At 43.8% G+C, this 137144-nt stretch overlaps 17 protein-coding genes and 1 pseudogene across 30 annotated transcripts; 6 read left to right on the top strand and 12 right to left on the bottom strand.

Annotated features, from left to right (window-relative positions):
- The first annotated feature begins 2720 nt into the window (after positions 1–2720).
- LOC133887104 (zinc finger protein MAGPIE-like) lies at positions 2721–4720 on the top strand. The gene is made up of 3 exons (XM_062327026.1): positions 2721–3098; positions 3201–3597; positions 3706–4720. Exons 1-3 carry the CDS (start codon positions 2954–2956, stop codon positions 4565–4567), a joined length of 1404 nt encoding a protein of 467 aa, XP_062183010.1. The 5' UTR covers positions 2721–2953; the 3' UTR covers positions 4568–4720.
- Positions 4721–12744: 8024 nt separating this feature from the next.
- On the top strand, positions 12745–16547 carry LOC133883176 (uncharacterized). Its single transcript, XM_062322439.1, has 5 exons — positions 12745–13102; positions 14520–14654; positions 14811–14897; positions 16094–16232; positions 16360–16547. The coding sequence occupies exons 1-5, from the start codon at positions 12974–12976 to the stop codon at positions 16431–16433; spliced, it is 564 nt and encodes a 187-aa protein (XP_062178423.1). The 5' UTR covers positions 12745–12973; the 3' UTR covers positions 16434–16547.
- Positions 16548–17161: 614 nt separating this feature from the next.
- Positions 17162–18490, top strand: LOC133931395 (LOB domain-containing protein 25-like). The gene is made up of 2 exons (XM_062378298.1): positions 17162–18264; positions 18354–18490. Exons 1-2 carry the CDS (start codon positions 17552–17554, stop codon positions 18355–18357), a joined length of 717 nt encoding a protein of 238 aa, XP_062234282.1. The 5' UTR covers positions 17162–17551; the 3' UTR covers positions 18358–18490.
- A 222-nt stretch (positions 18491–18712) lies between these two features.
- LOC133883252 (uncharacterized) lies at positions 18713–21216 on the bottom strand. The gene is made up of 8 exons (XM_062322556.1): positions 21055–21216; positions 20875–20966; positions 20287–20353; positions 20133–20163; positions 19898–20038; positions 19450–19475; positions 19291–19364; positions 18713–19178 (listed from the first exon to the last, which is right to left on the bottom strand). The coding sequence occupies exons 1-8, from the start codon at positions 21094–21096 to the stop codon at positions 19118–19120; spliced, it is 534 nt and encodes a 177-aa protein (XP_062178540.1). The 5' UTR covers positions 21097–21216; the 3' UTR covers positions 18713–19117.
- Positions 21217–22106: 890 nt separating this feature from the next.
- On the bottom strand, positions 22107–28265 carry LOC133883331 (C2 domain-containing protein At1g53590-like). Of its 7 annotated transcripts, none has more exons than XM_062322803.1 (13): positions 27940–28079; positions 26398–26817; positions 26052–26126; positions 25744–25884; positions 25488–25583; positions 25262–25393; positions 24793–24945; positions 24648–24689; positions 24503–24551; positions 24051–24146; positions 23796–23979; positions 23430–23550; positions 22107–23196 (listed from the first exon to the last, which is right to left on the bottom strand). In XM_062322803.1, the coding sequence occupies exons 2-13, from the start codon at positions 26398–26400 to the stop codon at positions 22402–22404; spliced, it is 1887 nt and encodes a 628-aa protein (XP_062178787.1). In that variant the 5' UTR covers positions 26401–26817; positions 27940–28079; the 3' UTR covers positions 22107–22401. The 7 variants fall into 7 exon arrangements, with proteins under 7 accessions (XP_062178787.1, XP_062178852.1, XP_062178922.1 ...); XM_062322868.1 differs by having other exon boundaries at positions 26398–26510; positions 27940–28072; XM_062322938.1 differs by lacking the exon at positions 27940–28079 and adding an exon at positions 27607–27902 and having other exon boundaries at positions 26398–26510.
- Positions 28266–28640: 375 nt separating this feature from the next.
- On the top strand, positions 28641–31205 carry LOC133883830 (large ribosomal subunit protein eL20z-like). The gene is made up of 4 exons (XM_062323245.1): positions 28641–28957; positions 29628–29706; positions 29857–29971; positions 30957–31205. Exons 1-4 carry the CDS (start codon positions 28762–28764, stop codon positions 31014–31016), a joined length of 450 nt encoding a protein of 149 aa, XP_062179229.1. The 5' UTR covers positions 28641–28761; the 3' UTR covers positions 31017–31205.
- An 807-nt stretch (positions 31206–32012) lies between these two features.
- On the bottom strand, positions 32013–33954 carry LOC133883729 (GDSL esterase/lipase At4g10955-like). Its single transcript, XM_062323175.1, has 2 exons — positions 33730–33954; positions 32013–32976 (listed from the first exon to the last, which is right to left on the bottom strand). The coding sequence occupies exons 1-2, from the start codon at positions 33888–33890 to the stop codon at positions 32013–32015; spliced, it is 1125 nt and encodes a 374-aa protein (XP_062179159.1). The 5' UTR covers positions 33891–33954.
- A 5531-nt stretch (positions 33955–39485) lies between these two features.
- LOC133930442 (kinesin-like protein KIN-14A) lies at positions 39486–51838 on the top strand (annotated as a pseudogene).
- Positions 51839–52411: 573 nt separating this feature from the next.
- LOC133883915 (probable folate-biopterin transporter 4) lies at positions 52412–56724 on the bottom strand. 2 transcript variants are annotated; one of them, XM_062323410.1, is made up of 7 exons: positions 56489–56724; positions 56156–56275; positions 55193–55414; positions 54657–55109; positions 54372–54569; positions 53845–53982; positions 52412–53013 (listed from the first exon to the last, which is right to left on the bottom strand). In XM_062323410.1, the coding sequence occupies exons 2-7, from the start codon at positions 56242–56244 to the stop codon at positions 52752–52754; spliced, it is 1362 nt and encodes a 453-aa protein (XP_062179394.1). In that variant the 5' UTR covers positions 56245–56275; positions 56489–56724; the 3' UTR covers positions 52412–52751. The 2 variants fall into 2 exon arrangements, with proteins under 2 accessions (XP_062179394.1, XP_062179336.1); XM_062323352.1 differs by having other exon boundaries at positions 56156–56283.
- A 957-nt stretch (positions 56725–57681) lies between these two features.
- On the bottom strand, positions 57682–59768 carry LOC133884065 (transcription factor bHLH147-like). 3 transcript variants are annotated; one of them, XM_062323519.1, is made up of 3 exons: positions 59182–59768; positions 58794–59065; positions 57682–58732 (listed from the first exon to the last, which is right to left on the bottom strand). In XM_062323519.1, exons 2-3 carry the CDS (start codon positions 58972–58974, stop codon positions 58143–58145), a joined length of 771 nt encoding a protein of 256 aa, XP_062179503.1. In that variant the 5' UTR covers positions 58975–59065; positions 59182–59768; the 3' UTR covers positions 57682–58142. The 3 variants fall into 3 exon arrangements, with proteins under 3 accessions (XP_062179503.1, XP_062179554.1, XP_062179460.1); XM_062323570.1 differs by having other exon boundaries at positions 58810–59065; positions 59182–59763; XM_062323476.1 differs by having other exon boundaries at positions 58794–59768.
- A 411-nt stretch (positions 59769–60179) lies between these two features.
- On the bottom strand, positions 60180–62496 carry LOC133884286 (uncharacterized). Of its 3 annotated transcripts, none has more exons than XM_062323675.1 (7): positions 62011–62496; positions 61258–61374; positions 61051–61113; positions 60898–60945; positions 60736–60789; positions 60558–60621; positions 60180–60481 (listed from the first exon to the last, which is right to left on the bottom strand). In XM_062323675.1, the coding sequence occupies exons 1-7, from the start codon at positions 62179–62181 to the stop codon at positions 60426–60428; spliced, it is 573 nt and encodes a 190-aa protein (XP_062179659.1). In that variant the 5' UTR covers positions 62182–62496; the 3' UTR covers positions 60180–60425. The 3 variants fall into 3 exon arrangements, with proteins under 3 accessions (XP_062179659.1, XP_062179722.1, XP_062179796.1); XM_062323738.1 differs by having other exon boundaries at positions 60180–60466; positions 62011–62491; XM_062323812.1 differs by having other exon boundaries at positions 61258–61360; positions 62011–62484.
- A 448-nt stretch (positions 62497–62944) lies between these two features.
- Positions 62945–64047, bottom strand: LOC133884462 (uncharacterized). The gene is made up of 2 exons (XM_062323925.1): positions 63862–64047; positions 62945–63781 (listed from the first exon to the last, which is right to left on the bottom strand). The coding sequence occupies exons 1-2, from the start codon at positions 63910–63912 to the stop codon at positions 63173–63175; spliced, it is 660 nt and encodes a 219-aa protein (XP_062179909.1). The 5' UTR covers positions 63913–64047; the 3' UTR covers positions 62945–63172.
- A 749-nt stretch (positions 64048–64796) lies between these two features.
- LOC133884546 (glucan endo-1,3-beta-D-glucosidase-like) lies at positions 64797–66415 on the bottom strand. The gene is made up of 3 exons (XM_062324035.1): positions 66122–66415; positions 65223–65486; positions 64797–65128 (listed from the first exon to the last, which is right to left on the bottom strand). Exons 1-3 carry the CDS (start codon positions 66195–66197, stop codon positions 65103–65105), a joined length of 366 nt encoding a protein of 121 aa, XP_062180019.1. The 5' UTR covers positions 66198–66415; the 3' UTR covers positions 64797–65102.
- Positions 66416–78369: 11954 nt separating this feature from the next.
- On the bottom strand, positions 78370–91276 carry LOC133884630 (uncharacterized). The gene is made up of 4 exons (XM_062324145.1): positions 90944–91276; positions 90748–90815; positions 84666–84787; positions 78370–79029 (listed from the first exon to the last, which is right to left on the bottom strand). Exons 1-4 carry the CDS (start codon positions 91065–91067, stop codon positions 78498–78500), a joined length of 846 nt encoding a protein of 281 aa, XP_062180129.1. The 5' UTR covers positions 91068–91276; the 3' UTR covers positions 78370–78497.
- Positions 91277–107825: 16549 nt separating this feature from the next.
- Positions 107826–110259, top strand: LOC133884707 (WRKY transcription factor 6-like). 3 transcript variants are annotated; one of them, XM_062324258.1, is made up of 6 exons: positions 107826–108202; positions 108325–108423; positions 108562–108765; positions 108886–109182; positions 109271–109384; positions 109535–110259. In XM_062324258.1, the coding sequence occupies exons 1-6, from the start codon at positions 107933–107935 to the stop codon at positions 110129–110131; spliced, it is 1581 nt and encodes a 526-aa protein (XP_062180242.1). In that variant the 5' UTR covers positions 107826–107932; the 3' UTR covers positions 110132–110259. The 3 variants fall into 3 exon arrangements, with proteins under 3 accessions (XP_062180242.1, XP_062180318.1, XP_062180390.1); XM_062324334.1 differs by having other exon boundaries at positions 108565–108765; XM_062324406.1 differs by having other exon boundaries at positions 108571–108765.
- A 5041-nt stretch (positions 110260–115300) lies between these two features.
- LOC133884891 (receptor-like serine/threonine-protein kinase At1g78530) lies at positions 115301–117145 on the bottom strand. The gene is made up of 4 exons (XM_062324520.1): positions 116308–117145; positions 115965–116219; positions 115743–115876; positions 115301–115611 (listed from the first exon to the last, which is right to left on the bottom strand). Exons 1-4 carry the CDS (start codon positions 116777–116779, stop codon positions 115429–115431), a joined length of 1044 nt encoding a protein of 347 aa, XP_062180504.1. The 5' UTR covers positions 116780–117145; the 3' UTR covers positions 115301–115428.
- An 8793-nt stretch (positions 117146–125938) lies between these two features.
- On the bottom strand, positions 125939–126905 carry LOC133930451 (membrane protein PM19L-like). Its single transcript, XM_062377106.1, has 4 exons — positions 126709–126905; positions 126392–126611; positions 126215–126260; positions 125939–126103 (listed from the first exon to the last, which is right to left on the bottom strand). Exons 1-4 carry the CDS (start codon positions 126830–126832, stop codon positions 125939–125941), a joined length of 555 nt encoding a protein of 184 aa, XP_062233090.1. The 5' UTR covers positions 126833–126905.
- Positions 126906–129632: 2727 nt separating this feature from the next.
- Positions 129633–130396, bottom strand: LOC133887114 (stigma-specific STIG1-like protein 3). Its single transcript, XM_062327038.1, has one exon. It carries the CDS (start codon positions 130360–130362, stop codon positions 129964–129966), a length of 399 nt encoding a protein of 132 aa, XP_062183022.1. The 5' UTR covers positions 130363–130396; the 3' UTR covers positions 129633–129963.
- Positions 130397–137144: the final 6748 nt, after the last annotated feature.

The raw sequence follows: 137144 nt of genomic DNA on the forward strand, positions 1-137144 counted from the left end.
TCGCTCTCACACACGCGCACTACTCTCTTCCGTCCTCTCCCCTCCACCGTTGTCACTGCCGCGTGATGGACACTCCACCACCATCCCCGCTCCGGCCACTAGACCGCCCCCTCCGTCGCCACCATCTCCGGCCACACCACCCACCTCCGCACCTTCATCTGACAACAAGGCTCCAGCGCTGCCGGAGAGCTCGAATGAGGCGCAATACGAGCTATCTGGATCGACGGGGTCCCCCTTTGAGGACGACGTTTGGGATCACTTCATCGACGAGCTGAAGGTGAAGAGGCTCTAGAGCAGCTTGGATGAGGACAAGAAGGAGGAAGAGAAGGAGGAGGAGGAAGTTAGGGACGAGGAGGAGGAGGAGGACGGCGAAGATGACGACGATGACTACCACTTCTTCATCATCGTGGCCGACCCTAGGTGGTCGTGGTAGACTTGCGCGGTGGTTTTAGGGTTCTTTTATGTGCTCGGCCTTGTCTTTTATTTTTGGTGTATAGTGACTATCCAATAATTCTAGAGATTAGTAATTATTAGTGACTTAATTAATTATTGAATGATCTAAACCAATAATTCTAAAGATTAGTAATATAAAGCTCGGATAAAGTATTTCTTACATGTTTAAATTTCAACATTTTCCCTGCTATTGAGTATCACTGCCAGTTCGTAGCTGAAATTGACAGTGATAAGCATATCAATCGGTAGATTGGACTCAAGAACTAGCAGTGATAGTTTGTTTCACCGCCGGTTCATGGATCCAACCAACACTGATATTCATTATTAGTGCCGGTTCTTGAGCCGGGAGTGATAATCCAATCACTATCGTTCAATCACTATGAACCAACAGTAATATAATTTTTAAATCGACAGTGATGACCCTTTTTGTAGTAGTGTATACCTCAAAGTCCTCAAGCTAGGCGGATTAAATGGTGTTGATGAGGATGATGATTCTGATGATGATAGTGAGCTAGAAGAACTAAACCCTCCTGCCAAGGCCAAAGGGAAAAGAGCTAGTTGTGGTGACATAGACAAGGGGAAAAGTGTTAAGACAAGCGAAGAACAGTATACAAGACATATTAGTAAAACCGTGTCTCTAAATAAGAGGTCCACAACATCTATTAAGACTATAGCTACAAGGCAAGATAACTCAGGATTTTCCATCCAGGAAATAATGTCCATTGTGAAGTAATGTCAATTGCACCACCATCCTCTATTTCAAGAAACCAAATTCAGCCAACTAACCAAACAATTTCAGAAGTGATTCTGATTTTTCAGAGAAATGTTTCTAGAGATAAATTAGAATCAACATTTCTCGGAGAATCCGGAACCCTACCAAATGAGCTCTTATTATAGCTAAATAACACATGTAGCTCTACCTGAGTAACGAAATTCAATATTCAGATTTAAATATTTCTATCTGATACATATAAATGGCACTTAAGAGCAAAGTAACGTACAACTATCTTAATCTATACTAATTGGAGGATTTTTTAGGGTCGCCTGTTAATTTTAGGTAGAAAAAGAGTCCAAACTCCAAGATTAATCTGGGGGAAATTTCTCTATATAAATGTCACATTAATTCAACAAATTAAAAAGATGTAATAATCCATGCAAATTGTAAATTTAAATTCAGTCACATCAACGTGGCTCTGATTTATCGGACATCCAACACCACTTTGAGAGGAAAATTGCTAGAAACTCTCACATAATCAGAGAAAAGTGAAAAGATCTAATCCATTAGTTAGTAAATCCAGTTACAACGGCGAATGGTAGATGGAAGCAAATGTGCCATAGCTGAATTAGAGAGCATCTACGGGTGGAATGTGTTCAAATTAAAAGGAGAAATGCAATAGCCTGAGAAAACATGGGCTGGAGGTGTGGGTGGGGGTGGGGGCACACAGAGGTGATGAAGCAATTTCTATACCTTTGAGGGTCCGGAATTTAAGAGCGTGAAAGGGGCTAAATACTACATGGCAATATATGGAGCTTAACACATTTTTCACATAGTTGTGACATGTCTCATGTCCACTCCAATACACTACAATTGCTAATACAACTGTTGTTGTAGACGATATCCATCCAGTATTTAAGAATAAAACTTACATTTCTATTTGCAAGCCATGATTCATTTTAGATGAAGGAAGTTTATTTGATATGCAATCCAGGATTTATTTTAGATGAAGGAAATTTATTTCGATTTGCAAACCATAATAAGTGTCATGCTTAAAAATGTTACTACTTTTCAATATCCTAAAATTTGATGGTATGAGCAATTTTTTCACAAACTTTTATATTCATACTCGCTTCTAAACTTTTATAAGTGCATGATCATCAGCTGACTGGGGTGTGCTTGCATGTGGGTCCTGACTGCAGGTAAGACCAGAGAGAGAGAGAGAGAGCTGACTCGCTGAGGCTGGGAAAGATTGAGATGGGGAAGCATGACATTATGGGCTAATGATGCCAATTGCAAAGGCACCAAGCCACAGCTTTTTACGCTTTCTCCTTTCCCCATCTTTCTCCTCATGATATGTGCCATCATGCATTGCATTGCATTCCCACACCACACCACAGTCACAATCACACTCACACTACCTGCTGCCTGCACAAACACCTAAACGCACCCCTTTCAACTTTCACCTTTTTACCTCTCCAAATTTTTTATTCCCACCTCCCCCCCCCCCCTCTCCCTCTCTCTCTCTCGATCTCTCAATCCTGCTATATCTATCCTCTTGCAGTTGGCTTGTTGCTGCCATTAGCTTTGCTTGCTCCAGTAATGACCCACGCCTAATTAAGAACAAAAGCTTCCCTTTTGTCCCCAGATTAAGAGAGCAAGTAGTAGCTTGTTAGTATTAGGGAGAAGCTAGAACTGCACAAAGAGAGATCGAGAACAAGAGTATTTAGTAGCTAGATCAGGATCTAATTCCCAGCAAGGGCAAGATACAAGAAAGAACTAACAATGGCAAGTGAAGCGACATCCATCATCACCAACCCCTTCGCTCCTCTCACCAACCACCACCACCACCACCAGCAGCAGCCGCCGTCACAAGAACACCCTCTCCCTCCTCCAGCCAAGAAGAAGCGCAACCTCCCCGGCACACCAGGCAAGTCACTCCGTCCTCCTCCCTTGCATGCTCTTCTTCTCGGTCATCGATGCACGGTGGTTTTGAGTTGTGACGACGTGCAACGTTGGTGTTTGGGTGCAGACCCTGATGCGGAGGTGGTCGCGCTATCGCCGCGGGCGCTGCTCGCGACCAACCGCTTCGTGTGCGAGATATGCGGCAAGGGGTTCCAGCGCGACCAGAACCTGCAGCTGCACCGGCGCGGCCACAACCTGCCTTGGAAGCTGCGGCAGCGCAGCGGCAAGGAGCCGCGGAAGCGCGTCTACGTGTGTCCCGAGAAGAGCTGCGTCCACCACAACCCGTCCCGCGCGCTCGGCGACCTCACCGGCATCAAGAAGCACTTCTGCCGCAAGCACGGCGAGAAGAAGTGGAAGTGCGACAAGTGCAACAAGCGCTACGCCGTGCAGTCGGACTGGAAGGCGCACTCCAAGACCTGCGGCACGCGCGAGTACCGATGCGACTGCGGCACTCTCTTCTCAAGGCACGTCTCACCCTCATCTTCCCTTCGCCTTCGTCTTCATCTCATCTTCATGGCCGAGAGGCATGCATGAGCTAGGAGTTGATTCGATGCATGCATGCGTATCTGCAGGAGGGACAGCTTCATCACTCACCGCGCCTTCTGCGACGCGCTGGCGGAGGAGACGGCCAGGCTCAACACCGCGGCCGCGACGTCGCTCTGCGGCCAGAACTACCTCTTAGCCGGCTCCGCCGCGGGGCTGGCCATGTGCCCTAACATGATGCTCCCGCCGGTCGCCGCCGCAGCCGGCGTCGGGGACCTGTACGACGGCGCCGCCCGACACGGCGGACTCTCGCTGTGGGGCAGTGACATCGACAGGCTGCCGACCATGGGCCATATTGGTAGTATCCTGGCCGATGGTGGTGCGCCAATGCCGCCGCAGCTGTACGCGGATCTCTTCGCGCCGAGCTCCGGCGCACCGCTGCAGTTCGACGCGGCGCAGCTGGGCTGGCTGTACGGGAACGGCAAGCTCTCGTCGTCGAATGCCAGTGAGCTGACGAGGGCCTCAGCGGCGGCGACGAAGGAGGCGGACAGCGTGCCGTCTGTGTTCAGCGGCCAGCAGCACGCGAAGCCCGCGGCGCCCACCGACATGTCCGCGACGGCACTGCTGCAGAAGGCCGCGCAGATCGGCGCCGTGACGTCCGGGACAGCGATGCCGCTCGTGGGGGACTTTGTCCCGGCCAAGTCCGGCGCACAGGTCGAGGTGTGCAACAAATTCGACGGTGGAGCTCTGTTTGGCGCAAGCCAGCAGAACGTGAACTTCGGAGGAACAATGAGCGAGCTCACGGCGGCCACCGGGAACGTGCCGTACGACGTTATGTCGGCGGTGCGCCAGGCCGGGCTGAAGTACGCCGTGGGGAGGGAGGAGACTAGGGATTTCTTGGGCGTTGGCGTGCAAGCGCTGTGCTCCTCGTCGTTGCATGGGTGGATTTGATCGATCTATTGAGCCTTACATGATTTGCATGACAAATCAAGCATGCATGTAGCCATTGAGAGATCAGTACAATTCGGCATGCAGTGTTAATTCGAAGCTATATATGTAAGCAGACTGATCAAGGATTACCAGGCTGTTTATATGTGATTTCAAATGTCATTCATACTATATATATGTGATTTCGTTTGTGTCACACACTGAAGATCGAAACTGTTGAGAAAGAAGTAATACGTGAAAAAAAGTTATAGGTGACAGGTCCCATACTCGTCATCTCGAACACGTCACTGATGAGTCGTCCTTGGTGACAGGTAATGACTTGACCTGTCATTAATAAAGATCATAGGTAACAGATTCTAACACTGATTCGTTACTAATGACTGGACATAAATGATAAGTCGTAACAATAACCTGTCACTTATGACTGATAGAAGTTTTTCACGTTTTTTGGATATGAAGAAAATAAAAAAATCTTTTTTTATCCGAGCCACACCAACACATGGGCTATCGCATATGCTCCACAAGCCATGCTATTTTTCAAACAGTTTTCAGTCTTTACATTCTGTTTGAATCGAATTCGCGACCACCCCTCACGCGTGAACCACTCTTACCACCTCAGCTATCATGTCGTTGTAATAGGAAGCGGATATTTTATCCTTTTAACCTCTGTTGCCGAAGGTCATAGGTGGCGGGTTAACAGTGACCCGTCACCTATAACCATGTTACCAATTTGAACTACATGTTGCTCCCGAGCTTAAGAGCAAAGAGAATAAAAACATTTTTAATGATTCAATTCAAAGTTTTGGAATCACATAGTGAAATTAAAATTCAATTGAGCTATTCATTTTGACCCAAAGCAGCTACAGAATTAAAATAAACAATATAATGAATATTTCAAATAGGTGACCCGGAGTGCCTTCAGTAAAACGGACATAACTTTTACATACAGACCTCGTTTTCGACGTTCTCTACAGATATTTACAGAAAAAGTTACATATGTTTCTCCCTCATTTCGTCGGGTTCAGCAGCTAGGTTATATGCCTACTAAGTTATTTCGTTCAAAACTATGGTGGTATTTTATCATTTGGTTATTCCCGTTACAGGTTAATTTGTATGATGTTAATTAACTGTAACTCTATAATAGGTGACGTGTTGTTACTTCTACAGAGGCAGATGCCAAGATAGTTTTTATTGACCCGTTACTAAATGACTGGTCTAAGATGATCTGTTACTGATGAGTTGATCATTAATGACGGATGACGGGTCACAACTTGACCTGTCACCTATAACTGGCCTAGAATGACCCGTCACAGATGAGCCGTCATTAGTAATGGATCATAACTACGACCCGTCACTATTATTATAAGTAAAGAGTTATGTTACGACTCATCACTAATTTCATGTCTCTTTTATCTATTTTTTTACATAGTGAAAATGTGCAGCAAGTAGAGGGTCGAATATTCGAAACTGTTGAGGCAACTAATGAATGGCGAACAAAAAGGTGGCAAGATAAAGAGATCCATGAATATTCTCAAGAACCATTATATATATTGATCAAAGACTTTAGTCTACTACTTCAATTCGTTCTTAAAAAAAAGCATGGGAGGGCACTGTACCACTCTATTATTGTTCAAGCCAATTTAATTTCCTTTTTAACAGATGTGCAGCTAGCTTGCGTTGATCCGTGTTTAACAGATGTGCATTTTTATTCCTAGGCTTAGTGGCATATATATAAAATAGAGGAGGATCTTTGCTCCTAATATATAATTAAGAAAAATCAACTAGCTGTATTGCTGTGCATGGCCAAATGTCAAATGATCTAAGGCTCAAGTAAGCTAAAAGGGATGACAATATTCGTCCAAAAAAGAAAGGTGATGACAATGGGGTTCGCAATAACCTACCAACAGGGGAGCTGAGGTGGTTATCCAATTGAGATGCCAGTGGTTTTGGCCTTTGATTCCAGAAATTTGCACTGATTAGTGATGCATATCAACACACATTGGCCACTGTGCAAGAGCATGCTTAGTGCATTCTGGTTATAATGGAAGGTCGGTCTAAATACTGAAACAAGCAGATCTTGTCTAGAGATATTTTGATTAGTTTTTGGTACGAGTGTTGTTGGAAAGCAGACGGTCAGCTTTATTTGTTTGATCCATGCTAGGAAAAACAAGTGACACTACATAAAGGATCATCAGTGTCGGCAAAAAATATCATCAATAGCTGTTCAAAAATCGTCACTGATTATTCGACACTAATAATCCGTGACTTTTAGTGCCAGTTTATGAACCAGCACTGATAACATAGAACCGATACTGATAATCTAAGTATCAGTACCGGCTAGTGGGACAAGATGGCACTAATATGGAGACTATCAGTACCGGTCTTTTATCATGAACCAGAATTGATGGCCTCTCCCCTATACAAAATTTACTGTTGCTAACAACAGCACAAATAATATCACATACAACATATACAGCAAGATAAATATACATTCAAATTTTACATACACATATAATCATCTAAATACACATAATCTGACATACATACACAATTCAATCACATTTCATTCATGTATACATAACCATATTCCTTCACATGTTATTCAATAAAGTTCATAACTAAGACAAGTTTGTAACAAAAGTTCATAATTAACACAAATATGCAACACAATGGTAAGAAACGATGTCATTCAAATTTTCTTGCAGGAACTAACATAATGCTACTTGATTTTGCATGTGCATGCGACAATTCATGTTCATCTTAAGCTAATAATATATCAAAATGTATTGATTAAATACAAAGATTAAATATTTAACAACACCTCTATATATTAGATAGGAACTCTAAACTAATAGTAGCAAGCCAAAATAAATAGGGGAGAGTTCTAGCATATGCATTTGACACAATTATATGTTCAATGTGCACACAAATGTAAGCAAGCAGCAACAAGCTAGGATATCAAATTCTAGTTAACATAACTTTTATATTTTGTAAACTACTAATAGAGGAGATTGTAGTGCAGAGCATACACTCACTGTCTTTCACCTTCATCATTTCCACTTATATCATAATAAATCCATAAAAGACTCCTTTCATCTACTTTCATCTAGATTTATCATTGATATCCTTTGGGAGCTCATTTTATGCATAAATTGAAAAGTATATTTCCATCATCCAGCCATCTGAATGCAGCATAACTATTTTTATCCTATTGATTGTAGTGCTGTAGGCCTTTAATTGCTAAGAAAAAACAATTTGAATTCAAGTAGTATCTCATACTGCAGATTTTTTTTGAAATACTTAAATGCCTAGAAATTTAAAAAGATGGGAAATGTTCACTTGACAAAGGAGTATGAAAAAGATTATTTGTTTCTTGAAGAATGTTGCAGGACTACTCAGGGCATCTGTGATCTTTGCCAAAAGAAACAAACGAGGCCAGAGATGTGCGATTAGAAGGTTGGCCAAACACCCGTACTGTTGAACTATCACATGAAAATCATATTTTCATCACCACAAACTTATTATCTCATTCTTTTCTAACACTGTTTGTAACAATTATTGACATAGTTGATATTTGAATCTTGTCCTGAAATTACCGAACTAAGTACAAGTAAACAAATTGATGAAACAACAGGTCCAATGAATCAAAAAACTGGTTGGCAATTACATATCCACCTCAACCTTGGTTTCTTCGATTTTGGGGAGGATAAATCCAACTACCCTTGGGAGTGGAGAAGGAGAGGGAGGAGTTGCGGCGTGATGGAGAGTGGATGGGGTGGCGCAGTGGTGAAGGGGAGCGCATCGGCGTGGGGAGGCAGTGTGTCTCGCAACGGCATGTCAGGGAGGTTGAGAGGCGCATCGGCAAGGCGGTCGCTGATGGTGGCGTGTCCACGAGGCGGTCAAGGAGGCAGCGCATCGGGGAGGCGATGTGTCGAGGAGGCAGTGTGGGGTGGCAACTTGTCGGGGAGGCGGTGTGTCGGGGAGGCTGCGTGTCGGGCAGGTTGGGAGGTGCATCAGCAAGGCGGTCATTGACGGTGGCGTGTCGCAATGTGGTTGGGGAGGCAGCGTGTTGAGGAGGCTTCAGGAGATGAATGTAAGAGACTGGCGGCGGCGGGTGCTGAAATATATAGGGATAACGCATCACTGTTGGTTGTGGTCTACAACCGGCACTGATACAAGCATCAGTGTCGGTTGTAGACTACAGCTGGCACTGATGCTAGGACTATTAGCGCCAGTTTTTTCCTAGAACCGGCACTAATATGATATTTTATATTAGGTTTATAATTTGTGTAGTACATCTTTGTTACAAAAGGCAATGTATATGTTTAATAGAAATTAAAGCATAAATGATAGCTGTGAACCTTTTACATAATACAAATTAAAGCATATTCTTACTTAATGCATGTCCTTGATACAAATTACAGTGGATCCTGAGTTAATTATTACATCAAAGCTGCTTTCATTTAACGATATAGCTTCGTTATGATTGCGACGTATGTAGATAGGTTCCTTAGTGTCATCAATGAGAGGGAGTCCATATTCTCTCTGAAAGGAGGCAGGTCATCGAATTGATTGTAATCTTCCTCGTCGACAACATCCTCAACACCGATAATCTTTCTTTTTCCTTGAAGAACCACATGGCGCTCCTCTTTGTTGGTTGGGTTCGTGTCCTTTACATAGAAGACTCGTGTAACATTTTTGGCAAGCATAAATAGTTCTTCTCTGTATCTGATGAATTTGAGGTTGACGGTAGTCATACTGTATTTGTTGATATTCACTCCACTTATGAGTCTAACCTAGAGCTGGGTGAGGCAAGAGCATGTCATTGCCCCTTTGGTTGGTCAGGTCATGATCCTTAGAGTTGTTGGCTTATGATTTGCTATCATGATATGGTCGTTTGTGAGGCGCCACACCTCTCTGTGGTCGATATTGATGCGTATGCTTGCGGCTATTATTTTAGAGGCATGGATCTAATATGTATATGCCTTCCCTCTTTGACTTGGCTATCATGTGCAAGTTATACTTATGTGGCTTGTGTTTGCTTGCCCCTAGGGGACGACTTGATACTGTGGTGATGGCCCTGTGGCCTAGGCACCCCTTTTGCTTGTGTGGTCTTTTATCCATAGTTCTGATGGCTTGTTGCATCTGATGATGTCCTGTCATCATCCTCTTTATTGGATGAGTACTTCATGTTCGTCTATCTCAATTGGTGGTCTGATAATGTGGTGCTATTATTGCGGCTTGTTGCTGACTGCCCTATGATGGCTCTGATGTTCGATGTCCCTGTGGGTGGCGATGGTTATCTGATATCTGTGATGTGAGGCTTTTTGTTATTGGTTCTTCTGGTAGCTGTGTCCTTTTGCTGGCTAAAGCCTTTATGTTGCTGTTCCTTTTTGGTATGATAATCATGTCAGTAAAGGGCCGATGATGATCAATAAGTTGAGTCTAATATCGTGGATGATGACTTCGTGGAGGCCCCACAGTGTGTTTGCCTTTTCGGTGGACGTTGTTGTTACCCTTTCGCCTTTGTGGTGTTTGCCTTGGTGGTTGAGTTGCCTGGGGGATTGAGTTCAGAGGTTGTAGATAGGAGTTTAGAAGCGCTGCAATTCACCGGGCTCCCGAAAGGTTGTAGCTAGTAAATTGTTATGTAGCTAAACTCTCTGTCCCTCTGTCCTCATGTAGTACCTGAGGCTACAAGCAATGATGAGGGGTTACATGTCTGAGATCTACGTGGTCGATGATGACCCAGGATATATAAATAGTCCATAAGGATCATGCTAGACTGTTTGTCTCGTTTCTTCTACTGTTTTGATTTCTAACGTTTACTCTGCTTTGTCTGTGATGTATGTAACTATAGCCTTGTAGGCTCGGAGACGACTTGATGACGATCAGCAGCAATGCAGCTTAATCGGAGGTTGTCCGGACGAGAAGCCGAAAGTAATTAACCGGCGGCCTCCCGAGGCCCCGGGAACTAGGATAGCAATCATCAAGGAAGTTTAGTCAGATAGTGTGTGCGTATGTGTATGGAGTAAATGTTGTAATCGGATGAAACTGTACTTTATAATTTTGATAATGAATAAATAAAGTTACGTGTTCAATTACAATTGTCTTTGTTTCTTTCGTCTACTTTACATATACTGGCATGCCTGCGGCATATACATTTACAATATAGTATTTCAAAAGTACGTGTTTCGAATCCATGAAATAGAGTTACGTTTTTCCTAATTCACTACTAGAAAATTGGAGCTAGTTTTAATCTATTTAGAGATGATTTTAACCTTTTTTCTTAAATCACTACCAGAAAATTGAAGATCTAGGTTACCATGGTATAATCACATACTTTCAAATTTAGAGCAATAGAGTAAATAAATCTAACCACAGATGAAAAGTAGATCACCTCTATGTACCCTACAATAAGAAAATTGTAATTTTTACTCAATTGGAGCTCTAGCTCCTCCCAAAATCCATCACTATGGTGCAATCACATACTTTCAAACCTAAAGTCATCTAGTAAGTAAATCTAAGTAAAAATAAAATATAGATCATCTTACTAACCTTGGAGCATCTTTGGCACGTAGATTCTTTCAAATTTTGAAGTCTCCAAGTGCAAGGTTAGGCACAAATGGCGGGAGCTGAGCAGAACAGAGCTCTCGAGCTTGGGGGAGAAGAAGACACCTCTTATATATTGTGCATTTATTAGTGCCCGCCCGTAACATGAACCGGTATTGATACTGAGTATCAGTGTTGGCTCATGGTTACCAGTTGACACTGAAGTATCAGTGCATGTTTGTGCAGTATCAGTGCCGGCTCAACCCAGCTCAATCATTAATCGAGCACGAGATATTACGAACCGGTACTGGTACTTCATCAGTATCGATTCTGGCCTAGCCAATACTGATGACCTGATATGGATGACCAACTCTATTGTAATGTGGTCTTTAGAACTACATGAAACAGTGGACAAAGGAGTTAAAAAGAACGAAAAAAGTGGATAATAGTTCCAGTAATTCTGATTTACATGTTAGAATTGTTGCACTTAGTTGTAGGTAAAAACTAGCTACTCAGGGAGCTTCTTACATCGAGTTAGTCAATATCAACTTTTAAACCACCATACATAAGTTTGCCTAAAGAAAGAAAACCACCCTACAAAAGTTTGCCTGAAGAAACAAAACCACCCTACATAAAATTTGCCTGAAAAACCCCCCACCCTATATAAGCACCGACTAGCATTTTTCTTAAAAAGAGACAAAAGGTCACTAGAATTAGGAGTAGCTACAGATTTTGTTAGGCATTGCGATTGAAGGGATGCCTTCTAAATGGTTACCCAGAGAATGCCAGCGAAATTGTTGTAAGGATTGATATCTCATTTAAAAATACACTTTTAACTTAAAAGATTCACACTTTCAATTCAATATATTAAAAGGCACAATTTCAGGAAAAAACAACAAATTAAAATAATTCAACTTGAAATTCCAAAATTTCAACTCGAAAGCTATACTTAATAAAAGTTCTAAAGCTATCTCACGTGGATTCGACATTTGACCATGTGACTTTGGAGGGTCGTTGCCACCGACAGGCGACATGGTAATCACCGTGAACGTGTGGATGCATGGCAAGTGCAGATTTTTTAAATACTATTATTTTATTGTAAGATTACAAAAATATTATTGAAAATTCAAAATTTATATAAATAGGTGCATATCGGCACGCGAAGTGCTAACTAGGGATCTATCGAGACTCTACGTGCTGACAACCTATATGGTAGTGGACCCTAGGGTCTATCGGCTCACAGGCCTGGTGGCAAGAAGGCGTCACTTAGGTATTAGACGCACTTCGCGTACCGACGGTTAACTATTTGTGCAAATTTCAGATTTTACATAATATTTTTCTAATTTTCTAATAAAATAATATTATTTAAATTTTTTTCGCAAAATGCATACATTCGCGGGGAACAATCATGTATGTGGTAGGAGTTATTATTGATGAGAAACTGTCACTTTTTAGGATAGAGTTACCACTATAAAGATGTTGGAAAAAACATTTACTATAAATGAATAAATTGACAACACGCATAAGTATAACCTTAAAGTAAATATTTGTAGATTGAATCAGAAGGCCAGGTAAAGATTTGTAACGATAGATGAATTCAACTCAAATTATCATCTTATTTAAAAGGACTGTTTGGTTAGAGTGATTTGTCAAGAAGAAGAGTTTCCTTGGTTAGGAAGAAGAAGAGTTTCCTTGGTTAGGAAGAAGAAGAGTCAAAATTCAGAAAGCCCCGATCTTAGTTTGCTTTACAGGAACCATTTTCCGTTCCGTTCCGTTCCGTTCCGTTTGACAGGAAGCCCTGCCCACCCTCCCTCCCGTCCGCATCGATTCGAGGAGGAGCAGAGATCGAAGCGGCCGTGAATGGCGCTGCCGGTGGCGAAGCTGGGGACCCTGGCGTTGCGGACGCTGTCCAAGCCCATCGCCAGCCGCCTCAAGAGCCAGGCCGCTGTCCACCCCAAGTTCCGCAACTTCATCATTGGCATCGCTCAGGTTCGGTTTCCTCCTCGTCTTGGCTTGCCTTCCTTTGGGTTGGGGAAATACTCCTAACTTGCAAGAAAAGGGACCTGTAGGTCAAATGGACGTGATTGAGAGAATCCCTCCACCTAATTGATCCTCGGGAGCTGGATCCGATTGCGGCCTGACTTGTATTTCTTGGCCCGAATCTTGCATGTGAGCAGGCGACGATTTAAGAGGTGTTTTAGGACAAATCTCTACCCATGAAAGGCGGATATACACAACTGACAGTTTGGGGATTGGGGTTTGATAAACTAGCACCTGGACCTGAGTCACACATTAGTACATTACCCTTGTAGGTGGATTGTTTCCAAGGAAAATGCTGAAAGTTAGAACTACTGTATGTTTTTGGGACGCTGCTAATTCGAGCGCCCCCTTCCAACAGCAACCCCCCCCCCCCCCCGGGCCTTTCCTTTTTGGGAAACTTTTTCCCTCTGCGTCTTTCTATTTTCGGAAATTTTTCTGTCAAAACTTTTGAGAAAAAGTTTAGCTCAAACTTTTGAGAAAAAAAATTAACGAGAAAAAGTTTTGAGAAAAAGTTAACAAAAATAGTTTTGTATCGGTACACTAGTGGACTCTGTGGGCTGCTCGGACACGCGACTTGGGCTGCTAGCGCGTGCCCGCGGAACAGGATTTTCGATGTTTTTGGGCAAGTATCGTTTACTGATTAACTAAACTGAGAGTGGGTGACTAAATTCAGGGAATTCACGAATGAAGTGATGAGCTTGTTGAATTACAGGCCTATTGTGCGTTGGTTGATTGGTTTATTGAGTGTTCTTATTTGGAAATGGTTTATCCCTTCAGCAATTGGAGACTGCGATATGATAGGCTCCCATCTGCTAGTCTGCCATGTCTGACCTAGTCAGATACCGTCAGTGTCATATTACAAATAGCTAGTATTTAGGAACTGCCATCCGACTCAATACCCAAGCACTATCACAGCCGGCAATGCCTCAGCTTCTCAAAATCTAGGAAGTAAGTAACTTTTGGGTTTATCTGTCCACTGGTCAAGTGGTCATGCACTCACACTTGGCTAGTTTGTTAAAGCTTTCCCTTGTTTGGAAATTTATCAGTGTTTTGTCTCTGGAGCTAGTGGAGATTGTTTTATGATAGGTTTCATGTCTGCCAAGTCTGATCTAAACAGGAGACAACTCAGGCATTTTTTTTTTTAATCAGAAAAGTGTGACAGTGAACCTTGAGGAGATTATCCCTGCCTTAGGATCATGTGTGTTTCAGTAGTTGTACAACTGGCCATTGCTCAAGTAGAGCATATGAGCTAGAGACAATTTCGTTTTACCTTATCGAATGTGTTTGTGTTTTGTGCGCAGATCCGTACTTCTTTTGTTGCATTTTAAACATAGTGAACTGATAACCACTGTCACAATTGTTACAGATAAACCATCGTATCACTACAAAGATACAAAGGCGTATTTATGGTCATGCAACAGATGTGGAGATCAGACCTTTAGATGAGCAGAAGGCAGTACAAGCAGCTACTGATCTCATTGGGGAAGGCTTTATCTTTTCGGTACTTCTCTAAACCAATAGTAAATTGTGTGTCATTACATATGCAATAATCGCAGGGATATATTTAATAGGCTGAAGAAAAACTGCTTTGTTCTGTAAAAAAAGATAAAATTTTAAATTTCAGCTAATGATACTCCATCTTTTTCTTTAATTATAGGTCGCTGTTGCTGCTTTAATTTTTGAGGTGCAAAGAAGTGCAAGGTCAGAGGCTAGGAAGGAGGAAGGTCGTAAACAGGAACTTGAGGTAGTGTCTTTCACTTAGTGTCTCTTCTCTGCATTGTATCCGAGTTTGAACTCATACAATTACAAATGTGCAATATTAACAGCCTCATACCTACCTCACTCGGTACTCAATCTTATATGGGTTATTTTTTGTCCCTCCAGAAGCACAGAAACATGAAATGTAATCTATTGGACCCTATCATGTAACCAGAAAATATAAACTTGATAGTTGATACTTCATGGAAAAATATCATACTTGTAGTTTGTGTTCAGAAATTTATAGAGTGAATTCACACACAGATATTATGAGATCTCTAACGTCATAAGGAGGATATTCAATAAGGAAATAATTGACACCCTGAGTTTAGTTTGCCTCCCAGGAGTTGATCATGAGCTAATGCTTATGGAATGCACATGTACTATGGATTTTTTTGCCTTTTTTCAGAGGAATGTTTTATGACTAAAATGCTTATGGAATGCATGTGCAGAAACATTGTTAATAAGCTAGAGGGTTTATGCAACCACATTGTGAATGCTACTCTTTCAAAAAACAAGTAAAAGTATGTAATTACTGCCTTTGTGATTGCGATGAAGCTCTGCCTGTGGAACGAGGGAGTTTTGATGGCTCAAGAATTGACCCAAAATACAGAATTTTAGTGAATTCTTAGAATTTGCCAAACATATGCAACTATGAAGGCACACACACAGTTTGCAGGCTTATGAGAGTAATCTGAGTTGAATGATGGTGGAGGATGGAGAGGCAGCTGTCTACATAAGTACATAGTTAGGGTTGTTAGTATACATTAGATAAGTCGGTACATCCTAGTTCCAACATTTGCATCTATCTGGCATTTGCCGATGGTGGAAAAGACATCCTACCACTGAAGTTAACCAAAATTGAGCACCTTCAAGAATAGGCTAATTAAGAATAGGAATTTTACAAACATTTTATCTTTGCTATGCATATTTTAAAATCATAACGCCAACCCGAATATTATTAGAATCTGTAAAGTATGTCATGTATGAATTTTTGTATGAACTAAGAAGCATAATCAATTTTGGGTAATTAACTCTTCGACAGTAGACAATTTTACTGAATGAAGCCCTCACGGCAAATTGGCAATATGCACAGGTTAAGATACAATTTTGTTTATTTATTTTTCTTTCCATGTTATAAGTGATCATTCTAGCTGAACAATTGTTTTTATTGATATCAAGGAATTGAAGCAAAGGGGAGAGAGTTTAGGTAAAGAACTGGAAGATCTTAAATTGAAGCTCAGTGAAATTGAGCGCCTTGCTAAAGGACGAGGTCTTTCAGGAATCTTGAACTTCAAAGGTGTCCATGGGGCAGAAGGTGGTAAGGCAGCAACACCTGCATGATTAAGCAATTTAACTTGGTGCGGCACAGCAGGATTTCATGTTGCCAATTTGATGCATGAAACAGCTAGAAATTGCTGATTGGCTTCCCAATTCTTATTTCACAGTTCTGTTGCCATGCCCATTCTTTGGTGAATGGATCAAAATTTATATTGGTTTGTCCATGAACACCCTGAAATAATACAGTGCAAGAAAAAGGTGCACTATAGGCTACTTCTGGGTCAGTAACCACAGAACACATCAAGTTGAGAGCATGTCAGAAGTATAGTTTCAACTGATTCTTTCTTTTGCTAAATACATCTGTGAACTATGGTTCAGAGATCATTATACCGTGCTGCTCCAGTGGAGTTTGTTATGAATATCACTTGTATTGAATAATATCCCTAAGTGGGCAATATATAGAGTATATGAGAGGGAAGGAAAATGACTCAATATGAATAGGAAAAGGACAAGGACTCCTTGACAGGGATGGCCTTTTCACTTTCTGAAGAAGACATTCGCTAAATGTAACAGCATACAAGTACACGTTCTGTTCTTTTGCACTCTGGAAAGTTTCTACTCAGATCAGATGCAACGCATAGCCACCGCTGCTGCTCTGCTATTTTAAGCTTCGTCGGTGGATTATACATACCATTGTAGCTTGAACATTATACGTATTTCTGTATTACTACGTACAACATATCCATTTTCTTAATTTGATACGGTAGGGTCTTTTCAGGAGCAAGGCAAATACGGATGGATATAGTTTAGTTTATCCTATATCCGACTCTGAGAAAAAAAAAATAGAATATATATATTCTTTGGCGAATTAACCACAGAACCAGATGTAAGGATGCATGTTTCAGCTCAACACATCAAGTTGAGAGTAAATGTTTCAGCTTGCTGATTCTATATAGGAGTATCGATCTTTCGTTAAATATATACATCCGTCTGTGAATTATCTTTTGCTCAGAGACGACCTGGCCGGGTATTTGCACAATATATGCATTAGAAGTTTCCATGCCCTAAGCTAGCTATTTGTTCGGTGAACTCTTGCTGTGAGCAACCTAGAAAACTGTGACCCTCCTTTCACCTTACCTTCTTGTGTATATACATACCCTTTCCAAATACCTCGATCCCTCCATATTATATATATGCATCATGCAGATAGATGTGCATGCATCTCTCTCCCCTCCCTATCACTACCACTCCACAGAATTGAAGAAATCATGGCCCCAAGCTTACCTCGCTGCTGATCGAGTTGAGTACGTTGTACCGATAATTTAATCTCTTCTTGGCCGGCCGTCGTCGTGCTCGTGCATGAGGACGGCCATGACCGGCGGCGTCAACGGTGGCGCGTGCGCGGTGTGCAAGCACCAGCGGCGCAAGTGCGAGCCCAACTGCGAGCTGGCCGCCTACTTCCCGGCCAACAGGATGAACGACTTCCGCGCGCTGCACCTCGTCTTCGGCGTGGCCAACCTCACCAAGCTCATCAAGGCCAACGCCACCGAGGCCGCCCGCCGCCGCGCCGCAGATACGCTCACCTGGGAGGCGCGCTGGCGAGAGCGCGACCCCTCCGAGGGATGCTACCGCGAGGTCTCCTGCCTGCGCCGCGAGAACGCCGTGCTGCGCGCCGAGAACGCCGCGCTGCGGAGGCAGGCCGAGCAGTGCGCCGCCGCCACGCGGCACGCCTCCACGTTGCAGCAGCAGCAGCTGTTGCTGGTCTCGGCCTACAGCGGCGCCAGGACTGGCAGCGCGCCGCACATTGCCAACAACAACGGCGGCAGCGTCATACCTGGTAACTTCGTCGGCGGTTGCTACAATGGCGACGGTAGCGGCGGCGTCCGTGGCGCCAATGGCAATGCGGTGCTGCCCGTGCGACCTCATGCCCCAGCTCCGGCAGCGCAGACCATGTTTGGCTACGCGCAGGACGACTGCTACCCCGTGGTGGAAGGCAGGAACGGCTCTGGCGTGCCGAGGTCAGATGCGGCCATTAGAGGCCAGGTTGACTCTAGGGACAAGGACAACGCGAGGTGAGGACGCTCTTCTCTTCTTTGTGTTGAAGTGAAGGCTTTGCATGGTGCATATATTGGCTTCTCTGCATTGTTTTTTGCAACTGCAGGTGATGCTGCTCATGACAACTGGGCAGCAGTGGGCAAAAGAGGAGATCAAGATTTGATTTTGAATTCAAAAATAAGACATAGAGACTTCATTTTCCTTTTTTTTATTACTTCTGTTCTGCTTGAGCAAGACACCAGCACAATTCAAAATAGAAGAAACCAGTTAAGTATGACACAACAAATATCTTAGTGAAAGATGAACTTCATCCATAGATATTGATTCAAGTCCCTGGTCATCATGATGCAGAAGGATTGTTACTTCAGTTATATGATCCCAGAAATTACGTTATTGACCAGAGACAATCTCATGTGTTCATATGCATTTTCAGTCCGTCCATTTCATGTATTGCTCTCATAAGAATAAGACTATCATCCCACAGAAGAGAATTAATAAGATAATAAGTATAGATTCTAGAGTGCCTGCTGCTGTCATTTGCAGGAAAATAGGTTACAAAAATGTATGACTGCAAATTCTATGTTTGCGCAGACTGAGGCAAGGCTGGAAATGGCTGCCAATGACAAAACACGAAGATGGTTTAAATAAATTCAAGAGCGGACAACAGGATCTATTGCAATTCATAGGAAAAATTGTGACCCCAATATTTCAAGCACAAGTTACAGGGCTCATACAAATAGCACATCAGGAGGCTTCTTTCTGCTATGAACTTGACCAGCAACTCAAAATTCTGCATCAAGATAGTATAATGCAGAACTTTGACCAGGGTCCAATCATGTGTAGGTGGGCAGGAGACCCAATCATAGAGATTTAACATGTCTCTTTAGGTAGTCTTGCTTCACCATCTCTAACCAGACCATCATCACCATTGCTATCAAATGCAGAAAGATAAATAAATCAGACAAGTCTGTATAAGCATGCTGTTCTAGTCAGCAAGTATACAACAAAGGTCAAAATAAGTTTGATAGTTGAAGAAAACTCGCCTTGACTGAGCAGCGCCTTGCAGCGAGGGTGAGTCGACTTGCATTGTCACTGGGCCATCATTTACCAAACTAACCTGCAAGGGTTTCCGATTGACTCTTGTTTTGAAAAGATAATATCATATGAAAAGCCAATAACAGCGTGTTTTCACTCAGAGGCACCTTCATCATTGCTCCAAAAACGCCATCTGCCAATAAGAGTCAAAGTAGGACTGTTGTTAGATTCATGTTCATGTTATAACAGAAATCTTTCAACTGCACATGGAATGCATTGCAAAAGCAAATAGCTGATAAATAGACACAGATGGCAATATATCAGCAAAGTAAAAAATTTTACAGACCAAATAGAAAACATCACTAAAAAATAAGTTATTAAGCATAACACAACAGGATATGTACTCCAAGGAATATGAAATGCACATCCATTATAAAGGACTATGAGGAGAGTGGGAGAAGTATATAATGCATCAGTTATGATATGCAAATCTCAATATAGGTATATCCATGTGAAAGGGAAAAATATTTCTAAAAAGAACATTGATTTGATAATCAAGAATTCAGGATTGCAAACTGTGTAATGCACAATGAGATACAAAAGCATCTGTATTACCTTTCACTGAATCAGCTGAGTATGACCTCTGAAATTTCTCAACTAGAGAAGCATAGAATGGTTTTGCTTTTGAAGGTGACATAGCCACATGAAAATCTGGCTTGTTACCCTTCAGGATTCCGTATAAGGTAAACTGACTGACTGAATAAGATATCAGCTTAGAACAGAGTAATTAATAACAGACCTACTGGAGATTATTTATTTTTAAACTTGGAGCAAGGTCACATTATATTACCTAATAGGACTTCAAAGTTACGCTGCATAACCTGCAGGAAGGAAAAAGCTTATTTAAGTTTATCTTTAAAGCTCATATGAGGTGCTGGAGATAATTAACATGTTCAAGTAGACCATTTCTATTATATTTGTGCCAAGATGGATCCGGGGCTTACACTTTGATCCCATGGTTTCCCAGTCTTCTCGTTAGGAAATACCCTCATATTCAGGACCTTCCGACAGCTACATAAGGGCAATATTAGCATGCAAGTGAAACTATAACAGCAAGCCATGTTAACTGAACATTTCAGCATAAACAAAATTTCATGAAACAAATGGTAAGTTGGTAGCACATCAGAAAACACAAAGGTGACAACTTTGGTAAATGAACCAGAAATTTCCAAAGTATACATGTTCCCAAAAAGAATATTAATGCAACCAAATGAAGCTGCCGCAGCATGCATGTGATACTTGATATAATAAGTATTCAAACAACAGGTTATGTAAGCAGTACAAGTGACTAGTATCATCATTCATTCATTAAGAATTATCATTTTTTCCCTCCATTCGGCGTCATGAGCACTCCGCCAACACAACTAACTGATCACTGAACCGAAACAATTAACTGATCTCTGGACCAACACATTTCCACTACAGATTCCAATGAGCTTCCAAAAATATAACTAGTAATGGATAAACAGACAAGAAATGAGACACTGGCTGGCAGTAAGCAAATGAAGTGAGTAGAGGTAGAGAGTGTATACATGTAGTCGGCGTCGGAGTCGGTGTCAGCCTCGTGGACGCCGACGAGGACAAGGAGTCCCTGCCCGATCGCCGACACTACTCGCCCCTCCACCTGCATCCCCGCAAGAACCAATCAGCGCTCGTCTCTCCAAGATTCCGTGCAAATTGCGGCGGTGTAGTGAGTTGAAGAGGGCGCTCACCTCGACGCTGGCCGAGAGGACGCGCTGCACCATGGCCCTCATCCTCTCTTTCCTCCTTATGCAGTGAGGGACGAGTCGCGTTCGCCGGAGAGACCACAAACGGCGGCGGCTCCGGTGGGTAGAGCAACAAGCGGCAGCGGATGCCACACGATGGGCCGTGAAAAACGGGCACTGTTTTACTGGGCCGTACCGGGCCGGGCCTTGCTTCCTTCTGCTATGTTTTGTTTGAGAAATGTTACTTATCTGATGGTAAGAAATTTGTCGAATTTCTGATCTTAGGATCTGCAAAGAGATTCGTGCTCTAGTCATCGTCTCTGCACGAACTTCGGCGATATCTTCTTCTCTGGTGATGGTAAGGTTAGGGTTAGAATTAGGGTTTGGGACTGTGAGGGTTAGGACTTGGTGGCTGTCAGCTTAGAGGGAGGTCTGAGGAGAATGCTGGCTCGGTGGTGGTGGCGGGCGGTGAGCAGGACAACGAGGCGGTGAGGGTGCCGCCCGCTACAGTTGTGGGAGATGGCCGGTTAGCTTGTGGTGGTGGTGGGGGCGCCATGATTGAAGATGTTAACGTCGGCGACGATCGTGGGTGGTGGCTTCGACAGCGATGGTGTTGCCGAAGCCAAGATGGGTGGTGGTGGTGGCGGGGGAGCTTGGAGAAGAAGAGTATGGCACGGGGCCCATCGGGATAGAGGACGGCATGAGGGCGAGAAAGCGTTGGCGGGCTACACCATCACCAGAGAGGGCGACGCCGCGAGGTGCAGATGGTGGTGGTGATGGGGTGCTGAATGGGGTGGGAAGGATTATGGTTAGAAAGTTTATTTGAAACCGAGACTAATCAGGACGTCCATAATTCAACAAATAAATAGACATTCCTATCTTTTTTTAGTTTTAGATTTATTTCTGCGGTTGCTGCCTTTCGCCTAAAACACGATCTGACAGACTTGCCGTGTAAAACATCACGACATGTTCGCCTTTAAAATTCCCCATGAAAAATATTATATTACGTGCAGGAAAGAGCACAACAAATTTATGATTTACAAAGACGCATCAGAGTATAGTCTGGAATATTACGCTACTTATGTTTCTTTACAGAATTTCCATCGAACAAAGCAAGCTTTACAACATGAGCGTCTATATAACTGCACAACACACTGCTCGTTCTTATATTTTATTTACAACCATTTCTAAATAGTTATTCTTCACAACTACTGTACGAACAACAAAAACAAGGCTACCATCTCTAAAATTGTTCTTCGTCACTATGAACAAACAAGGCTACATATGCAAACCAAATCTACCAACAAGATTACAAGAACAAAAACTGCTAATCTTGCAAAGTTGCGATCCTTGTTAGGCCTGAGTAGTAGCACCATCTCCATTGCCATGCTCCGTTGTCAGATGGCCTTCTATTGGTTTACCTTGGACCGGAATAGGCCCTTCACTCACCAACTCAGATTCATGCGCTTCAGTCTGCTCCGGGATATCTGATAACCTGTCCTCCGGTCTCTTCCTAGACACCTTCCTGCTCAATGTGCTTGTCAGTGATCTTCCTGGTTCACCCACGTTTTTCTCGATCACCTTTGCTACATCTTCTGTTGAGTTCTCTGCATCTCCTACCTTGCATGCTGGACTTGCCTCTTCATTGACTACAATCTTTATCGATGTCCGCTTCTCGCCAAGCTCCTTCAGATTGGGACGTGGAGTTTCGGGGAGCTTCGGATCAAGCTCTGTCACACTCTGAGAACCCGGAGTTGTAGGCAGACTGGGATCAAGATCTTTGGAGCTCCCCTTCCTTGAGTTCTTCCGGAAAAAAGAGCCTAGGTTGAACAGACCCCCTTGTCCACTGCTTTTTGGTGTGGGTATTTCCTTTGACTTGTCAATCTCTTGGTAGATCTGTGTGTCCGGACTACGTGCTCGTCCTTTCCGGGACTCCCATGTCTTGGGAACCCCAGTGCCAGGGCGATGCACATATAACCCTCCAGGTTGTTCTTCTCCATCAATGCTAATGTGCTCCACTTCATCCATTAAAACTTCCTTTTCTTCAGGCAGTTCATCAACATCCAAATTGTTCTCAATAGAGGTCGACAGTGGCAGTTCAGGATCAGCTTTTCTCAATGATTCTTCCAAACCTGATACATTTTTGTCCTGCAGATACAACTAAAATTTGAGTCCAGGGGTGACCTACAGTTTCAACCTATACATCTATCTCCCTTCCAAAAAGAAAAGGTTGAACACTCTCTTCATTGTCTAGCTCATCAAGATATTTTACTAAATGATAGCATCACAATCATTTAGGTTCTACCTTGCTACGCCATCAAATGGCCACTAACACGGTGTTGAAATTATGGCAAAAAGAGAGAGATAAATATGTTGCTGACCTCTGATATATCTTCTACTGTTACTGACAAGCGAATCCTTCCTTTCTTGACATTCTTCAGCGATATCCATTTGTCATGTCTCTGTCCACCTCTCAGCTCATGTACATCAATGGTACATGCTCTGTAAACAAAACAGAATGCAACATATTTTTGTCTCGTTTCAGTAAAAGACCAAATAGATCAGATCAGTATAAAACAACAGGAAGAGCTATTTCTCAAGCTGAAATAGACCAAGTGCCAAAACGTCATCTTTAATGAAAGCCAACCGAATCACAACATCGGGTTATTAAGATACTGCAAGCGTTATCCTATAGATTTCCTGATCATGACATCATTTAGCAACATGAGCTCAAAGACGGAACATACCCAAGTGAGTCATCAAACATGGGGTCCTTATCACGAACTTCCATGACAAGTTCATTTGATGCTTCCCACGATGTGATTGGTATTTTAAATTCTTCAAACCACTTGGGTGATAGTGTTTTTCTCTGTATCTGTGTTTGGAATTTGAAAGGGCCAAGACGGCCTTTCACATAAGGGTCCGCAAGTCCTGTGCAATAGAACATGCAATGTGTTAAACCAATGAAGGATAACAAAAAAGTTGTCTCAGCTTATTCTCACCATTTATATCAGATGATTTCATGTCAGTTCCTTCTAAAATCTCAAGTTTCACGTATGCAATAGGAGGCCTCTCTTCAATGCTGAACCAGTTATTTTCTGCAGAATGTGAAGAAATTAGTGCAAAAAAATAAAGAAGATACAAGAACAAGACTGAAAGTTTACCATCACAAAATTTACAAAAAGGGAATTGCTATTATTCTCAATGATATTAGTCATAGGCCAAAAGTACAAAGGTTGTTCCATATTCTAGCATTTGGTAGCACACTCGGACAAAGCAAGTGCCTAAAGATTTCAATTCATATTGTCACTGGACCCAACCAGAACTGTTTGTAACTACCATTACCTGCACATCTGCAGGGGGATTTCTGAAACTATAGTTACAGTTTTTTTTTTAACCAGCAGGTATGATAGGAGGATTCTGAAACATAAGCAGAAATAAAGTTTCATCCTACCTGAAGGAGTAGATGCAAATTTTTCCACGTTGATAACAAGCATATTAGGCTGGGAAAAGAAAATATAGCTCAGCAATGAAAAAGTAGCCCTAAAAAAAGAATTTCGAACAACAAAATACAGATGAAATAGTTGTAAAAATATAACCTCAACTAATGTCTGCCCAAATGCAGTATCCATCAACTTATCCTGGAAAAACAATCCCGGAGGCCCAGTGATCAGTACGAAACAGAATCACGAATTATACCGAAAGGTTTAGCAAAAGGAAGATTAGAATACAGCACAATCTTACCAGCCATCCTGAAATTCCTGGAAACTCAGTGACATCAAGTCCATGATTAATGAGTGGTTTCACAGTCATCTGAAAATAAGGAGGCTCCACAAAACATAGCCTTACACGGCCAAGAAATGGCCAACTCCGAACAAACTTCACACCAACTAAAATCTACATAATGAACATATGCTTGTGCTGAGTACACGGTAAGAATACATGTAGGGGAAGAAACTGCTTGCACTGTCTAATGAGGATTTTCTGAAATTTTAAACCGAACTTTTCTTTCTCTTATGTTTCCACACGGAAGAAATTTTTGTACATATTGGACTTGGCTTCTGTACAAGCCAGGGATTAATGAAAAAAGAAACAAAAAAAAAACTGGACTCGAAAAAGTATGTCATAAACTCATAATAATGAACTGTTTATGGGAACATTATAGGTTGATCCCTGCCAATGGCATAATAGTTGAGCTAATTAGGTAACTTGCCTTTCCCTCGACATGCATGCTAGATAAATGCATGTTCACGGTCATTCCCAGTCCCACACTCTTATGCAGTTGCATAGCAAGTACAGCACTCATATCTTCAGCAGAGAGAAAATTCATTCCTAGCTCAAGAACCTGGATCAATCCGTTGGATATTACACAGATCATTATGAATGTATTGCTGCTAAAAGAAAAGGAAATATTCAGATCAAAAGACAGTGATACCCACCAAATGATCATCATCTGATGTCTCAGGTAGAACCCTCATCGAGGTAAACATTGGTGGATTCCTACCCATGTAAAGCTCCTGAATACTTGCTTTGCTCTGCAGAATAACCACATCAAGTGAGCTACTGACGGATGGCAATGGCTACTGAAATGTCAACTGATATAGAAAGAGCATTGTTAAAGTAGCAGTTCCAGATACAGACAACTCAATAGAACATTATGTATCAGAAAATCAAGATATAAGAAGGAAACCATACAACAGTCCAAGGTTTGAACTTATCCAAAAACCATGGTATGATGGGTCGTAGAAGTTGTGAAACGATCTTCTCCATACAGATAGGCCACATCTTTTTGATTGCATGATTCAACCAGCGTACTGATTCTGCATCAGAAAGGAGCTGATACATAAAACAATATGAGCGAAATCTATCCAAGCACGAACAGGCATCACAATAGAAATAAAAAGGAGAAAATCTGAAAATCAATGCACCAGCCTAGTCAACCAGGTTCATCCTTGTGATATTTAACAAGTGCATCAATCTTGGATCACAGAGAAGGTGCATACTCTTCGTTGGTAGGCAGATTTCATTTCCTCGTGTTGTATTCTCTTTCGCAGTCTCATTGCACAGCGAGCATTTACCTACAACAGTAAGAAGCATTTTTATAACTTACTTTGTTTCTGATTATCTGGTATCTATACATTGGCAAACAAACATTAGACCATGATCTGAAAGTCTTAGAAAATAATATATGGAGAAAGGTAGAACTTGGAATGAAATTATGTTAAAGGTACAGTAAGTCCAATGAAAAGATGAGGGAATAAACAGGGGAAAAAAGAGCCATGTGGCACAAAGAGATTGAAGCAACAAGCAATTGGTGTTGATGAAGAGGTGGGAAATATCATGTTATACCATCAAATGAGGAAGTATCTGATACAGTGGCAAGGTGGTTCCGTCGCTTTCGTCGGCAAGACGTACAGGCGTCGCAGCAAGGATACGGTGCCGGCGGCAGCAACTGAAAGTGGCTGAATTCAAGGATGGCGCAGCGTCATTAACAACCTTGAGGAGATAAGTCTAGGCGTTTGTTTAATTGTCGTTGCTTAGTTGAGATTTGGTTGTTAGCCGGATTGTCCAGCTGCCTAGTCTATAAAGGCTCTGGGATTGTCATTAGTTAGGGGAATTAAGAAAGAAATAAACTCCTCAAGGCCCAGCTCGATCAGGACTTTCCTGATCGTGGCTGGGAGCAGCTGTTCCAGAGGGGAGGGCAAGAACCCGCCCTTCCGCTACCCAATTCGCAATCTTCCTCAATCGCATCTTCTTCCTCATTCTCCTCTGTGCACTCCTCGCAGACCACGCCACATCATTCAGCAGTTAAATTATCTTAATTGTAAAGTATCTAACTTCTTGCTTGCTACATTGTTAATGAATGTGAGATTATCCCCGAGAAATCAGCATAAGAGCTTATAAAAGATGAAGGATGCTCCAGAAATTATGATATGATTTAACAAATCCATCAAAAGTGGGAGCATTCATGTAAGATTACCCCTCTATGGCCGCTACTTTATGGTACTGTATTGTGTGTCAAAACATGGATAGTTACTATTTGCTTGAGAAATTTAACTCATGGGAAGTCAGTTTTGTATTTATCCTGGGAACATAGAATCATTAAAGGAATTACCTCAAAAAAAAAGAATCATTAAAGGAATAATTCAGGACTTCACACTCTTTAGGGTGGTAATTCAGGATTTCCGACTCAACAAATCATGAATTGTCACACTACTTAATGGCATATCCTGAAATCTCCCATCACTGAATTGCAGTTTTAGAAAAGAATTATAGCTAACCAGGTGTGACTTTAGCACGGCATCCCCAATAGTGCCCAATATGAACTAGATTGGATTAACTATCTGTTCTTACCATGCCTATCATTTATGCCAGGTAATATAGAACTGGAGAAAAAATTGAGTATCATCTACCAAGTGCCGTGTTAATCAATCAATCATAGCAAACCAACGATCTTCCACGTGTTGAGCTATTCCCCAGCATGTCCCTGGACTTGGTTTCTCTACGATGACTAACTCAATAAAAATCAGTAAATCATCCAGAAAACCAAAACCATACCATTGATCAAATAGGCCAAAGAATAGGAGAGTGGAGACTGGAGAAGAAGCAAGTCACCACGAAACGGTGGCGTTAGAAAGCAGAAGCAGAATCGGATGCAATTATTCGGTCTCCGGTCAGCTATTCTTTGGTCTATTTGATCAGAAAGGAAAAGCTCTGGACCTTTGCCGGAGTCTCAATTGCATCAGAAAAGGAAAAGGAATTTTGTCTTTGTGACACAAGAAGACGAAAGTGAAAAACACAAAAGGCAAGAATCTTGCAGACAAGGCGACACGGTGGCATGGTAAGGGAGGCAAAATGAAATCTTGATGAGAGGGATGGGGAGTAGAGTACCATGTAGAGGTAGAGGAAGGCGAGGAGGAAGAGGAGGGAGTGGCGGCAGCCTACGGCGCCGGCGGCCCACAGCGCGGCCAGCACCAGGCCGATGTGGTAGACGAGGGGCAGGTCGGCTGCGTCCATCCCTACCTCCCGCTCCCGCGAGGTGAGCTGAAAAGGGCGTGCGTGGTGTGTGAATCTGGCTGGCCTGGACCGGACCGCCGGGCAGGGGCAGGACGAGGAAGAGGAGGAAGGCCAGCTGGACAAGAAGAGAGAGAAAAAAAATAGTGACAGGGGGACTCGTCACCCAACGCAATCGAGACTGCCGACGCCGGACGTAGAAGAAAGGTCAGGTCTATGATATCCACCGTGTGCTCCACATCTTACAGCTCTGGACAATTACTATCACTAAGTGTTATATTATCTGACAAGCCTTGCATTTCATTTCATGTCATTATCTAAGGATATTTTTGTTTTAGCTTAAATTACGAGAATCTATTTCAGCCCGTAAAATCCGTTAAAATTTCTTCCAGTCAAATCGTGGGATTTCGTGTGAGTGTATATATATATATAAATCTGGGAAATAATTATAACCCTATGCATGCCTATCACATCAAGCTCGCTGGATCTCAGCCGTCCATCGGTTGATGACAGGACAGCTGGCATCGTCGTCCTCCTTGATCCTTTTCTTACACTAGTGAGCAATGAGTCTAGTCTCACTCTCTCTCCGCAGGCAGCCGCAGAGGCAGAGGCAGCTCCCAAACTGCTCCGTCATTCGGTTCCAGCGCAAAGAAGAAGAAGAGAGAGAGAGAGAGAGAGAGAGAGAGAGAGAGAGAGAGGATGAGTGGACACGAGGGTGACAAGGCCAAGGGCGCCGCCGGAGCCGATTACGGCACGTTCCAGGGGCCGCCCAGCTACCCGCCACCACGCCCGCCGCCCGTCGGGTTCCCCCAGCCCGTCCCGCCGCCCGGCCTCTCCGGCCACCCGCCGGCCGAGCCCTACTCACGCCACCGCGGCGGCTACCAGGCTGTTCAAGGTAGCGTCTCGCTCCTTTTTCATCTGGCCTGGGGGGTACTCGTAAAGACTAGAATTTTGGTGGTTGACCTTGCAAATTGGGATCCAATTGTAAGGGGTGTGTTTGATCTGAATTGCCTGTCGCTAGTTGACGACGAGTGCTTTGTGAAAATCGGATCTTTGGCAGGATATGGGACTGCGGGCCCGATTTTGGACCCCCTTTTTTTTTTTATCTAATTCTAGTTCGCTTCTTGCTGCCAAACTCTGCTTGCAATTTTCTATGGCTGATCAACTCCAAAATCCTACAGCAATTCTGAGCCACTCCTTACCATGTCATGGAGCTTGATTATCTAATCAGCTGTGGCAATGTTAGCATCAGTTGCAAGGGTCCTGTGTTATGAAACTGCTGTAAACTTGGTCTGCTTTCTGAGAATAAAAATGGGGCATCTTCCCTAAAACTCTAAAAAGAAAAAGAAAATCTTAGCACCGGTTGCATCTCTGACCACAACATGGGGTTTGTGGATCTTACATGAGTTCCATGAGTAGTAGTCCTGTCCTTTTGATTGATCTAACCGTTTGGCATACATAACAGAAAGCGGTAAAAACAGTGGCCATAGTCCTGTTCTTGTCCCTGGTGATTTTCACTCTATGTTCTTTCACAAGTACCTCTAATCTTCTTTGTCTGCTTTCAGCACAAGATTATGAAGCAGGTGTTCGTGGACATAGTCACCACCGTCTTCCTTGCTGCGGCATCGGTATTGGTTGGTTCCTGTAAGTGATCATTGCTCCTATTTTTCACTGTAGTTTCATACATAGCAACATCGTCGCTGAATAAATACTTTGACAGAAATGTATGGTATAACTAAGCTGTTGCTTTAGCTATACCTTCTTAGTTCTAACGATAAACCTCTTTGTTCTAAGATTCATAATCGGTTTCTTCCTTGGTGCCATTCCCTGGTATGTTGGAGCCTTTCTGCTGTGGTGTTCCAGAGTGGATTACAGGGAGAAACCAGGCTATGTGGCGTGCACAATAGCTGTGAGTAAAGAGTTTATCTTCAACATCAGATGTTGTATGATCCATCAGATATAGTAAAGAAACTCATTGCCATGCTTGTTCAAATGTGTACAACTTCTGCTTTCTTGATTTATGCATTTTCATCTAACAGCACCACCAGCTTTTTTATGACTGAACTCGTGAGGTTAGCATCTAGTAATGTAGAACCAAGTACATGATACTGCTTGTTGTATGTTAAAGTTCTTTTTTCTTTTAAAGACATGTTATTGTGACTCTGACAAATGGACCACATTTTCTGTGAAATCATATGTGGCATATAATGTAAGTACTCCCAAGGATTGCTTACAAAGTTTCTGCATTTTCTTCCTGGTTCCTTTTGTATCTGTTTGCGTAGCTTATAGTAAACCAGAAAATTGACAACTGTCCAGCACATTGACTATCTGTCCATCTTGTTCTTGTAATACTTGTGAACTTTGTCATGTGGAGAATGAATCCTGTATCAGATGCAATTGGCGAACCAGGCATGAACATTGGCTCATTCATCTTAGCCCCAGGTTTCCAGAAGGAAAAGTTCTAAGAAAGTTTTCTTTACTAAAATGAACTTGTTGGATCGAATTGTTGAAACATTAAAACCAAAATATTAGATTCCTTTGATTGAATAAGGAAATATCTAACTCAATCTTCTTGAGTGCCTTGTTTAGGTGTCTTTTGTGTTGTATCCAAAGAATTTTATCCTAGTCCTCACCACTTGAATCCTCGATGACACCAGTATTATCAACTCATGCGTTAAGAATTCAGCATATTCATGTGCACAGAGCCAGAGAATGTGGCCAGACGTTTTAAGGACTACTCTTCTGGTACTGCCAATAATGGTTAATGCAATGTTCTGTGGAAACTATTTTGTGTACAAATGTCCTCATGAACTCCAGATTTAATCACTTTTCTTTTATCTTGTCTATCATTTCAAAATTCCAGTGATTCTAACGAGAATAACTTGGTATAACAGGCTGTCGTCGCTACAATTGCTGTGATTATTGGGGCGACTGCAGGAGCACATGTTTATTGATATTAGTTTACATTGTATTGTCGTTGTACATTTCAAGGGTACCCAAAGATTTCAGATGATGTCATCTGCTCTGTAATGAGTCATTGGTTGCATTTGAATTATTGATGTTTAACAAGGAGAACGGAGACCTTGTCCATGATCATAAATAAATCAGACTGAGGTGACTTCGCCTTGCGAGTACTAGAACAATTTGAAGCCTCCAAGTCCAAGCTCGAATTTCAGCAAGAATGCTCACATTTGTGATATTTGGAAGTCTTTCGCTGCCCATAGATTCACCGACACTTAATTGGCTATCTGTTTCACTGATTGTTACACATCGTGACGACAATTTCCATACCATACCAATCAGCCGTTGCAAGGACAAACAGGCCCAAAATCATTTCGAATCACAGCCTCCGTGCCTGCTTGAAGCAAGCTTCACACCATTGAAGGGATCTTGCCCAATGATGCACCTGATGAGTGGGTATTTCTCCGGTTGAGTCCGGCACAAGAGCTAAGGTTTCTTCAACTAGTTCTTGAACCCACCGTGCAGCTTGCTCAGGTTTCATGCAATCCTCCTCATGGTATTGGCAGGAACTCTATGACTATTGAATGTCTGACAAAGGGTAATGCACTCTCTCTCTTCTCTTTTTATTTCTCCTTTTACAAGTTGCAAAGTATTCTTCTTTTTATCTGTCCTTATATAGGATACCAAGAAGGGACATAACCATAAACCTCTACTTCATTTAGTGTTTGCTATATTTTTCAAGATCTAACATTTTTGCCCATTGGTCATTTCATTTAGTGTTTGCTATATTTTTCAAGATCTAACATTTTTGCCCATTGGTCATCATGGGTGGTTGAGAAGAAAAACTAATTTAATGAGCACATTTTCAGTAGAGGGACAGAGACAAGATAACTGAAAGGACATGAAAAACAAGTACAAAGCTGAAAGGACTTCGACTTGTTACATGTTTTCTTTTTTGTCTAGAGAACGGGGAATTTTTATTGGCGTTGCTATGATTCTTCGACATAAAGGGACTTGAGGTGTCTATACATGAGCTTGCTATCGTGTGCGGCCAGATGGAGCTCTGAATCATCCGACCACCATTGCTGCAACCCGTGAGCTTCAAGGAACTTCCTTGGTCCTTTGGCACTTATGTACAGCTTGGAGCGCGCCTCTGAATGACCATTGTGCTTCTCGGTAGTAACAGTTGCGACACCGCTACCATCAGCATAAAAACAGCAAATGTAATCACAGCTGTTTATATACAAGTTTGGCACCCATCTCTTTACTTCATTGATCAGCTTTTCTTCTCCAACTTCAGAGACGACTTCTCGCTCCTCCCTTGGGCCACAAGTTTCGCCAGCATTTGAAGAGCTGCCACTGATGTATCGCTTCAAGACCTTGTCGGCTTTCTCCTGAATTTTTCTCAGGCCCATGCCAAGCGACACTGACGGTGGGTTGAACAAATGGCATTCCACAAAGGTTCCATCCTTGGCCAAAGTCTTGCCAGCCTGCAGAGCAAAGCCGGCCCCCAGGGAATGCCCGGCAATGCACACATTGTTGCTGCCATGCTTGTTGACTGCCGACTTCAGCACTTCCAGAGCACCAGTGAACCTGACAGAACCCCTCAAGCTCTCCCGGGCAAAGAACCTGAAGTCATCTTCCAAGTCTCTCACAACAGTTAGCTGCTTAAGCACCGTTCCCCTCAGAGCAAGGACAGCCTTTGGAGCACCCTGAGGCTTGACCACTATCAAGTCTGAAAGAGCAGCAAGTTGGTCCCATTCTAGAAGTGCCCCATATATGGATCCGTCTCTCGCATCGATCAGAGGGCGCACCAGCTTGTATTTGAATGGCTTCCACCAGTTGGGGGCGAGGGCATGTTTAGCAGCTCTGTTCTCCTGTCTGTCCAGCTCCAGTAGATACGCAGCCTGCACAAAGCATGACATTGCAATTCTTCTGTAGTTTGGATCTCTCCTGCAGAAGCATCAGTATAAATGTTGCGTATCAGTGCTACACACATTACTTTTTTTTTTTTGCATGCGGAATAATCTGTACAAGAGCATTATCTGCACAAATAGCTGAAGTGACTGAGAAAAATTAAGCTTTAAATGGAAGCTGAAGAGGAGGGGGAAACTCATATTAATTCCTAGGACAAAAAACTGGAGTAGCACATATTCCTAGGAACCAAATACTGGTTCCAGTTTCAGCTACATTTCAATAGCATTCTGTGTACATGAATACATGAAGTTGTAGTATGGAGAGTTAAGTTAAATTTCCCCCAATGCCATCAACCCTTCTTCACACAGTTTCCTTATTTCTTTGTCGCCTTGAGCACTTGACCAGTAGTCCAGGGAAAACATGATTCTTACACACTTATATTTCCCTAGTTATTATGATAAATTAAAATTTACTAGTACCATATACTAGTCACCCACCCCACCCATGTTAATTGGTAGCAACAGCTCTTTGCAGTACATTGCCCTGGTTCATTAATTGGTTATAACAGTTGAAGGCGGTAAGTAGTTGGAGCGTAGCTGTCATTTCGGCGAGCAGATGATATCTTGGTAGCTACTGTAGTAGAGAATACGATTCTTCAATCGAACAAGAGGAATAATGCATGAACTGGGTCACAGATTCAAGAAGTGGGTTCTACTACCTCTTGTTGTTGTTGTTGTAGGACAGATACAAAAGCAACGACGAAACGGAAGGAGAGGGGAGGAACCGAACCAGCTCGAGCGGATGAGGTCCCTCCAGCCAGGGTTGGAGAGGTTGCGAGGCCCCGTCGCGTGGAACTCCCACGACGACGGCGGCGGCTGGCCCATCTCTTCTTTTTTGATGGTGCTCCGCATCTCCATCTCTCCTTGGAGTGTTGGACTAGAACAAGTCATTGATTAGCGGGGAAGGAAAGGCCAAGGGAACACAACACGTTGGAGAACAGTGGTTGGAGGCGGAGGTGAAAAAATTGCTGATTTGCCTCTCTTAACAAATGTTAATTGTCCGTTGAGGCTGACATATGGACCAATCTAAGTTTATTTAACTGGATTTGGATAGCAAATTAGCTGTCACTGTATATTAGGAGCAGCAAATATGCAAATCTCTCGACGGAGGTGGCCACTCTACGCCCCGGGTTAGGGTCACTGTAGTTTGTAGCTCCACCTCCCATTCAACCTTGATTCATCTTAAAAAAATAATTATAATAAGATGTGTTTTGATATATTTCTAATAATATTGGCAAGTTCTTTTATATTTTAAATCCTGAAATACTTGACGGATAAATTTAATCGTGGTTCAAATCTCAATAGATTTTTTTTCTTCTGTCTGACCAAGTTTACTTTATATTACTTGTTCAGCTTCTGACCTCATTTTCTCTAGCCTCCCTTTCGATGTTCTTCTCTCTTTCTTATATAGTTAGGTCAGGATCATAGAGACATACTGTACTTAAAGTCTACTAAGTAAATGTGCACGTGCAGCACGCACGTGTATTTATTCAACCACTGCATTTGTAAGTAAAAAAAAATGGTATATCTTTACCATCACTTAAGAATAGTGTGATAATCAGGGTTCAAAACCTAATCACAGCTACCATGACTTCAAGAACAAGGACACACATTGTAGAAAAATAATAAACTCTTTGGACCAATGGATCACTGAATTCTCTTGAATGTTTGAACCAGACGAATCTGCATTGATAATACTTTTCTTTATAGCTGGACTATATGCGAGGATATACTTATGATACAAGATATGATGTTTTTCTTTATAAAAAAAATAAAATTATAATAAGATGTATTTAGATATATTTTTAAGGATCTCGGTAAGTTCTCTCGTGTTTTAAATTCTGAAACACTTAACAGATGAATTTAATCATGGCTCAAATATGGTATGGATCTCAATAGATTGTTTGTGCTTCTGTCTGACCAAGTTTGTTTTATGTTACTTGTTCGGCTTCTAACTTATCTTGAACCTCATTTTCTCTAGCCTCCCTTTCGACATACCCCTCTCTTCTTTATATAGTTAGGTCGGGATCAGAGAGGTATACTGTACTTAGAGTCTATGTGTGTAATATTTCTAGATATATTACTTTCGAATATTTGGAGAACTCCTTTCTAATCCGGGAATGATTTTTGTGTAGAACACAATGAACTGTTTGAAATATTAGCATATTTCTTATTTACCTCGTGGTGGTTACGAAACCTATTATATCAGATTAAGGACACGTGTACAATGATGATCTATCTTCAGATATACTGGCACGTGTGGAGGCACTTCCCCCGGTGGCGGACGACAAGCTTTGTGCTATTCTATAGCCTGCGGTGTGGCGGTGTGAGATTTGCCACCAACGCACTAGGTGGCATGCTTAGGCTCTTGTCTCTGGCACGTGAGCGCACGCGCGAGGTCCATGATGGTATGCAGGAGAGAGCGAAGAGATTGGGGAAAGAGAAACAAAGGAAGGAGGTCAAGGGTGACGCCATCTAGAAAAAGAAAAGGAATCAAGATGGCCGATCGGGTCATCTGAACCATAGTCATCAGAAATTCAGATCGATCAGGTTGAGAAACAGGATCGCGAGATGCGGGTCGATATCTAACAAAAATATGGTACAAAAGGGTATACCTTATTGGGATGACAAACTAACATGCAGAATGTGACTCTGATTCATCCGAGTCGATGACCCGAGTCGATGCCTTAGGCAATAGGCATCATCAACAATTTGCGATGATGGTTACATAAAACTCAACATTGAAGGAATTCACAACAAACTTCATATCAAAATGCTGACTTGTAATTCTGCAAATCAATTATGAATAAGCATAAACGATGTAAGTAAAAAAAGGAGAAAAAAAAAACCTAAACCTACTCAGCCCATTGCTACCAAACACTCAGCCTAATGCCCACCAGACACATCCCACATTTCCATCATCTCCCTTCACAATTGCCTACTGCCGCAATTCAGGGTATTAGTGCCGCCCAATGTCTCCTCTGCCCCCGTCATTGCCTCTGCACATCAGTCTAGTGTGTTGTCTCCTCCACCGCACGTCATCTCCTCTCCCCCACCAGTTCGTCATCACCATCGTCGCTGCCCTAGCGGAACCCTAGGCGCAATGCATGTGCCGTCGGATTTGACACTAGTAGTGCCCCGCCGTTGCCTCCACTGTCGCGCGCCTAAATCCGCAAGAGGCGCGCCACCGGATCCGCCGCGCCGCGACGACACATGCCCGCCCAGCTTGGCTAACGACTCTCTCCGGCCCCCGTCGTCTCCGACGATGGAGAAAGGAAGATTGTTCCCTACAACAGCAAGGCGGTGTCCCTCACCGATTTGGGATGTCGATTCCGTTCGATTTTGACCCTCGATTTGGGGTGATGTTCCGGGATCGCGGAACACAGCTTCGACCCGGACCCCTGTGACTATGGTCTGAACAGCTCAAATGTGCGTGCAAGAAAAGTTTTTCGGTTGAGGGAGGAGGGTGGGGTGCTACAATGTCTAAGGCTACGGGAGGGAGGGCGGGTGTGGGTTCAGTAGTTTACATAATTGAATGAATTGGGACCAATTATATATGCTGCCCACGGTTGTGTAAGAATGGCCTAGAGTCTTGTGCGTGACAGGGTGAGTTGTATCCATGGTTGGCTCATTGGTCGGTGGATGTAAGGGCACGTTCATAGCATAGGCAGAAACTAGACATGGGTATTCTCAAGCTGCAATTCATCCAATACATGCTACTATGGCGTGATTGATTGTTTATAGGGCTTTGCCCGTATGAATCATGTATGCAGTTTGAGGAGAAGCAGATTGAACGAAGTCATATTTGTTGAAAGAAAGAGTGTTCGATAGTTATATCTGTATGGACAGGTTGAACTGAGTTTCTATTTAGTTGATCGAATCTGAGATCGTATAAGCGCATGCAAGAATTGATATTGTGATTGGTTGCTCTTATGAATGTGATTTTATGATATTGATAAATGAATTCGTTTGCATGAGCAGATATAGGAACTTGCATCCACCGGACTAGACAACAGAGTGAAGCTCGAATCTAACTTCCCTCCCAGGCTAGATTAAATACGCACATTTACAGGTTAGAATAGTAAATACAGATAATCAAACATACTTCTTTTTAAAACTATATACATTCACCAAACTAAGATCATCTCGTATGTGTAACCAATCAACCCATATAATCTCCCTCTTTCCCGCGGCATGGACCACAACTTTTTTCCCTATAATAATCCATCCAGCGCATGCTACTACAAATCGGCTTTCTCTCACACACTGTCTATCGCGACACATGGACCTCTATCTTGTAGGCTCAAGACACCGCTTGATGTAGTTGTAGTTTTCTGAAAGTATGGTATTTTGTTATAATCAATTCCTGTAGAGTTTATCCTGCTTTTTAATATTCTCCCGTGTGGCTTGCCGAGTAGTATAAAAATACTCGCCCTTGCTCAAATTGATATCAGCATGTGAAGATGAGTAGAAAAGGAGAGCTCATCAATATATGATAAATGGGCCAAGGAGTATTACGATGACAATCCTATGTTTTAGGGCTATCCTACACTCAAGTTCTGTGTGTATGGAGTTTCTTTCGGGATCGCCGTTTCTCTTGTGTAATGTTTTGGGTTGTCAAACCCTTATAGAGTTAACCCGACTTGTATGCCATGGTTTGTAATACTTAATATATAATATATTGTTAGAAGATATTGCTTGGCTTGCTGTAATATCATCATGTGTGCAACCGTTTATCCTATGCATCTGTGTTTACGAGTATCCAACTGATGGGTCCGTCATATTCAAATAGCTGCTTCTCAAGACAGCTAACCTGGGCCACCGTTCATCCAATCAATGTAAGCTATTATAATCTCCCTCTTTGGCGCCGCATGGACTACCACTTTTTTTACTAAATAATCCATTAAATGCATGCTACTACAAATAGGCTTCCTCTCATATACTCTCTCCGGTCATAAATATTTAACGTTTTAATTAAGATCTGGTTAAATTTTTAAAACTTTGACCGTTAATAACTTCTAAAATATATATCTTGAAAAATATTTTTATAATATTATATTTTTATTAAATATTATAACTATATTTTAATAGAAAATAGTGATTAAAGTGACACGTCAAAGATAAAAAAATAAAAAAATGTCATATATTTTTGACCGAGAGATTACTATCTTTTCGGAGCACTGTCTTTTAGGCTTAAGCCAGTGTGAAGTTGAAGCAAGTCAAGTCTAGGCGCTTGCAAGCATATCTCTCTGCCATGTGGTGAGTGCAGGTTTCACAAATGCATTGAAAACCAGTCTAAAACTGTGAAAACCTCTCAATTTGATCCGCACCGAATTATGAATTCGATCTGTTTTTGAATTTGAATTCAAATTTTTTTAAAACAATCAAAAAAATAAAAATCATCACAAAAAAATCTAAAAATACTAGAGACAATTCTAAGATCTGATATGAATTTTTTTTAAAAAATAATATCTTTTGCATCATATTTCATGGAGAGCAAGTTTGAAAAAAAAGAAAAGAAAACGCATGCAACTCATTTATTAATTCACGTTAAGGAAAATGTTAACATGCAAAAACATATTTTTTGTGTATAGGGTGTACCTTAATAATATCTATAGAATTAGTTTCACTTCATTTAGAGTTTTATTAATTTCTCCATGGTTTTTACAACGTTCACAAACATAAAGTGAACATGTTAAGAAAAAGCATTGTAATTAACTTTCTCATGTCTACAATTATTTTTCCTACCCAAAGTATTGTTTAAATAAACTAATAAAAGTGGTTTCACTAATTTTGGCGGTGTGATGGATTAGTTATGAATTAATCTAGTTGCAACACATTTACTCAATCCTGCATGTTACAATAACTATTTCATGATTTTATGTATTTTTAGAAGATATATGATTATGTAAGAAGACTAAAAAAATTGGATTCATGATTTTTGGATTAGCAAATAATTAACTATGCATTTAACTAGGTTTAACAAATACATTTTCTCACAGAAAATATATAACTTTTTCATGAGTATAAATACTTTTTATCATGTAGATCATATTACAAGGAAACCAACAATTTTTGTTTCAGTTGATTTGAAGCTCAATTTTACAAGGTTGAGCTTTTTTTTTTTGGTTTTTCTTGAACTTAATTGAAATTTGATAAAACCGAACAATTTTCAATGGAATTAGAGTGTTTTTAGTAGAAAATTGATCAGTTTTAGAGAACAAATGAAATGCGAAAAATGCTATCAGTTTTCAGTTGAATTCTGTTGGTTACCAAAATGGTCGATTTTACCGAATTTTCCTCGGTCAAACCAGTTTAACTGGTTGGATTCAGTCAAATTCTCGCCGAATTTCCACTGCATTTTCTTATATTCGTGAAAACTATGAATTCGCCACCTAGCGAATTCCAACCCTCCACCGAATTTGCGAACCCTGGGTGAGTGTTGGAGTTCTATGGGGCTACCATCTAACTTGGAGTCACAGACCGATGCCCCCAACACTGTCGGCGCCACCAGTAAGCGTCGGCAACACAGCGAACGTCATCTGTCTAATCCGATCGATCCATCAGACATATTTAACGGCTTCGGAGTGATCACATCCCACATTTCAAATTCAAACCACCCCCAGTCTCCATCCAAGCTTCTTCTACAAGGGAGGGAGGCATGTCCAAGGCGTCGGCGATGGCTGCCTCTAATCGCAAAAGGCAGAGGAGGCTGGTCTACATCTATCCCCCTTCCTTTCCATGCTCCAATTGATCCCTCTTGCCTTGTTAGTAACTTTTCTGCAGTTTTGTTGGGGGCAGTTGTTGGTTTTTTGGGGGGATGACACGATCCATGTCCGCTCTTAGATCTTGCGACCGTATCGATAGTAGGAGATCTAGTGTGTTGTCTTTTCTTCTTTTGGTTAAAAACAAGGTCTCAAGATTTTTCTTCGATTTCGGGGCAATGCATCCTACAAACTATATATGCATGCAACAATATACCTATGATAGTTTAGTTTCATGCTATTACAAAGTTTAATCTGTGTCAGCAATGCTACAAGTGAATTCAAGTTTCTAGTTGGCTACTTCTTGTAATACCTGAAAATAAGAAAATTCATTTGTTGATGACCGCGGGACCCACGAGGAGTTCGAGTTTAGACCTTTTGATACATTGCTCATATGTACGATCGGAGACCGTGCATGCGTAGTTCTTGTCGAGATGATTCTTTTTTGCTATCTAACGTCCTATTTGGACACTCGGTGAGTCCGTGACAAGCCCAATAAATCGAGATCGTTGGATAAAATAAATAATAATAATAATAAAGGATAAAGTGGGGGGATCGGTCCCGACCCTGATCCCCACCTGACCACCCCCATTCACCTGCTTGCCCCGGATCAAGATCCCCTGACGTCGAAGTCACCATGACGTCGTCAGGAGATCCTGATCCCCTCGCCCCAGCCCAAGACACCGTCGCCTGGGGTGCCGCCCCACCGTCCGCCGCCCGCTAGCCCTGCCCATCGCCACTGTTCCGCCGAGCTCGCCGCGCCCACCGTGTCCATTGCCCCGACTGATGTCGCGCTGCCTCGGCCACCCGCCGAGTCGCTGCAGCCGTCGCCGCCGTCCTGTCGCACCGAGCCGCCTCGTCCGTCGCCGCTGCCACCTGCATCGTTGGCACACACCACCCAACCGCGTTGTGTCGCCTGCTCCCATCGACCGGTGAGTAGTGAGGCCGGTGGGGGCAGTTGGGGAGGAGCAGAGAGGAGGGGTGGCCGACTGAAGGCAACTACCGATTGGCCAGGAAGGAAAGAAGAAAAGAAAGGAGAGGGAAGAAGAAAAGGAAAGAAAAAGAAAGAAAGAAGAAGAAGGAAGAAGGGAAGGAGGAAGAAGAAGAATGAGGTTTTCCGTGAGTTCATTGGTTTTCGTCATCGTTTCGTGATCTCACTTTAAAGGTGACTTCTAATTAGTCCTTAGATGCTTATGGATAGTTGGGAATGGTCATTTCTGTCATCAGTTTGGTGGTTGTGCTGAACCTTTGCTTGCAGCGATTTAATTTGAAAATTGAGAACTATTCGGTGATGAATTATATCGTAAGGTTATAATGAAAGTTGTAGGCCTCATCACTAGCTTTCCGAAGCCATTGGTCTTGTTCAATTCGGATAAGCGGATTAGGATTATTTGGTATAATGATGTTGATGTCCGATGTGTTTTAGTTCGGACTTTTATTTCGGTTATTTGGTCCTTGACCTACTAGAGACAGATCCCATCCATCGTCGTGCTAGCCGAGTGGTACATGCTTTTCTGTAGGTTTCGGAAGCAGTGTATGTGGGGTTATTGGTCGTAGGAAGCGTGTTTTTTTTTGTATGCTATCGTGGTGTTTGGTGCTAATTATGCACTTATTCAAGTGGTGCCGTTTTGGGATGCAGCTAATGCCTACCTTTGTCGTCGGTAAAGGCAAGTGAATGCAGTGACTGTGTTGTGCTATAGTTTATTATTTGATGGCCTCCATCTTTTAATTGACATACTCTCCAATAATCTATTAAATTGAATATGAGCATATTACTTCTGTCTACCTTATGAAGATTTGATGATTTTATGGATTATGAGGTAAAAGAAGTGGGGTATGTTATTTACTTGTAGATGTTCATACTCTTTGTATGCAATATTTGAAGTATATTCATATGTTGGAAGTTATGTCCCTTGATTATGTATAAGTTTGCTGTCTTAATATTTACTTTTTCGAAGTTTACTTGAATCTTGAATTAAGAAGTGAAGGAAGTGAGATATGTCGCTTTGCAAATGTTCTTTATCATAGTATAAAATTCTTGAAAATTTTAAGCATATCCTGGAAGTTATGTTGTTGGTTATGTATGAAGCATGTCATATATATGCATTGGAAATTTTATCGTCGTCTTCTAGCCACGATCGTATCGGTATAGCATTGTATGTTACTCGAGAAGGGGTACGGTGCACACCCTTAGGTTATCGTCGTCTTCTAGCCACAACCGTACCAGTATAGCATTGTATGTTACCCGAGGAGGGGTAAGGGTGATGAAGAACATAGCATGTGCATCTGTACGTTTTTCATGGGAGAATTTTATCTTGAAAGTTAAGTTTTTTTTTTACTTATGCATGAAGCATGTTAGATATATGCATTTCATGCATTGGAACTTATGTCACGTAGCATACGCGATCGTATCGGTACAACACTGCATGTTACCCGAGACGGGGTACGGTGCACACCCTTACGTTATCAAAGGAGGGGTAAGGGTAAGGAAGATCATGTCATAGTCAAACATTTGCACTCATACGGTTGCCTGTATCTAATTGCATCGATGGCGTTCTTATATTGCAAGGAGATCTTTAATACTGTTTTGATGATATTACTATGGCGATTCATAGCTAGCGGACGATAGCATGTGGTTGTTGTTGCATGATTAGGCTTAAGTTCTTTCTAGTTATTGTTAACTCATCTAACTTATCTTTATTAAAGATGATATTTAATCAATTGTAGCTTAATAGCTTGTTAAATCAATTCACTTGCTGAGATTTTTGAATCTTACCTTTGCTATCTTTCCAGTACACCGTGAGATGATAGCGAGCATGCAGGATGGGTAGTAGCACGTCGTATGCACGAACACCTTCACTTGATGTTTAGTTTGGGTGTGATGCCACTCTTAGTTGTTTCATTGTTTGCCGGTCTTATCGTGATGTGGGAGTTAGTTCGAGGAATGTTTCTCGTTTGCTAGGATATTGGATTATGTTAGTGTGTTGATGATATCCTTATATAATTGCTTGTATTTGTCTGCTTCCATTATACGTGTTTTTAAAGGAGGTGGTGTTGAAATTTTCCAGTTCAGCGGTCCCGTATGTTGGGTTGGTCGCGCTTCGGACTTGTGGTGGTCCCTGAGGTGTTACACTGCTAGTCCAAGAATGCCATTCTTGTTCCTGGGATGACTTTGCAATAAAATAAAATTGTGTAACATTCTTGTTTCTTGTTTTCTGCAAGCATGGAGGCGGCACCAGGCTACAGCCTGGATCGAGACCATGGTGGGCTCCTTCAGCTTGCACCCAAGGTTTGGCTTACTGACCGGAGCTCCAGCGGTAACTGAAAAGTCGCAGTTACTGCGGTAACTGGTCAAAAATTCAAACAAAAATTGGACAAAATTCATTTGGCAAAATTTGAAATTTGGGGAAAAAATCGCAATTTTAGCCGCTCGATAACCGATCGGTTTGGACTGGTTACCGAACAGTTTTTGTGATTTATCGAGCAGTTTTCTCGAATTTTCCGCATTGTTGGTAACCGCTCGGTTTTCTCAATTTATCGAACTGTTTTCTCGATTTTCAGTGAAGTTCAACAAAAAAAACCCAAAAATTATCTCAATCTTGTAAAATCAATAACTAATTCATCTGAGCTTCAAATGAAGTGAAACAAATTTTGTTGGTTTCCTTGTAACATGATCTACATGATAAAAGTATTTATAATCATAAAAAAGTTCAAAATTTTCTGTGAGAAAATGTATTTGTTAAACAAAGTTAAATGCATAGTTTACTCTTTGCTAATCCAAAAATCATGAAACTAATTTTTTTAGTCTTCTTACATGATCTATGTCTTTTAAAAATAGATGAACTCATGAATTAGTTATTGTAACATGCAGGATTGTGTAAATGTGTTGCGACTAGATTAATTCATAACTGACCCATCACACCTCAAAAATTAGTGAAAACACTTTTATTAGTTTATTTATACTATGATTTACATAGAAAAAATAATAGTAGACATGAAAAAGTTAATTACAGTGCTGTTTCTTAACATATTCACTTTATGCTTGTGAACTTTGTAAAAATCATAGAGAAATTAATAAAACTCTAAATAAAGTGAAATTAATTTTAAAGATCCTCTTAAGATACGTTTCATACAAGAAAAATATGTGTTTGCATGTTAAACTTTTCCTTAACATGAGTTAATAACTGAGCCGCACGCTTCATTTTTTTTAATTTTTTTCAAACTTCTTCCCTATAGAATATGATGCAAACGACATTATTTTTGAAAAACATTTTCACAGAAGTTCTTAGAATTATGTCTAGTTTTTTAAAAGATTTTTTGGAATTTTTTTTATTTATTTTATTTTTTCGAATTTTTTGAATTCAAATTCGGTTACCGTTCGGTTTCTGAAATCGAACCGAACCGAGATGATCGGTTATCACAATTTTTACTCGGTTACCATCGGTTTTGTGAACCCTGCTTGCACCTTGCCCGTTGGAACAACAATTTGTTGCTGCTCTAAGAAATGGCATTGTCTTATGCAAGGCAATTAATTAACAAGGTACGGCCGGGTGCTGTGCCCAAGGTTGTCACAAATGCCCCATGCGATATCCAGCCGTTGACGGCGTTTCAGTATTTCGAGAACATCCGTAACTTCTTAGTTGCTGTCCAAGAGCTGAAGCTGCCAAGTTTTGAGGCCTCTGGTTTAGAAAAGGTTGGCCACCTTTGCTCACCAAGCTAATGTTGACATTGGGATGCTTACTCACAGAAAACTGGGTTGCTTCTGCAGGACAATCTGGATGTTGGGTTGGTGGGCAAGATTGTCGACTGTATCATTTCATTGAAGTTTTACCATGAGTGGAAGCAAGGCGGCGGAGCCAATGGGCCTCTCAAGTACATGAAATCACCTCTTGCAACGCGTTCGTCACTGGTCCAGTCTGAAAATATTGCTTTGGGGCCATCGCCCTCCCAAAAGCGTCTAGACTTGACAGACGCTAGCTGGTGCTGACCGACATCCATTTCAAAATGTGGATCAAGGTTTGTGTGGCATTTTTGTTGGCACGCACGATATGCTTTGTGTCTAAATATTTGCTGATTGATAAGCCACTCTTTTTACCACTTATGAATGCTGCTTATAGTAGCTTTGCAACTAATGGTGTTGTTAATATCATTCTAAACTATTAGTATTGTCTTCAGTGACTTCGTTAAATTTAGTTACCTTCGAGAACAATGTAATCATTTATATACTGTGCATTTGCAGAGGCAGTGGAGAAACTTCAGAAAGTTATTCAAGATTGCATGTTGAGTTATAAGGAAAATGTTGACCAAGACGTTCTGAAAAGGGTGCTAACTCAAAAAAACATATTAGTCATTGGTTTTCAAATATACTTTCTGTGTCATGTACCGGACTGACATGCTTGCTTTTTTTTTAACAGTGAGATCCATTTCTACGGTTTTCATTGAAGGTAGGGTCGTGCGAGGTTGAGAGCTCGAACCCCAACCGGCTCGGTCCCTCCCTAGGACTGACAAGCTTGCTTTTGTTTTCAGGATCCAGTAAAGCTAGTTGACTCTATTTTAGCAAGTCAGCTGGGAAAAGAACAGGTAAATTGCATTACTTCTATCCCCCCCCCCCCTATGTGAGTGATTTTATCAAATGGATTGGTAGAAAATGCCTATTATGCTATAGTTAAGGGTAGTTACATCGCAAAACAATGCCTGCTGTGCAATTCAAACATCTTCACTTTTTTGCTCCAGAAGGGCTTACAATAAAAAATGAGTCAACTCAGCGAATTGAGGTACAGTTTTGCACTCATCTTTAATGGGGAAATAACACCTTTTTTTTTGTATTTATCAGTAGAGGACTAAACTTTGCTGTGTGCTTTTTACCAATGATACATGCCCTTAGTATTACATCCATAAATTTCCTTTTGTTTGGTAGTCAAAGTAAAAGTTGGAGGTTGTTTACTTCATATCCTAGATGCAGAATAAATACTGGCGCTCAAGAAATATTGGAATATAGAAAATTTGTATTTCATTTACAAATAATTATCGGGCTTCTAAGAAATCTAAAGTTTTCCCGGTACGTTTCTGATGAAGTACCTTTGTACCTTGTAGCGTTCCAACTCACAGATTGAGGACAAACAGTGGCTTTTGCAAGCACATGAAACTGAGAAATCAAGTTGAAATATATCTTGATTTACTTGTGATGAACGATTGACATTGATATTTATTTGGTTTGATGATCTTCGGTTTTGCATGAGCTTTGATATGATTTGAATTAATTTGGGATTTTATTTGAGCATATTGATTATGGACTAATTGAAATTGGAGTTGGAGATATGTGTTTGCTTGTCTCACGGTGTGCAGGTGATGTATACAACTTGACGGTCGATGGCGGGATGATTGATGCCAAATGGAGTGCTTGGTGCCAGATGATCAAAGAGGCCGGGCGGAGTCAATGGTGATTCTAGCTGAACACGTGGAGGTAAAGCAAAGCATGGAAGGAGGATGGAGATAGCGTGTTGACAAAGTCAAGCGAAGGGGATGTCGATGCAAGTGACAAGGCAGGCCGAGGGATCGGAAGTAGGAGAGACTTACCGGCGGTCAGGATCGCATGATGGAGTACATGCGTCGACATCGAAGCGCTTGCTTAAGGTGTAAGCAAGGCGGCGAGTCACGCTTTGAGAAGCATGCAGATGGTTTCGCGATTTGGCCTCAAAACCGTGGGAGGACTGGAGGAGTACGTGGCACCATCGTGAAGCTAAGTCGTGAAGGCATCGCGACCATTCGATGAATGAAGAAGAAAATGGACCAAAATATCCTCAATGGTAGGTAGGAGTGTACTACAAGAGAGGATATTTTGGGAAAAAATTAGGAAACTTAGGGGTCAAGTTTCCTAGGCCTATAAATAAAAAAGGGTATGGCTATTAGAGAGTTTGAACCAGCTACTTGAGCCCCCTTGTACCACCCATTTGAGAGTTTAGAGCTAGGGTTTTAGAGGAGAGAATGATGAGTGCTTAGCCTATGTAATAGGTGAGAGTTTTGAGAGATAAATCTTTGTAATCCATCTAAAATAGGACTGATCTCTTTGAGTAATGAAGTTTATATTTTTGCATATGCTTGAATTCCCCTCCTTCTAGTTTCTCTCTATTGGTTCCCTTGCAAGTTTGTAAGTTTTTCGTTTTCCAGTTTCGTTTTTTTTTTTTGGTTTTTAGGCTAAAATTTCAGCATCTTGTGAGGTCATTCTTCTTATTGTTAGAGACATAAAATTCGTATACACACGCTTATATGATGTGGTCTTGAATTTTCTTACCTCTAGACAATTAGCTTAGAGAGTTTCGTTGCTCGGTGTTCTTCTTTTCTTGTTTCTTTGCAAGTTGTGATCTTTCAAGCGCTAAGACACATGGATTGATTTTAAGTGGAACCTATGGTTCATATACCATCCGTGGAGTCGTGTTGTCTCGATTTTCTCCTGTTAAATCTTCTTTCTATTTGAGTTTTGTTGCTCGGTATTCATCTTTTCTTGTTTCTTAGTAAGTTGTGGTCTTTCGAGTGCTAAGACATATGGATTGATCTTAAATAGAACATATGGTTCATATATCATCCATGGAGTCGTGTTGTCTCGATTTTCTCCTGTTAAAATTTCTTTCTATTTTTGCTTCCGCTTGAATTTAAGGTGCGTTGGGTGATATAAATAGGAGAAGGTCATCTATTTCGCAAAAAAATTGTTGAAACGCTTATTCACCCTCCGTCAGTCGCCAATCTCGTTCCTGCAAAAACTCAACTTTCCGTGAGATCTCAAACTGCATTCTGTATTATATTCAAGTTTTACTGTCAGCATTATCAATTTGAGATTTCTTTTGGTGGGCACTCGGTAATAACACAACTTATTTTTGCAGGAGCTCAAGAAATTGTTTCAAGATGTTATAGTTGACTTCAGGTCTTTGCAAACCCAATTTCAAGATCACATAACCAAATTAGGTACAATGTTTGCACTGGGCATAACACTATTACGGTGCTCCAAGTAAATGACATCATCCAGATATAGTGCTGTGGTTTAACTTTGCAATTTAATATTTACAGGTGACAATATCCAAGAGCTTTCCAAAGCTGCTCTTGGTTATAACCAAACTGTAAAAGAAAACAGAAACTTGTATGACATGCTTCAAGAACTACAAGGTACACATGGTCTATTTCACTGCTTTTATTGTTGACGTTATTGTTTGAATGATTCCTGAAAGCTCTATTGTAGGAAATATCCGAGTCTTCTGCCGGATAAGGCCACTTCTTAATTCGGAGTCTATTTCTTCAATTGAACATATTGGAAATGATGGCTCAGTAATGGTTTGTGATCCATTTAAACCACAAAGTAAGCGTAAAATCTTCCAGTTCAACCAAGTTTTTGGGCCGACAACCACTCAAGGTAAAATCTAAATTGTAGTTGGATACATCTGTCCTTAGTTTTTACATCATCATACTCAACTTTGTGCAGATGAGGTGTATAAGGAGACACAATCTTTAATTAGATCTGTCATGGATGGATATAATGTATGCATCTTTGCGTATGGGCAGACAGGTTCTGGCAAAACCCATACAATGGTATGGAGCAAATCATATTTTATATAGTAACTCCTTAGTTTTCTGGCAGTGTATTTGATCACATCTAATCGCTCTTCTTTCTCTCTATATTGGTGGTTAGTGTGGTCCATCTGGTGGGTTGCCTAAGGATTTTGGAATCAATTACTTGGCGTTGAATGATCTCTTCAATATATCAGCTTCTAGGGAAGATGTAAAGTATGATATACGGGTGCAGATGGTTGAAATTTACTCTAACTGAGGACACTTCAAATATCCTTTCACACCTTACATGTTATTCGTGTTACTTACGTCATAGTATTTTCCGTTTTGTTGTTGTGTTAGTTCCTGACATTGATTTCACATTAGATATAAGGGCTTCCTCAAACGATGGTCTGTTCAACCTTCCAGATGTAAAGATCTGCCCAGTGCAGTCCCCTTCTGATGTTATCAATTTGATGCAGTTGGGTGAAAAGCACCGAGCTTCTGGTTCAACAGCAATGAACCATAGGAGCAGTCGTTCCCACAGGTTTGCAACAGCATTACCTGAGGCTACCATCTAGTGATATTTGCAGTTTGTCGTCCTTTCATCATTTGCTGCAATTTACTTTTGATGCTTTCTTGCAGTATCTTAACTGTCTATGTAAATGGGAAGGACGTTTCTGGCAACGTGAGCCGTAGCAGTTTGCATTTGTTAGATCTTGCAGGAAGCGAAAGGGTTGATAGGTCAGAAGCCACAGGAGACAGATTGAAGGAGGCTCAGCATATTAACAAGTCATTTTCCTGCCTTGGAGATGTCATCAACGCATTAGCTCAGAAGAATTCTCACATTCCTTACAGAAATAGCAAACTCACCCAACTGCTACAGAATTCATTAGGTACGTGTGGCTGCATATTTGAAAATGTTCTTGCAATCATGCGTGCATTAATTTACAGCTAATTAGTTGGTCATTTCTGATAGTTTACATATCTGACCCATCATTAGCATCATAATATAAGCGCATGACTTAATCATGCCTTAATATGACAGTGATGCCAGTCGTTTTGTTCGAGTAGAATAATGCTCCCTAGTGCAACATTCTTGGCCCATGGAACCTATATATGCAGCTGTAACCTCTCTAATATCTATATATTTCCCTTTGCAATACCAATGATAGGGGAAAATGCGAAGACGCTTAGTGCCCACATAAGTCCAGAGGCAGAATCTTATGCAGAATCTCTTAGTACATTGAAATTTGCTCAAAGGACCTCTACTGTAGAACTTGGAACTGCTCATGCAAACAAAGAAAGCAGTGAAATAAGAGAGCTTAGATAACAGGTAACTTTCTGGCCGGCTACAATCCAGTGATTAACAATATGATGTAATTATCTTTTCGCGCTGTTTCACTGGACTAAATTTATTGCTTTGGTCATTATATCTTTGAGTGAAACATTGGACTGAATATTGTTTTTTTAAACAATTTACATTTATCTGTGACACTCATGTAGATTGAATTTCCGCTGTTTCACGCACTTATATCTGACTTCACATATGTCATTTAGTTCTACAAGCCGAAAAAAAAGGTCTGAATAGTTAGCCTTTTTTCCAGGTAGACACTCTGAAAAAGGCATTGGCAAGCAAGAGTTGGTAATTTCGTTGCCTTTGAGTAATGAAATTCGGGGATAACCCGTTGTGGAAATTTTTTTAAGGAAAACACAATCACGAGTGAGAGAACGAAGAAACTACTGGATCGCAACCCCCCCCCCCCCAAGGTCACGGAGGTTAAGCAAGCCAGAATGCCTGAAGGAAAGGCACCAAAATCGCCTTGTTCAACGATTAGTTTCACCGAAGATCAGGGGGTAGCCCATGACAAGGAATGCAGCTCTGTTGGCTTCCATCACACCAAGCACCACAAATCAGTAATACAGGTACATCTTGCTCTTAATCACTTAATATTATTCAATGCCATGGCAGCTGATCTTTTTTCTTTCTTGCCCGTTGCGATAAAAGATGCCAGCAACACTCACGGAAGATCCTGTCAGAGAGGAAAACGAGAAGATAATTTCTACAGTTGATACAGCGGAATTTTATCAACTACCCCCTGATGCAGAGAACACCTTGCAGATCAAGGAACATGAGCACTGAAGCGAATCGCGCTGATGACCCTTCTACCACTGCTAAATTGGAGAAAATAATGACAAGTAATGCAACAAAGAAAGGATCACATTTGAGGAAGTCAATGCAGAGCAGCATAGGGGATTGATTCATGGCTCTGAAAGAAGGTACGCCCTAGGGTGCATGTTTTTCTAGTAGTACGTGCTACAGATGATAAAAGCTTTCGTTGCTGTTTCTACAACTTTGCAGGAATGCTCAACATTCAGCTCAAGGGACTCCAGCTAAAATCACTACGAACGCATGCCATGACATTGCATCCCCAGTTATAGCTGATGTTAGGTTAAGGAGGCAGTCATTGACAGGTCTCCCACCACCACCCTCAACTATGTCACGCAGATCCTCTCTTGGAGGAAAGTCAGATATAAGTAAGTTTTCCAATCAAGAAACTCCATTTTGCTCTTATGTTTACATCCTTGAAATTATAAGAATGTAGGTTGCTCTCGCGTACTGGTCAAATCAGTTTTATGGTTAGGGTTGCTTGTGTTAGGATGAATTAATTGAACTGTAACCATCGTCTTGTTATTTGATGGAAGGTATAAGAAATAGCCAAACCAGTGCATGTGCTGCCAGCAAGTACAAGCCACTGCCATTCTCCTGGATCCTATGGCATGAACAAGGTCAATGTGAATTCTCCATTCTTAACCGATTCTTTGCTTACTAATTACTCCCTTGCACAGAGTAATGACTGAAGAAGACCAAGAAATCACTAACATCGGGGATTCTTTTGAATGCCCATAAGTCTGTAGATGTATCCCTGCATGTACTGTTAGATCCTAGTTGACGCTTTGATGTTGATTTTATTTGTTTTTAACTGCATTCTTAAGAAAGCACAAATTCTTTTATCTAAAAAAAAGCAGTGATTGGAAAACAAATTTCTGACGATGAATACAAATCACTTTATTTTTTTACATTAGTTCGTGATGTCCTCTGTTGCTATAATGATCCTTCCATTTGCTGAAAGAGTTTGTGCTTCATTGGCAGGTACAAACGATAAAAGAGGTGCCAAAACACCGCCTCCAGTGAATTCAGCAGCAAAGGCGAAAATATGGCTGCGAATCTGAAGCGAAATCGACATAAAATTTTGACTTGAAGCAGAGCTAGCTGTCTAGGCTGTGCCAAAACTGATGATTCTTTCATGTCATCAGTCAAACTATATTTTCTCCTCATGCTAAAAAAAAGGGAGATCCAGGGAGAGCTCACACCGTTCTGGGAGTTCAGGCTTGGGTGGTTACATGGTTACATTCTTTGTAACGACTGAAACATGTTTCTAGAGGCTATATCGTCAATCGGAATTGGTAGAAGGGGAGCAGCGCTTGTGTGTGTTGCATTCTGAATTTCTGGTATGTATAGCGAAAATACAGAAGTGGTTCAGCTACTGTTAAGCTATCTCCAGCAGAGTATCAAGTGCTACAGTACTGTTACAGTGTTGAGGAGAGGATCTGACCCTCTAAATTTGCCGAGTACTGTAGTAGCCCCAACACTGTTCACAAAGGTTGGCTGTGGGTTCGAGGAGAAGAGTAGTAGAAAGTAGTAAATAGGGTATCTGTTAGAGATGAAAAAAATAAGGAATGCTGAAATAGTGTTAAGGGATACTATAATAGTGTTATAGTAGATGAAATTTTAGAGTATCTGCTAAAGATGATCTTAACTGAGTAACTGAGTAGCGAAAATACAATCGTCTGGTAGGGTAGGGTCGCAAGCAACAGCTGCTACATGAATTTCATTACATGAGCACTTTTGAAGCGTTTTCCACTTCCCAAATGAAATTGCCTGAGTTTCGGCATTTGTTCTGTTTTTGACAAAATTTTCCAAAAGCACATCCAGTAAACAGCAAGGGATTTGCAGCATAATGAGTTTGCAAACGCATACGTACTCAACAATACAAGTGGCTTGGAGTGTACGCACAAACCACTTCGGAACAATTACATGATGCAGCCAAGGAAATTAAAACGAAGACATGGTGGTATAGAATGAGATTTATTCGTCAGTAATATATGCCACTTTCTCTCGTGTGCATGTTCTCGCCGGTACATTTTGATTCTCTACACAAGTAAGGTAACATGAATTTTCCTTTGCTCAACGCTTGGTAATGCCTGCTTAAACATCTATTGCACTCTTCCTCTCTTTTTGGTACATGGTTGTATACATCTTTCAACAAAACTGTCTACCTTCCAACTAGCTTTAATTTGCTTCCTGTAAGTATTGATGTATGAGTCAGGAATTCGGAGTTCGGAGTACAGACCATTCCGAAAAAAAAGGATCTAGCCCGCACCCCTCAACCTATGATGTTAGTCCTGTAACTTCCTTTGGAATCAGAAATAGAAACCCAATCGGTAAGAGGGTACCAATCAGTTGTACACCCAAACCAAGTGCAAGATTGTCAAAATGTGCTGTTGAGATGTTCAAAGCTGACGCCAGAGCAGCCCCCAGGAATGAACCTAATGTTGAACCAAGGTTGTTGATGGACATGAACAGAGCAAACAGCGTGCCCTCAATTCCAGGTGGGCAAAGCTGTCCCGAGAGGATTAAGAACGGCATCATCCTGCCAAATGGAAAAATTCTAGTCAGAAAATTGCATATGTGGAAGGATAAACTGGATGCCTTAAAAGTTATTAAAAGTCAGTGGTTGCCTCTATTGTAATTCAAAACCAATCATGATGTCTAGGATATAGCCAAACCTAGCATCAAAGACTAATCTTAAGAAAATGTTTCTTTTGCGGTGTTGAGTTGGTATGGAAAAACACAATCATTTGCGCCACTGATACACTTGACTCAGTTGACAAGATTTATCATCTTCAAGCAAGTTTTAAAGACCCTGCATCAAGAATCACTAGTGATAAAGTACATAGTTAATATTCAGTGCTTTCTTTTGTCTGTGCGGCGTGTGCACCTGAAGTAAAATGCGTGTTCAGACAAGCCTATAATATGGACTACTAACCAGATAATTATTGCTGATAATGGGTTCGCATAGAGAATAAAGTGACCAATTTCGTTACTAGTGACATAGGTTCAGCAAGCAATGGCCAATTCATGGGAGCCACTTGATTGACATTCAAGTTTCAACCCTATAAAAGAAACGGGAAAGTACAGGTACGTGTCTCCTTTTTTTGTCCAGTTCGAGGTGGAAACAAAAAAGTTTTGTACCAGTGCCTAGCCGAGATTCAATGGTACTAAATATTCAAAAAATCCAATGCAAGATTTGTCAGTATAAGATAAGTCAAAGCTCGTTCAGTTCTAACCGCAGAACCCCATCTCAAACTGGTTTACAGAACACTACAGGTCAAACAAGATCAACCAAGTATGTGGTTTGTAATCTAGTGCCATAGTGCATATTAGTTTCACGATTCAAAGAAATGATAGATAGAGGGCATACTTGAACTGGTTGATTGCATCAGCCAAAGCAGAACCCCACAGCACCATGTACTTATCGGCAATTCCATACTGAACATGTAATCGTGACACCAAAATAATGTCCAGTAGGCTAATTATGGCAAGACCAACATGAGCAAACCTGGAAAATTCAAACAGCAAATGTTAAAACTAGCAGATATAACATCTTCAAGTAGTTGTGCGTAAATTTGTATTGTGGTCAATGACTTCAAAAGGTTGTAACAGTGTCTTGGAACAGAAGCAATTAATCAAGAAGCATAACATGATGGAGATGAAAACTAGAGTAGGGTTCATTTTGACCAATTCACAGGGGGAAGAAATCCCACATGCATTCTGATATTGCTATAGAGACAGTTTAAGGTGCGTGTGCAAACATTAGACAAAGCGAACAAAGATGGAGGATGCAGGTGTTGAAAAAGAGGAAGCAACTTTGTGCCAACAATGCATATGGATATGGTAACTTAACAGATAACATTCAGATATAAGAAATAACTTCAGCGAATAACTTACACAATAATATTCCTGAGCTTCTTGTGCTTAAAATAGCGGTTGTAGATATATGTGCCAAGCATTAGACTGAACCATCCAATCACACGTGCAGTCCCTAGAAAGGATGCCTCCAGATGCAGCACCTCAGTTTGATAATAGAACATGACTGTTGAGATATTTGGAATTGTTACATTTGAAAAGAAAAACCATGTCATTGGTCTGGACAAAAAACAAAACAACCAATTAGTATCTTCCATAAAAGCAGGGGTAGACATGGGAGAAAATAAAACAAGAATAGTCGGTTACCGCAAAATGGTTGGCTGCTTAAAAGCTGTGCACAAACTGAAGAAGGCTGACCTCAGAGACAAACACGGCCATGAATTAATTGACCTATTGTCTTTCTCGTTAGCCTCAGTTGTTCTCGACAATGGTCTCCTTTTATTATTTTTACGAGTTCCCTTTCGCCTCCTAGTGCCCTCGTATCTAAATGACTCACCAAAGCCCTTTTCAGCAAAGGCACTAACAACACTTTGATTGTCTACATACTTATGTTCATCAGCTGCGCTCCGGAATCCTTTTGGAGAATCCTCAACAAAAAAGCAGGAAAGTAGTTGAAAGAATGGGAGGGCTGAGAAAACAACATATATAACATGTATTGGGAGATTGGATAATGCATATCCTCCCAATAAGCTCCCAAAAATCCCCCCTACAGCCATCGAAGACCACGATAATGATTGTAGATCACCAGCAAATTCTGGTCTGGAAAGAGAATTAGTAAGGTTTTGAGTTACAATACTCCACAATACATGCCAAATAGTGACAAGATACACTAAGGAACTTACCCTGCTGAACGAACTGCTTCCGCAACCATTGCATCTATAACAACATCTGTCATGGCAGATCCCAAATTCTGTACTATCAGCAAGGCGGTAAGAAAATTGCTTGAGCTCCTTAGAGTTTCTGATAGCCCAAGGATAAGCCACGGAAATAGAGAAAGGCAACTAGAAATGATCAAATAGGGTATTCGCTTCCTCTGCTTAATTGGAATGCAGTCTGACAAAATCCTGCAGAAACAATTGGTACATATGTAGGTAAAAAATAGTAGTATTTTACTGAGAAATATGAAATGCATAGGATGCAGTTATGCACGCATCAAGGCATATAGGTGCCTTTCAGTAACGAGCAAATAGTGTCAAGAAGCAGTGCAACTCTGCAGACAGGAAGTGTTAAGGCAAAGTTGATCATGAAAAGTATTCCCTTCGTTCAGAGATATATCAGGTTTTAAAATTTGAGTAGCCAGACTTTCTTAACTTTGATTGCAAATATATACAACACTAGTTAGACTATCACATGAGAATAGTACCAAAAGATTTGTTTCGAGCATTAGTTCCAAATTATAATATTTTTGCTAACATAGTACTCCACTATAAAAGCTGATGGACAACATTGCTTATTGGAGATTGTCTTGCACAAAAGAGTCATATATTATTGGGCACAGAAGGTAATGAAGAGAAAGATTATCAGTTTCATTTTACGCAGGTCTATGTACTAGAACCACAGAATGCCTTAATGCACAGGCCCATATGCCACATATAACGCATGCGTATGCAACTAAGCATGCATCAGAAAAAAATGTCAGCAGATTTTGCAGGTAGTTGGATATCTTCCCTTTCACCCTTTTTCTGTGGCTGTAATGCCAAATGTACCGTACACGTTAATCCAATTTTCACTAAATCATGGTTGAGTTGTTGGTAAGTTTGACCATTGACAGTAACGGGAACGCGACAGACACATCGGAACATTACCCATAAACAGGTTTTATGCTCCAAGGGAAATATGCAAGAGAGACCAAAAACTGTGATGTTGAAGGTGATAGCTTCATCATGTCCTTCATTTGGTACGAGACGGCGGTCCAGACAAAAGACCTGAAACCCTAAAAAATGAAGAATATGAATTAAAATTTAGCAGAACACTAGTTTTTTTTTTTAAAAAAAAGAGTGCATACATGTATAAAGGTCAGATTCAGATCCAATCAATGAGCCGACGGGTAATTCGTCCGAAAGCGGAAGTGGTGGTGAGGAGAAATGCTAGTATTAGGTTCCCTGAGGAGAAAAAGGAAGAAAGGAGAGGAGAGAGACCTGGATGAAGTAGATGAAGCAGAGGAGCCAGAGGAAGGAGGCTCCGAAGGCGGCCCCCATCCGCCCCGCCCACCACCCGGCGGGCGCCATCGTCTCTTCTCCTGTGTTGGTGTTGGGCTGCCGCGGCTGAGGTGATGAAAGGAGGGCGGAATTCTTGGTCGGAGATCCGCCGCGGTTGTGTTCTGTTGGAAATGGAAACAGGAGAGAGGGAGGGGGGGGGGGGGGTCGACGCGCTGACCGAGATGCCGCCTCTGTTCTCAAAGAAAACATGCATGTGCCATTTTTACTTTTTGACCCTTTTTAATAATGTATTTCACAAATGGACCGGACCCTTCACAAAATGTTGTCCAATTGTTAGCACGCCGTCATGACCTTTGGCGTCGTAGTACCATTCTAAGGTGTCATTTGATTTGGCATCTGTACGTTACTAGTAGGATGTGCGTTGTAGGTGTTGGATAACGTGGTAGAATATGATGTCGTACCATTTAGCGTCGTAGTTTAATGGCATGATGCCATCATCTTTGGCGTCATTTCCCAGGAAGCCTGAGGGGTTAACTAACCCCCTTTGCTATTATGGTGTTTGTGCCAAGCTTCAATGTCTATTGAAGGGGTTAACATATAAGTAGTGAAGCATGTCATTGAAAATGACGATATTCTACTCTTTGTATGCTAATTTCAACATGAGTGCTAGATGAATGGGTTGTATGTAATTTTGAAGAGGGGACAAAGTTGTATTGGCCGAAGGAGGAACAAACATATGACAAGTAGATGCCATGTGACAGGAGCCCACCGATAATATGTCAGTGTGGGATCTCGGCTCGGGAGGGTGTAGTGTTATCTGTGTTCGAACATAAATATTTTGTGGTAACACGGTCGGCGATGACTGAGTGAGTAAGCGAATTGTGTCTGACGTTTTACTTTGCCACGTCAGCCAGCCCAACAGCGCATATCCTAAGTGGCAAGTGCACGACACCAAATTAGTAGGCATCTAAAAATGGACTTACGACGCCAAACATGCCAAGGAGGGAAGATTTCCTAGTACATTTATAAAATATGTTTTAAAAAATGGCCAAAAAGTAAAAACAGCGTAGGGAAGGAGGATTGCGTGCTTCCCTCGAATTGCACACGTACTCTGCCAGCAACTCAGAGAAATGTTGCAGCTATCTGATCAAATAACAATGGAGCTACTAGTATATCTGATCAAGTTAAACTTACTTTTGTAGATTGCTCAAACTGAAACGGTTTGGAACAAATACATTTCTTTGTTGAAGACAAAGTCCCTAGCTCACGCCGGGGATGGAACCCGGGTCGTGAATCATCACATAATGAGAGCACATTCTCATGGCTGCAATGGAAGGAGCCCTGTTGTGCAGATAGGAGGAGGAGGAGGAGGACAAGAGCACATGCCCAACAAAGAAGAAGGGCGGCAGCAGCAGCCGCAGCATTACTTATACAAGTATCAAGAATGGAATGGAATTTACAAAGAGAATCATACATGTATCATCAGCAGCAATTGTGAATTAAGAGTGTAGCACCCCACCCTCCTGGAATCCCAATCCATCAGCTAATCGCCCTCCCTCCCTTATTCTTCCCCAGCCGGGCAGCCCCAAGTCCAGGCCGTCATGTCATGTCATGTCACCAAATCGCATCATCCTCACCTCTCCCTCTCCGCCGGTGGTGACGGTGGGGACAGCTGCGCGGCCGCGAGCGCGTCGGCGAGGGCGCGCATGGTCTTCACCTGCATCTCCAGCGCGGCCACGTAGTCGGCCGTCTCCTCGAGCAGCGTCGGCGCGGGGAGCTTGCGGCAGCCCGGGACGAGGCGGCCCAGCACGCGGAGCCGGTCCTTCACTTTCTTCTCCTTCAGCGCCGGGGGCCCAGCGGCCGCTTTTGCAGGCTGCGGGCGGCGGCGGTGGCGTCGGATCTTGCCGCCCGCCTTGACGAGGACGCGGCGGCGGCAGGAGGCGAGCAGGATGGCGCGGCTCCAGCGCGTCTGGCCGCGCGCTGTGAGCGCGAGCGCGGAGTCGGCCGCCGCCTTGACGGCCCGCGGCCCGCCAGCGGCACCGGTGGCGCGGAGAGCGTCGAGCAGGCGGCGGCCGTAGATCTTCTGCTGCGTCCCGGTCCGCCACTTGGTCTGCGGTGGCGCAGGAGCAGCCGGCTTGGGCCGGCTCTTGGTCCCGCGCATGCGAGCCGCGGAGGACGACGAGGAGGAGGTGCCGCCTATAGATATCATACTCGCCGCCTGGCCTGCCCGCCGGATCAAAGGAGGGGAATTCAGAATTGGGGGAGCAGAGCAGAGAGCACGCACCCACCCAACCACCTACCGCAGCGACGAAAGCAAGGTGGGTGAGGAGGAGGAGGAGGAGAAGAAGAAGAAAGTGGTATGGTATGGTATGGTGGGAGCAGTGGGAAGAAGAAAAGGAGGAATTTTGATTAGCTTTTCTTTCCGTGGCTCCTCTTGAGTGTTGAGTCTTGAGTGGAGGAACCATCAACCATTTGCTGCTGCTGCTGCTGCGTGGGTGCTGATGTGATTACCGACTGGATTGCTCCACTCGCCGCTTTCTCTGCTTCTCTTGTCTTCTTTAAGATACCAAACAAGAGAAAGAAAGAAAGAAAGCAACAAACAGAGTAAGAAATGAATTACTGTGCAACAAACTTAGACTTGCAACTTTGATCATGCATGCTGGGTACATTACATATGCAAAGGAGAAAGGAGACTTGTTAATCTACTTGTCCTAACTTCGATTATGGGGGGAGTGCCCTAGCTGAGTGCCATGGAAGAATCTTTCTATATTGTTTAGTGGGGTTGGGATGGAGACAGCCCACTCACCGGGTATTGTTTGGATGGGCCTCCATCATGCATGTGATCCCCTGGCCTTCTCCTTCCTTCCAAAGTTTTTTTTTTAATTTTTTATGATGATGCGGGGTGGGCCCTTTTTATCTTGTGCTTTACTCTATATTTTAACCCATTCCCTATTTTAATATGTACAGCAAGACCGATTGCTTTGTTTGTGTGGCTTGTCTTTGAGAATGATGAGTTGCATTGTGTCCAAACTAGCTTTTCTCCTTTCCCCTCCTAGCTTAGCTTGATATAAAAATAAACTAATGGGAAATAAAAATGATGAGCTTAGTTTTGTGAAATTATACAGTGCGAAGAAAGGAAATGAAATAGCAGAGCAGGGCTACTAGCTCAGCACATGCAGAGCTAGCACAACCGCAGCATGCATACATGCAAGACCACCGCATCCACATGTAAGATCATTTTTAACCATATTTTCTTTATTTCGTTACCTTTTTTATTCCTTTTTTTCGTTCTTATTTTCTTTATTTTTCTTTCATCTTTAACAGTTTTTTCGAAGGGATTCGTAAAGGAAAAGAAGAGAGAATTTCGTCCTAAAAAAATGAAATATTGAAAAAAATAAATATCCTTTCACGAAAAAGTTCTTATCCGCGTAAGGACTCCCTTAAGATGGTCTAATACTGGCTGTGTTTGACACATCACTTGTGACAAGACAAGCCACCTAATTATTTCTATATTTCTATTCTAGGCACGAGTTTGTATTGTTTCTATATAGTATAATTCAACCTCCACATGCAAATTAATTAAAGGTCTTTTAAGTGAGGAAGGAGGGAGGGGCAGCAGAATGAGAAGGGGGTGGTTCCCTTCCCGGCGCTCATCATGTCAGAGTCAGAGTAAGTACTGCTGGCCGGACTTTATTATTAGATGTAATTAGTCCAAGTTTAGATAGACAGGTATACGAAGAATGTTAAACTAGCAAGGTAAATTCAACAACATTTCTTTCTTATGAATGGAACAAACAAAAGACATGCAGCATCATATCCTTCCCTCCTTCCTTCGCTGCAATCCCTGAATGGAGTAACAACGAAAGCAAGCTGCTTAAGCGACGAGCCAACAACAACACGTTCTACAGAGTCCAGTTCAGCTCATCTTCATATCCTCAGCACCAGCACCATCTCCATCTGCATGTTGCCACCCTATTTGGTGGTTAGGAATTGATATATAGATCATCAGGCAAAAACAATCAGGAGTAGTTATCTACAGCACGCATACCCTCGTTTTCTGACGAAGTGTAAATAGAGCGCCTTGAACGCTGCTGCTGCTGCTGCCGTGTTGGCTGAAATAAAAGCAGCAATGAGTTGGTGGAGTAATATATTTTCACAAGTTCATAACCAGAAATGCCGACAACCTAAGCAACCAAATATGACCCTGTATATAACATGAGTAGTACCTGCAACTTTGGCCTAAGTGCCTCGAGCGGTCCTTTGGGTTTTGCAACACCTTGCTGTACAGAACAAAGTCTCAGAATACTAATCCATTGGAATTTGGAACTCGAGTACTTGAACTCACTAGATTAAACTGGAGCCACATAAAAGGGTAATAATAATAAGACCTTTCCTAGAGCCCAGTCAGCAGAATCAAAATAAGCACGTTCATGATCCTACAATTACAAAGAATAATTTAATTACTGATAACAGCTGTTGGTAATGCAGATATCTGGTATGCGCCAATTCCATTTTGGGATAAAATGTACAAATTCAAGAACCTTTGAGATAAGTGGTGGCTTTTTTGGCATTAGTCCTCCAAACTTCTTCTTGACTGCTTCTTCCTGCCCACATGACAATATTTTTATGTTCAGTACAACTTATTGTGCCAGTTATTTAAAGCAACTTTGCTAGTTATTTCATCAACAGGAGTGTAAAAATGCCATCTAAACGAATATATAATATCTACAACTAGCGCAGGATATTACCTGCTGCTGAGCTGAGGGCATGGAATTATCTCCACTTTGATCCGTAGGTTCAGGATTTCCAACAAGAGCAGCAGCATTGGAGTCCTTCATCTCCGACATGGTGCTACGCAAAAAGTACTGATGTCAATATTAACATAATAAAAGGCGATACAATGAGGAAAACACACTTATGGAATACACCTTTTGCTTTTCCCCGCAATATAACTGGGGACAAGAACAAGAAGCTGATGGAGGCAACTATTGTACAGTGAGAATGCAGTAAGGCTTTCAGAAGCACAAGCAGTTTGATCAAGGAAACTGAAAGGGCATGAGAAACACAAGGCTGAGCTAGCTAGTTGAATGAGGAAGGCTCCAAACAGCTTTGTTTGTTGTTTCAACTTGTATTCCGAGTGCTAACAGGTCTGGTCTGACACTAGGGCTGCTAGAGATACAGAAATGAAACAATAATAGCTAGTTAGAGCAGACCACAGATCGAGGCTAACAAGGCATGCAAAAGAAAAGATTCCTCGATGAGCAAAATTACAGCAACTAATCGGATGGATGCAAGCAAGCTAGCTACGGGAGGGGGAGGGCTTCCTTACCAGCAGCAGAAGAGAAGGCAAGACTAGACCAGGGAGGGGGACGGATGAGGGCGACGACGAGGACAGCCACCCAACGCTACGGTACAGACTAACAGACGGGAGGAGGAAGAGGAGAGCCGCCGCTACTGCTGCTGCTGCTGCTGATTGGATCTGGATCAAGGGAGAAGCGAACCTGTCCGTGTGGGATGGGGCCCGCCAGAGGCAATTCGGCCGTTGGTAAAACCGCGTGCCGGGCCGGCCGTGCACATGGGCGGGCATCTCCGCCCTCAGGCTGTTCGCCCAAATGCCTCAGCCGGAAATGGTGCGCTTCCAAATCACATCCAATGACACAAGAAATGTACATAAAGTTGGATTGGCTTGATGGTAAATTCTATGACAAGAGATTTGCATTGCACGATGTGGATGAGGAGCAGAAAGAAGGAGGCTATGTTGGTATTGGGGTCATCAAGAATTTCCGTGTGGTGTGCTTCTCACTCTGCAGTTAATCTTATATAACAAGGAATCGTCTTGCCTGCTTGACCTAGTATTGTGCAGATGCAGCTTATCTGCAAATGGCAGATGAGAACATCACAGATCTTGACATGTCTTATCCTCTTATCATTGGCGGATGCAGCAGCTGAAGTTTCCCCCACCCTGACATGGAGGAAGATCCCCAGGCCAGGCCTGAATTAATGGAACAAAAACATTACATGGTCCAATCCAAGATGCAGCTTATCTGCCACAGTTTGCTCAATTTAGCTAATAAGGTTATCTCTAGTAGCTACCTTAAATTTTTATCCTCAAAAATATTATTATAACATTTTTTATCACTATTACAACATCTCTTATTTTTTTCATCTCCAACAGCTACTTATTTCTTACCTCGGACTCTTTTATAAACAGTGCGCTACAGTACTGGTACAGTAACCCCGACGGCGTTTCCCGCTTCTCTGCGAACAGTACTTCTTCCCGCGGTACTGTAGCGACACTGTAGCACTCGATGCCAATTCTGCTGTACAGTACTGATACAGTACGTAACCACTGTAGCATCCGAATCTGCAAATTTGAGGAATCTGCTGAAGTTGGCCTAAGATGGTTGGAAATTGGAGTTTTCCACGAGGAAGGTGTGGAGGCAAACAGAGTTCTTTTCTGTTTCTTCTGAAAACTCAGGTAAATGCATGCAACAACAAGATTCAGCAGGCAATGTCTGGAGGAGGTTTTCATGTATTTCCTCTTCCTCTGCTAACAACAAAACATATTGTTTCTGACACCATCGGAAGACGAGGAAGGATTCAGTCAGCTGGCTCTGCAATATGATGGATAGGATGCCCTGGCCAAGGCAAGGCAAGGTGGCATCAGTTCTCCTCCGCCGTCGACCGCGGTGGCGCATCCCGATCCAAGAACTCGTTGACTGTGGCCGGGAACGCAATGGGCGCTCCATCATGTCCATCCCAGGAGCAGGAGGCCTTGGCGAGCAGCAGGTGCGCCAGCCTGGCGGGCTCCCTGCACCCGCCGCCGTCCCTGCGGTGGTAATGGTGGATCCAAGCGTCCAGCCTCCTCTTCTCCCTGTCGCACTTGGGGCCGACCACGCCGACGACCTTGGCCAGGAACCCGTCGGCGCCGCTGCAGTCACAGCCGCCGCTGTCGTGGTCACCATGGTCATCCCGTGGCGGCGACAGGCCGAGCAGAGCCATGAGCCGCGCAATGTCCTCCCCATTGTCGTGGTCGTCATCAGAAGCATCCTCCTCTCGGAATTCTTGGGTGCGCTGGTCTTGTTTGGTGAGGGTGAGGAAGTCCAGGGCCGGGTCGCTGCTGTCGCGGTCGGCGACTGCTGGTGCTGGGTCGAGGAAGAGGAGGGGGGAGGCGGTCATGGTGTCTGAGAATGGCGACGGCTCGGGTTGCTGTGGCGGCGGATGGTGCTTGTGGCTATCCTGACAGTGCTCCGACGCCAGCCGGTCTTCCACCTGAGGAGGAGGGAAGGAGACCCTGTGGTGGGAGAAGACAGAAGACAAGGAGAAGAGTTGATGATGAATTGGCTCCTTACCCGCTGGAGGGAGGCGAAGAAGCCGGCGTGCCGCGACAAGGGCTGCGGCATGTCGTCGGCGCGCTGCTCCTCTCTTCTTCTTGGATGAGATGAGATGAGCTGGGCGCCGCCGCGGGTATGGCGCGGTCGGATGATGAACTGGAGATGCACAGGAATAGTTTCGTTTTGGGCTAGAAATAAATTGCGAGGCTCATGAGCCAGCTCGGGTTCGGATGGGCTGGCTTGGCCCGTAAATGAATTGAGCAAGAGCCATTTTCTCAGCTTGGTGGCCAAACGAGTCGACCTCGAGTTGGTTCGCGAGCGGCTCAGTGGTTGGCCCAGCTCAGCCCAGCCCAGTTCGGTGGTGTGGCCTTTAGATTTAGATAAAGTGCTCGTTTTCACTAGTCTCACCTCGAGTTGCACCCGCCGCGCCTCTCCCATACACGCACACGAGCACACGAAGGGGGCTAAAATGCGAGAGGAGCCGAATCAGCTCAGAGAGGACGGAAACGTCGACGAGCACCGCCTAGATCCCTCCACAAGTTACATGCAACAAAACACTACTCAAAGTAGACTACCGCCGAGTGTATTCGACTAACTACCGCAAAGACCCTGCAAATTGCCGTCACGAGGATCTCGGCAATGGACCATGAACATCGGCCCACCACCATGAAAGGAGTCGGCCACCCACCAAAATGACCACCACCACCGGATCTAGAAGAGAAAGGGAGGAAGAGAGAAAAAGGGAGGGAGTCCGGTTGGCTTCGTCGTTAGCCGCCGCCACCTAGACGGCAATGACGGCGGTGGCTGCACAAATCCTACTGTTAAGGTTATGTCACTCCGGGTCGCTCAACGAGGGCTGCCCCCTACTGGTAAGGTTGTGTCACTCCGGGGCGCCCAACGAGGGCTGCCGGGGTTTCCTCCAGCTGCTGGAGGAGTGTAATGGGAGAACAAAATTTCCTCAGATAAAAAACAAATGTTTACATTCAAGACAGTTTTGCTTTCATTTATGGGAGATGTGCATTTCTGATCTGCCACAAGATTTCGCAGGAATTCTGAACTCTAGATTCTACTGTACCAATACCAACGAACGGCAAGCGACATTTTAGTACATAATGGATCTCATCAATAAGTTGGAAATCTAATCTCCATACAATTGGGTTAGGATACAAACAATATGATATACCGGTGTTCCTCATCCATTAAACAAACCGACACTTGTAAAATACTCGATCAGCAGTCACGGCATCGATCAGCTCCAATCAGTAGTAGGTGCAAGAACCATAACCTGCAAACCGGGAGGATATCTTGTTGTTAGAAAAGAAAATTGCTACTGCGGAAAAGAAAACAACACCTCATCAGAGTGATAGGGAAGTAGTTACTTGGATCGGACTGCACGACGAGAGCCGAGTTATTGAAGTAGCAGTTCCAGGCGTGCCTGCCATTGGAGGCGTAGTAGAGGTTCATGGCCACCGCCGCGCGCGACACCAGGTTGTCAGGGTAGTAGCACGGCCCGCCTCTCTGGATCACCGCACAGCTCACCTGAGAGCACGCGTAGTTGAGGTTCAACGCCAGGATCTCGTTCGACGCAGACGGCTTCGCCACGCACCAAGTTTTCTGTCCTTCCACCACACGGACGCTGCTTCCTACGAATTAAAACAACAGAGAAATGCACATTTCAGATAAGATTCTAATGAATATCAAGGACGGCAAAATAGTGCACATCACACATCAGGTTTACCGTGAGGACTTCGGAACTATGGCTGAGGTCTGTTCTAGAAAATCGGCAGTTACCAGGTCATGTTGTTAGGTCTTTCGCTAGTTGGCTATTAATCAACCTGTGCAATTGTTAAGGTTTTTAAATCTAGTTTTTTTTTTATAAACTGGATTAACTCTCTTCTGCTTTAATAAAATCGGCATCACTGATAACATCCGTTCGTACAAAAAAAACAAGGCAGTAAAAGTCCATTTCCCTGATGAGTTCAATTAGATCAGCATCTTCTTTCCTCATCGGATAGACTAGACACAGGACGGACGGCAATCCCCCTCCCCCCCAAAAGAAAGCTTTGCACCGACACACTACCGAAACTATTAACCCTTTATAGCATTAGGACAAGTGAGTCTGCCAGAAAGTGGAATTTTTAGAAATCAGAAGAAACAAAAGCCAAGGAAAAAGTAGAGTGCTCAATTGCTCATCAGACGAAACCATCAGTGGAGAAACTAAAACGAGACACTGCTGAATAAACCTCAAGAGAAGAGCCGGAGTAACCAACTTAATTACCTGAGGCGAGGTAGAAGAGCACAAGCCCCAAAGAGAAGAGCAGGAGCGACGCAGATGGCTGAGCCCCTCTGGCCATTCTCCTTCCTCTGCAGCAGAGCAGGCACCGGTACCAAGCTGGAGCTGTGCTGTGGAGCGGATGTCAAGAAGAGACAGGGGCCTGGTTTATAAAGATGAGGGAAAGCTAGAGAAGGAGCTGCTTGATTGCCTTGTTGAGTAGGTGACACTGCTTGTGCTTGGTGCTTGCTGGAAAGGAAACAAGGGGAGCTCATGGTCATGCTGCATCCATGTGACCGACACATGTCTCTGGCTTCAACCCAGGGCAACCCACCATGTGTCCATGTGCTTCAGCAGGACAACAAATACTAGTAATTTTGTTCTGCTCTGGGTCTCTGATCTGATCTCAAAGCTTGGTTGATCCCCACAAAACGTTTTTGGCCCACATTGACCAACTTCTAGTTCTACAGTGGTTTCCTGTGTCCCCAATCTCTGTGATGCATAGTAGTCAAAGTAGGATCCAGGAAAATGAAAGCACTACTCCTGTTCAAACTTCTTTCAAATTTGGGTTGATAGTCCTATTTTTTCGAACAAAGTTCATATTTTTTTTCTTTAGTACCCAGAGCTCCTATGTATGGATGGCTCTATATTCACAAACATACCCCTATTGTATTTTTTCTACAACAAACAGAAAGGCACGATTACCAAATGGCGCATTACTGTATGTATACTATGAGATAGATCCAGAAATCAATATATTGCTACCTCGTGGTCCCAAGAGAATCACCATATATATTACTAGAGTACTAGTCTGTAACACTACAACTGGGACATACTTATATCATCAGGCACTCGTTACCTTAGACGTACTAGGAAGGGCTTTGCTTGCTGGTCTGCTTCATACCTTGCTTTGTTCCTTATTTTTGTCTTTCCTCCTTTTCTGTTTGGTTTTGCTCCTGCTCTTCTCATCCAGATTCCTTGCCCTGTCAATTTTGAGTCTGATTTTCTCCACTTTGCATGAATTAATTTCAGAAATATTCTGAAGACCTGGGAACCTTAGGTCTCAAAGATAAAATAAAGGGACCTTCTCTTGTTCAGATTGAAATCCAACAGCCAACACTAACCAAAATCAGTAGAGACAAACCAAATCGGAACGTAAGAGAGAAGTTCTCATGACACATAGTAGTTCTGAACTGGTCGATTACTGAAGCCAAAAAATGGTATGGCACAAGGAACACCAAACACATGATGCCCCGAATATAGGATCGTCCAGCACCACTACATGCAGCACCAAACACATGATGCCCTGTGCATGTGATCGATTACCCAGCATTACTGAAAATAAATATCAGAAATAGTGTACCACTGCTTATGTTCATTATGTTAAGAAGCCATAGGCCTATATACACACATGTGGTAATATGTAAAGAACCCCTTATAAGACGAGAATATTACACAGAAGGTAATATATATCTAACACCCCTTCTCAAACCCAGGGGATCAACCACACTGAGTTTGAAGAGATAGAATCTATGTTGAGCTTTACTTTGTGCCATCGTGAAAAAATCAACCAACTGAAGCTATAAAGGAACATACTGTAGAGCAATAACCTCATCCTGTACATGTGTCCGTATATAAGAAGCATTAACACAATATACTTGGTGAGCTCATGTTTCACTAGATCTCAAGCAATACTGATAGCACCTATACTGTCGAAGTAAAGAGGAGTAAGTGTAGGAGACGAAACACCAAAATCCTTAAGTAACCACCATAACCAGCTGAGCTCCGCTTTCAACAACACCATGTCTCGTAACTCAGCCTTTGCACACGAGAAACCGCGGTATGCTTTTTAGTCTTCTAAGCAAACGAGAGAACCACAAAAAAAAAACACAGTAGACAGAAAGAGATCGGTGATTAGAAGGATCACTAGCCCAAGTAGCGTCAGAATAAGCATGGAGATGTAAATAGTTAGAACGTGGAAAGAAGTGATGATGAGAAATAGTCTCACAAAGATAGCGCAAAACACGCAAAAGATGATTATAGTGGAGCTGAGTAGGAGCAAAAACAAACTGACTGAGAATGTGCACTACATGAGAAATATCAGGACGAGTGACACCAAGGTAAACAAGGCTCCCAATAAGATGACGGTTGCGGGTGGGATCCACAGAGGGTGAGTTTCAGTAATACGCTTATCAGTGAGAGAAGCACGATAAAAAAAAAAGTCTTGGATATACTTCTCTTGGGACAAAAAGAAACAATTAAATGTAGTAGAAATCTCAATCCTAAGAAAGTAATGAAGAGGATCCAGATCGGACATAAAAAATTGCTCATTGAGACGAGCCTTGACAAAGACAATATACTCAGAATCATCTTATGTAATGATCATACCATTAACATACAAGAGAAGAAAAGTCTGACCATGAGACAAAGTGTGAACAAAAAGCACAGGATCATGTGCACTTGCAATAAAAAAAACCCAGCATGAATGATTATAGAAGAAAAATGCTCAAACTAGGCTTGAGGGTCTTTCTTAAGGCTATAGAGAGAGTGACGGAGATGACAAACCATGCCATCAGGAACACAATACCCTGATGGGGGGGGGGTGCATGCGGACCTCTCCACGTAGCTCACTATTAAGAAAGACATTATTGACATCAAGCTAAGAGATAGACCACTAACGCACAGAGGCAATAGCAAGAAGAGTGGGAATTGTGGCCATATGGGCCATCAGTGCAAAAGTCTCATCATAGTCACGACCATACTCCTGATGGAAATCACGGGTGACAAGACGAGCATTGTAACGCTCAAGAGAATCATCAGAGTGGGTCTTAACCTTATAGATCCACTTGCACGTGATAGGACGAACACGTGGGGGAAGAGGGACTATATCCAACGTGCCGATGCATTTAAGAGCAGCAAGCTCCTCTTCCATCGCATGCTACCATTCCTGATGAACAACACCATCATGATAAGAATACGACTCGACAGGTTCAGCAACAGCAAAGACAAAACGATCAGGAGGTCAAATCGAATGACGATCACTATGGGAATAGCAAGGAGAAAATGGAGGAACTGAATTGCCGGAAGGAGACAACTCATCAGAAAGTGATAGCAGGGTGTGAGACGGCATGGGAACGACAAGTGAGTGGAAACAAAAAGGCTCAACAATGACAAAAGGAGGAGGATATGATGAATTAGGGGACAAAGGCATGGGAGGCACTGAAGAAGGCGCAACAGGAGAGGGTGTCAACGGTGCTCGGGGAAAAGAAGAAGAAATGGTGATGGGTGTGGAAGGAAAGTGAGAAAAGACAGTGGCTTAGCCAAGGAAGCCGGAGAAGTAGAAGGAGAGGTACGATGATAGAAGGGACGAAGCTAATCAAAAGTAACATCCCGAGAAATAAGCATTCAGCGAGTAATAGGGTCCCAACATCGATAACCGTTATGCTCAGCACTATAGATAAGAAAGACACACTCAACAGATTGAGCGGTTAGTTTGGTACGTTCATGAGGGGCGAGAAGAACACAACAAACATAGCTAAAAAAGCGATGACAAGATAGTTAGGAAGGCACCCACATAGACGCCGAAAAGGAATCCCACCCTTGAGAGCAGGAGAGGGTTGGATGTTGACCAGGTAGGTGGTAGTGGAGACTGTCTCAGCTAACAAATGAGGTGGGACAAAAGAGGCAATCATAAGCGCATGAGCTGTCTCAAGGAGATGACGATACTTGTGCTCAGCAATGCCATTCTAAGCATGAGCACCAAGACAGGAGAACTGAGACAACGCACCTTGTTCAGTAAGAAAAGTACAAAGGTGCCCAGAAAGAAAATAGCCAATAGAATTAGGTCGAAAAACAAGAATGGGAGTGTCAAACGGAGTGCAAATCATTGTGACAAAGTCTTTATATATAGATAACACTTCGCTATGAGAAGAAATAAAATAAATACAAGTATGGAGAGAGAAATCATCTATAAAGATAATATAGTATATATGGCCCCCCTTTTGAAACGAAGGGAGCTAGACCCCAAACATCAAAGTGAACAAGATTAAAAGGACATTGAGACATTGACTCACTATGAGGATAAGGAAACTGAATATGTTTACCAAGCTTACAACCTTGACAATCTAAATATGCATCTCCTGAGACAAACCCTAGAAGACCATAATGAACTAATGAAGATAGACACAACCCACAGACATCACCAAGACGATGATGCCACTGCTGGAAGGAGCCAGTAGTTGAGGAGGCAAAAAGACCGGTGGCGATAGCACAAGAAAGATAAAAGCCAGTCAAGCTCCTATAGATGTTGGGAGTCATGGCGCCGGGGGCCAGTACCAACCAGAGCACCCATGAGACGATCCTGAACACAACAAGGGTCAGAGTTTAGAATAATGCGATAACCATGATCAGTAAGCTGACTAGCAGACATAAGCTGCATGGTGAGTTGGGGAACATGAGCAATAGAAGGAACACTAAATAAAGAAGTGCAAAGAGTGCTCCGACTAGCAACAGAAAGAGAAGTACCATAAGCACTAACGACATAAGAGAGGAGAAACAAGAGGATTAAGCGAACATAGACTGGAATAATCAGAAGTCATATGAAAAGATGCCCCTGAGTCAAGGATCTAAGGTGAGGTACCTGACTGTGCAGAAGGTGGTCTTTTAGTGCCAGAAAATGGAGTAGAAGAACTGGCAGAACCTGTCGGTGAGGAGATAGAGGTAGCAACCAGGTGACGAAGTAGCATCACGATCTCCTACTGAGTGTCAGTCGAAGAGGTAGTCGATGTAGTCAGGGTAGAAGCACCAGAGGGCCGCCGAAGATGCTTCTTCTTCTTTCGGTAGTAGTTTGCCTCAACATGACCCTCTTTGTTGTAGTAGGTGCAACGAGGGAAACTACGGTGGTGTAGACCCTGTTGGTTGCAGAAGGTGAAGAAGTCGCACGAGAAGTAGATGGTGGTGTAGGTGAAGGTGTAGGCACAAAAATGGACGAGCAACCAACACTGAGGGAAGTGGTAGCAATCCAAAACCACACAAACGAGTCTCCTCCGAATGCATCTCCATAAAGGCCTCCACCAGCATGACACGAGGATGATGTGCAAACAGCTGAGCACGACACTTCTCAAGCTCAAGACGAAGATGAGTCATGAACTCATAGAGGCACCAAAAATCCCGTTTAGCAAGCAGATCCAAACAGCATTGACAGGAGTGACAACCAGCAACACAAATAAAGTCCAACTGATGCCATACTGCCGACATCTAAGCATAGAACACATCAACGATGGCATCGCCCTGCTGAAGAGACAGCACCTGGTAAACAACAAACATGTAGAGAGCATCCCAGAAGATCCATAGTTCTGATGAAGATGAGTCCCCATTTGAAAGGTCGTAGAGAACTCAACAATCTCGGAAGAAAACCAAGGCTCAACACGAGCAACCAGAATGGACTCTGTATGGGCATCATCATCCATCAACTGAGCACAATTAGACAACCAATCTCAGTTGAGTGGCAGCTTCAGTAGATGCTTTGTCCGCTTTGTCGGTTGAAGGCTGCACAGGCTCCATCGAAAGAATAGGGGAAGGCACAAGGAATGTAGCTAGAGAGAACACCCTAAAGACGATGCCCACACATGTGATACGTGTATTCTGTGCGAAATTCCGGTAATTGGCACCATAAAAAATCACGAAGCATCGAGGAACTGAAACGGTGCCCGATGATATCCTGAAGAAGTGACAAACGATGGCGAGAATGCAAAGGAGTAACATCGAGAGCGCAAAAGTAACGACTAGCAGCAACGAGAGCGCAAACGAGTAGCGGTGAGAGACAACAAGAGCTCAAAGAAAGAGGCAGAAGCTACTTTTTTATCGCACCGAATCTGTTAGATGGAAACAGAGACAGGCGATGAGAAGCAAACAACTGATGATGCGCCCTTATCTAGCGCCCTCAAAGGACAGCAGGCGCGGACCAGCTCTAACGGTGGTTAGCTAGCAGCAAGGAGGCGGTGTGTGATGGTGGCAAGTGACAACCGCAGAGCAAAGCATGGTAGTGGCACAGAAGTGTGAGCCAGCCATGGGACGGTAGCACGGGCATGAGCGGTGGGTCGGCGTGAGATGCAACGAAGCTGTTGGAGTCCGAGCGGTGACCATGCCAATCCGGTCATGCATTGGTTGTGGTGATGTGTGGATGGTGCGGCCGAGCAGAGGCACTAACTGGGACAGGCGAGGCCGGTCCGAGACGAGTTTGGGCGGTGAGGCAGGACTGGTGGGTGAGGTAGAGCCATAGCGGAGAACCTAGTGACACCGTATTTGGCTAAAGATAGACATGGAGAGAGAGAGAGGGAGCCAGACAGTAAGAGAGAGACGACGACAGTGGGTGGCTGGATCAAGATGAGTTGCAGCGTTAAAAAAAACCTAGCTCTCATATCATGTTAAGAATAACAATTTATATTTCCTTCAGGCCATAGGCCAGTATATATACATATACTGGTCATATGCAACCCTACAAGAGTATTACATAGAAGACAATATATATCTAACACATTACACAGACAAGTTGTAACTTGTAGCAGAAACATTTGGGTTTAGTAAACATAGACAATAGTCCCGGGCTCTCGGTCCACACAAAGTGCCATCAAAGCAAAAACAGTCATTAGAAGCAACGCTAGATCCTATATGCCACGTAGCTTGAGTTTAGTGCTGTCTTCACCTGGATTAAGGAAAAAATTAGACAAAACAAGCTCACTGTCAGATGCCAGTACAAGACAAAGTGCATGGCGACAAAACACGTAAAGAGCTTAAGCTCACCTGGCGAAAAAGATGGCCATTATCTTCACTCTCTGTTCCTGTATCTTAGTTGGTCACATAAGGAGACAGCAATGATAGTTGTGATGTTAATTCTTCAGCCACACTAATGTCTGTATCCTTCTCAGGAAGCCCTTGAAAACAAAGAGAAAGAGGAGCAACAGTCAAAACACGCAAGCTACTTTATAATCAAACTTTCTTCTATTATGCGAATATCAATATACACAGAGACATGCAATTGCATGTGGGGAAAATTTCTTATTTGCCATTAGAAGATAAGATAATTGTCTCTGTACCATTCTACGAAATTAACTTTCTTATTTGCCACTGCTTCTAATTTTCATTCCTTCCTTACCACTGTTGTCCATTTGACCCATAGAAAAGACACATTTGCCTTGGAGAAGAGGATGGCAGCCTCGGGCGCGGCTGCCAGTGTAACACCCTAAATTTTTAATTTTTCCCAATAGTTTAAATTTTTTCTAGAATTTAATAGGAGTTGTAGATCTTGTTTAAATTTAGAAGGAAATTAATTTCTAAATTTAATTTCCATAGGTTATATTCATGCTTGATGCATTCATGCTGCAGTAGTTATATTAGGTTTTTATGTGTGAAAAATGTTTGCAAAATTTCATTAGGAGGCGCTCGTTTGGAAGCTCTTTTCAAAAATGGTTTAAAAGTAAAAAGAAAATCAATTTCCTAAATCCTAAACCCATCCGAGCCTAATCCTATCTAACCCAGCCCAAATCCCCCTCTCCCCCTCTCCTCTCGGCCTGGCCTGAGCCAGCTCCCTCTCCTCTCCCCGCTTGGGTCATGGCCCGGCCATTCTTCGCGCGCGCCTAGTGGGTCGAGCCCATCCGGCAGAGCTGGCCTCCCCCTCCCGCCGCTCTCTCCGTCTGGTGGGGACGCAACCGCCGAGCCGAGTCCCAGCTCTTCTTCCTCCTCCGTCTGGCTTTGATCCCCTCCACCGGCTGCCACAATCCCACGCCTCCCCGCGCTCTTTCTCCTTCATGTAACGGCTGAATCTGAGGCTTTAAGTCTCATCAAGCCGCCCTATCCGTTTCCCCTCTTCAATCTCCTGTCCGAATCAATGCGGAAACTGCCGGCCTTGATGGCCATTGAAGCCGGCCATTCCTTCTCCGCACCTCGGCTGCTACACTCGCTCTCGCGCCTTTTTAAACCGCCGACCACCACCACGGCAATGTCCCACACGTTTTCCACCCACTCATGCCCCATTTCCAAGCTCGTAGCGCCGTCACCGCTCGTGTCTTCTCCTCCTTCGGTGAGTAGCTCCACTGTGTCGGCTCTCCGCCGCTGAGCCCTCTCTGACCGTGCTGACCCCCTCTCGGTGTGCGCAGGTGCACAAGGAGATCATAGCGCCGATCCCCAACCTCCCTCTGAGGCCAGAAGGTGCCCGCACCAAGCCCGAGCTTCACCGATCGCGCCTCGCCGTCGCCAGCCATCCATCGAGCCTTTCTGCCGTCAACAACCCTGCAGTGAGAACCCCCACGCTCCCCTCTCCCTTTTTCGCCGCTCGTTGGAGCTCCCCGGCTGTCGGAGCCTCGTTCCGGCCGCTCTCTGGCCACCCTCCGTAGTGCAGAGCGCCGCTAATGCCACTGGTCCACCATTGACCCGTAGACTGGCCCTCTGGCCGTGATCCATGAGCCCGTAAACCTTTTTTATAGAATTTTTCAGTAGAAAAATAATGTTAATATGTGGGGAACCGTCCAAACAGTATTCTAATTAATCATCAGGAGATAATCACAACCTCCATGATTGACTAGAATACCATCCCGTTAGTCCCGACACTTGTTTTGTGTCCAAGATTGGAACACATTCCTTTCTAACATAAGTTATCACAACAAAGCTTAAGAAAGAGAGAGTAATTTAAATTATATTACAAGTATTTAGTCAAGCAACCATTTATATCAATTTACAACAAAAGAAGCAACTAAGCAGCGGAAGATTAAATCTATTAACAACAAAAGAGAGCGGCGCCACATGCCCTTAGGCACCATCTCAAAAGCCTTGCCAACAGAGTAGGATGAACTACTGTAACACCCTAATTTTCAATCTTTGTCAATTTATAAAATTTGCTATAATTTAATTTAAGTTTAAACCTTAGAAAAGGGCAAAAACCTATTTTCATAAAAAAAGAATCCAATTTGACATAGGAAATATTTGATTTAAGTACATTCATGCTGTTTTTAGGCATTTAGGTCTCCCTTGGTTTTATTTGGTGGTTTTTGGTTTGAATTTGAATGCTTAAGTTGAATTAAAAGCTTTTGAAAATGAATTGAAAAAGAAAATGGTTAAAACCTTCTCGGGCCGCCCTCTCCTCATTTTCGGCCCATCTCCCCGCGCAGCCCGCCTACGCCAGCCCGCTTCCCCGCTCCCGCTGCTCTGTTGGGCTGTGCCCTCGCGCCGAGCCAGCCCAGCCACGCCTGCGCCCGAAGAAGCCCTGCACGTTGACACCTTTGCCCGAGTCACCGCCATGTGGGTCCCGCATGTCAGCATCTCCATCTCTGAGTCGGAGAGCTCCCGCTGTTGAGTCTGATTTGGTCTCCGCCGCTGCTCTTGTGTCCTAGCCCTCCCCGAGCCCTTGTGAGCCACCTATAAAGATCCCCGAGACCCCCTCGACCTTTTCCCCAACCAAAGTCGTCGAGTCCAGCGCCAATTCACCGAGATTCGTCTCGGCGTCGATGCCATCGCCGCCGTTCTCGATTGAGGCCACCGCCAAGACGATCCCGAGCATCCCAGAGTCGCCCGAGTCCACCAGAAGAACCCCTTGAGATCGCTGAAGCTTCTCCGACCCTCGCCATTGCTAATTGATCATTGGAGCGCCCTCGTCGACAAAGATCCGAGCTCTCCGTCGCCCCTCACCGTCGCTAGACCTCTTCCCGCGCCGCCCTGCCCGAGGTAAGGCTTCCATCGTGTTCCCCGTGTGCGTGTGGTTCTGTTCCGCCGCTTGCTGTCAAGATCTGATGCCAGCGACGAGGTTTCTACTCTGCTCTGGCGACTTCGCCGCCGTGAAACCTTCGGGGCCACCGCTTCCCTTTTTTCCCGACTAGCCAGCCGTCTCGAGCCGTCCGATCTAAAGCCAAGCGTCCAGATTAGATCTAAACTTACCGGTTCAGTGACCAATCAGACCTTGCCATGTGGCCGCCACTTAATCCCACTCAGCCCCAGCCACCTCACCTACCCTGTTAGCCTGCCAATTCAACTACCACCTCAGCCATCGAGCACCCGTGTTAGCCACGTGTTGCACAGTCAGCCGCCACACAATATTCCAAGGATTTTCAATAAAAAATAAATCTAATAATTCCTAAAAATTGGCAATTTTGCAAATAGACCCCTGCACTTTTCTGTAATTACAAAAATTGGCATGGAAGTTTTTGAAGGTTGTTAGGGTTTCAGATTTAAGCTTAAGGGGAAAGTCCATGAATAATATTTGAAGCCAGATATGTTGGGAACAGGGGATATCCATAGATCACAATGGAGCAACTCAAAAGGTTTGTGAGTTCTTGATGAAGAATCCAAAAATGGGAGACAGACATGTCATCCTAGTTGTCATGCATGACATAGATTTGATGCCGAATTATTTGAGTCTAAATCAATGGCATTGGAAGTACGTAAAAAAGAATGAGATCGGCCACCGAGGTGTCCCAAGCGTCGATGCCAAGTGGCTTCGAATGTGGATGGCACGACGAGAGCATGGTGCAATGGTGCAGGAGGTAGATGAAACGGGTATAGGTTTCCAGAGCTATTGCACCTGAGAATCATGGTCCTGGTGCGGAGATCCTTCACAAAGACCAAAAGGGTCAAATTCAACAAAACAATTATTATCAGTAGTGAATTTGCAGACATAAATAAGATTTGTTATGAGGTTTCTGAGAGTGTGAGGGGACGGGTAGACGAAGTGAAAGTGGTATGACCGGTGGTTGTGATGGGAAGAACATAACCATCACCAACCACCACTTAACGAAGAAGGGGGTGCTAGATGAGGGGATAGTGGGGTCGATGGAGAGTTGTGATGATGCACCAGAGTCCACGTACCATGTCTTGTTCGGCTGGAGGGACATGATGTTCATGGCTTGAATAAAGGAGGCTTGGTCCCATGATGGCATCGAAGGGGGTTGAACTGGTGGTGCATAGGTGAATGGGACACCGTGCGCGCATAGTGTGACGAACGTGTGCTAGGCGCATTGGGGTGGCCTTGTAGTGAGCCACGAGCCTAGTATGCTTGGCACAGAAGTGGTGGCAGGCCACATTTGAGGCATTCCACCCCACAAGATAGACCAGACGAAGGGCGCCGAGCAGAAGAAGGGACTGCCAGTGTTGTGGCTGTTGCCGCCGCCGCGGTGATTGCTTTTTCCTTGTTCGTTTTGTTCCAAGCAGAGTTGAGGTTGCGGGAGCCATGGCCATTGTTGTTGCTAGGAGCGTTGTGGCCGGAAGACTTGGTGCTGGGGGCAACAACAAGGGCCATGGTGGCATCGGGAAGAGTGATCTTGATGTATGCCTCCTCGAGGAGAAGGGATCACGCCTCAAGGAAGGTGGGAAAGAACATTTTGGTCTTGATGATGGTGGCAATGTTACGGATTGGCTCGTTGAGGCCACGAAGAAGGGTGAGGACGAGGGTGTCCTCGAAAACCTTTTAATCAATGTCAGCAAGGGCGTCATCGTAGGACTTGAGGCATTGGGAGTAAGCGAGGATGGATTGAATGCCTTGGGCCGAATTGCGAAATATGCTTCGAGTGAGAGAGCTTGGGAGGTCTTGGTGCCACGGAAGAGCCTTTCTAAACTCTTCCAAACGTCGCGCATGTAGGCGCAAGGGGTGAGGACGATGGCGAGGATCTCATCTGAGACGGTTGCATAGAGGGAGAGGGCAATGTAATCGATCGACTTCCAGGTCACATCGTTCGAAGGTCGAGAAGAACAGTTGACACAATACTTGGCACTGAATTTGCCGATGAGAACTAATAACAGTTCACGCCGTCTGGTGTAATTTGGTGGACAATGTTCAAAAGAGAAGGATATATGGGCACCAACATTTATGGTGGAGAGGGCAGAAGTCAGACCTACGGTGGCATCGACCATAGCAAGGGTTCGTGGCAACAGGAGGAAGGAGGGGTAACCGCTAAGTATTAGGCCATTTTGGCTGATACCATGAAAGTGTGGAAGAATTGGATTGGATAATCACGCAATGAATTGTTTGATTGCACACCGAGGTGTTTATGTGGTTACAAGTGCACAAGTGCATGAACTGGAGCTATACATGGTAACAAATTGTGTAGATTGCAAACTGCCTAACTAATGTTGATTAATATGTCAATGGATGGGGCGGCAATCAGGCAATCAAGCAGGCGCCATACCAGGAGATTGTGGCAATCAGGCAGGCGCAATATCAGGGGGTTGTTGCCGGACTGGGAATAGTGCGGGCGCGGCATTTCAGGAGAGGATATTCCAACACGCACAAATGAAATGAAATGAAATGGGTCAGCTCAGCTCAGGATAGATAGGTTGTATACACAGGAAGAGGGAGGGCAACCACATCAGTTACTACATAGAGTTACAATAGAAAACAAAATCACATGAGCTTGCTCCTCCACTGCTCCGGCAGTGAAGCACCGAATACCTGGGCCAGCACCAGCTTCTGCCTCTTGTTCAGTCGACAGAATTCTTGGCCCCTGCGGGTGTCACCATTCAATAGCTTGCGTCCGTCATCTACTGCTTTCCTTCTCAGGGAGCACAGCAGCGCTGATGGTTCGGCTGTTACAATGTCATCTTCGGCTTCATCTGCTCCCCAGTCCAACTCATCATCAGTCATGCCTCTTGATGCGTCATGTATTATTGATTCATGGGCTTCACGGCTTCCATCTTTTGCAGGCGCAGAGTCTGTGTGGCTGCTAGCCCCCCACCATTTCATAGTTTCACAAGACAAGCCAGAAGATGGAAATCCGAACTTGAAATCATCCATGCAGGTTGGGATGCCTTTGGTTTGGCTAGCCAGGGCCAAGCTTGGTGAAGCATTTTGTTTACCTGAGGGTGAAATCTGCCCTCCTACTGCCTTAGAACTGCTCTGTTGAGGTTTTGCTGCTCCTTGGGAAATGCTTGATGACCTATCAACATGTCCAATTCAAGTGTCAGATAAATGCAGCAATTTGTTTCTTCAAAATAACAATGATAAGCATATCATCATGCGATCCATGCATGGTGCAGAGAACTATAAGATACAACTTTATGCTGTAATACTCGGGAAAAAAGTGAGGATATGGTTAATAACTTCATATCTTTCAAGGACTCGCAATTCACAAAACATGTTTAACACTGCATGAAGCATGCTTTGGAGATCAGAGAGCCCTGGAGAGGGATGGTTAAAGTGAGTGGTCATGATCAGGGTTTACCTGGTAACCACCACAGCATACCACTACCAACACGTCAAAGCCCTAAGAAAGCAGATGCGCAATAGAAAGCTGAATGATTAACCAGTACAAAAACACACACCATATGCATTGCACAATTATGTTCCGATTGATGTTCGAAAGCACCGCGGTCGCATCTCAACTCTCAAGTGCTCACAACAAAAAATGTACCAAAGTGGTGAAAGACCAAACAAAGAGAAAAATGAAGATTAAAAAAACACAGCCATGCTGATAATTAGTTTACCTGAATTTTTTTTTTCAAACATGCAGGAAAACTACGTGTCATTGTATTAAGATGAAAGAACAGTCTGAGTACAAAACACAACGAAGAAAAAGCAAAACAAACAGAAAAAAAAAACACAAAGACAGCAACAGAACACACCCATGCCAAATCTGATCAAAGATGAACAAGTGCGCCACCGACTGAGAAAAAACAACCCAATACAAGGGAAACTAGATCAAGGCAGCAGCGTACGCAATCCCTTCGTCCCAGCAAGGCACTACGGACAGCCCTTCTTCATGACCTCACAAATGACTGACTGCACGCTGGGTGTGGCGCCATTGAAGATACAATCATCCCTGTGCTTCTAAGTCCATGACCCTAGAATCACCAGCGAATTGAAGCCTTTCCGCCGCTACTTGTCAACCTTTCTTGCCGCCCATCGCCACCAGACCTTTAGAACAGAGTCATAAGGTCGCAGTATAAGATACGGCAGGACAATTCTGCACAACAAGGGGAACCACACCTGTCATGCGAACACACAGCCAGTAAGCAAGTGTTGGATTGTTTTGTCCTCCTGAACATAGTCACAAGAAATTTGGGTCGATCAGGTCGAGGAACCGGGTCGCGGGACACGGGTTGACATCTAACAAAAATATGGCACGAAGGAGGTATACCTCTTCGGGACGACAAACTAACGAGCGACCCTGATTCATCCGCGTCGATGACTCATTGTAAAGATTAAAGACATATGCTATAAATATAGATGCTAACCAGTACATGTATATAACAGAAAAATAACAAAAAGATATATACATACTTTCCACAGCCCACTCGATGGCCCGGATGTATATTTTTTTGTGGGCCATGCTGTAGAGAGATGATAATGAACTGATGATAAAGTACATTGAGTGTCCCATTAGCATCTCCACAAGCCCACACAGAACCCTATCTACTCCTCTCCAGTTTCCACCACACAAAGCAGCCCTCTCTCATTGTCTCTCCCATGCAAGTCCTCTCTCGTAGCAGCTCTTTCTCTCCAGCAGTGGAGCATCCCATGGCGAGCAAGCCATCCTCTCCCGGTGGGTGACGACAAGAGGCAACGACGGCTTCGTCCTGGCGGCTTGGCGCTCCATCCTCTCCCGACGGGCGACAGCAAGAGGCAACGACGGCTTCGTCTCAGGGCGTCCCGATGACGAACCGGTCCCGCCATCCGGATCGATTGATCCAGGGTCATGGATCGCGGCATTGACCCCGTTCCCGGTGACTATGCTCCTGGCAACGACGGCTTCGTCCTGGCGGCTTGGCGCTCTATCCTCTCCCGACGGGCGACGACAAGAGGCAACGGCGGCTTCGTCTCGGCGGCATCCCGACGACGAACCGGTCCCGCCATCCAGATCGATTGATCCAGGGTCATGGATTGCGGCATTGACCCCGTTCCCGGTGACTATGCTCCTAAATCCTGATCGCAAAGCAGGCAGCTTTGCGGCAGCCCATGTCTCGCCAAGCGATCGGCTACCCAGCAGTGGTTATGGATCACTAGCCACACAAAAACTTGGACAGGGGCGAGACGTGGGCTCGAATATGCCGCCGCCAATGAAGAACGCCTAGTACGCCGACTTGGTGAAGATGTCGCCCATGGTTTGTCGGGCTGTGTCTTATGCAACCAGAGCCAGCGCATGCACAACGCCCACCCCAACATCTCCAGATTGTGTATTCCAAATCCACAAGGCTCGAGCGGCCTGCAAACCCACGGCCATGCAATTAGGCAGTGTTCCCTATTAACATGATCTCATCCCTTCCATAGGAAGGCCACGTGTCTCTTGTCAATAGCTTTGATGACCCATTTGGGGAGCTCCATTGCAATTAACGGATAAATGGGGATGGCGGTTAGTACGCACACCAAAACTGCCCGACCTATGGGATGCATCAATGCCGCCTTCCAGCCTGACAGACTTGGGGCGACACTTTTGAATTTGTGGACGCGACAGCAACCTGTTGGTTGGCTTGGTGACGTTGTCCAGGAACGCAACAGTTGGTGTGGTGGTTCAGCCCACAACATTGGAAGCTTGCTTGGATGGTGCCAGTGAGAGGTGGGCCACCGTCAGTTTTTGCAAACACCGCATGTACAGCAACTTGCATGTCTTGAGCTTGAATTGACTAGGGTTTGGCATGAACACGGTTGACAACCCATCTGAATGATTGGCTGGCCCAACATGCTCACATGGCCCGGCCTGCTTGGCAGCTTCTTCTACCTTACTCTTGCACGTGGGGGCAACAGCCACTGCAACCGCCAGCAACATCGTAAGCCCTAGATGGGAAGCTTCATCCATCATTGGGTCAAAGGAGGTGAGGTAGCCCGGGATACCAGAATGATTGCAAGGGACTACCACCAACTCGACATCATCCATGGGTGTGCGTCTGTCATGTAATACGAAAGCTTCGTCATTGGCCCCTTCGTTGGTACGCATCCCAGTTTTGAATTGGTCCACTGAAGCCCATAAGGATTCTTTCTCCTTTGCAGGGGAATCTATGGTAGGACTACGACAACTTCCTTTCTCCTTTTCCTTTTCAGACAGGACAACTTTGGAGATTGGCAGGCAATAAACCTGGTTGTCCAGATCCCGACCACAACTCGTTGGAGGACTGGGCGACGTTGTGGCACCAGGCTATGTGGCCACATACCAGGCTTGACGCGGGCCCCAGTGAGGTGACCTCCCAACCAGACCCTAAGAGGTACCAACACTACCATCACTGCGTCGACAGTCTTTGCTGGTGGCACCTAGAGTGTGACCCATCTAGATGACCTGAACGACCACCACCGCCATTGACTTGCCCAGGGTCATCCTCCGAGGAAGAATCTGGGACTGATTGGAAGTCTTCAAGGCTGCCAATACGGATGATAACAAAGTACTGGAGAGTCCACCTCACCATTGAAACAACGCGACCCGTCCTACCAAGATCCAATTCAAATGGTTCCTCAATGAGCAGTTCCTTATTTGTGGGAATCAGCTTCGGGTGCACCGTCCAAGCCAAAAGCCAAAACATCGACAGGTCAAGAGTGGTTTGCTATGTCAGGGTGGATCTGCTCGATCCAGCAACACGAGCTCAATAGCTTCTCTATCATGACGAGGTCTCGAGCATGGCCAAAATTCCCTGTAGGGTGAACACCACCCGAAAGAACAAAGAATGACCAACGGCGTATGCCTGTTGAGACCAACGACGTATGCATGTCAAGACAACCTGTCGAGACCAACGTGTCGTGCAGACGCATCTATCACCAGCCAGAATGTGATCGGAAATGGTATGGTCAGTTAGCCCAACATGCTCTAGTGGATGGGGAGTGTGCCAGTGTTGAGGTTGTACTGTGCCGCCGCCGCATCAAATGCCTCCTGAGGTGAGACGGACAATAGGGGACCAACCACGGTCATGAACATTGTGCGATGGAGCTCGGTCTTGACCAAGTCAATGCTTGGTGAATGATTGAGAAAGCATAGCTCGCGCGTTGGACTTGGAAGCAAGAGCTCCAAGAGATCTGAGTCTTCCGGGATCAACAGCGACTCCGTGGACAGTAGCATGCCGCAAGCGTCAATGTCAGGGTGACACGCACCAGAGAAACTGGCGGTTGCGGACCCTAACGGCCCCTCATGACGTTTGGCACGCACCGTGGGTGTGAAACGTTGGGCACACCTTAGGCCTAGTGGCACCATGCTTCACCAACTAGCGCTTCTGGAGAAGAGATTGATGGAGGCTAGCTTCTCCGATGAGCCATGTACGAGAAGGGGGTGATGCGGGGACACTTACACTGATACGTCCGGTGACCCGACGCCTGGCAGCGCAGGCAGCAAGTCGATCGCATGCACATGGCCTTGTGCGAGGCAGTTGAAGCACTTGCCTTGGAGCTCCTCTGGCACCACTCTGCGTTAGCGCGGCGATTGAGGCCAGGTGCGACACTGAACCTCTTGCCACCCATCTGCATCCCAACCCGAGACACGGTATACCTCAAAGCCAACGGTGGGACGACCATCCTGGATTGAAGAATGCTGACCGGCCACCTGCAGAGGTTGCAGCCTCCGATGTCCGTCGTGATACCCCCCCCCCCCCCCCTTCTCGGCGGTGAAAAACTAGTCACCAAAGGGAGCTTTGCCCTTCAAGGCATCTCGATACGACACTAGAGACGGGGCACGCTACTACGACGTGCGGGAGACTAGAGAGGATGAACTCTCATTGTGCTAGTGAAGCTCCTTGGGGCGACTAGACGAGGGGCCACTTGGGAGGGAACTGCCTAGCAAACAGAGAGAGGGATGTCCCAGCTTAGAACCCAGGGGGAGAAGGTGGTGGTCGACCAGGCCTAGGCGGCTTTGGTTGAGAAGGTGGTCGTTGGGTCCTGCGTGGGCACCGACATGCAACTACAAGAGGGAGCACTGAAGAGGGTGGGAGCCAGAGGGCTCATTAAGGCTCCAGGTTTTTCTGTCATGACCCGAAACTATAACGGGTCATGTACACTTCAAAACCTATTCTCAAGCAAAATGATGCATAAATCAATACTGGAGGCATGTGTTTGTATATTTTAAGATTATCACTGGTTCAGCGTTCATAGTAACTTCTACTCACTGAGGTACTAGGATATATAGGTGGTGCTATAAAGCACCATAGTGAAAAGGAGGATGTGCCATAGCTATTAATTAACCTCCTAGATACAAGATAAGATAGCATTATAAGCCCATGCAGAAAGCTAATACCTAGGCTACTGTACTTCTTTTGAAGTAACTGAACTTATGTTGATGAGTCAAACATGACACTGAATTACCTATGTGAATCTGAAACAACTTTGCACTTCAGGCAAACTGTTTCAACAATACTTCAGTGTATTGCATCAGTTCTTACAGAAAATGATACTAGCAAGTGGCCATTTTTGATAGTTAAACATCCAGTAAGTCAGTTGCATAATCCTTCTTAAGCTTTGCATAGAACACAGAAGGCATTTAAAGAGGAGAGAACGGGCACACATTAAACAGTTAATTTCTTTTTCCAAGAGAGAAGAAACACTTGAGATGCATAGACAACTAAAATATAAGCAGCGGCACAATATCAAGGGAAAAGCACTACTCACGTTGTTAGTGCACCAGATGAGCTGAAAGCCTTTTGTTTTGCAATTTTTGACAGCTCAAGAAGTTCCTTAGCTTTCTCTCTTTCAGAATTTTTCGTGTCATCACCAGCTTTCCCAGAAACAAGCTGCAAGTATGATGATTCAATTAAATATTTAGATTATCAGATACCAAAGAAAAAGATACGAGTAAATCTAGGGTAAGGAGACATACCAGTAATAATATTTAAAGTTGCATAGAGCAACACGTTGTGACATTTTAGTAATGCTTAATTTTTTTAAAGCAACTGCATCTAAACGTACATGGAAGTTTGAGTTACTCTCATATCAGATTAACATATTTTGGAAGATAATTGAGCCATGTTATTTCAGCAAAACCCCACTGAAAAAACTAAAGATGCAAAATGGAATTTATAAAGCAGATGGGAACATAGGTATTGTATCTACACATATTGCTATATATTTTCTAGCAGAAGGTGCATCCAGTGTGATTACAACTTCTTACCAATTTTTGGTGAAACCAATATGCATAATATCTAAATGAACCAAATCTGAGTTGGATTTGCCTTCTTGCCTTTCATTGAAAAGCAGGTGAAAATAAAATACAAACAATACAGATAGCAGACTGATCATGTGTTATGATAAACATTTGCCATGAGGATAGCCGGGCGGCGGCAGTTGATAGGGATGAGAGGTTAATACTATAGATGAGGGAGACTTAGAATATTAGAGGAGACTTAGATTAATTCTCATTGCTTAATTCCAAAGGGGTGCCGACTGCTCTTTATATATAGAGCCCAGCCCTAAACAATTACATCTAACTTAACCTATTTAGACTCTATCTCAATCTCTAATCCGATTACAACTCCTTTATTCTTTCCTAAACCGAATATCTTTCCTAATCTGACTTTCCTAACTTATGTCTAAGTGATCTGAACTTCCAACTCTACTTTATTTCTTTCTAAATATATCTAAACCAAATATCTCCTCATTCTCCCGCCGCCACTTCTTGCCTTCCTTGTGCGCCGTTTCCTTCTTGCCTACGGTACTTGATCCCGAACATAACATCTCTCTCTTCCTTCGAAGATAGCTCGTCCTCGAGTTGAAACGTCGAATAGCACAGCTTGGAGGAAGGAACATCCTCCCATGTAGCGCCGCTATCGGCCATGCCAACCTAGCGCACTAGCACCTGCCACATGCCACGTGCAGTTTACCGTGGCCATGGGACCTTGAACTTGTCCCATGACGGTTCGCCCTGCCTGTGTTCCACATAGAAGTACCAGTTATGCGCATTGCCATCCATGTGGTATGACACCAGCCACCCTTTGTATTTCTCGTTTGTCTTCTTGCCGCGGAAGAATTGCTCGCACCTGGTGAGCCAAGGGAGCGGGTCATCCTTCCCGTCATAGTGTAGAAAGTCCAGTTTGAAGAATCGCGGAACGACACCTGTGTGGCTGCTTCAGTTGGTCGGTATTTGGAAAGTCACCCAAGGGTGACGGCACCAAGTCAACGAGTGGTGTCTTGGGAAGCAACACGCCTTGGCGTTGCAGGATACTAGCGTTGGCTAGGAGGGGCATGGCCGCTAGTGGAGTTTGGGACGCGGAAGATGGCACGTCGTTCTTGGGTTCCACGCCCTTCATGAGTCTCGTCAACTGGTCCATGATCTCCATCAACGCGCGAGTGACGTCTGCTAGGGAGTTCTTGACATCGGAGAGAGACGTGCCCATAGTCACAGGAGTCGGGGTCGATGGCGTGACCCACGACCCCAAATCGAATGACCCGGATCGCGGGTTCGGGTCGCCGTCGGGACGTCACCTCGTCGGCGCGCTGTCACACGGAGCCGCATCCATGGCATAGTGATGCGGATCCAACCTCTGGCGTGGAAGGTCGCGGCGCGCAGATCTAGCACGGTGGCGGTGTGGATCCAACGGAGTTGAGGACGGGGGCCTCCAGCCGCCGCTTTCGTCGTCCAGCGCCACCCTCGCCAACACTCCCACGCTGAAGTGGTCCGCTCCGTCGCCACCCCCGCCGGCGTGCCGTCACACGGAGTCGCACCTGCAGTTGCGCCGTCACATGGGAGGTACTACTGACTTGGAAACAGGGGTTGCTCCTATGTTGCATGTTGGCTGATATATCATGTGGCTTTTGTATGCTATTTTGCTATACTTGATTGATGAAGAACTGTATACTACTATATTTGATCTGTTATTAGCTTTGCAGTTGCACTCTATAATGCTATCTTTTATTTGTTACTCTTGATTCACATTATGTTGATATTTCTGTGGGTACTGTGTTACTGCATTCAAATACCTTTTTTGTGATCAAAGAGCATTTCAACATTTCGGTTTGAGTCAGTTCATTCCATCTGGTTGCCCGTCATTCCCCTGACTAACTTTTACTATCTTTAGACCAAAGCTCCTCAGGAAACACGGCCTCGACCATTCCATAAGTCTATATCCAGGTAGGGATAAGGTTGGCTCATGTGGGGGTGAGGCGGAGAGAGGATACGATGGGGGGAGGGAGAGAGAGAAAATAGGCTATCGACCCGGAGTATCTGGGGTCACGTTCCACGTTCCAAAATAGCGTCCCGAAGAGGCATACCCCCGTCACACCGCAAATTTGTCAGGTGTCATCCCGCGTCCCTCGACCCCGTTCCTCGACTCTTCGATCGTTCCGGAGTTCTGATGACTATGGACATGCCGATGTCGCCTAGGTTGTTGATGGTGGTGAAGTCATCCGGGAATTTCTTGCGCAGCACCGCTTCCTGTTCGGCAAGAAATGCTTGGAATCGATCGTTCTCAGCACCATAAGCCATGGGCTTTGATACCAAGTTGTTATGATCCGAGATCATAACCGGGATAAACATCAGTCGGGACAATAGCCAGGCAGTGTCAGCTGCAAGGGGTGAGAGATTTAGACTATAGATGAAGCTGACTTAGAATATTTGAGGAGACTTAGATTAATTCTCATTCCTCAATTCCAAAGGGTACTCTTTATATATAGAGCCCAGCCCTAAACAATTTCATCTAACTTAACCTATTCAGACTCTATCTCAATCTCTAATCCGACTACAACTCCTTTATTCTTTCTTAAACCGAATATCTTTCCTAATCTAACTTTCCTAATTTATCTCTAACTGATCTGAACTTCCAACTCCGCTTTATTTCTAAATATATCTAGACCAAATATCTCCTCAATTTGCTACCGCCGCTTCTTGCCTTCCTTGTGCACCCTTTCCTTTTTGCCTGTGGTACTTGATCTCGCACATAACATCTTGGGGATCAATAATAGGAGTTGTATAGACATGCAGTAGTGAGTACCAAAGCCATCCAAATGATGGTGGGATGTGGCAGGGTTATTCTATGCACTACACATATAAGGTATGGAAATTGGTTGGTGACCAAGGGATCTTAGTGTTCCCTTTAGCAATGTTTAAACAAATCCACAAAAAATCATGTGTGTGGTACACAAAGTTAAGTAAATCTGCAAAAATTCAACTTCAAATTCATCTTTGATATCAATATTAAAAAAACACAAGGGGTACTATTAGCACATGATAAACAATACCGAACTAACTGCTTGTCTATTTTGTCTCTTGACATATAGGATGCATTTGAAATTGAATTTTTGTAGGTTTACTTAAACTTTGTGTGTACTACATGATTTTTTGACGAATTTTTGAAACATTGCAACATGCTGAATTTGCTGACGGAGACGCTAGAGCCCCTAGATACAAAAGCCACACTCTATAAGGTAACCAATCTTTTAAATGGAGAATGGTGATGGGCACCTACATGAATGCCACATATGTTTCATGAAAAGAGAGATCAAATCGCTCACCAACGAAAAGAGGGCCACGCATGGTGGCGTTGACGAATAGGAAGATTGGTTTGGGAAGAGGAATAGATGGCTTCATTTACTTAAATGAGATTCAGAGTCTCACTCTAGAGCATCTCCTAGCTCCCTAGATCTCTCTCAGGAAGTTGTTTTCAAGTAGGCTCATACGGAAGCCACAGGAGTTGGATGACTCCCTTTATATAGAAAAGGGAGGTCTTGAGCTGACCCTAAAATCCACATGACAGACAACCAACCATGGTGGAACCACATGATTTGAAGGTGTATTGATCAGGAAGAACCAGTATCTATGAGAGTATGACCTGTGTTATGACAGTGGATTACTGCTCCCGTGCTATTAATCGATGCTATTCCATAGTATTTAGCAACTGATGCCTCTATCCTGATAAATAAGGGCAGTTCAAATTTCTTAGTCAAACTTTTTCAATTTGCTTAAATTACTAATAAGATATGGAAATCATTTAGTGTTGTTACTTGTAGTAATTGTGTGCCTGCACTGCACATGATAACATTATGACAAAAATATCATGAGCAACAAGTTGTCCAACATGGAACTACTTGAATCAAATACGTACAGATTGAATCTGCATCCATCATGACTTAACACTCGCTATAATTTTGGCATGCTGCATGTACTCTCTGGTGCACGATTTGTAGGAAAAAATTCTATACAGTTGATAGCTTTACGTTGCTAGTACCTTGAGATGCCTTTCAAGCATGTAAGGGCATATATGATTTCACATATAATCCAATGCCAAATTCAGCTTTAAAAGGTCATGAAGTTAAACCATTCAAATAACACTTAGATTTTACATTTGCAAAAAAAATGCTGTGTGCTTATTTATCATACGGTAGTGTAATTATAAGCTTTTATGGTTGTCAAGATAGTAAGCACTAAGGACGCACTGGCCCAATAAGCCAACAGAGGCATGCATACACACACCACACATGTACCGTTCGATCATGGAGGGAGGGAGGGAGGGAGAAGCAAGTGTACCGCGTACATGCAGACATGACAAATGCTCAAGGTGGGATGCGGTATGAGATGTGGACCAAGTGGGGGCAATTCGTGAGATGATATTGGACCATGTGGGGGCAATTCTTGGATTTGAATGGAAAGGAATAGAGTTCTAGAATCCAGATAGCTCTCATTTTCACCCCGTCAAGCTGCAGATGGACTGGCCTTTCTTACGCGCAGGGTTGCACGACGTGAATCCAGCAATCGAATCACCAGGATTGGGGGTTTGATAAAGGGCTGCACAAAGTGAATCCTGGTGATTCCAACATTAATCTGTTAAGGCAAGTCAGCGATCGGTTCGTCCCTATGTTTGGATGGAAAAAGTTGGTTAATCTAAATTCAAAACTCATTTGTTACATTAGTAGTATAGATATGGGAAAGATATTGATTGAGATGCCTTGCTGGAATCGTTTCGTTTTTTTTCACCCTGCTGTGCTTGAAGCAAGAATATCAAGTTTTTTTTTTCAAAAAAAGAAAAGAAAAGAAAAGAGTAATAGAGTCAGTGTTGGACAAGACCACAGAATTAAGTAGGCGCTTCTGTTAGTATTACTATGAAAAAGCACCGTATTCATGGAACCTGGTTTTACAATACCGAACAGCAACATGTCACCCATAAAAAAGGAACATGGGAAGCATAACAGCTTTTAGACTGCAGGGACTAAATTACTGTAATATTTGGAAAAGTATATTTAAACTTGGAGTTTGAAATGGCAAATTGGTATTTCTATCTGTTTACGAGCATGGTAGAGCTGTATTGAGCCAAAACTATGGTACATATCGTGTGTTCATTCCAGCAAAGTATTTTTCTGTTTAGTGGTAGACGCTTAGGCATTCCGAATATGAAAAAAAAAACTAGTTTTTTCGTAATAGCGTGAGCCAACTAAATGCGACAATCATAGAGCCGTAGAACAACAAGCCATACTTAAATGTGCAGCAACCAAATCCTATTTAGGTGTTTTGCTCGATAATTTTCTTGTTATTGCAGGAAATAAAGATGAACCCAGCGAATTCGTTCCCAGAATTTATCGATACAGATAGTCCCAGTACTAGAGCAAAGATTGATGCTCTCAGTCACAGGGAAATGACCTTTTAGCGTGCCTCTTTTTACCACAGGGTTTATCGTTAGGTAACATACAGCACAATTAGTCACAAATACAAGCAAGCAGGGTATGAAATAAAACTGATGTGGCAGTGAAGAAGCGAATTATTGTTTACCTTTCGATAGGGCCATCTGACAATTCCGTGGGTGCGGCATATCCTCTTCAAGACACTGGTGCAGACTCCTGCAGATGAGCAGCCCCCCACCTTGAGCTTCCACCCACTGGGCAGTAAGAAATCACTGCTCCCACGACACTAGAAGTCTAGAATAGAGCGAGAGGTAGAGAGAGGGGTAGGGGCGTGGTTACCGTACCGAGGATGGAGGCAGCCTCGGCGATGGGGAGAGAGAAGAGCTTGGAGATCTCCTCGTAGGAAAGCGAGACCCTCGTCGGCTTGGGCTGCGCCTGCGTCTGGGGCGCCAGGGCGTTGGAAGCCATGGGAAGAAAAGATTTGAAGCGGGAAGCAGCGAAGCAGCGAAGCGAAGCGGAGGAGGAGGGGGCGCGGGCGGGAGGGAGGGAGAGGACAGCGGTGGTCGGTCCGCCGGGGCTCGGCTCGATTGGATTCGATCTGCCTTGTGCTGCCTTGGATCTGAGTGACTGGGGGCGGCCGGTTGGCTAGGCTAGCTAGCTAGGGCTGGAGTGGACGGACAAGTTCAAAGCAACTGCAACTTTGTTTGGGTTTCGAATCGAATTTGGGTAAACGTCACTTGTCTAAAAGTATTTTGTTTCCAAACCACTGCCTCCCATTTCAAACAACATATTATCGTGAAATGAAATCTTGTACAACAAAATGAAAAAAACGTTAGCAACTGTTCAAACTTGAAAGCTCGTAACATTCTTTCACTAAGTTTAAACTCTTCTCGGGTACTGTATTTATCTTTATGGACTCGTACTAAATTCAATCGGCCCAAATAGCATTCGACCGAGAGGCCGGCCCATATCCTGCTCAGCTCTTGGCGCCCCATTTCTGGCACAGCGCCCACCCATAGAGCTGCTGCTGCAGCAACGATATTTTATAACATAATCAGAGGCCTAAATGGAGATTGGTTGGATCACCAACCTACTTATATTCAACAAATTGATTATGTTGATCTGCTAGAGGGAGATAACAACTATCAAAATCATGTGGAGTTATTGAGCTTACAAATCGATGATGGGATTGTTCTTCGAGATCTGATTGCTATGTAGATATGGGAACAATACAATCAAAACCAGGTATGACAAGCAATATTAGTATGCATAAGAAACTTGTTTGCTATAGAAGTTGTATTAGTTAAAGTTAATGGATGCAATTACTGCTTTATCTAATAATTACTTTCACGCATTGCTATAGAAGTTGTATTAGTTATGTATTTCTAGTTCTGGTACATGCTTCACTCTTATACAATTAATTCATTCCATCAAGAATTGTCTTGCTCTTCTAGAATCAATTGAAGAACATTCATATGAGGAAAAGGCAATGGCAACAAGTATCTTCAAGTGTGAACTGAATAGAAAATTTTTCATCAATTTCAAGAACCCAAGAGTTCATCTACTGTGGGTTAAGGGCGAAATTGCTCCCAAGGTATGCAATTTGAAAACTTAGACTAAAATTTATTAATATTCTCACAAAACTTAGACTTCTTTGATGTTGACATGTATACATATTCTTGAGCTATGAGCTGTGCAGAAACATCTCATGTGCTCAACCACTCAAGACAATTTTAATTGTGAGCTCACTTCACAATTTGATGAACCAAAATGGCAAGTTCATTACCGGCTTTACATGTCATCGTGAGAGCAACAGTCTCAGCTGAATTGTGATGCTTGATGGGATTCAGAGACAACCTGACTGAACTGTTCTTCAAGGATGTGTCTGTGACTGTGATGCATCTTTATCATCCTTTTGTTGCTAAAAAGAAAGGGGTCCTAATTATAGCTGTAAAGAAAGGGGGCAGGTGATGAATAATGACACCCACAAATAGGTGTGCTATTTGCATAGTGGAGTGGAGATAGGGATTGTGTGGGGAAGAAGAAAGTGCTTCTTTTCTTATTGTAATTCATTTTAGTAGTCTACTCATACTAAGTATTAGATTGCTTGATTAAAATGTTGCCTACTTCTTTTACGAAGTGTCTACTCATACTAATATTAGAATCTAACTATCATCTTGTCTATTTCGATGTCCTTGCAGGCCTAATTTGGATCAAAGCTTCTAGGTTACAATTTTGCAGAATATATAAGGAGCATTTGGATGTGATATGCTAATGATAGTTCAATTGTTTCTTGTATTTTGAGTATTGACATGCATGCATGAATTAATTAGCTAGACTGCACTTTGAGTTTTGTCCCTCTACTTAATATTAGATGAGGATGAAAGCTATGAATTAGTAGACGACCATTATTAATGATCACCTTGATTGGATGCATGTACAAATGCTAGTGAAAGATTGGCCATGGCACATTTTTTTTTTCAACAGTGTTTTCGAATTATGTGTTTTTTCTAATTTTTTTTGAAATTTTATTAATGGTCGGGATTTTTATCCTATGGCCTCCCAAATGACGCCCGAAAATTGCCCTCAGGCGGGGTTTCTTTCCCTCGCAGGGAAGGGGGTGCCATATGTACATGAAAAATCCCCTTCAAAGTTTAATTCCATACGGTTCTTTCACCCTTGCATCCAAATGAGCCCGTATTGTACCGGGAAATCCTGTATGTAGGGCATGCTACCCCGAGCTTTGGATAACACGCTTTAAGATTTGTGCTATGGCTGAATTGGATGGCCCTTCTTCTTCCTTTGATTTTTCCCAAGCGTGCCGTGATGGGTTAGGGTTCCAATGGGGTTTATCTGCCGATAGCGCTGCCTCTATGTAGGAGGTCCCCATTGTACCTGCTCTTGCAGCCCACCTCCCCTCGTAATAAGAATTTGGGTTTGGGTGCTGTTGGTTGGCCATCGCATTCGCTATCCATCATCTCTCTTTCCTCGACTAGATCCTCTTGTCGCTTGGTGACGATGACAGATGACTAGTTAGAGACGGATCATATCAATGGATGGATTGGCTGGCTTCTCTTATCCTCTCTCGCGCCCGCGTGCTCACTCGTGAAGACTGACTGACGAAAAGAAAAGAGCCTGTCTCTCTCCCCCGCCACCGCCTGCATCGATCTATCGATTGCAGGGATGGGAGGAGACGTATATGTATCTCTCTCAGTCGGTCAAAGCCATCTCCGCTCTTCAACCGGCCTCCTGTTCCTTAGCTTCCATGCATGTAGAGAAATGACGAGCAGTAGATATTTCCCTTTCCCCGTTCCCATCTAATCCCCATGACCTGATAGCTGTAGTTTTGTTTTCTTCTTTTTAGGACTGACAACTTTGATGGTTGTAGACTTAGGTTGATGATACCTAGCTTAATTCATACGCTAGCATGTTGTCAAGAATGAGGTCAGAAAATTTTCGACACTGATAATGATTTTTAGTGCTAACTCTATACCCAGTACTGATAATCAATGACTATCAATACTGATTAATCAGTGGTGGTTGAAAACCCGTCACTAATGATGATTTTGAACCTTCACTAATGAGGCTTTCTACAGTAGTGATTAAAGGAGCCATAAAGCAAGAAACTATATATTGACATACTACTACAGAACCGGTTATATATGCCAGCCCATCATTGTTGATACCTAATGGGCCGACAGTGATGGGGCATCACTGCCAGTTCAAAAACCACATGAGAAGAATAAGCTAATGTGGCTTATGAACCGGCAGTGATGAAAGGCATCACTGTCAGCTGAAAGCTTGAACCGGCGGTGATACTTCACTGTCGGATGAAGGTATTGACCAGCACTGATACCTGACTATTAGGGCCGACTATCACTGCCGGCTGAAGGCTTCAGCCAGCAGTGATAACTCCTTCACCGTCGATCCTCGAGCTGACAGTGATAGTCGGCAATGAAGGTCACTTTAGAGCCCGTAGTGAAACTACTTTCTGTAGTAGCAACATGTACTGCCAAATGGATGTTTTTATCTTAACTGGACATAAATTTGAAGTGCTAATTAGAGAAGTACTCAAGCATTCAGGGACCAAGGCCTATTGCTGGACCTACTTATCACTTAGTTATATGGAATTTTTGTACGAAAGGAATAGACTCTCAGCGTAGGTCGATCGAGATTATATGAAATCTCTTCAGTCGAATGGCCATAGCCGTCAGATTAAGGGAGGCCCTATGTGTTGAATGTTCACTGGATCCTTATTTAGTTAACACTCCTTTCAACAATTTTTAAACCTATCAGCAATTTTTGAAAACTAGCTCAACATTTTAAAAAATTGGCAGCAATTTTTAAATCTAGTTCAACATTTTCCGAAACATGTCAATAATTTTCAAAACCTAGTTCAACAGTTATCCGAACCTACTTTAATATTTTTTAAACCTAGTCCAATAATTTTCTGAACCTACTTTAACATTTTTAAAACCTAGTCCAACGATTTCTGAAACCTTTGAATATTTCTTTTAGCGTTAACCAAAGACAAAATATTGAGCAAAAAGGAAAGTGTTAATTAGATCTTATCTACTTAACGTTCACACCTTAGCAATCTTCCAAATTAATATCCGATAATGTTCTGGTAAATCATGTTCATCCTGTTTGTAGATGATGTCTCTCTCCCTTCCTTCAACCAAGATAACTCCGGCTTGCCTCTCCGCACATTTCACCTCCCCGTGTCCGGTGGTTCCTACCACTAGATCCGTTACCACTTTATTTTTTGTCACACCACGCTCCCACCACACCGTCCGTCATCACCACATTGTTTTCGGACGCATGCGATCAACAAGCCTGATAGGGATGGACGTGGAGCGATCTATAGATTCACTTTAGTTCAACTTACATAATTAACTTTACAATATGAGGTAAAAAAATATTTAGTTGATTAATTAAGTTAAACTAGAGGAGATTTATGGTTATCCATTGGTGCTACATCCCATCCTAGAGCCTGATGTGGCTCTTGCGTGGCGTGCATCAACAGAAAACAACGGAAGATTTCAGTCGTACTAACAGTTCTAAGGGGGAAAATGTAGGCTTGCGTCCGCAGTTCACAACACCTTTATGCTCGCTATTTTTTTTTCAAAAAGAAACTTTATGGAGTCTATGCTCGCCGGAATATATTAGTATCTCATCATGTATTCATGTACACATTTGTTGTCAAATAAAAGACGCTCCCTTTTTCGATCCTTTGGGAAGGATAAACCACAACAAAACACGTGCACCACGAATTGAAGTGCCTGGTATATATGGGTTCCCTTTTTCCTTTGGGAAGGAAAGAGTAGCTTTCGTTTGGCTCAACTCAAAAGGGTCGTGTACTTTTGGACCTTTTCCTTGCAAAAAGAAAAAATGAGAAGAGAAAAAGGAGCGAATTCTTGATGCCGGTGATGCATGTGAATTGAGTGCCGCAAATTAAACGTTTGAATTTTTTAACAGACTCTTACGTTGAGAGAGAGAGAGAGAGAGAGAGAGAGAGAGAGAGAGAGAGAGAGAGAGAGAGAGAGAGAGAGAGAGAGAGAGGGGGGGGGGGTTGTTGAGAGTAGACACGGCCGCCGGTGGTTCTCCCTTCCCTTCTCTGGTCTACGATATACTAGATTCAATAGTCTCCGTCAAAAGCACGTACCGCGGCGGTCCAAGAAATCAGCTCAGCTCAGCTGAGCTTTCTAGCTGTGGAAGGAAGAGAAGACGTGAGGCCGGGGACGTCCACCATGAGTTCGATCAGTTCACACCGGCCGCTACCATGCATCTGAGCATATCGATCGATCTCACGCACCACGCTTGCTACCTGATGATAAGGGCAAGAGTAGATCGATCCAAGACCTTCCTTTGGCCTGCACGCGGGAAGTCAAAGGGATACAAAGACCAAAAAGATCTGATCAGGCTGGGATTACTACGTACCCAGTTATTAGCTTAAAAATCCAAGCCAGCTATGTGCCTCTCCTTTTATTGATCTCTAGCTCCATTTTTTTTTAATTTAGCCTGTTTCTTAGTATATGTTAGCAAGAGGTTGGATCGAAAAGGACAAGTGTGTATAGTATGTTATCTGCTAGCTGATTTAACCTAACTAGACGATCGATTAACTAGCTAGTTTGGTTAATAAGTTCAACTACTCCACATATCTAACTTAAAAAAATATGATCATCAATGGGGACACTGTGGGAGGTTGACGAGATGCTTGCTTAGCTGCAGGAATCGAAGTCTCCTTCAGGTGACCACATGACGACTAGATCCACCAATCAGGGGGCCGGCAGGGGAAATACAACTTCGTATACTCTTGCGCACGTACGGACTATCTCGTTCGTTTATCTCTCCCACCTGATACTTATCTATTCATTGATTCACTCATATATTTTAAGGTTTTTTTTCATATATCTCTTCAGCATGAATCTTAATTCAAATGAATAGTTCTAATAAACTATGCATTTACATGTGCTAGTGAAATTTTCGTATTCGGCCGACGAGCGGCTTACTTCTCCTCGATATGATGCTTCCATTTTCTAACTGTACAACGTGGGCAGCTAAACAACCAGCTCTGACCGGACCTTCTTTATTTTACTCTCTAAGCCATAAATAAATATCATTTTTGCATAAATATTATCTCTAAAACATAACTTTAACTACTACTTTTTAAGTAATAACTAAACTCATTACTTATAATTTGGTTATAGGTGATGGGTAACCCTACAACAGTAATAAGCGATAGGTCATATTATGACCCGACACTTATAACTTGGCAAAGGTGATGGACCTCCCTGAACCAATTATAAGTAACGGGTTACAATTCAACTTGTCACTTATGACTCTTAGTAGGTGATGGGTAACCTTATCATCCGTCACATATTACTCAACTCTATTTTAAGAGCTGGTCAGCCACTGTGCGGGCGAACAGTTACTGTATAGTGTCGTCCGCACAGTAGCTGGTGATTTTCACCGGCTCCTCTAGTATTCTTCAATATCTTGTTGATTTGAAGTTTGAATTGGTGCTAGGTCTTTGAAGGTTTGCATCTCCCCCTTTCCTTCTCCTTTCCTCTCCTCCTCTAAACCCTAATTGGTAGATTTATTATGCTTTGAGTTGTAATCGACTATTTTGCATGTTTATCCAAAATCTTAGAACAAGTGAGTTGTATTTATGTTAGATTTGATATTAGATTTGCCCGATGTACCGCGAGATGTCATAGATCTAGTGCATTTGTAGGGAATTTTTAATCGCGTGCTTAACCACGAAATTAAGGTCATTGTTAATGAAGAATGAATGTTTTTACATTAATTGTAGATGACGGACAGAAGTTTGATGTACCTCAAGACCCGGATTTGTTCGGAGTACCTGAGTGGGGTGAACATTTCATGAGTGCTGCCTTGGCGGATTTGAAAGATTGTGGTAAAACGGCAATGTATTGTCCGTGTCGCGACTGCAGGAATGAAAAGAAGTTCCTGAAACTAGACAATATCCATGCACGCTTGGTCATGCGTGGATTTAAAGAGAATTATACATGTTGGAACAAACATGGCGAAGAAGGCATTAACGAGGAAGAGATGGATCGGGCCCTCTATGCCGACAGTGTGGATCAAGGACTTACACCTGGTGAAATGGATCATAATCTCAGGGATGAGGACATATTAGGTTTGAATGATAATGATCTCGAGGATTTTGTGGAGAATGTGGACTAGATTGTGCGAGATGTTGAGCGACACAACGAGTATAATAATTGTGAGTTTGCTAAATTTCAGGAATTTATGTGGGATTCCAAGACGCCCCTTTATCCCAACTGTAAGGAGAAGTACACACGGATATTAGGAACCTAAAGCTTCTACAGCTGAAGGCAACACATGGTTGGACTGATAAGAGTTTTGAAGCATTGCTGGATCAGCTAAGGGACATGCTACCGGAGGGGAACTTGGTGTCCGAGGGCGTCTATGACGTGAAGAAGATAATTTGTCCTTTAGGACTGGAAATAGAAAAAATACATTCATGTAAGTAGAATTGTATCTTATTTCGTGGAGAGTATGCAGAGCTGGATCAATGCCCCGTGTGTGAAACCCATCGATATAAGCGTAGAAATGACGGTGGTGATATGGACGAAGGCAAGAAAAGTAAAGGTGATCTTAGGAAGGTGGTGTGATATTTTCTTGTAATTCTCCATCTGAAGCGTCTGTTTGCCAACAGAAAGTAGGCTCAATTAGTGCGTTGGCATAAGGAGGGTTGTAAGAACGATGCAATGATACGCCACCTGGCAGACTCTGCTCAGTGGCGAATCGTTGATTCCACATTTGGTTAGTTCGCCGAAGAATTGAGAAATATTAGGTTTGCTATGAGCACAGCTGGCATGAATCCATTCGGTAACATGAGTACCTCACATAACACCTGGCATGTTGTATTATCGATCTACAACCTTCCACCCTGGTTTTGTACCAAGCGGAAATACATTATGTTGTCGACCTTAATATCAGGACCGAAATAACCTGGCAATGATATAAATGTGTACCTCAGGCCTTTAGTCGATGATCTTAAGGAACTCTGGTCGGAAGGCATCGAGGTTTGGGATCAGTACAAGCAAGAGTACTTTACCTTGCACGCCATGTTATTTGTCACCATCAATGATCTGCCATCATTTCGTAACTTGTCAAGTCAGAGCAAAATAAAAGGTGAAGCTTGCCCCCATTGCTTAGATGACACATGCAGTTTGAGGTTGAACAACTCAAAGAAAATAGTGTACATGCGCATCAAAGTTTCCTTTCCAGGAAGCACCCGTACCGAAACATGGACAAGCAGATCGATGGCACAAGGGAGAAAGCGTTACTTCTGAGGTATTTCAGCGAGGAAGATATCCACAATCAGGTTAAGGATATCAATGTTGTCCTTGGCAAGTGAAATCAATCCTCTAAGGATGATGAACAATTAGGAATGTGGAACAAGAAATCAATACTATTCGAGCTAGAGTATTGGGAAAAATTAGATGTTCGTCATTCTATCGACAACATGCATGTAAAGAAGAATATCTGTGAGAGTCTGATCGGTACATTGATCCAAATGAAGGGAAAAGAAAAGGATCATGAGAACACACGAGCTGACCTTGAAGAAATAGGCTTAATGCCAGAGCTCCATGCACAAGATGTGGACAAAGGAAAACACTTACCCCCAGCAGCTATCACTCTCTCCAGGAAGAAGAAAAGAGAATTCTGCGAGTTCTTGCACAGTGTGAAAGTTCCCTTCGGTTACTCATCCAACATCGCAAGACTTGTCTCGGTGAAAGAGTTGAAAATGAATTTCGCCATGATGAAGTTCCATGATTGCCATGTGATGATGATGTCACTGCTTGCGGTAGCTATTAGGAACATCCTCCCAATAAAGGTTCGCGAGGCTATCTTGAGTCTGTGCTTTTTCTTCAATGCAATTGAACAAAAGGTGCTCGATCCAGACTCGCTGGAGGAGCTAGAAAGAAGACACATTGAGAATCTATGTATTCTTGAGGCGTATTTTCCACCATCCTTTTCGATATCATGATACATCTCACTGCTCACCTTGTGAAGGAGATACACTACCTTGGCATCGTGTTCCTGCATCACATGTTTCCATACGAGAGATATATGGCCGTTCTCAAGTTGTACGTAAGGAATCGAGCCTTTTCTAAGGGATGCATCGTGCAGGGTTATGCGACGGAGAAGGCATTGGAGTGGTATGTTAATTGCATTGACCCAAATAATCCAATTGGCGTGCCTAAGTCTCGCCATGACGGGAGGCTTGCAAGTGTGGGAGTTCTGGGGAAGATGGCAATAACTCCTGATCCGAAGGCTTACGACCAAGCTCATTTCCTCGTGCTGCAACAAATGAGCGAAGTGTGCCCATATGTCGATGAGCACAAACAGATACTGCTTGAAGAGAATCCAGGGTAGACCGAAGCTTGGGTTGCGAGGCAACATATGCGAAGGTTCACGACTTGGTTCTGAGATTGAATCAGACAATCGAGTACTCCTACAAGTGCTCTGATAAAAAAAACTGGCATCAGACCCTATATACACAATTATGACATATCAAGGGTACGATATAAACGGATACACATTTTATACGGTTGCCCAAGATGAGAAGAGCATATACCAAAACAGTGGTGTCCGTATAGATGCTTATGACAACAACATACATAGGGGCACATACTACGGTCAAATATAGGAGATCTGGGAGCTAAACTACTTGGGATTCAAGATAGCCCTGTTTCAGTGCCGTTGGGTACATGGGGCAAAGGGCGTCACTAATGACAAGTATGGGTTCACTAGCGCTGATCTCAAACATGCCGGATACAAGTCTGAACCCTTCGTACTCGCTAAAGATGTTCGTCAAGTCTTTTATGTGACTGACACAATAAAGAATAAACGCCATGTGGTTCTCGCTGGGAAAAGACGCATCGTCGGAGTTACAAACATCTAAATTCGAGATCTATCTAGCCATGTTGATTCTTAATGTTTGTAATTTAAATATTTTTTAGTATAATTTAGTTGCTTGATTGTTTGTGTAAGCGCTTGTTGTTGTTCGTTTGCATATGTTAGAGGAAGGAGCATTCGAGGAAGACCCCGATGACCCAGACTACAAGGAGTGGAAGGAGACTTCAACAATGGAAGTCATACACCATTGATCATGTTGAACCTATGATTTCAAGCACGACCAGTAGAGCTTTTGTTTCAAACTATAGAAATATGCATGCTTAAGTTATTAACTTTAATTTAAAATGCTAAGGTACTTATGATCTAGCTTGTATATGCCATGCCTTGTTATTGTTTATCTAAATTCTGTTGAAATCCTACAAGATCCTCAACATCAACTATATTGACTGCTTGGATGATTGCTTGCCTGGTAGTATGCTTAGGACTGCTCTGCTTAAACAAAGGAATCATCAGAATAACTTGAATCATGTTTTCTTTTGAAATGTGTGAAATATGGTGTGTGTTTGGTGGTGTGAGTGAGTTAGTGTGTTAATAAAGAAACCCCAAAGATTGATTTGGCATGGGTGAGTAAGGTACCCCACAGGTGTGGAACTGCCTTGGGAGCAAGGTTCACCTGCATGGTGTTCTTGCTAGGAGCCCACTCACCTCGGTCGTATAAGGACCAGTTAATTTTGGCATCTCACATAGCGACCATCCGTACAACCAAATGTTGTGAGAGTGGGTAAAGGTTATGGCAACTCACCTTTCGACCTATCCAAAGGACCGCCTAGAGGCAGGAGTTGTGATGGGAGCCAGGAGAAGACTCGAGTCATCCATTAGGAGACCCGAGATCTGGCTGGAGGCTTTTTTTGTCTCTAAATGAGCCCTGAGGGGCCCTAGCCCTGAGAGGATGTTATGAAAGTCATGAGCCCTAATTGTTTATTTCCCGTATGCGGGAATACAGAATGTTGGATTGATGAGTAGCCTCATTATGTTGCTCCATGGCTAATCCTGGTTGGAGGTTGGATATATCATGTGGGTAAAGTTGTGCAAACTCTGTAGAGTATAAATCTATTTAATAGCCATCTCCATGGTCATGTACAACACTATGGTGTGGTTTTGATGATTAGCTTAAAGGCGTGAGTATTCCTTGAGGAGTGAGTGGGTAGTGTGTCCGTGTTTTGGAAATGTAGGTTTTAAGCCTTGAGTTGGTAAGGACAGGGTGTCCACCAACTATAAAACTTGGGAATTGGTGGGACCGATTGCATCTCCCTAGGGCCAACAACTCCATAAACTTAAACTCAACTATGTTTCTTTCTGCTGCTTTGTAAAGTCTTTGCAAATTGAACCCTGCATCAAAATTGGCTTTCCGCAAAACCTAAAGACTTTATGACCTTATCCTTGTTCTATCCTTACGAATCTACTTATTCCCCTTGAGGTAGGACTTGCTGAGTACCTTATGTACTCACTCTTGCTATATTTGGATTCAGATGAAGACCTATAAGTTGACTTCATCGAAGGTGAAAATGAAGAGTAAGAAAGTTAGGTTTCGTCTGTACTTAAGTTGCATGTAGGGCTTGGGTCACTTTTGCGTTAATTCCGCTATGTTGTACAACTCTGTTTAATTATGACTAGGGTGTTTGTTGTAATGAACTTTGTATTATACATAAGTATTGTACTTTAATTGATGTATGTCTGTGATGTCTATTACTGTTCGAAAAATGTGCGTACCGGCTACTGATCCAGGGACTATTATGAGTTGCACAATATGACCCGAAGGAGGGCTTTGACACATTGTGTCTATTAGAGCTAGATAAGCATAGTGTGCATTACCTACTAGGTAATTAGGCTAAATAAACTACATCAAGCTACTAAATTGAAACTCCTCTTAATAGTATGGCCAAATAAAACAAGAAAATGACTAAATTCTGGCCGTGCATGCTATAATAGTTTTGCATGCACACCCATATTTGGTATAGTTTGGTCTAGACACTACTTCCTCTTTCCATTTTTGGATATTTAACATTCAATTTTCAAAGTACATCATCCTTTTCGGGTTTCGGCTACTTAGCATACAAGCTCCAAGCACATTGTTTACAGATCCAACTTTAATATGCGGTAAAACCAAACAAAAATAGTGAAAATCCATATGTTCTTTCCTTAATCACCAGGTTGATAAGCATTTTTGTTAAAAGTTGTAAGCAAACCAGAATGGACTCAGAAACAAGTTGGAATGAATGTGCAAGCATATTTGCATGAATCAGATATCAAAAAAGCAAAAATCAAATCAATCTACTACATATTTCCAAACAAAAATCAAAAGCAATTTGTATCCTTCCCTAGGTTTGAGAGAGCAAATTGCCTCAATTTACAAAGGCAAATCAATATGACACAAAAGAGAAATTTGTTTAATTTTACATGTAAATCTGTACCAACTCATAAAGCAAATTTGTTTTATTTACAAGCAAATTAATCCATACAGATTCAGAGGACAAATTTGTTTCAATTTACAAATGTAAATCCATAAAAAAATAGAAAGCAATTTTATATCTTTTTAGGAGCAAATCCGTGCCAAATCCAAGAGCAAATTTATTTAAAGTGGAGAGCAAATCTAACGAGCTCGTGGCCAACAGGATGGATAGAAGAGGAGGGTGTATGCATCGTGGATGAGGTGGAGGGCCATCTTAGAGATGGGGTGCTGGTTGCTGGGGCTGAGGAGTGCGAAGCGGCGGAAGACATGAGAGATGGTGGCTTGGTCGGGGCTGGCCCCCAAGGGCAACTGGAGGACGGCGAGCATGTTAGGGTGGTTGGAGGTGAGGGTGTTCTGGGAGGCGAGGAGCTCATCGGTGCCAGGGAGGAGTGGGTCGAACTCCAGTGCGCTAGTGCCTCCACTCAACGAACCCTCATGAGCACATCTAGCCAATCTGGTAAGCAAGTTGTATACACACCCTTGATCATGTGTGGCTTCAAGCTCCACTCATCTCTGCTCCACCAAATCTAGCAAAATGCTAACACAATTACCATGTCAATCGATTTGGGATGGGAGGTTGAATCGATAGATGAGACATAGAGATATGCATATTAGGAGAGAGAAGAGAGAATATTGAATCGATGCACCAAAAATGAAAAAATGGAGCAACTTTGGGAGCAAACAATGCAACTGGCTTCCTTCTACCATCTATCTGTGATGACCTCCGCAGTTGCTTCTCCCATCCTCATTCCCTGCCGTGTTTGGAGGTGGTGTGAGGTTTGAGCAGAACAAGCACAAATCAAGGTCGTAATCGGCACGAGACGAAGGGCATGAGTCGCGGTTGCCCAACTCGTGGGCTAGATCCATCAGCTCCATGCCGGGGGATGGCCAACGAGCCCCCTGATGGGTGAGCTTCAATGCAATGATGGTGGGGAATGGGATGAGGAGGCTTCTAGATTTCTAAGAGATTGAGAGGATTTTGGTGAGTGGGGCTCGGATAGTAGATTTTTGTGTGGAGGTGGAGCAACCACATCGAAGGACAAGGGGCCTAGGGCAATAGAGTGTGGGGATGAGGCTTAGCTCAGTGAGTGTGCGGGCATGAGCGTTAATGGCCGCACGCTCAAAATCTAGATATTACCATAAAACAAACATATCTACATAAGTGATGCTCTCAACACTATGATTACTTGTTTAAATTAACAATAGGTCATATATCTTCATGAAGCTCTTCTTTGATCTTGATGTTGATCCCATTTGATTGAGATGCTTGAACCCTAAGTCCATCGAATAGTAACCATGAGACTAAACCTTGCATACTATAAAACTATGTTAGTCGTCATATCACTACTACAAGAAGGCCTTTTAGTGCCGGCTCAAAGAGCCCTTCAGTGCTGATTTTGCATCTAACACTGATGGGTCGGCACTGAAAGTTACCCCAATCAGTGCTGGTTGTACAACCGGCACTAAAAGTGGTTCTCGAGAGCAAAAAAAAAAGTAAATGAGTCGGCTCGTCTGCCACCGCCGTCGCGCTCGCTCGCCCCCCCTCCGCCGCTTGGCTCGCTAGCGTAGCCTTGCTCCGTCCAACACAAGAAAATGCGAGGCACGAAGGTCGTCGCCACAGAACACCCTGACTGCACACTCCTCGCCGACTGCCCCTGCCGCGCTCCTCGATGTGCCCAGATAGGATGCTCCAGCTCCATCCGTTCCACGGCTAGGCGCTCTACTTGCTAGCTGTCTTTGTGCTGGCGTCGTCGAGGAGGAAGACGAAGCAGAATGACCACGCGACGAGGCGAATGCTGGTGCTGCCACTCCAGCTCATGCCCAGCCCGCTCACCGCCTCGTCCAGCACCACCAACCCACTCCACCTAGTGCTGCCACTCTAGCTCATGCCTGGCCCACTCGCAGCCTTCTCCAGCACTTCCAGCCAAAGCGCCAGCAGCGTCAGCCACCGCTCAGGGCCCCCGCCGTCACCACACCACGAGGATCTCTGACCCTATCAAGATCCATGGCTGGATCCCGCCATGGATCTCGCAAGGGGTGGAGTTGTTGGTGGTGGAGGCTGGGAGGAGGCCAGTGAGGGGGGGGGGGAGGCTGGTGAGGGGAGAGAGAGGTTGGTGAGGGGAGAGAGAAAGAGTGAGATCGAGCCGGTGATGGCTAGTCTGAAGAGATAAGGGAGAGAAAAGAGATGAGCTGGGCATAAGCATGAGCAAAAATCAGGATATATTAAAATTTCAAGTCTGTTGAGAGTATCAATGCCGGTTTAACCCGGCTTGATCATTGATCGAGAATAGAAAGTTACGAACCGGCACTGATACTTCATCGGTACCGGTTCTAGCCTAGTCATTACGGCTCGAATGACCTATTTTGTTATAGTGTATTATGTTGATATTAATTACTAAAATTACAATGACCTAATACCAAAGTCATTGATCTTTTAAAAGCATACTCCTTTATTGATTGAAACCCCAATGACCGGCTCTATGCATGTTGCTCGATCGCCGTTGATTCTTACCGCCACCTAAGGTCAAACAAGGATCCATCTAATTAATTATGTTCGTTCCCCGGTAATCAACTTGACTGATCAAGGCGATCGATACTATGGTAACGTAGGTGAGTATCAGACCGTGCAGTAGTGCCTACGTGGTTTGAATTCGATCGCTAGGAGAGATAATTAGCAGCAACACCCACAACATGTCCATCCCGGTTGACCCCGTTCATACGGGAGGAATAATGACAGTGTATCTTGGGAATGAGCGCTAGCTCGTTTGGTAGAGCAGGCCGTCGAGCCTGATGCCACCCGGGATCGAACTCGGTGTCCACCTCCTTTCTTTGAGTATGCAAGTGCTCCCTCACCAACCTGCAAAATGAAAAACACTGTATCTTTAACCTCTACTCTCGAGGTACAACTGTAATACTATCCTTTTTTTTTCAAAACATGCAATGAACATATTTCATTAAGAGAGTGACAACATTACATAACAAAAAGAAGCGCACACGAACCAAACTCTAACATACCCTGCATCCAAAATCCATTTACCGTGTAGCTCCCATGTGGGTCGATCTTACACATGTGTATAACACCTCTCTTACATTTTTATTGTCGCTTCGTGTAAAAAAATTAATCCAAAAATACTATGTTTAGACAACTCAAGCTTACACGCTGGGACTAATTCAAGATAGAATTACACACTAATAGACCGAGGTATTATAACAGGACAGCTCACAACCGAATGAGCATCCCCAGACACACCACATGATTCTAAAGAGATCGAGGAAGTCACACACAGCCTTACAGGGTATGGTCACGTCGCGGGCAACGTATCGGTAAGTGGCTTGAAATTATTTTTGAGATTTATCAATCCCTCGCGATCGTCGAGGAGTGGCAAAGGTGGTAGAAATGAATGCATGATTCTGGTAAATGGGACGACCCCAGTAGCCATGCAGGAGGAGTGCTTCCCGGGCGGCGCGGCCGGTGTATACACTTGCATTGTAAATTGTATGCTATGCTACAGAATCACATGCATATGCGCGCATCCTTGTGTAGGATCTGCAGGTAGCTATCCCAGTCCCAGTGGTGTCTCAGACCTAGATGGCATCTTGGACAACAAAATCCGACGAGAGGTGATGGATGGACTGAATATGAATTGGCTAGCTAGCAGCTGAAGCTTGGATCGGGTGAATTAACTATTGGGGCCATGCAGATGCAGGCAGGCAGGCATGCATGCATGTTCCCCGATCAAGCACACGAAGCGAAGAAGGGGTGGGGCCGAGAGAGTCAAGGGCGTTGACGTTGTCTCCACGTGGAACCGGAGCTAGCTTCGTGGAACTGGTCCGAGCCTTTTTCTTTTTCGCCCCCGCACGAACGCAGGCAGCAGATGGTGAGCATGGATGGAGGACCGGACCATCCAAGTCGACAGCTGCGACCATTGACTCACGATTCAATTTCCTTGGCTTCGGCTTTGGGGGCGTACGGGGAGAAAAAAGAAGAAAAGGCCGGAAAGCTGAATGCAAGACAAGACGGAGAAAATTTTTATAGGACCCGATGCGGATAGATCCCCGTGAGATCTTCTTTTCCTCCACTAGCTATGCGACACGTTAGAGCCCAGTAAGGACGGGGGATGAAAAGTGTAGACACGCACGCACGTACCAGATGCCGCCATCCCACGCCGCTAGGGTGGACTCGTCGTCTCTCTTCCTTCTCTCGCCGCGTTGCCCAGTGAGGACGCGCCACGCCCCACTGACGCAGCTCCTGATGTCATGTCAGCCAGCCCCTTTTTTATACGCGGCCCCGTGCCACCGGTCACAGACTTCCTTCCTTCTTCCTTCTTCCATTCAGATCCCTCCTCCACTCTTCTTCTCCCCTAGCACGAAAAGGAACAGCGACAGGCAAGGCTTGCATACAAGTTGCATGGACAAGGCCCATCTGGGGGGTGGCGGAGGAGGCCTGCTAGCTCTCGACGCGTCGCCGCGCCCGCTCGCCTTCCTCAACCTGCTCGCGCCGCCGCCGTTCCACAGAGCGTCGACCATGGAGGCGGACGACGGAAGGGGGCGGAGGTCCCTCGAGGTGGACTTCTTCTCCGACGAGAAGAAGAACATCAACAGCACCCGGGTCTCGGCCCACGCCATGGGGGGCCTCGGCCTCGGCCTCTCCATCAAGAAGGAGGACCTCACCATTAACGTACGTTGGTTCGATCCATAGTTCCTCGCCACCGTCGTTGATGCATGCCTCCTCGCCAGGCACTTAATCACTTGTATCCTCCTGATGCCGATCCATCTTATACTCCATGCGATGCCATACAGCTCCTTCCTGCGAACAACGCCAGGAGCGACCGGTCGGTGGTGGCCGACGACGACGCGGCGTCCCGGCCCGACAAGGACAAGAGCAGCAACACCGGCGAGGTACTTATTCTGACTGATTGATTCATGCATGTTCTTGTTTGATGGCCGGATCTGGCCGCTACAGCTGGATGATATACATCCGTGTGGTGTTAGTTAACTGACCAGTGGTATGATATGCATGCATACAATCCGTTGCAGCAGAAGCAGCAGCTGGCGGCCATGCAGGCGGAGCTGGGCCGCATGAACGAGGAGAACCAGCGGCTGCGGGGGATGCTCACCCAGGTCACCACCAGCTACCAGGCGCTCCAGATGCACCTCGTCGCGCTCATGCAGCAAAAGGCCGGCCAGCTGCTGCCTCCCGGCCAGACGTCCCAGCCACCTCCGACGACCCACCACCAGCTGGTAAATACAAGTTCGATCCACAGCTACCCCAGTCCATGTCCAGCCACGCTTTAATTTTAATGGACTCCTTTTAATTAGCTGGATTATATTAATATAATTAATTTTCCTTCTTTTGATTAGGATGGGAAGGCCGTCGCGCCCAGGCAATTCCTCGATCTGGGCCACTCCGGCGAGGCGGCAGAGGAGCCGTCGAACTCGTCGACGGAGGTGGGCAGCCCGTCCACCGGCAAGGACCAGGAACGCGGCGAGAGCCCGTCCACGGCGGGGTGGTTGGCTGAAGGACGCGGCGCGACGAGCCAGCAGCAGCAGCAGCAGCAGCTGGGCCTGCAGGCGGCCAAGGTCCACGACCAGCAAGCGCAGGAGGCCACCATGAGGAAGGCTCGCGTCTCCGTCCGCGCGCGATCCGAAGCTCCAATCGTATGTTGAGTTAGCTTGCTTGCTTTAATTTATTTATTATTTTTCAGTACCTTGATCGATCTTACCTTGGTTGTTGGATGAATTGCAGATCGCTGATGGGTGCCAATGGAGGAAGTACGGGCAGAAGATGGCCAAGGGGAACCCGTGCCCACGTGCCTACTACCGGTGCACCATGGCCAACGGCTGCCCCGTGCGCAAGCAGGTACGAGTACGACTCGCTAAGTTCCTTTAATTTCCTGGTCAATGCTGTACAGCCAGCCCATACATGGTCCACCGCGCGTGTTCGATTGGATTGGATTGGACCAAGTAGCAACAAGTTTGACGACTAACTGCATGACTGTTCGACCCACAGGTGCAACGATGCGCCGACGACCGCTCCATCCTCATCACCACGTACGAGGGCACCCACAACCACCCGCTCCCGCCGGCAGCGATGGCCATGGCCTCCACCACGTGCGCCGCGGCCTCCATGCTGCTCTCGGGCTCCATGCCCGGCGCGGACGGCGCGGGCCTCATGAGCTCCAACTTCCTGGCGCGCACCGTGCTGCCCTGCTCCTCCAGCATGGCCACCATCTCGGCCTCCGCGCCCTTCCCCACCGTCACGCTCGACCTCACCCATGGCCCGCCCAACGCCGCCCGCCCGCCCGAGCCGGTGCAATTTCACGTTGCCGGGCCGCCGCAGGCGCTGTACAACCAGTCCAAGTTCTCCGGCCTGCAGATGTCATCCGACAACCTAGCACCTGACGCTGCGCCGAGGCCGCCTATCGGCCTGACAGACAGTGCTGTCAGCGCAGCAGCGGCCGCGATCACTGCTGACCCCAACTTCACGGTGGCGCTGGCGGCAGCCATCACGTCCATTATAGGAGGAGGCCAGCACGCAGGCGGCAGCAACAACAGCAACGCCAACATCACGAGCAGCAGCAACAACACCAACAGTGAAACCCAGTGAATCATACATACATATTCATATTCTCTTCAGATCAATAGAGTAGGGAGGGATTCTTGATATATGTAGATGGTTCAATTTGCAGCAGCAGCTAGCAAAAAGATGTATTAATTCATCATTGCCTTTGCCTAGCCTTTTCTTGATATGACTCTTTATTTTAATTATATTTCTACCGCCATGCCAGCGCCTGGCCGGGTGCACCTGCAGTTGATATACGTACTAGCTAGACGTATACTTCACCATAATGCATGAACACGTGACGACGATTGGTTCGGTTCGTTATCTGGTTGACGCGGTCGCCGTTGATTTCTAGCTTGGCTGGCTGCCGGTCGGCCACCGGCTTCCATTGCGTTGCGGTCCAAGTCCAACCTTGCGGCGGCGTCTACCAGATTCAACTTGATTACAAAACCATCCAGCGACGCAAGTACGTCTCACATGTCGCACTTTGCCACAATTCTTTTCCCTTTTCCCCAGAAGCTATATATATATGGACAAATTGCAATAAGTCACGCATGGTTTGAATTTTCCTTTTTTCACCTAGAAGAGTTTTTTTTTAAAAAAAAATTCTAAGCTCCTGATAGCTACCTTCTGGAGATGACCAAATTACTAGCGAGTCCCTAACTAGTAGCTTCTGGGAATTCCACGTCGGAAAATAGAAGAGCTTTCCTTCCCCCAACATTGCACTCCAACAGCGGAAGACCTAACCTAAGGCCCACGTTGTAATATTTTGAGTTCAAGCACATTTATTTAGTTACAAATTTAGCTTCAAACTATTTTTTTAAGGTTTGTTAAGCTAACTAAGGTTAAGAAGATAAGTACGTGGATGTGTATATGTATACATTCATATATATTAGATGTGCTAGGTTGAATAAGTGTTCCAAATAGCACTAGAGTTAATTTCAAAATAATATCTGCATTAGGTTGGTTCATATGCTTTGATTTGAGATTCTTATGGTTCTTTGTATGGTGGTTGTAAATTGAATATCTCTCAATTTCAAAACCTACTGTTAGGTTCTGTTCAAGTCAAATCCAATTCGAATTCAAATTCTTGGATTCAAATCATCTTCCAAAAAGTCTCGAGATCCAAAGATCAGATATTCTAAATAAAGTTGATCTAAATTCAAAATCAAATCCAAATTCAAATACCTCAATTTGAATTTTAACTTTATTCTTATCCCAATTATTCTTTTTCCTCTTCTCGGGCCGAATTCATCTCTCTTTTTCGGCCCAGCTCGCTCGCCCGCCTTGCGCGCCGCTCAGCCGTCCGCGAACCACGCGCCGTCAATCCATGCATCGCGCCTTTCCCCTTTCTCTTCCCTTTAGCGTGCACTCGTTGCCGGCCGCCGCCTCCCCTCTCCGGGAAATATCCTGGGGCCCGATCGACCTCCGCTTCTCCGCTCTCTCTCTCTCTTCTCTCTCACGCGCACCCTCTCTCCTCCCATGCCCTGCACGCGCGACTTCCGCAACCCCCGCCCATGCTTGGCCGGCGCAGGCGGCCCATGCCCCGGAGAAAAAGGTGGGCGTCGGCCGCCACCTCGCCGCCGACGTCCCCGTGACACCAGCACACACGCACCACCTCTTTCCGCCTCTCCCTTCCCTCTATAAATAGCATGCCCGGTCTCTCTCTCGCCCCTTCCCCGTTTCGCCATCCACACCACTGTCATCGTCGCCATTACCACCACCGCGACCTCGCCGTCATCAATTCGCCGACCACGTGCTGGCGAGGAGCTTCAGGGCCTTGCCGTCGTCCTTGTGCTGCCGTCCAATCACCGAAAGCCCGACAGGAGCCTGCTTGAGCCAGTAATCAAGCGGCACCGCCATCGCCCCTTCGACAAATCGCCGGCCACTATCCCACCCATCGCCGTTCCTGCGCTCAGTGAGCCTCCTAGTTCCCTCTTGCGTCTGTGTAGGTGTCCCCGGGGCTCCCTCGTAGCTTATCGCCGTGCGCCACTGTGTTTTGAATTCTGTCGTCGTAGTTGTGCTCGCCGCCATCGTAGTTCTGCCCTGTGTTGTGGCCCGGCCATTGTGCCATGATGACAAGAGGCGCTAGGCCTCTCTTCTGTGCAGGTTGGCCCCTCCCCGTGTAAGGGAGGTGCTACCCAGTTCTGGCCGCGTTGTTGCCTCTCTTCTGTTGCCGTCTGGTAGCGCACTCGCCGCCGGTCGCCGCAGACGAGTGCCCAGCCGAGTCCACCGTATCGCGTAGTAGGTCAGCGTGCATTCGTCTTCGTGGAACCCCAGCCGGAACGGTTCTCTGACGAGCCTCCTAGTGCGTGCTTGAATTGGCCTCAGGCCGTGGCTTGGCCTAGCGATTGGGTCGTGGCTCGGCACAGTGGCTGGCTGGCCTGCCAGGACGACCCGGCTGCTAAAGGCTGTATGCCATGGGTCGACCTAGTTTCCTTAGCCCATTAGCCGCCAGCCGAATACCTGAGTGGGCTAGTACTGTGTAACCCAGTACTGTTTATCCAAGCCCATCCCAGGCCCATCCAGGCCTGAATCCGGCCATCCAAGCCCATTCGGCTCAAATCCGTACTGTTCATGTGGGTCTCACTGATCACTATTTATGTGGGGCCAAAGTAGTGTCTACATCCCGTCGTGTGGTGCCCCCCACGTCCTCCTGGCATATTTCTCTACGAACTCGACACCCCGCCCTCCCTTACGCCCTCAGGGATGATCAAAATGGTATACCTTACATCTATTTTAGTTGGACAACTGATAATTGAAAAATGTGCAGTTGTTAAAGATATGCATGCATCAATGTAGGTGATTCCTCCTCTAGTTTGGTTAAATGGAATGATGCTCATATAGAGGGTTGTACATAACCTGTTATGACTACCACTATAGGTGATAGTGGTACAAGAAATATATTAATTAGTTTTCAGATGTTGGCAAATGAAGAATCTATCAATATTGTTGTCTCTGGTATCCAATCACCTGAGATCCATATGGCTCAAAAAAATGCGATGGCAGCGGTTTTGCAAGAGATTGATGATCAAGTTGGGTACATTTTACTTGACTATAGCTATTTCAAATTGAAAGTGCTTGAGCAGAATGTGGAGGATGTGGCTTCAATGGCTATCAGTCTATCACGGTTACATGCACTTGACACGGTTGGTGCCACGAATTTTAGTCTATAGTATTGTTTTATATATTATCAAATTTTCTCTTCATGTTCATGCTCTTTGCTTGTAGGATTTTTACTAGAACAACAGAATGCATTTGGATGTTAGCTTAGGTTCACTCTTACGTTATGTCTTGGATTGGCTGGGTTTCACAATGATTGACCCGGAAGTCAAGAGAGTTCATGAAGGTAGGTATCAAGCTTATGTGGAGTTCGGTGGAGAAGGTTTCGCTGTTTATGGAAATGTGATGAATCTGTCATTTCTTGCTCAAGATAATGCGCTCGTTTATGCACTACGCTATTTGGAAGAGATATATGGAGTCTATCATATATGTCAACTATGAAGACTATATAATTCGATGTGCACCGTAGAATAAGGGATGAGTGCATTTGCAATGTATTTAACCTATGATGTGAACTATGATAATATTTATGTGTGGATGTTGATGAACTCATGATTATGTATGGATGTGGATGAACTATTTGTGATCCATGTGTATATATCTTCCTGCGATGAATGTCTACATATATTTGAATACAAATTTGAAATTAGATTTTGAATGTTGTATTATTGAATTCATAATTTATTTATGCCTACAGAAGTATCAGTGCCGGCATGTCACACTAGCTGGCAGTGATACTCAGACTATCAGTGTCGGTTCATTATCAGTGCCGGTTCATAAACCGGTACTGATAGTCACGGACTATCAGTACCAAGTAAGCAGTGCCGGTTCAAAAACAGTCATTGATGGCATTTTTGAGTCGGTACTGATGACTATTTTTTAGTAGTGTGAACTTCCTTCCAAATTGGCACACCCAACATTGTTCTAACATTGGGTTGGTCTATTGTTGGCTTGCGCTTCCTCAACACATATGTCAAGAAAAATTCTATGAGCGACGGAATCCCAAGTTGCTATGTCGGCTTTGCCTTTATCCATCTATGATCACGCACAATATCTGGATTTATAGCCCAGAAATCACTACTACAGAAAATAGGCTTATATGACAGCCTATCACTGCCGGTTCCTTACGAGCCGATAGTGATGGAGTATCACTACCGGTTCGTATCAATGACCAGCACTAAAAGGTCATTCAAAAAGAACCAGCAGTGAAACTTGATTATCACTGCCGGTTCGTGGCTAAAACTGGCAGTGAAAGTGGATGACAGCTTATTTTAAAAAAATTATAACTTTTTCATACGAAGTCAGATGATCATAAACTTTATACCAAAATTGTAGTCCTCGACGAGATCTATAATATTGTAATTGAGTTTTTCATTTGAAGCCATTTAGATATCCAAATAATCGTTTGAAATTTCAGATAGAAGATGTCAAAAGAATTGCATATGCTAATACTATCACTAGTACTTTTGTGTTGGGATGGTAAGGACGTGTCGCGCGAGCTGAGAGATTCCGGGTTCAAGTGCCATGAACCACACACGCACGAAAAATCGTGTGACTTGTGATTTGTGTGACTCGCGACGGCATGGGCGTGGGGGTTCCTCGGGTGCAATTTTTTCTTCAATTTTTCTTACCCCAAAAACATCGATTCGGCACCCGACTATCACGAAGGCTCCTTCAACCAATAGTGATAACACATTCACTGCCGGTCCCCAAACGGGTAGTGATAGTCTGAAACTATTACTGCCTGTTATCCACTGCCGGCTTTAAAACTGGCAGTGAAGGGTGTTTTGAAACCAGCAGTAAAATTGGGTTTTGTAGTAGTGAATACAAATTTGGTGTTACCAAAAATAATCCAAACTTTAACACATAACAAATAACAATTGTTTATGCATGTACTCCTGCTGAACAAGTTTCGATGATATGTTCTAAGAAAATGGATTGCATAAAGGTGAGCAAGGTAGTGTGTAAATTAACTCGAAAATGACAAGCACCATGATCTGACACATGCTTGTCCAGTTTTTTGTCCATAGAAACCAGCAACGATAATCAGATTATTATGGAGCTAGTGGCACATCGTCGATCGATCATGCTGCCACTTGTGCAAATGCTACGTCTGTTCGTGATTTCAATCGATTATCGTATAAAGCTCTACGTACATACATACATGGGTGTTAGGATTCTCATGGTGAAAACTTTCCACCCTGGTTCGAGTTCTAGACCTAGCGCGGGTGTCCGTGCTAACCCATGTAATCTACTGACCTTGTTCTAGCCATACGCGACTATGACTGCTTCCCTTGCTCGAGCATCTTCACCACTTGTGCCATCGTTGGTCTGTTGCAGGGATCAGAGTCCAGGCATTTGTCTGCCACGGTGAACACGAACTTGACCTCCTCGGTCGGGAAGCACGGCAAAGCCTCGTCGACGGCGTGCTCCTCCCGCTTCTCCTCCATCGTCTCCTTAACCTGCAAGCGAGCACGCACCGACCGATCAATTAATATAAGCATCAAATTCGATTTCATTCTTCGATCGATGTTTGCACAGCAACCGAGGAAAGAAACAGATGCTGAAGGAAGGGCTTAATTTGCTTACGTACCCAGGTGACCAGCCTTGTGCCGTTCTCAAGGAACGACTCATCGGTCGGCCTCTTCCCGGTGAGAAGCTCAAGCAAGACGACGCCGTAGCTGTAGACGTCGCCCTTGGTCGTGGCCCTCCCGGTGTCGAAATACTCTGTCAGCAGAGAAGAGTCGGGCAAGTCAGTCCTCGAGGATTGATCATGAAAAGCTAGAAAGGTTACTGATCGAGGCTCGATCGGGACCTGGCGCTAGGTAGCCGAAGGTGCCGGCGACGACGGTGGTGACATGGCTCTCGTTGGGCTTCATGAGCGTGGCGAGGCCAAAGTCGGAGACCCTCGCCTCCATGTTGTGATCCAGCAGTATGTTGCTCGACTTGATGTCCCGGTGGATGACGTGAGGTATGCAGTCGTGGTGGAGGTACGACAGGCCTCGTGCCACGCCCAGCGCGATCTTGTACCTCGCTGGCCAGTCCAGATACTCCTCTTTTTCTTTTCTCCCTGCAGCATAATGCAGTAGTGATCAGTTAGTTACCAACTGAATCCAGCATTTCAACTGGCATCCCCGCCAAAGCGAAGGCTTTGGTACCATGGAGTATAGAGTCCAAGCTTCCGTTGGGCATGAGCTCGTAGATCAAGAGGTTGAAGTGCGGCGCCGCGTAGTAGCCGCAGAGCGGGACGATGTTCCGGTGCTTGATGTCGCCCATGGTGTCCAGCTCCCGCTCGAAGCCGCGGTCCATCTCGGCGCTGCCCCTGTTGAGCTTCTTGACGGCGAAGGCCGTCTTGTCGTCCACCCGCAGCTTGTAGACGGTGCCGTACCCTCCGGCGCCGATGATGTCCTTGTTGGACAGCCCCATGATCATGCCGAGGAACGACTTGGGGGTCAGCGACTGCATCGTGGCGGAGCGGAAGATGACCATCTTGCCGCCTGTGAGGCTGTTCTCGATGATCCTTTTCTTGCGAGCCCATTTCTTGTAGAGCAGGAAGGAGATAAGCATCTTGGAGATGATGAAGAGCACGGAGCAGATGGTGATGTAGAGCGCGGCTAAGGTGGAAGGCATCTCTCCTCAACAAGTGTCCACACCAACAGGATTAGTAGGCAAAGCTCTAGCTAGCACCTAGCAGCAGCACTGCAAAAAGTGTGTCTGGGTGTAGGAGGAAGAGAAAGAATTCAGCTCAGGTTGGGATCAATCAGCGAAAAATGGTCATGCTCATGTGACCAGAGCAGTGTGGAAGAATGGATCGGAGCACAAGTGTGTGTTGTGTCTTGTGTTGATGATCGAGTAGGCAAGGTAGGCAGAGTTGGATAGAGGAGGTGGAAAAAATGAAAAAGGTGGCGTTGCTCAATCAATGGGGCTGGACGGATCATGTGAACAGCTGCTGGGCTGGCAGACCCATCATCCGTCGTCCATGAACAGTTAGTTGAACACCTCCCTGCCCCATCATCCTTTTGGTTTAATTCTGGCACTATTTATCCCCTTCTATATTTCTCTCTTTCTTTTTTTTTCTTTCCGTTTCATTGTTATCTTGAGGACGACCACAGAAGAAACTGAAGAAGAGATGCATTCATCATATATACTCGATCCAGTGACTTATTAGGGTTGTGTACGTGGAAACTACACAAAACAAGAAATCAATGCAGAGAATGGGAGAAGAAAGACTCAAAAAAAAAAACCCTAACCGCAGCCTGGCAGGCGTGCTAATGTGATGTCGGCAGCTTCAGAAATTTGCACCGAAGTGAGCAGTGTCGGTGAGGTGGGGCCCGGTCTGTCAGTGACTCAGCCTGAACAGACTTGTTTCGTCTGTGGTCAGGTGGCAGTCCATCCATTTCCGTCCTTTATGTCGTCGGTCTCTAACTCCAGGATCTCAAATGGGAAATGGGAAATTGGTTGGCACTGCAACGTGAGTTCAACAACATTTATCCTATCCACCTTTAATTTTCTTCCGGTTCACGTGATCGATTGGACTATATTGGATCCAATCATCCAACTGGAAACGACGACGCGTCTCAAGTACTGCCCGGCAGATTATAGGGTTGGTAATTAAGCTGAAAAAAAAACAATTCTTCTATGCAGAAAACCCTTGTAAAAGACAAATGAATAAGGCCATTCAGAGATAGTGTTTTCTCTTTCAATTGCATCCATTCAGAGTGTTTAGGCCACGATTGATAAGGCCAAGCAAGGCCCAGGTGGACTTATTTGCATCTCGGTGTGCTCTCACTGTCCAGACTAATTTGCTTCGCATAACAATGTTAACAAAGTTCGCCACAATTTTTTTAATATTAAACTTGCTAAGATTAGGCTATCAAAATAATGGCTACACCTATATGGCAGAAGAAACCACAGTTGTTGTTACAAACAAACAATTTTTTAAAGTCGGGGATGATCCCCAATATCGGGTAGCCAAATCTTTGTTAGCTAGCAACATAATTCTCCCGCGAGCAGACCCCTGAGCACCTGCGCGAGCTAGGGAGAATACACACAACTATAAATTCCAAAACAAAAGCAACAACAGTCTAGGACCTGCTTGTTTTTTATTATGATTATAAATTCTAGTCCTAAAAATAAAAATAAATAGTCATAATATAAACACTGATTTTCATAATCTATAAACCAAATTATACTATAAAATCTTACAATCTATAATCTAGCGGGAAGTAACTTCCACGCATTTTACAGGCTAGACTGGATTCTCACAATCTAAAACTAAAATAAACATATCCTAAAGCTCCTCAAAAGCAAAAGCAAAAACAAACAATTACAATATAAATGCTGGTTCCAATAATCCATAAGCCAAGTTATACTTATAAAATCCCACAATACATAATCAGTTGAGAAGGAGTTTCCATGAATTTTATAGACTGAACTCGATTCTCACAGCCTAAAGCTAAAATAAACAGACCCTTATCAAAGTAACAAGGTTGCTCAAAAAAACATTCTTGAACGTCTTCAGGTAGCAATTCGCCATTCTAGCACGCTTGTATGTCTACAACCTCATCATCCTCAAGTCGTCGAAGCTGCACCACTCCAAGTAACAAACCTTGGCTTTCTGGTTTCTGCAGCCTCATCCAAAAGTCAATATAAGTAGCAAACAATAGGGATACTATTAGTGGTATTGACCAGGAACGTGTAACTAATAATTATATATTTATAAGTATGAAATATCTTTGTAACGAGTATCCACCATATATATGTCTTTAGCCCAATATAATAGATTTTACAATCACTATAGGGTAAATCAGACATGTGCCGATATTCTAAACTGTTCATCGTGTTCTATACGAAAATTATTTTCAGATTAGGAATGAATCTTCTAGATATCTTGGAGAGATACAATCTGAGACGGTTACACTCGGAGTTTTCCGAGTATTATACGACTATTTTGCCCCAACTATATAAGGAGGGGGAGGGGTACATCAAGGGGGATGTCCTCCTAGGGGCTAAATAGAGCCAAGAGCCACAGGGAAGCTAAACCAGAGGTGATTCGATCCCAGGATCCTAGATCCAAAGCCAAAGAGATCTCAAGCCAGATCGAATTCCCAACAAGGAGACGGATAAACAATACAGAGCATGCCTAGTCGGGTAGGACCAGAGACACCCATTGAGATCCACGGCAAAGTCATATCATGATGAATTCATCTGACAAAGGCTTCAGGATTTATAACATGAGAGACCTCACCCAGAGCCTTAGGATTAGATCTAGACAAACACCAATTATAATTGTCTTTTTCTGATATTAATCAAGGTAGAACATGACGTAGTGCTATTATCCTACTGGAGACTTAAATCTGTATAAAAACTCGTGTCTCTATCTTCGATATGCACGTTGAGAACAACAGGTATTCCTACTTTATAAAAGGATTTACATAATCAACTTTACCAATCGTCGACCACTGGCACCGACCATGAGGATAAAAAATATCAGTCTTCATCAACTAAGTGTATCAAGCCTATGGCAATAGGCTATTCTGATGATAGGTTATACGATGACTTCGAACCGGACATCTACATGAAGCCCGACGAGTTGGCGAAGGTTCCTCAATCTCCGATGGTGATTTTGATCGACGATCCTTACGATTTGCTGGTCACGTAATCATATGGCTCAGAAGTCAGAGAACACAACCGCAACTATGGCCTCAACTTTTGGTAGATCTCGCCGCCAAGTAATTGCCAATATAGAGAACAAGATTAAAGAGGATGAATATTGCTTCTCAGAATTCCATACATCCACAGACGAAGAAGATGTGGAGCATTATGAGGTCAATGTGCTATCTACTGATCCTCTAAGGGATCGAGTAGATGCTAGTCCTAGGCATGAAATTATCATCACAAAAATTAACGATGATGCTCTACGAAGGGTCTCAAGTCCATCGAAATTCAACTCTCCGGTTCATGATTGCAATGAGGATCAACATCGCATGAACCGGTTGTCGTCGCGCTCGCCGCCTGATATACAATTTGATAGGTCGACAAGGCAATGGGGAACAATTCACTTTTGGTACAGTTCAATACCTACAGGGTGCAAAAACCCTACTCTCCAATTTGCCTCACCTCCAGAAGGGGCGCATTGGTTGTAAGACATCACTAGTATTGTTACTGATGCGTAGCAACAAGCAGAAGCCTTAGCTTCAACAAGATCAACTACTTGGATGAGCAGTACATATCAACATAGTCTTAATTTAGCTTTCCCTAGTCAAAGACGAGAGGCTAGACCAACATATGAGAAGACACATGCTCGTAGCTAGTGGGAATGTCATGCAACACCTCCCAAAAGCCGCTCAAATATGGATCTATGTCGCAAGATTAATGAACGTCATGGCAGAGCAGGATATCGAGATAAATCTAATAGAAGAACCAGATCAAGTTCTGGGAATCATGCTAATTCGGTTCATAAGGTTCAAGGTTATAAGACCAAGAATCGAAGAAATGCTACGGTAGTTACTGGATGTCAACATTTTATGCCCGACCTCCGAGCAATACGCTGGTTGGATAGATTCTGAGTAGGAACGCTAGAGAAATATGATGGGAATTCTAATATGCTAGTATTCCTTCAAATCTATACAAAACTATCCAAGTAGCCGAGGGAGATGAGAAGGTTATGGCCAATTACCTCCCTACAACACTTAAAGGGTCTACCCATTCGTGGTTGACTAATTTGCCAATAGAATCGGTCTACTCGTGGGAACAGTTGTGCGACATTTTCTTGGCTAACTTTTATGGGACTTATGAGCATCCCGAGAAGGAAGACAACATGCATCGACTTCACCAAGTGAACAATGAAACTCTATGAAAATTCATCAAAAGGTTCAGTAACATCAAGAATACAATTCTTGAAATCACTGACACTTTAGTCATCCGAGATGTCTAACAAGGAGTGTAGAATATGAGGCTAACCAAAGGCATGGCCATGTGACCACCTCAAAGTGTGAAGGAGCTATTTGAGATGACTGGCCATTGTGTTGTAGTCATAGAAGCAGTCGAGTGGACCCCTTCTCTCAATAAAGGGGAAAATATGCCTCGACATTGCCTAGGATACGATACCCCCAAGACAGCCGATAAGCGCAAGCTTAAGAAGAAAGATGATAAGACTAAAAGGAAGAAGAAGATTGAGACACCGAATGTCATGGCCATGACTCGGGACAATGACTTTAAGTCTCATCAGTTTCCTAACAAGAGTAAGAAGCCCTCATCGGAGGAGGATGTGAACAAAAAGTGGTGTCCTATCAATAGATCAAGTACACATAATTTGGCTACCTCACTACGTAAGAAACCATTAAAGGAGACAAATCATTAGTGACAGCTGCTTAGTACGCGTCACTAATCCATTATTAGTGACGGGTTAAATAATGATCCGTCACTAATGTGTGACCCGGGTTGGGACTCGACCAAGACCTATCACTAATGAGAGGTCATTAGTGACAGTGAGGGAATAACCCGCCACTAAAGATAGTAGTGACTAATCCACTATCTTGCTAGTTTCTATCGGCGTTTCGTGAAAAATTTCAGCACCATCGCTGCTCCTTTGAACGAGCTCACCAAGAAAGGTATTGAATTTGTCTGGGGTAAGTCACAAGAAAGTGCTTTTCAAGAACTCAAGAAAATTCTAACTGAAGCACCTTTGCTTGTCCTGCCTGATTTTAACAAATCATTTGAGATCGAATGTGATGCTAGTTGTTTGGGCATTAGAGGTGTTCTAATGCAAGAAGGAAAATCAGTGGCTTACTTTAGTGAGAAGCTGGGAGGAGCTCAACTAAATTACCCTGTGTATGATAAGGAATTGTATTCTTCTGTTCGTGTTCTTGAGACTTGGCAACATTATCTTTGGACTAAAGAGTTTATCATCGATTCTGATCATCAAGCTTTAAAGTATTTGAAAGGCCAAGCCAAACTAAACCGAAGGCATGCTAAATGGGTAGAATTTATTGAATCTTTTCCATACCTTGTGAAACATAAGAAAGGGAAAGAAAATATTGTTGCTGATGCTTTATCTCGTAATGTTATTTTGCTGAACCAATTGGATGTAAAGGTGCCTGGATTAGAAAATCTAAGAGCATTATACCCTTCTGATCATGATTTTTCTGAACCATACGTAAAATGCCAAAATGGGAAGGGTTGGGAAAAGTTCCATGTGCATGATGGATTCCTATTTCGTGCTAACAAGTTGTGTGTCCTAGACTCGTCCATTCGTTTGCTTCTATTGTAGGAATCTCATATGGGTGGATTGATGGGTCACTTTGGACGAGAGACGTACTCGCTGCTCAGTGACCACTTCTATAGGCCCAAGATGAGATGTGATGTTGAGAGGTTTGTGTAGCAATGTACAGCATGTCATAAGGCAAATCAAAACTGAACCCCCATGGTTTGTATACTCCACTTCTTGTTCCTAATGCTCCTTGTGAGGATATTAGTATGGATTTTGTGTTAGTATTGCCTAGAACTAAGAGGGGAGGAATTTAGTTTTTGTAGTGGTGGATAGGTTTTCTAAAATGTCACACTTTATTCCCTGTCACAAGAGTGATGATGCGTCGCATGTAGCAGATTTGTTTTTCAGGGAAGCTGTGAGATTGCATGGCGTGCCGATGACAATTGTTTCTGACCAAGATGTGAAGTTCATGAGCTATTTTTGGAAGACCTTGTGGGCCAAGCTTGGGACAAAGTTGCTATTTTTCACAACTTGTCACCCACAAACTGATGGACAAACTGAGGTTGTTAATCGCATCATCTCGATGTTGTTGCGCACAATGATCAAGAAGAACTTGAGGGAGTGGGAAGATTTTTTGCCTCATGTGGAGTTTGCCTACAACAGGGATATGCATTCCACCACCAAAATGTGTCCTTTTGAGGTGGTGTATGGTTTCAAACCAATCACCCCACTTGATCTACTGCCTCTACCATTGCAAGAGTGAGCTAACATGGAGGCCTCAAAGAGAACTGATTATGTGAAGAAAATTCACATGAAGACCAAAGAAGAGATTGAAAAGAAAGTAAAGTGCTATGCTTCAAAGGCGAATAGACATCGCAAGAAATTACTTTTCTAACCAGGAGATTTAGTATGGGTACATCTGAGAAAGGACCGATTTCCTGAGAAGTGCAAGTCCAAGCTAATGCCTGGTGGTGATGGCCCATTTCGAGTTCTTGAGAAGATTAATGATAATGCTTACAAGATCGAGCTTCCTGGCGATGACTATGTAGTGAGCACTGCCTTCAACGTCACAGATTTATCACCATTCTTTGGCTTGGAAGAAACAGAGTCGAGGACGACTCCTTTTGAAGAGGGGGAGAATGATGAGGACATCCCCAACAAAACTCATTTTTTTCGGTCATGGGGCAGACTCGGTTGATGCTACAAGTCCCTCTCAAATTGTTGATGCCAATACTTCACACAAAGGTCCTATGATAAGAGCTCGATTGAAACAAATGCAACAAGAGGTGATTATGTTCCTTAATGATTGCAATCATACTTTTAGTGAGAATTGTTTACTACCTAATGGGAATACATTGCTTGTTTTTAGGTTTGAATCACATGTCACATGGGAGAACAAGGATGAGCTGGGCAGGTGTGGTGATGCTATCGTCCAGAATTGCTTGGTTTTGCATTTGATGAAGACATCACCACCATGGATACGACCACCTCCTCGACCACTCCGATCACCTCCTCGACCAGTCAGGCCGAACAGTGCCGATGAGTTCCTTGACAGGTCAGGCTTCGCCTTTGACTACTCGGGAACCCGATAAGGCAAGACTACTCTAGAACCCGACAAGGCAAGGCGAGTTGGTCCTGCATGACTTCTTTTGGGCCACACTATTTTAGTTGGTTTGTATGTTAAGTCTGAAAACAATTAGAGTCTTTCAACCTATTATGAAGTAAACTGCACATGAGTTGTTGTTTTTATTGTTGGGCCAAGTACAACCCATGTAGAACTAAGGGCAGGGGTTGCTCTCACTATATATACCCACCTGTAACCTCCCTTGTAGGTTTCACTACGAATTTAAACCAGCAGCCCCCATTTCTTATCTCTAAGGTTTGAGTGTGCAGCAACCACCCCTTCGAGATTGAGAGATTTACTAGTTCTAGCTGTTGTTCTTATATATTCCTTTGGATTTGCAGCTGCAACAACATCTACTTCCCGTCAAGTAGACAAAGACCAAATCGTGTGGTTAGACGAATTCATTTGTTACAGGTTGCTGCTCAAGCAACGGTTGGTGCCATCGGTTTGTCAAGTTGCACGGGTCAATTTATCCCCCACGATCCTAAGACAAGAAGATTGGACAAACCTTCCAGCATCAAATAATTACCCGGACATATGCTAATTAATTTAGTTAATTAGTTAAAATTGTTAATCAAGTGATTGATGCATGGATCAGCAAAGCGAAAAGTAAAAAAGGAGAGAAAATAGGTAGGAGGATAATCAATGGGGTCTAGTGGATCAAAATCATCATGTAATGATTAGGTGATTACCGGCTGGCTGGTGCATGCATTGGATGGTGTGGGATTTCTTTGCGCGCGATGATGTACAGCAACAGCAGCAAGATGGCAGGCCTGCCCACAGACAACCCACACCTAAGGAAGGGATGCGCAGGAGGACTGCATGCATGCACTGGAAAGTCAACATAGAAGGTGTTGCAAGAAGCAAAGCAGCTGCATGCAATATAAGGAGCCCAATCTCGCCTGGGAGAAGAAAGGAGCGCTGCTGCTTCTGCTTTGTAATTCCATATGCGTGGATTAGGCTGACGTCTAGGTAGGGCCTGCAAACTCGGGTGCCCTATATAAAGACAGGGTCAAGGCCGATTGAGATTAGCCAATCGATCAAAATACAAAACACTTTTATTTTTTTTCTGTTATTTTAAGTAGATCTAGAATAGCTACGTTTTGTTGATTTATCCTATCAATCAGTCGTGCATCTCCACGAAAGTGAGACTTGTTTGCTGTTCTTTCTGGTAAAACAATCGATTCTTCGTTGTAATTGAAGAATTATCCTCTTTGCTAATTTATTTGAAAACTAGTCCTGCGTTTCTACGAAAGTTGGCTTCGGACGATGCAGCCCCGGGCCCGGTCGACCGCCCCACGAGTTGCATCGGTTCGCTGGGTTGGCTTTGATGCCTGATGCTTCGGACGATCGCATGGAAGCGTATCGTATCGTGCCGGTGCTGGGACATTCCTGCTCCTGCTCCTGCTCCTGCTTCTGCTCCTGCTCCTGCTAGCTCCTGCTCCTGCTCCTGGAGAAATCAACGCGTCCTGAGGAGGGAGAATCGTCTGTCTGTTTTCTCGGTTTAGATTGGGCTCGGTCGCATGTGGACCGGGACACTGGGCTTCTGCTGCTGGCCAGGCCGAAGCATGCAGCCTTTATTTCTTTCTTTGAGCCCAGGCATTCATGCACGGGGTTACTTACTTGGGCCTGGCACCAGACTACTTCATCTCTCTTTTTTTAAGAAAAAGATGAAAAAAACGGGCCGGCAAGGGTCCACGACGAGACCTCATTACAGAGTTAGTTGGTACTTGAAATTATCAACAGTTTACAAACGAATTAACTCCATCAAACGTTAATTTCCCCCTCGATTCTCTCCAATCACACATTCACACTCAAATTAAAGATAATATGTAGTTATGCCAAAAGGAATAAAGCACCAGCACCATAGTTCCCTCTCTTCTTCCACGTACGTGCTGGATGGATCATGCATGCACCCTAATATATCCGTCTCATCCTTTGTCCGTCGGCTCGATCATGCCAAGTTTCCGCGCCGTTCCACGGGGACGGCTCCGCGCCGTTCCACGGGGACGGCTCCGCGCCGTTCCACGGGGACGGCTCCGTGCCTTCCCCCGTGGATCGCGAGGACGTAGAAGAACTGCGTCACTGTCAGGACGATGGTGAAGGCCTCCATGGTTCCCTGTTAACCCAGACGTTATTTCAAGACATCCTCGATCAGCTCACCGGCCGGCCGGCCATGCATCATCGAAATTAAAGATTTGAAGAAAATATATAAGAAGTTAAATCCCACCAGCTTGGCATTTCTTCGGTCAAAAGAGATCTCCTGACAAGCTAGCCTGCAATTACATCGATCATGTATGGCATCCGTATCAGACTGGTAATTAAACAGCTGCATCGACTTGTTATCATATATAGATATACATATGGTGCTACGTACAAATTAAGATGACAAATATTGGATACCTACCCCATGGCTAGGACGGTGAGCGCCCACGCAAGGACACCGAACGCCGCCGCGGGCTGCAGGCTATGGTAGTTCCAGAAGCGGAGGTGGGTGAAGCCCACGATTCCGGAGGCGATGCCGACGACGCCGGCGATCAGGGAGAACACCACGAAGAAGCCAGTGGCGAAGTTGCCGATCGGGAAGAATATCGGGTGGAAATGCGCCGGAAGCCGCAGCTCGGGGCCTGAAGAGTTAAGTAATTCAGTAAGAACTAAGAAGCGGCAAATTAAATGTGAAGTGCATTCGATCAATTGCAGAGTACAACCTAACCACGTACGCACCTATGATGAAGCCGCGTTCGATGGCGACGTTGACCGCCCAGCCGCCGATTATGGCGAGGATGATGAACATGCAGAAATTGATTAGCAGCAGGAGGAAGGCTACGGGCTTCAGGTTCTCTGCCATGTAGGTCGTCTGTGCCTGCTGCTATTCAATTATCTCGCTGTTCTGATCGTACGCTAGCTGGTGTTCTCGAAAGCCGGACGGTTTTGCAGTTTATATAGCAGTTACTACCCCACATCAATACATACTATATAATACACGTACGAACGGCATGGGATAGGGGCAGCTCGATCGATTGGATTTGTTCTTTGCTTGCCACTTGATCTCACAGCAGGAGGAAGAGGAAGGAATAATAACTCCGGCCGGGTGGAGTCGAGATGCATGGATGGCGCCTGCTGTAAAGCGAGCGAGAGAAATGTAGTATGTAGATTGGGACTTGCAGGCCAAGGAAAGGAGGAGTTCTTGTTCTCTCTACGTACGTAGCTGGTAGCTGGTAGCAGCTCGTCCATGCAAGTTGTGTTGATCCGTCGTTTCCTTTTTGCATGGGCAAGGGACAAGCTTGCGCTCCTGGCCGGGGGAGTGGGAATGAAATTGATGCTTAATTTCTTTTACAAAAACCGCCCACAATAGCTTAATTGCTAGGTTTTCTACGACTAATATAATTGATACGAGAATTAATAAATCGCTGCCTGATATGATCACCGTATCTGATAGTTGTGATTCGCACCACATGCAACGATCGACAACCCGGACGGCCGGGCCGGAGACCGCGCCGATCGAATCAATCGATATGCCTATCACGTGCGCCCCTAAACCCTAAGCTACAAGCCGGTCGTCGTTGGTTGCATGCATGCACTACACACCACACGCTCAAGAAGAAGCATTTGTGCCGACCGATGCACGCATGCTGTTGCTTGTGCATTCGCTAACTCAAGCATGCGACGCACCCATGCACGCACGATGAAGTGTTTCGCACAGGTCAATTCCTCATCAACTCTTTCACGTTCTCACGTAAAGATTATTCTTAATTCAGTTCCAAGATAGCTAGTACAATTCTTTCGCATGCATTACAGTACCTTCATCAATTTCTACTATAGTAGTGGAGTATTTTACAAGAGTTTTGACAGGAAATTTGATAACTTAACTATATTTCGAGGCAGCCTTAATTTAAGTAATTACAGTATATATGTTCTTTCTGGCATTTATGGCATCTCCAACTATACATTTCAACTAGCTATAACATTGTCTCTATTAGATTTTTGTCTATGTGAAAGGGAGAGTATATAACAAGGAGAGATAGAAGCTAAGACTACTAACTAGTACTCTCTACGGTCGCAAATATGTGATGTTTTAGATATCGATATTGTCTTCAAAACACAACTTTGACTATAATTTTTTATTGTAAAATATAGTAAAGTATATTATTATGAAAATACTTTTCGAGACAAATTTACCCGTATCGTTTAAAAAAATCCAAACACAATACATATAAAGTAATTTGTAATCAAATTTTAGAACGACTGACTGTATGTAACTCAAAATGACATTTATTTGTGACTGAAGGGAGTAGTTAGTCTCTTATTTAATCTATTGATATTGTAGTATATTACATGTGGGCCTTTATTAATTTTATATACAATGCTAAATTTAAGTTATTGGAAGGATTGTCCGAAATATTATCTATTGGTGATATGTATAATTTTTATATATAGTAGCTATGTATATTGTTGTAGACGCTCTTAATATATATATATTCTCCTGGCCGGCCCTTCAATTATATAAATGTACAGTTGAGTACAAAAATGAGCCACCAAACTTTAAGTGAAGGGAAATTTAAGATATCAAAGCAGGGTCAAAACAAATCAAAGCATGCAATCACCAATTATTCTCAAGCTAGCTCGTGGCTTTCCGAGCAGGACAACGCTACGGTAAAGCAAGTACATACTCGATCACGTTTTCAAACAAATTTGATCAGAATATACCAAAATACTTGTGCCGAAACAATAACTTAAAAAAACTACAACGTGCATGCTGTTATAGACGTGATCCTGCTTAAAGTGTATGGTTTGAGCTTAATTATAATATTTTGAAAGATTGCAAATTTAAAACTTAAAACATTGAACCTATGCTTTATTTGCATTGAGAAAAATCCTAGCTGTCACCCTGATTTGTTTGGTCCTGATGCCAAATTATTAGTGTGTTTGGAAGAGCTTTAGCTCCAAAAATTCTTGAAACTAAGTATTTCTAGCTTCAGAAACTTATAGAATTGAAACTATGGGTACTGAAGGTGTTTAGATGAATAATTTTATTTTCAATAGAGAGTTAAATTACTCTATCTTAGACTATAAACACAAGATCTAACGTGAGACTAAGGGCTAGAACTATACCAAACATGATCTATATAACATTAGACTACCTTGTTGGCCCGAGGGCCCGTGTACCAATGAAAGAATGTATGCTACTCACATGCAAATAAATTGATTAAGTTGACCTTTTAGCAGGCACCTACGTTAACTTACTTTCTACGTTTCTAAGCGTCCTGCACACACTACGTACACTCTTTATTTAATTATTATTATTAGAACTAAACTGAAAATTAGTACTCCACCAAAAAAGCATGCAGTGTGGCATTAATTTGCTAATGTGGCATACACTACACTCTATATATATCGCGCGATCTTAATAAAAGGAGACACACAGGATTTCCCTTGGTCGAAGAAAACTACACTCTATATATCGATCGATGAACGCACAGTCGTCCAAATCAATCCATATATACAGCAGTTGAAGTGGAGGGGAAAAAGACCCTAGTAAACACATCCGTTTGGGACGAGTAATAATTAATATTAGGGTTTAGGGTTAAACAGTATTCAAGGAATGAAGATGGTAAAGAAGAAAAGAATCTGTATACTTCTGTAAGATCATTATCGAGCTAGGTACGTACGTACACCCAAAAAAACATACATAACACATTACAACACAATATACCGTGACGACCACACTCGCATATATATGATATGATGTTCCCCAACAATTAATTAAACACATATATAAATCATGATACGAACACATGTACGTAAATCCTTGGTATAAGTTTGTCCCCTTTTTTCTGTATATACGTATATCCAGGAGCTAGCTCAACAATAGAAAATATACGTACTGTCATTTTTATTTCTCGATAGATGAAGAGATATGATGCATGTGTATTGTCTCGGCTGGTTTGCACCGCCGAACCCCGGCCGCGCGCGCGCGCATCACCCCGCGTAGTTGCAGAAGCCGAACGTGCAGTCATGGCTGCTGCACTGGTTGCCGCACTCGCCGCAGTTCTTCTTGTCCGTGAGGAGGTTGACGCATTTGCCGGCGCAGCAGGTCTCCCCGTACTTGCACGACCTGTTGCAGTTTCCGCAGTGATGGGTGTTGTACTCGGTGTCGATGCACATGCCCTTGCAGCACGTCGCGCCCGGGCTGCCGGGCTCGAGGCAGATAGACGGCGGCTTCTTGATGCAGTCGTAGTACGACGTCGGCGGCGGGAATTTGACGTTCGCCAGGAAGCGGCTTCTCCTGGCGGGCGGCATGGCCGCCGGCACCGGCAGGGCAGCGGCCGTGGCGAGGGAGAGGGCGAGCGCCATGAGAAAGATGGTGGCTTTTCGCATGGCCGGGGGCGGTGGCGTCTGTGGCGGCAATGCGTTTGCGATTCAGCGGGTGCCTCTGCGGAGGAGGAAATGGGGTGGAGGGAGAGGAAGAGTGCTTATACAAAAAGGCAATTAGGCAGTGCCAAAGTCAGAGTGGGGAGAAGTAGCATGCATTCAATATTTGATTAGCACGGCAAAAGCCTGTAGTGCCGGGAGGGAGTGTGTGGAGCAAGGCTGTAGGCTGCAAGCTAGCCGGCTCCAGGCCACCCACGGTTGATTTCTTGCTTCCTTAATATTCTTGCAACTGTGACCTAGCTAGCATGTGCATTGTCTCTTTTGAACAAAGGGCCGGGCAATATGCTACGGCTGATCACGCCCTGAAGATTTGGGAGCCTTGCTAGATTAATTCGTTTACGATCGAGCTCGTTGACTATCTGCTGTAACTACAGTAATTAATATTGATGGCACTTTAATTGGGTAAAGAGCTAGCTAGCAGTCACTCCACTCCAGAGGCACTTTTGTCGGCGTTGCTGTTTAGACATCAACTCAAGGGATTTCATGCTCAAGAGGAAAACCATGCATGTTACCATGATCTACATGCACGAATCAGTTTTCAAACATTGTTGATGTAGTTTTGAAGACACTATTTGTTGGCATATGTAGTTTAGCATGACATCTGTGCTCGACATGCTTAAGTTTCAAGACTCCACCAGTTGAGGATTCTTTAAAGGTTTGATCCAGAAAAGTAATCACTTGATAACTAAGATTCAGTTAGCCACCTTTAACTAAAATAACTAGAGTATTATCTCAACAGAACACAGTACATTCTTACTTGCAGTTTGAAATGACTTCTCTCAAGTCGCATGTGCTTCGTTAATGAGGACCAGTGGTGGTGGTGGGCGTGGGGGCGGGCGGCGAAGGACCATCGGATGGGCTTGGATGATGGCGGAACAGACCCGTGCGGGATGGGGTAGCGCGGCCGAGGTGGGCCATTCGATGTGGAAGCAAGTTCCACGTGGAAGATGTATATGAGGTCCCCAGGAGGGCTCCTTGGCGCCTGGGGCAGCACAAGTGCTCGGCGTGGAGCTTGCTCTCGACTTTTTATGGCCATCCATTCTCAGACAAGGTCACTGTAGGATCGAATATGCGTAAAATACCTAATCAAAAAGGGGATGAATGATTGCGGAAACCAAATTCAAAGATTAACTCACCTAAATCAAAACTCGATTTATACTCGGTATTCCACTTGAAATAGATTGCACAAAACTTAAGAATGTCGAGATCAAACCAAATCTACTAGAATTTTTCTCAGATCAAACACTAGATATTTCTAGTAAGGTTTTGGATGGATTAAACCAAGATTAAACTTCATAGAAATATGAAATTAATTTAAAACTAAAACCGAGCATGCAGAATATAGAACAGAGAGAAAATTTTGAATCAGCAACTCATCAACTTACAAAACTTAATTTTCATTATATATATGAGTTTACAAGATGCCTCTCCAAAGCATCCAACAAGGATTTCCACGAAATCTCAAAATAACTCTCTCTCGAGTTTCTATACATCTCTGCAGCGTTGTGCTACCCTGTTCTGCGTTTTTCTACCAAATATAATATACCTCTCTATTTTAAGGGTAGTCACACGCACAAACGTGACCGAATTGAACTACAACTCCCTGTCGTATTCAATCTGGTCTCTATCCTCCTCTAATCACAAAAGGACAAACAACTTTCGCTAATTAAGCTAATTAGCCAACAATTCTTACATAATCATGCATGCACATCTCCCATGCATACATACATATACGTAACCAACTCAGAGTACATCTCTGACATTAACTTTTGCAATAACTGAGGTAAAAGAAGCATCTCTAAAAGTAACACTTTCAGCACGAGATACATGTACAAGGGAGGAGAATCAATTTTTATCACCGGACATGTGGCGTGAGCATCCAGAATCGACTAGCCAATGTTCTCCTTCCTCATTCGAGAAGCCTACAAGTAACTAGAAGATGTCAACGGCTCAGTACTGGGGTTAGTAATAAATCTTTTAGGAATTAAGTACTGAGTCACTCAACCAACAACACGAGTAGGCAAAACACGAGTAGCCCGAGTAAACTTAACCTGAGAAGCACGAGTGAGTTCAACTCGAGAAGCACTAGCAGCTCGAGTAATCTCAACTCGAGAAGCTCGAATAGGTTCAACTCAAGTTACACAAGCAGTAAAAGGTGACGATTGTTTCACCTGAGGCACAAAATGAGGTGCCACAACCTCACATGGGATAAAACGTGCCTTTCGCAAATTAGATCTAGCATTAGACTTCTCTTTGTTTTGTTGTTTAGCTAGTATAAAGCAAAAATCTACTAAATGTCCTTTCGCAAATTAGATCTAGCATTAGAACATGATGCAACCTACTAGTAGTAATGCTTGCATCACTCAAATATGAAGATGGTTGGCATCACGAACAAAGAGTTCGTTGGGCTGATTGCAGATGACTGCAACTATCTCACTTGGGCATCATATGTCCGTATTGTACTTGGAGCGGAAAAGCTTCGCACTGCTGTTGGCTTAGAAACAAGTAGGGAAATGGTTCCAACGGAGGATAAGAATGATCATGCACTTAATTTTCTCCGCCACCATCATTCCCCTACTTTGAAGGATGAGTATATGGCAATGACCAGCGCTAAGGCATTACGGGACGCACTATAAGAGCATTTTGAGCGTCTTAAGTACACCATTAAGCATCTTGCAGAGCAAGAATGAGTCCGGCTCTGTTTTTGTGACTATAATTATGTCAGAGAGTATAACTCTCCACTGCACCGCATTTGCACATTCCTTTGTCTCTGTGTGAAAGAGATCACAGAAAAGAAGAAAATTGAAAAGACTCTCTTCACTTCCCACCCAAATACGGTAGAATCCACATGCAATTATCGTCAATCAAAATACAAGAAGTATTTCGAATTGATTGACGTGTTGTAGCTTCATGAAGTTCATGATGAAGTCATAAACAAGAACTTCTTATCTCAGCCGCAAAGGAAGAGTAATGGTCTAGAAGTCAATCATAGCTCTTTCAAAGCACACGAGAACCGTAATAAGATGCGGGGGAAGGGAGGAAAAAAAGTGGTGGCAGACAAGATTAAGCTTGTTGATGATAATGATAAGATAGCGAAAGAAGTCAAGCCATATGATTAACAGAACCAGAATCTGCAAAGCACCAAAGCATGTTGTGGAAGCAGACCAGAAGAAGAAGGATCAGCCAGAAGCACACCTTATCATTGCAGTGGGGATGGAGGTGGATAAAGTAGCCACAATTTAAAGGGTGGTATCTCATATGAAAGTTGATGCTGTTCCCACACTGGCAGTAAAAGGCCTCTCAATGAATGATGCAGAGGTCTCTACTTTGCCCTCCTCCATTGCCGTAGAAGATGTCGTGAAAGATGAAGTGGAAAGGAAGCCACTGAAGAAGAAGTGATCGGATATTTCGCAGATTCTATCTAGAATTAGTATAATCGGTTATTTATTTTGTTGCTGAATTTAGAAGGATTGAATGAATAAATGAAAGCTCTATAAGAGCAAGCTTAGCTGCAAGTAATATTTTTGGTATTTATAGAATATGTGTGGTACCCGTATGGAGGAAGTGTGTATTATGGATAGTGGAACCACAAACATTATCTGAAGAAAAAATGTGTATTTTTAGTTTATTAGAAATAACTCTGAAAAAGTGATGACTGTCACTAGTAATGATAAATGCATAATAGGTTCTAGAAGGTCACAATCATACTACCTATGAGAACTACGTTACATATTGAAAAAGCATTGTTGTACTCTGAATCTAAAGAAATCTCTTAAGCTTTAAAGATATTCGTACTAATAGTTTTCATGTAGAAACTGGTGAAGAATAAGGTAGGGAATACCTACTCATCACTAAATGTGATAGTGAAGTAAGAATACTAGAAAATTTCCCTCTATCAGCAGTGGCTTGTACTACACTCGCCTTAAAGCACCTAAAGTGTTCACTACCTTTAAAAGTCTGTTTCGCAGTGCAGAATTATTCTCCTCATGACATGATAGATTATGTCACCCCAGTCTTAGAATGATGAGAAATATAATTACTAACTCACAAGGTCATAACATAAATGTAAAAAAAAATCCGAATCATGAAGATTTAGTATGTCCATGTGCTACCGGGAAATTAACGATAAGACTGTCTACCTTTAAGGTACAAGATAAAATCCCTGTATTCCTGGATTGAATCAGGGGTATATTTGTGATCCTATTTAGTCATTTTCTGGTCCGTTTCGGTACTTTATGGTATTGATAGATGTATCCTCGAAGTGATCGCATGTATGTCTATTATCTACCCGCAACCACACCTTTTTAAAGTTGATCTTGTAGATCATACATATCAGGAATAATTTTCCTGACCATCAAGTGAAATCCATTAGAATGGATAATGTTGGAGAAGTACTTATAAGGCGTTCAATGATTATTGTACTAGTATGAGATTTAAAGTTGAATGGACAATTGTTGATCTAAAATATCTTCAGATGTAACATTAGCACACAATCCATTAGAATGGACAATTGTTGATCTAAAATATCTTCAGATGTAACATTAGCACACAATTCAATTCCAATAAACTTGTGTATCTTGTTCCATATTATTATCAATCTTTTCCAAAAATAATTGCCAGTTGTCAGTTGGTTTTACTCCAAATTCTGCTGGAGTCTAGTAGAGGAAAAATTGCCTGACTGCAAGTTGGTTTTACTCCAAATTCTACTAGAATATAGGGGGAAATTGCCAGTTATATATCAATCTGGACTGACTGTCTAGATGAAGAATTTGTATATTCAGCTGTGGAGCAAATCATCCATTGTTGCCCCCAAGAGGAGGCATGATCTACATATATTATAAAGATTCATGGATCACAATTGTATGTAAAAATTTAGTTAGCATGAATATGGATTTCTTGATGTCATTCGACTCCATGCATGTATCACAATTGAAAAGAGCGGTAATTTATTCATGGAACGTATGCATTGTTAGTCAAAAAATAGTGCAAATGAAAAATTACAATTTCAAGGTTCCATCAAAATTCATCAAAGAATGTCTACTCCCTAAATGTTGCATGATTTGGCATTTCATCATAATGTAATTTTCTAGCGGCGGACCACAGTGTGGCATCTTGATCAACTCCAAGTAAAAGACTTGTATATTCTCCTTAGGTCAAAGGAGTAACCATGGTTGAAGAATCCACATACGTATTAGTTGAAAAGTTTGGTATTGTAATATTAGCACATGTGCTTGCATCAGATGATTCGTGTGCCAAACAAATACAAAACTGATCATAACCGAATTGATGCAAGTAAACTCGTACATTTGGGTTGGCTTCATTCTAGCTTCTCATTTTGACCGATTAGCAATTTATCAACCTCTATAATACATCGTTGGGGCCTCAACTTGTGCTTTTTGTTTGCACTAGCAAGATAATGATTGTATTTGAGCAAAACCGTTTGCATTGTCCAAATTCCATTTCGATAAATACTGAACTAAACACGAGCATTGCAAGACGTATCTTCTCTCCCCCTTGTGTTACTCTTTCTAATACTAAACTCAATATTTTCGGCATAAGAGTTGTACATCTCATATGCATCATCCTCTTATTAGAAATGCATTCCAACTTCAGGAACAAGCAAAGATTGACCATGTTTATCGTCCAGCTATGGTACAATTGGACAAAAATTAAAATGATCTAACTACAATATAAAAAAATATGTTAGGCTTAATTTTGTTAGCTCTGGTTACCTCACTTGGTGCTTCCTCATGTGCCATGGCCGTAGATGAATATTGCGATGTCATGAATGTGGACTCATCAAACGTGGACGTTGATGTTGAGATTGCCAATGCATGTATCACTGTCGAAACTGTCGAAGCATCGACCATCGGCTCGACAATGGAGATTGATGGTAGCCTCGTGAGATAACCTCTGGCTTGACCACCCTCATGCAAGGTGGACGACTTCTTGGTTTGTTGGTGTGGAGATGCGACTAATGGGGCATTGGGTGCCTTGGCCCATCGCCTTGTTCAAGCGCTCCTCGGTGGTGCAGATGGCGTTCGCGGATCGCTGCTGATCTTCGACGTGGTAGTTATTGATCTCCTTGAGGTTCATCACCTTGTTCAAGTGCTCCTCAGCGGCTCGTATGGCATCCACGGATCGCTGCAAATCATTGGCACAGTAGTTGTCGATCTTCTCGAGGTTCATCACCTTGTTCAAGCGCTCCTTGGTGGTGCAGATGGCATCCACGTATCACATTGTTGATCCTCAGTGTGATAGTTGCTGGTCTCCTCAAGGTTCATCGCCTGGCCTTGCACGTGGCCTCGGCCTCGGGCTCCCTCCTCATGTCCCCTCGTGATCGGCTTGATCGCTGGAGTAGGATGCCATGATCCTCACCAGCGACGCCATGTCGCTGGAGTAGGGAGCCAGGATCACGTGGTGTGGCAACCGATGATACGGTGACGTGCATCATGCACACCGAGCAACCCCGGATCAAGGCTCGACGCAACTCGACTCGTTTGCTTGGACAAGGCTCAGTTTGACTCGCTCCCTTTGAGTTGGATCGCCCGCCAGCTCCCCTGCTTGGAGATCGATGATGAGCACACGTGGCTTCCATCGGGCTTCCATCGGACGTCGTGCTGCATGAGGAGGGGTAGGAGCACGTGAACATAAGTTTGTATTTGGTTTCTCCCCTGCATTTCTTACCGGGATCCGTTGCAACAAGTGTCCACTTTGTTGGTCCTATA

The sequence above is a fragment of the Phragmites australis genome, chromosome 1 (genome assembly GCF_958298935.1).
Source record: "Phragmites australis chromosome 1, lpPhrAust1.1, whole genome shotgun sequence".
NCBI classification, from domain to species: Eukaryota; Viridiplantae; Streptophyta; class Magnoliopsida; order Poales; family Poaceae; genus Phragmites; species Phragmites australis.

Bases quoted from the DNA above. Each gene is read 5' to 3' on its own strand.
- LOC133887104 (XM_062327026.1), top strand. From the start codon at position 2,954: ATGGCAAGTGAAGCGACATCCATCATCACCAACCCCTTCGCTCCTCTC. The intron at 3,099-3,200 runs GCAAGTCACTCC...GTTTGGGTGCAG, and splicing joins CAACCTCCCCGGCACACCAG to ACCCTGATGCGGAGGTGGTC. The intron at 3,598-3,705 runs GCACGTCTCACC...GCGTATCTGCAG, and splicing joins TGCGGCACTCTCTTCTCAAG to GAGGGACAGCTTCATCACTC.
- LOC133883176 (XM_062322439.1), top strand. From the start codon at position 12,974: ATGGCGCTGCCGGTGGCGAAGCTGGGGACCCTGGCGTTGCGGACGCTG. The intron at 13,103-14,519 runs GTTCGGTTTCCT...CAATTGTTACAG, and splicing joins TCATCATTGGCATCGCTCAG to ATAAACCATCGTATCACTAC. The intron at 14,655-14,810 runs GTACTTCTCTAA...CTTTAATTATAG, and splicing joins GGGAAGGCTTTATCTTTTCG to GTCGCTGTTGCTGCTTTAAT.
- LOC133931395 (XM_062378298.1), top strand. From the start codon at position 17,552: ATGAGGACGGCCATGACCGGCGGCGTCAACGGTGGCGCGTGCGCGGTG.
- LOC133883252 (XM_062322556.1), bottom strand. From the start codon at position 21,096: ATGAGGGCCATGGTGCAGCGCGTCCTCTCGGCCAGCGTCGAG. The intron at 20,354-20,874 runs GTATACACTCTC...GCCCTTATGTAG, and splicing joins GACTCCGACGCCGACTACAT to CTGTCGGAAGGTCCTGAATA. The intron at 19,179-19,290 runs GCGAGTTTTCTT...TGCATTTGATAG, and splicing joins CAAGGCGCTGCTCAGTCAAG to CAATGGTGATGATGGTCTGG.
- LOC133883331 (XM_062322668.1), bottom strand. From the start codon at position 28,065: ATGGACGCAGCCGACCTGCCCCTCGTCTACCACATCGGCCTGGTGCTG. The intron at 26,127-27,939 runs GTACTCTACTCC...TTACTGTTGTAG, and splicing joins CCTTCCTCTACCTCTACATG to GTAAATGCTCGCTGTGCAAT. The intron at 24,690-24,792 runs GTAAGATTGTGC...TTGTTTTTCCAG, and splicing joins CAGGAATTTCAGGATGGCTG to GATAAGTTGATGGATACTGC.
- LOC133883830 (XM_062323245.1), top strand. From the start codon at position 28,762: ATGAGTGGACACGAGGGTGACAAGGCCAAGGGCGCCGCCGGAGCCGAT. The intron at 28,958-29,627 runs GTAGCGTCTCGC...GTCTGCTTTCAG, and splicing joins CGGCTACCAGGCTGTTCAAG to CACAAGATTATGAAGCAGGT. The intron at 29,972-30,956 runs GTGAGTAAAGAG...TTGGTATAACAG, and splicing joins ATGTGGCGTGCACAATAGCT to GCTGTCGTCGCTACAATTGC.
- LOC133883729 (XM_062323175.1), bottom strand. From the start codon at position 33,890: ATGACTTGTTCTAGTCCAACACTCCAAGGAGAGATGGAGATGCGGAGC. The intron at 32,977-33,729 runs GTTCGGTTCCTC...ATGCTTCTGCAG, and splicing joins GACCTCATCCGCTCGAGCTG to GAGAGATCCAAACTACAGAA.
- LOC133883915 (XM_062323352.1), bottom strand. From the start codon at position 56,578: ATGGCGCCCGCCGGGTGGTGGGCGGGGCGGATGGGGGCCGCCTTCGGA. The intron at 55,415-56,155 runs GTAATGTTCCGA...TTGTTTCTGCAG, and splicing joins AGCATAAAACCTGTTTATGG to GATTTTGTCAGACTGCATTC. The intron at 53,014-53,844 runs GTATGCCCTCTA...TCCATTTGGCAG, and splicing joins GATGCAATCAACCAGTTCAA to GATGATGCCGTTCTTAATCC.
- LOC133884065 (XM_062323519.1), bottom strand. From the start codon at position 58,974: ATGGTTCCTCCACTCAAGACTCAACACTCAAGAGGAGCCACGGAAAGA. The intron at 58,733-58,793 runs GTGCGTGCTCTC...TCCGGCGGGCAG, and splicing joins TGCGGTAGGTGGTTGGGTGG to GCCAGGCGGCGAGTATGATA.
- LOC133884286 (XM_062323675.1), bottom strand. From the start codon at position 62,181: ATGTACATTTCTTGTGTCATTGGATGTGATTTGGAAGCGCACCATTTC. The intron at 60,790-60,897 runs GTCTTATTATTA...TGTTCTGTACAG, and splicing joins CTGACTGGGCTCTAGGAAAG to CAAGGTGTTGCAAAACCCAA. The intron at 60,482-60,557 runs GTATGCGTGCTG...ACCACCAAATAG, and splicing joins CACTTCGTCAGAAAACGAGG to GGTGGCAACATGCAGATGGA.
- LOC133884462 (XM_062323925.1), bottom strand. From the start codon at position 63,912: ATGCCGCAGCCCTTGTCGCGGCACGCCGGCTTCTTCGCCTCCCTCCAG. The intron at 63,782-63,861 runs GTAAGGAGCCAA...CCTCCTCCTCAG, and splicing joins TCTTCGCCTCCCTCCAGCGG to GTGGAAGACCGGCTGGCGTC.
- LOC133884546 (XM_062324035.1), bottom strand. From the start codon at position 66,197: ATGGCCAGAGGGGCTCAGCCATCTGCGTCGCTCCTGCTCTTCTCTTTG. The intron at 65,487-66,121 runs GTAATTAAGTTG...TTTAATTCGTAG, and splicing joins GCTCTTCTACCTCGCCTCAG to GAAGCAGCGTCCGTGTGGTG. The intron at 65,129-65,222 runs GTAACTACTTCC...CCCGGTTTGCAG, and splicing joins CGTCGTGCAGTCCGATCCAA to GTTATGGTTCTTGCACCTAC.
- LOC133884630 (XM_062324145.1), bottom strand. From the start codon at position 91,067: ATGGCTTCCAACGCCCTGGCGCCCCAGACGCAGGCGCAGCCCAAGCCG. The intron at 84,788-90,747 runs GTAAACAATAAT...TCATACTTGCAG, and splicing joins TCAGATGGCCCTATCGAAAG to CTTGTTTCTGGGAAAGCTGG. The intron at 79,030-84,665 runs GTGAGTAGTGCT...ACATGTTGATAG, and splicing joins TCATCTGGTGCACTAACAAC to GTCATCAAGCATTTCCCAAG.
- LOC133884707 (XM_062324258.1), top strand. From the start codon at position 107,933: ATGGACAAGGCCCATCTGGGGGGTGGCGGAGGAGGCCTGCTAGCTCTC. The intron at 108,424-108,561 runs GTACTTATTCTG...AATCCGTTGCAG, and splicing joins AGAGCAGCAACACCGGCGAG to CAGAAGCAGCAGCTGGCGGC. The intron at 109,183-109,270 runs GTATGTTGAGTT...GATGAATTGCAG, and splicing joins CGCGATCCGAAGCTCCAATC to ATCGCTGATGGGTGCCAATG.
- LOC133884891 (XM_062324520.1), bottom strand. From the start codon at position 116,779: ATGCCTTCCACCTTAGCCGCGCTCTACATCACCATCTGCTCCGTGCTC. The intron at 115,877-115,964 runs GTCCCGATCGAG...CTCTGCTGACAG, and splicing joins CTTCGGCTACCTAGCGCCAG to AGTATTTCGACACCGGGAGG. The intron at 115,612-115,742 runs GTACGTAAGCAA...GCTCGCTTGCAG, and splicing joins GCACAAGGCTGGTCACCTGG to GTTAAGGAGACGATGGAGGA.
- LOC133930451 (XM_062377106.1), bottom strand. From the start codon at position 126,832: ATGGCAGAGAACCTGAAGCCCGTAGCCTTCCTCCTGCTGCTAATCAAT. The intron at 126,261-126,391 runs GTAGGTATCCAA...ATGTAATTGCAG, and splicing joins CTCACCGTCCTAGCCATGGG to GCTAGCTTGTCAGGAGATCT. The intron at 126,104-126,214 runs GTGGGATTTAAC...CTGGGTTAACAG, and splicing joins ACCGAAGAAATGCCAAGCTG to GGAACCATGGAGGCCTTCAC.
- LOC133887114 (XM_062327038.1), bottom strand. From the start codon at position 130,362: ATGCGAAAAGCCACCATCTTTCTCATGGCGCTCGCCCTCTCCCTCGCC.